This window comes from Dendrobates tinctorius, unplaced genomic scaffold (genome assembly GCF_039654945.1).
Source record: "Dendrobates tinctorius isolate UK_male_01 unplaced genomic scaffold, ASM3965494v1 ptg000272l, whole genome shotgun sequence".
NCBI classification, from domain to species: domain Eukaryota; kingdom Metazoa; phylum Chordata; class Amphibia; order Anura; family Dendrobatidae; genus Dendrobates; species Dendrobates tinctorius.
Genome location: NW_027361939.1, coordinates 5,950,788 through 6,094,966, shown reverse-complemented (window position 1 = coordinate 6,094,966; position 144,179 = coordinate 5,950,788). Strand labels below are relative to the sequence as shown.

At 44.3% G+C, this 144,179-nt stretch overlaps 1 long non-coding RNA gene across 1 annotated transcript; it reads right to left on the bottom strand.

Moving 5' to 3' along the window:
* Positions 1 to 43,868: 43,868 nt before the first annotated feature.
* On the bottom strand, positions 43,869 to 135,940 carry LOC141070512 (uncharacterized). Its single transcript, XR_012226663.1, has 3 exons — positions 135,759 to 135,940; positions 96,929 to 96,985; positions 43,869 to 45,228 (listed from the first exon to the last, which is right to left on the bottom strand). It is a non-coding gene; the product is annotated as an uncharacterized lncRNA (long non-coding RNA).
* Positions 135,941 to 144,179: the final 8,239 nt, after the last annotated feature.

The window sequence follows — 144,179 nt, the reverse complement described above, 5'->3', positions numbered from 1 at the left end:
AGGTTCTTCTGTACACATTTAGTGTGACCTAATGCTGTAGAAGCATGCCTTAAACTGGGCAGTGGGATCCAGGGTTAAAAAAAAGGTTAAAAGTATTCAGCCATCTTGGTTGTAGAAGTCAGGGGAAGATCCAAGGCATTAGGCCTGTCTGTAAGTCTTGAGATGAAGAGAAGGATGAACCTCCAGGCTTGGAGCCTTGAGGGGGTCGGGAGACCCCTCACATGATGTCTGCTCTGGGTCACATCTTGAACCAGACTCCTCAGGGAACCTTCCAGAACCCTGTCTTGTCTCCTCAGATACTGGAGGTAGCTCTTCCCATTGAGCCTTGGTGACAGAGTCACCGACCAATAGGATAACTCTCAATTCTTGTGTCAGACTTCACATTGTGAGATTAATATATAAATCATGAATATACTGTATGAGATCAGTGAGTAATGGATTCTTTTAAACCATATAACAGTAAAAGGATAACTTAGGGGTGAGTTGAGGTGTACAAAAGCTACTCACGGTCCAGGGTTACTTAAAGGGACATACCCAGTCTGGACCCTGTCACTACAGAGGTGTTTGGCTATAATGTTCTGTGTCACAATTGGCAAAAAAATGACCACAGAACTTTTGTACAAACACCTTTTGCTACCTGTCAAGTATTGTGGCGGTTGGTTGATTATTTTGGTTTATTTTGCAGCCACAGAATCTGGGCACCTTGCAATCATTGAGTTGACCATCCTCTTTATAACAAAGTATTCTTGAGTTAATTGTAAGTCCATATATTCAAAAAGCTAAAGCTTGGCTGAAACTGGGTTGTGCAACAGGATAATGATCCCAAGCACTCCAGCAAATCTACACAGAATGGTGGTCTAGTGGCCCAGTCACATGCCAAAGTTGATTCCGTATAAAAAGGCTGGGGAGGAACCTTAAAAAAGCTGTGCACCAAGAAAAACCCACAAGCCTTAATTAACTTAAAGTGAACCTGACAACTGAAATATGCTGCCTAATCCAGGTGCTGGATATATGATCTCAGCCACATTGCAGAAGAAAAATAGTTAAAAGTTGCCTTTTAAAGCAAACCTGTCACTAGTTTTGGCCAATGTGAAGTAAGGCCACCGCCTTTCAGGGTTTATATACAGTATTCTATAATGTTGGATATAAGCCTCCAACCCACCTGTAAGACAAGAAAAATAACTTTTATAACTTTTATTATACTCACCTGCGGGGCAGTCCGGTCCAAGGGATGTCACAGGTCTTGGTTCGGCACGTCCCATCTTCTTACGATCTCCATCCTTCTGCTTGCTTCATGTGGACGATGCGTCCCTACGTCATCCACACAATTTCCTCGGCATCGCGCTCCTGCGCAGGCATTCTTTTCTAACCTGTTGAGGTCAGAGCAAAGCACTGCAGTGCCCAGGCACTGGAAAAATTCGGAGAGCCCTGTCATACGAACATCCGAGTGCTAATAGAGCATCTACAGCGTGCTTGAGTACTACGGTTGAGTAGCTGTGGCTGCATGTCTGGCAGCTGTTCAATAGTCATAACACATGCAGGTAGTGTCTGTCTGTTAGGCAATCCTGGCATGTGTTGCAGCTGCCGAACAGTCGTGAGACATGTAGCTGTGGCGGCTCAAATAGCAGAAACGCGTCAGACTTCGAGGTCCTTTTTAACCTTTTAAAATGGTCTAAATAAAGAAGTTGTTTTATTACTTGGTTGGAATTTACCAATTAAATTTCCTTTGTACTCTTAACTTGAGAATACCACTTTGAGGGAAAATATTTCTAAGCCTACTAGTTTTCAAGAATGAATTAATCGAATAGTCTGGCAAATATTTTTAAAGTGATTGGCTGGATTGATCCCACTCTCTTCACAAAGCCTGTGGCCAACATTACTATTCATCTGACGCTGGGTGGGGGGGGTCTACTGACAAGTTTATATGACAGGACAAACATTTTCTAAAAGTACAGTTAGTTACACTTTAAAGTTGTTTTCATTGGAACCTTCTAACATGGTTTGATCTGCACCATTGGTCACATTACTTCTCTTACAACAGACTGTGATGCTTGCCACGCAAAGTCAAATTGTGCAACGTTTATTGTAACGTGTGGTCCATGTCCATTCTAAACTATGAATCTAAGAGACCCTTTCCCAGATTAATCTCTACAATAAAACCTATTATTTCTTTTAATACCATTCAACATGAATTGCACCTAGAAATATGGTATTTTTCTTTCCATCGGGGCCTTTGATACTGCCGATGTTTCATTCTGTCTTTCCTGTATTTTATGTCAGGAACACAACTGACAAGCGTCTGGCTGTCATATCTATACCTTGGAAAATATAAATGTTCAGACCTAGTACATTATAAATAACCCTTTGTGTTATATAACAGCATCCTACAGCACATATATCTTAATTCCAAGCATGGGGGAAAGTGAGCAATTTCAGTTTACCCTCTAATGCCTGACTATAATGGTTCAAAGGAAAAAAAAAATACTGTAATTTGTACCGAGGTTTGATTGTCAATGATAAACAAGTGTAACACGCACAGAACAAAAATATAGCCAGAGGCAAGTGTGCGCATTCTTCTTGTACGGAAAATGAAAATAGGCTGAACATGCAAAAGACATCATTGCTCTTCTATTACTCATAGTCTATCACTTTAATAACTTTTTTCAATCAAGAAACACATTGTCCTGCTTCTTTTCAAATTGATTTTGTAAATATATTATGTTTCATTTTTTTAATTATTTTTCACTCAAATTTTGACAAAATAAACAAGCACTATAAAGTAAAAAAAAAAGCAAAATGGCAAAAACATTATTACTTTTTACATAAAGAAACAGAAACCGCTAGTGGATCATTCAAATTAGCGTACCAGAAGTTATTTTTAGTTGTATTAGTGTTTACCCCCTTCCAGATGCCTTCTATTATTATATTTTTGTTATTATTAATGGGTTTTGATCTTCACAGAAACTTAAAATAGTAAAGAGAAAATAATAAGTTAAAAAAGTAAAAAAAAAGTAAAAGAAATAATAAGTTACGAAATCAAATATTACGTGAAGCTCCTGTACTCCCATGCAAAATCTATAACAGGGCCCCTTTATCTATTTTAGAAGGGTGTTTTGACTCCCATAGGCACATATAACACTGATTTATTTGTAATGTGGTGTGGGGTGGTAGCCATGGGCCAGATACTAGATTTTCACGCCCAACACACTATATGAAAATTAGGGTCTTGGCTGTGTTTGTGCTCTGGTTACCTGGGCAATACACCTCTGCAGACTTCATGGTGCCGCTATATAGGACAGTCCAGGATCAGATGTTAGGGAGTGCATTGAGGGATACCAAAATCAAACATTAGACTTATTTTACTAAACTTTATAAGAATTGTGTACATCAGATAATAGGCATGTTACTTCATAAAGGTTTATCTTGCTTTAAGCAGGCATGGGCACTTCTTGGATACATTTAATAACACTTCATTTCTCTTGGTTTTCATACTCTTGAATCTCATGACAATCCAGCAAACGATTATGGGAGACTTTGACTACCCCTGAGAGGGCAGCACAGGTTGAGGTGTATTGTTACTGTGCTCCCACCTACTCTTAGTTCCCAACTGACTAATGAGGACCCTTTTGCTTGAGGTGCACTGGTACGACTCCTCTCTAGAAACTTAAAAGTCCATTGTTCTCCATAGGAGACTTTAAAGGGAATCTGTTAGCAGGTTTTGCTACCTCATCTGAGAGCAGTGTAATGTAGGCAAAGAGAAGCTGAATCCAATGATGTATTACTTAGATTACTGGGTGCAGCCGTTCTGACACAATCAGAGCTTTTAGATTAAAGAATACAGCAGAGCTGAGGAAGCTAACCCCGCCCACACCAGCCCACTCCAGGCACTGTAGAATCATAGAATCATAGAATCATAGAATCGTAGAGTTGGAAGGGACCTCCTGGGCCATCTGGTCCAACCCCCTGCTCAAAGCAGGATTCGCTAAATCATCCCAGTCAGATGTCTGTCCAGCCTCTGTTTGAAGACTTCCATTGAAGGAGAACTCACCACTTCTCGTGGCAGCCTGTTCCACTCATTGATCACTCTAACTGTCAAAAAGTTTTTTCTAATATCTAATCTGTGTCTCCTCCCATTCAGTTTCATCCCATTGCTTCTAGTCTTTCCTTGTGCAAATGAGAATAAAGTTGATCCTTCTACAATGTGACAGCCCTTTAGATATTTGTAGACAGCTATTAAGTCTCCTCTCAGTCTTCTCTTTTGCAAACTAAACATTCCCAAATCCTGCAACCTTTCCTCATAAGACAGGGTTTGCAGACCGGTCACCATTCTGGTCGCTCTTTTCTGAACTTGCTCCAGTTTGTTGATGTCTTTTTTAAAATGTGGTGCCCAAAACTGGACACAATATTCTAGATGAGGTCTGACCAAAGAGGAGTAGAGGGAAATAATGACTTCACGTGATCTAGACTGTATGCTTCTGTTAATACATCCTAGAATTGCATTTGCCTTTTTTGCTGCTGCATCACACTGTTGACTCATATTCAGTCTGTGATCTATTAGTATACCCAAGCCTTTTTCACATGTGCTGTCACTTAGCCCTATTCCTCCCATTCTATATATGCTTTTTTCATTTTTATTGCCCAGATGTAGTACTTTGCATTTCTCCTTGTTAAAAACCATTCTGTTAGTTGCTGCCCACTTCTCCATGTCAATGTCCATGCAATGTCCATAGACAGTGAGGTGCCTATCACAGGAGGGGGTGAAGTTGGAATGGCATGCACGCCCTGCTGTGTACCAGCAATGATAAGCTTCTGGTGCTAAAGCAATCATTCTAAGCAAACAAAACCACAGACCTTGATAAGAGAGGCATCATAGAGATCTGCATTTTAACCCCTATCTCATGTTGTTTTCAGATTACATTGCAAAACACTGCTAAGGGATTCCATTTAAGTCCCAATATGGTTACCATTGCTTCCTTTCAATGCACATAATTGAGTTCCCTTTCACCAGAGACAACTGTTCACTAAAGTTTTGCTTATACAATCCCTACTTGTTCAATCCCCTATAAGTGCGCCTTCTACTTCCCCTGTGTTAAGTTTCATACCATTTAGATGGATTAAAAGAACAGATTAATCCAGCTCACCGCACTGCCTTGCTGGTAGGATCCAAATCCTGCGCACGGATTTGACTAGGCAGTCAATCAATAGTAGAAAAAAGGGAAGAAAGTTCCAGCGCTAGGAATGGAAAATTAAAAATCCATTTTATTGTGCCAATGCATATTAAAATTCCAGCAGGTACAGCATATCAGTCGGATGACTGCAGAACAACGCGTTTCGACGCCTCAGGTCTTAATCATGTTCTGACATTAAATGCAACCAACTTCCTTATGTTGGATTCTCCCACCTCCAATAATCAGAAACAGATGTGTGAACTGCTCCAAAGGAGCTCCTGATATGGTAATGGTAGGAGAGCCAGACAGAATGGAAGGAAAAACAGTCAGTGTAGACAACATAACATAAATAACATGCATAATATACTTAATCTTTTTTTCTCTCTTTCTTTCCTTTCCCCTCTCTTTCTCCCTTTTCCTTTTTCCTTTTAAAAGGAGATATAAAAACTCCTAATGTAAAATAAAAAAGATGAATATGAACATCAATAATTGCAACCACATATTTTAAAGTACATAACACATATTCATGTCCCATAAATAATGTACCATAAATTATACTACAAAAGGATATGTACAAAAAAAAAAAAAAACACGCAATCAAATATATAAGTAAATTCAGTATCCACCAAGACATCATCCCATCATTATTAGGGACAATTCCTAAGAGAAATTTTTATCCACATTAAATAAGTATGATGTCTACTGGATACACAAAAATCACATAATCTGAACTGTATCAAAGAGCAGTCTTTTCTCTTCCCTATTTCTCTCCTCCTACCCCTTCTTCCTTTCCTCATTCCTTTCTTTATCATATTTTTATTTATCAGATTAATATAAAGAGAAAAAAAAAAAAAAAAAAAAAAAAACGAAATGAAAATATCTCCCAAAAAACTTTTAAAATTTTTTTTTTCTCTTTTCCCCTTTCTCTTTTCTCCTCCTTTCTCCCTTTCTTCTTTTCCCTCTCTCCCTTTCCTTCCTTTCTCCTTTCCCTTCTCTTTTCTCTTTCTTTCTTTTTATTTTATATAAAAATATTTGATAAATCTCCAAATGAGAAAACCCCAACCAATACACAACAAACGATCCATACAATATATTGCAACCCCTGAATGAGAGTCTGGGATAAACGTATTTAATAATGCAATATAAGATCCTGTCGGCTATTCATTCCATCTGGATATCTTGTGCCCAGGGTGAAGATCCAGAAGGACTCCCTGTTCAAGAGTTTCCTTCTGTGATCTCCACCCCGAATCGGTCTGTGCACCTGTTTTATTCCCATGAAGTAAAAGCCATTGACATCCCCCTTGTGAACTGTGGCAAAGTGCTTTGAAACTGCCGAAACCGCAACAGCATTATGATTAGACACATCTGAGAGATGCCTCCGGATTCTGACCTTCAGGGGTCCCGTGGTGCAACCAGTGTATTGGATGTTACAAATTCTGCATGATATTAAATATACAATGTAGGAGGAATTACAATTTATTAAGTTTTTAATGGTAAATGTTTTTTTATTTACCATAGAAAAAAATGTTTTTCCTTTTTGTGCAAAATTACAGGTTTTACATCTAGCTGCACCACATTTATAAAAACCCTTTAGTGTCATCCATGAGGATCCTTCTGTCTGGCCACTCTCACTAGTAAAAAGACTGGGGGAAAGAATAGTGCTAAGTGTAGGTGCCCGTTTGGCAACATACCTAATATTATTCTGAATCACCTGTTTTAGAATGGGATCCTCATTAAGGATTGGTAGGTATTTTCTCACAATGCTAGTAACCGTATTATACTGGTTACTGTAATTGGTTGAAAAGAAAATATTATTATTAGTTTTATTTTTCAGATAAGATGATTTATGTTTAAACAGTAAGTCTTCCCTGTTGATTTCACGTACAATTGATTTAGCTCTATTAAGAATCCAGGGACGATACCCCCTCTTGGAAAGCCTGCTGCAAACCTGACTTTCTTCCCTATTGTAATCACTGGATTGGGAGCAATTTCGTTTTATTCGAATCAATTCCCCCACCGGAATATTATTCTTGGTCTGTACCCCATGGCAGGAATCTGCCGTTAAGATGGAATTAGTGGTAGTAGGTTTGCGGTAAGGAGTGACTATGACCACATCCGAATCACTAATAGATAAAGTGACGTCCAAAAAATTCATTGTGGTCAAATGATGATAAGAGGTAAATTTTAGATTAAATTCATTAGTATTCAAATATGAAACAAACCCCTGTATACTATCTTCTGGACCACACCAAATCATCAGCAGGTCGTCCAAATATCTGCCATACCATAGCAGGCATTTGGAAAATGGATTCTCATCCGAATACAGGAAATCCTCCTCCCACCTCGCCATAACGATATTTGCAAGGGAGGGGGAGAAGCGAGCTCCCATACTAACTCCTCTGCACTGCAAATAAAAATTTTTGTCAAAAGAAAAATAATTATGCTTTAGGAGAAAATCAGTAGATGAGATTAAAAAATCTTTCAAACATGTGTCATAGTCACTAAATCTGTCTAAGTGTTGGGATAGGCAGCGTAATGCAACGTTATGAGGTATGGATGGATATAAAGATATCACGTCGCATGAGAGCCAGGAATAATGAGATTTCCAACAAAAATTGTCCAGAGCCTTAACCACCTCCTTTGTATCCCTGATATAACCTGGTATATCAAGAATCAAAGGTTGTAGAAAATGATCTATCCAGCCTCCCAAATTCTCCCCCAATGAGCCAATGCCTGAAACTATTGGTCTCAGTGGGGGAGGAAAAATGTTTTTATGAACTTTTGGGAGACAATGGTAAATCGGAACCACAGGGTTTTTATTAAATAAAAAATCCTTAGTTTTCTCACTAATAGCACCTACACAGACTCCTTCCTCTAGATTTTTCAATAATAAATTATTATAATGTCTAGTGGGGTCCTGATCTAACTCTATATAGGTGTCTATATCCTGTAGGTCCTGAAGAATCAATTTTTTATATAAACCTGAATTCAACAGTACAATGGCACCCCCCTTATCAGCCTCCCTGATTATAAGATCAGGGTTAAGTTTTAACTCTTTCAGAGCCAATCTTTCCCTGTGTGTTAGATTATCCTTAGGGGGAACCATTGTATCATTCAATTCTATAAGTTCAGTGACAATAAGCTCCTGGAACAAATCCAGTATTGGGGGTCGTGATTGTACCGGATAATATTCCCGATTAGAAAGTGCAGGTTGAGCAAGCATAATTATTTTTCTTTTAACAAAAATTTTTATTTGCAGTGCAGAGGAGTTAGTATGGGAGCTCGCTTCTCCCCCTCCCTTGCAAATATCGTTATGGTGAGGTGGGAGGAGGATTTCCTGTATTCGGATGAGAATCCATTTTCCAAATGCCTGCTATGGTATGGCAGATATTTGGACGACCTGCTGATGATTTGGTGTGGTCCAGAAGATAGTATACAGGGGTTTGTTTCATATTTGAATACTAATGAATTTAATCTAAAATTTACCTCTTATCATCATTTGACCACAATGAATTTTTTGGACGTCACTTTATCTATTAGTGATTCGGATGTGGTCATAGTCACTCCTTACCGCAAACCTACTGCCACTAATTCCATCTTAACGGCAGATTCCTGCCATGCGGTACAGACCAAGAATAATATTCCGGTGGGGGAACTGATTCGAATAAAACGAAATTGCTCCCAATCCAGTGATTACAATAGGGAAGACAGTCAGGTTTGCAGCAGGCTTTCCAAGAGGGGGTATCGTCCCTGGATTCTTAATAGAGCTAAATCAATTGTACGTGAAATCAACAGGGAAGACTTACTGTTTAAACATAAATCATCTTATCTGAAAAATAAAACTAATAATAATATTGTCTTTTCAACCAATTACAGTAACCAGTATAATACGGTTACTAGCATTGTGAGAAAATACCTACCAATCCTTAATGAGGATCCCATTCTAAAACAGGTGATTCAGAATAATATTAGGTATGTTGCCAAACGGGCACCTACACTTAGCACTATTCTTTCCCCCAGTCTTTTTACTAGTGAGAGTGGCCAGACAGAAGGATCCTCATGGATGACAGTAAAGGGTTTTTATAAATGTGGTGCAGCTAGATGTAAAACCTGTAATTTTGCACAAAAAGGAAAAACATTTTTTCTATGGTAAATAAAAAAACATTTACCATTAAAAACTTAATAAATTGTAATTCCTCCTACATTGTATATTTAATATCATGCAGAATTTGTAACATCCAATACACTGGTTGCACCACAGGACCCCTGAAGGTCAGAATCAGGAGGCATCTCTCAGATGTGTCTAATCATAATGCTGTTGCGGTTTCGGCAGTTTCAAAGCACTTTGCCACAGTTCACAAGGGGGATGTCAGTGGCTTTTACTTCATGGGAATAGAACAGGTGCACAGACCGATTCGGGGTGGAGATCACAGAAGGAAACTCTTGAACAGGGAGTCCTTCTGGATCTTCACCCTGGGCACAAGATATCTAGATGGAATGAATAGCCGACAGGATCTTATATTGCATTATTAAATACGTTTATCCCAGACTCTCATTCAGGGGTTGCAATATATTGTATGGATCGTTTGTTGTGTATTGGTTGGGGTTTTCTCATTTGGAGATTTATCAAATATTTTTATATAAAATAAAAAGAAAGAAAGAGAAAAGAGAAGGGAAAGGAGAAAGGAAGGAAAGGGAGAGAGGGAAAAGAAGAAAGGGGAAAAGAGAAAAAAAAATTTTTAAAAGTTTTTTGGGAGATATTTTCATTTCGTTTTTTTTTTTTTTTTTTTTTTCTCTTTATATTAATCTGATAAATAAAAATATGATAAAGAAAGGAATGAGGAAAGGAAGAAGGGGTAGGAGGAGAGAAATAGGGAAGAGAAAAGACTGCTCTTTGATACAGTTCAGATTATGTGATTTTTGTGTATCCAGTAGACATCATACTTATTTAATGTGGATAAAAATTTCTCTTAGGAATTGTCCCTAATAATGATGGGATGATGTCTTGGTGGATACTGAATTTACTTATATATTTGATTGCGTGTTTTTTTTTTTTTTTTTTTTTTTTTTTTTGTACATATCCTTTTGTAGTATAATTTATGGTACATTATTTATGGGACATGAATATGTGATATGTACTTTAAAATATGTGGTTGCAATTATTGATGTTCATATTCATCTTTTTTATTTTACATTAGGAGTTTTTATATCTCCTTTTAAAAGGAAAAAGGAAAAGGGAGAAAGAGAGGGGAAAGGAAAGAAAGAGAGAAAGAAAGATAAAGTATATTATGCATGTTATTTATGTTATGTTGTCTACACTGACTGTTTTTCCTTCCATTCTGTTTGGCTCTCCTACCATTACCATATCAGGAGCTCCTTTGGAGCAGTTCACACATCTGTTTCTGATTATTGGAGGTGGGAGAATCCAACATAAGGAGGTTGGTTGCATTTAATGTCAGAACATGATTAAGACCTGAGGCGTCGAAACGCGTTGTTCTGCAGTCATCCGACTGATATGCTGTACCTGCTGGAATTTTAATATGCATTGGCACAACAAAATGGATTTTTAATTTTCCATTCCTAGCGCTGGAACTTTCTTCCCTTTTTTCTATTTAGATGGACTCTCTCGCTTGGATTCCAATCTGTCAATTCTCTCCATCAAGTCTCTCTGTGAGATATCTCTCTACGTTTCCTTAATCCTTAGGACGTTGCAGAAAGTCGGCTCACTTAGCTGCTCCTCGAGGTAGACACAGACATGTGTGGTTAAAGTCTCTGGGTAGTTTATTGCATCATAAACCAAAAACCCAAACTGGTAAGAGAACAACAGCCTGTCTGGCTAAAATGAAAATAAAAACTTAATATACAGATCTGCCTTGTTCCTCTGGGACGACATATATAGCAACTCTCGCAGGAGCTAGCAGTCAGGAGGCTTCCTTTCCTCCACACAACACAGACTGAGAAAAAAAAACTGGCAAGACATTTAACTCCCTCCAGACACATCCTGGAGATGGAGATATGGTGGGTAGGCATCCCGCCGATCTCTGAGCTATCCAGCATGAAAGCCAGGCCCATATAGCGACTGGATTGCTCGCAGCACAAATCATGCTGGAGAAAACACATGGCTTTCACAACACTCAGGAAAGCAACGTTTGTGACACATATCTCTTCTCACATACAAATAAGTAGATAGGGTAAGGGGGAGATGGAAAAAGTCATCTCACCAGTCTCAGTAGAAATCCAAAGTTCATCCAAGCACGGAGCCGCCCTGATCACAGGCATTGTCCATTGCAGAGAGAAAAAGGGAGTAGTCTCCAGCGCAGAAATTCATACAGTTAAAATCCATTTTATTCAAGACATTTCTTAAAATATAATTTTCAATTTGTACATATGAAAACTAGGGTCCCTGGTAATCAAACGGCGCGTTTTGACCTATCAGGTCTTAGTCATGATATGAATACGGTCCCTCATCACGAGTATTATATACAAAGCGGCATGCAAAAAACAAGTGCAATCATTTAAAAACATCAGGAGAACAAAAAAATATATTCTCTAATTAATTAACCCCAGTAGGAGACCATAGGAAAACATTGGATAATAAAATTCATTGCAAATACAGTGTTTAGCCAATAATACGTTACAAACCATGACGATGAAACCAGCTGTAACAAAAGTTATGGTAAGAATGAACAATTAGAAAACATGCTAGAAAATCAAGAATTATTTAGGACTAACGAAAAAAATATGAGAATTATTGCTACAAAGTTAAAAATGCACAAAAAAATCAATCATATTGCAAAATTAAGTCTTACAGCTTATTTGAACCTAGCTGTACTCTCGTTTGCAGTTTAACTATCCAATAGGACTCTTGATTTAAAACTTTGCATCTAAAATTCCCCCTCTGAATGATCTGAAGACTTTTTCTATTGCAACGACTTTTAAAAGGTGTTAGTATTCCCTGCGTATGCTAATCTGCATTGGTTAGATACAGACAAAATGTTATAAGTATTAGCGGCTTCAGAAAGACATTTTCTTAATCTTCTTTTTAATGACCCAATTGCACATCTCACGTACTGCACATTGTTAGAAACACTCTCAATAAGGTAAATGACACCCTCCGAATCACAAATCATATAAGTCCTAATGGGGTAAGAAATACCCATCACCTTTGATGAAAATCTATTACGGTAGTTTTTTGTACAATATTACACATTTTGCAGGTGTGGTGTCCGCTAGAGTTGAGCGAAACGGGTCGAAAAAATTCAAAAGTCGCCGACTTTTGGCAAAGTCGGGTTTCATGAAATGAAACCCGACCCTAGGATGAGGTCGGCCACGAGGTCGGCGACTTACGCGCCAAAGTCGTGTTTCAAAAGTTTGTTTTGCGCTCTTTTTCAGCCAATCAGGATCCACGGACACTGTGGGCAACGTGATGACCTAGGCACGGGTCACCACCATCTTTCAGAAGGGCATGCAAGTGATTGGCTTGCTTTGGTGGGCGTCACAGGGGGTATAAAAGGGCCTGCACGCCGACCGCCAACTTACTTCTGCCGATCTTAGTATAGGGAGAGGTTGCTGCTGATTCTGTAGGGAGAGCGTTAGGCAGGGAAGAAGACAAAAAAACTGCTTCTGCTGCTAGCGATTTGGCCTGCACAACACACAAGTCACTGTGTGTGCAGTGCAAGGGGAGGCTATATTGTGGTGTATCAGTGGTGTTGGTTGTTGGGCTGCCTTTTAAGGCTTCCTGACACGCTGGCATTGCTGTTTACCCACTGCTCCGCAAACTGCTTTTTTAAAAGCAATCCAATCTCCCTTATCCTCTAGTCACTTTTGTCACAGCTGTGCCATCGAGCGTGTCACATAGCGCTCAGATATCAGTGGGCCTCACACAATCCACAAGTGTCCAGTGTCCAAAAGTGTGCGCAGAGATTCAAAATCTCCATTATCCTCTCGTCACTTTGGTCACAGGCAGCTGTGCCATGGAGCGTGTCACATAGCGCTCAGATATCAGTGGGCCTCACACAATCCACAAGTGTCCAGTGTCCAAAAGTGTGCGCAGAGATTCAAAATCTCCATTATCCTCTCGTCACTTTGGTCACAGGCAGCTGTGCCATGGAGCGTGTCACATAGCGCTCAGATATCAGTGGGCCTCACACAATCCACAAGTGTCCAGTGTCCAAAAGTGTGCGCAGAGATTCAAAATCTCCATTATCCTCTCGTCACTTTGGTCACAGGCAGCTGTGCCATCGAGCGTGTCACATAGCGCTCAGATATCAGTGGGCCTCACACAATCCACAAGTGTCCAGTGTTCAAAAGTGTGCGCAGAGATTCAAAATCTCCATTATCCTCTCGTCACTTTTGTCACAGGCAGCTGTGCCATCGAGCCTGTCATATAGCGCTCAGATATCAGTGGGCCTCACACAATCCACAAGTGTCCAGTGTCCAAAAGTGTGCGCAGAGATTCAAAATCTCCATTATCCTCTCGTCACTTTGGTCACAGCTGTGCCATCGAGCCTGTCACATAGCGCTCAGATATCAGTGGCCTCACACAATCCACAAGTGTCCAGTGTCCAAAAGTGTGCGCAGAGATTCAAAATCTCCATTATCCTCTCATCACTTTGGTCACAGGCAGCTGTGCCATCGAGCGTGTCACATAGCGCTCAGATATCAGTGGGCCTCACACAATCCACAAGTGTCCAGTGTCCAAAAGTGTGCGCAGAGATTCAAAATCTCCATTATCCTCTCGTCACTTTGGTCACAGGCAGCTGTGCCATCGAGCGTGTCACATAGCGCTCAGATATCAGTGGGCCTCACACAATCCACAAGTGTCCAGTGTCCAAAAGTGTGCGCAGAGATTCAAAATCTCCATTATCCTCTCGTCACTTTGGTCACAGGCAGCTGTGCCATCGAGCGTGTCGCATAGTGCTCAGATATCAGTGGGCTTCACACAATCCACAAGTGTCCAGTGTCCAAAAGTGTGCGCAGAGATTCAAAATCTCCATTATCCTCTCGTCACTTTGGTCACAGGCAGCTGTGCCATCGAGCGTGTCACATAGCGCTCAGATATCAGTGGGCCTCACACAATCCACAAGTGTCCAGTGTCCAAAAGTGTGCGCAGAGATTCAAAATCTCCATTATCCTCTCATCACTTTGGTCACAGGCAGCTGTGCCATCGAGCGTGTCACATAGCGCTCAGATATCAGTGGGCCTCACACAATCCACAAGTGTCCAGTGTCCAAAAGTGTGCGCAGAGATTCAAAATCTCCATTATCCTCTCGTCACTTTGGTCACAGGCAGCTGTGCCATCGAGCGTGTCACATAGCGCTCAGATATCAGTGGGCCTCACACAATCCACAAGTGTCCAGTGTCCAAAAGTGTGCGCAGAGATTCAAAATCTCCATTATCCTCTCGTCACTTTGGTCACAGGCAGCTGTGCCATTGAGCATGTCACAAAGCGCTCAGATATCAGTGGGCCTCACACAATCCACAAGTGTCCAGTGTCCAAAAGTGTGCGCAGACATTCAAAATCTCCATTATCCTCTCGTCACTTTGGTCACAGGCAGCTGTGCCATCGAGCCTGTCACATAGCACTCAGATATCAGTGGGCCTCACACAATCCAAAAGTGTCCATTGTCCACAAGTGTGTGCAGAAATTCTAAATCTCCCCTGTCCTATAGACACCTTGTACCTTGTTTTACATTACTATATAGTTTGTTGGATTTTGTCTACATTTCTACCAAAAATGAGGAAGGCTGGTGGAAGAGGCCGTGGAATTGGGCGGGGGTTGGCAGCTGGTAATGATGGTGTTGGTGGTGGATCTGATGGTAGTGGCAAGAGCAAAATAGGACCGAATGCAGGAGGTGCTGACCCTGCGTCATCGTCTGGCTACATAAGGCCTCGAACGCTTAGTTTTCTAGGAGTTGGCAAACCGCTTTTAAAGGCAGAGCATCAGGAAAAAGTTTTGTCTTACATTGCTGACTCAGCCTCCAGCTCTATCGCCTCCTCTTCTTCAGTTGTAAAAAGTAAAAGCACTGAGTCGTCATTGGAGGCTCATGTTCATGAACCACACCTTTCCTTGTGTCCTTCACCCCAACCAAGATCGAAGGATGACGCAGGCCATACTACTGATTACTCCATGGAGCTGTTTTCACATACCATGCCTGGATGATCAAGTGAAATGGTGAATTACCCAGGCCAAGATGAATCTGACATGGAGTGCACTGATGCACAGCCGCTGATGGATGATTCTGCTGGTACATTCACTCAGAGCACTACATTGTCCTCGCAGTGTACAGAGCCAGATTTTGACCCTGATGAGACTCAGGCGCCCCTTCCCGCACACTATACCACCATACACGGTGACACAGAGAAAGGTGCACATGACATAGAAGAGGAGGTGATGGATGACCCAGTTGTTGACCCAGATTGGCATCCATTGGGGGAAGAGGGTGCTGCTTCCAATAGCTCAGATGAGGAGCATCCACAGCAGACATCGACATCGCAACAGCTGTTATCTGGCAGGCCCGGAGCACTCCAAAGACAGGTTCCAAACATCAAAAGAGTTGCTGGACAGCTTGTCCAGAGGGTCAAAAGATCACAGCGTGCTAGGCCGCAAAATGTCTGCCAAAGTAGGAAGAGTGCAGTGTGGCACTTTTTTGAACAAAATCCTCATGATCAGGCCAAGGTTATCTGTAAGAAGTGCGCAAAGACCTTTAGCCGAGGGAAAAATCTGAAAAATTTGAATACCAGTTGCATGCTTAGGCATTTAACCAGCATGCACTTGCAAGCATGGACACAACACCAAACCTCAAGTGCCACATGTGCAACTGATGACAACGAAGGTAGTCAGCAACGCTACATTGTTTCCCCCACTGTAAGCCCACCGGTTAGCACAGCAGCAAATGTTGAGGTGTCGTTGCAAGACCACAGCAGTCAGCGAATCCCACTGTTATATCAACGAAAGACTGATTCTAGGCCATCAGAAAGAACACCAACTCCATCACCATCATCAACCCTCTCTCAGTCCGCCCTGTCCACCGCTACTTCCACCATATGCAGCTTTCAAGTCCAGCTCACCCTCCCAGACACTATGAGTAGGTCAAGAAAGTACTCAGTCTCTCATCCGCGTACACTGGGTTTGAACGCCCACATTGCCAAACTAATCTCGTTTGAGATGATGCCCTTTCGGTTGGTGGAAAGCACAGCTTTCCGCGAACTCATGGCCTATGCAGTACCACGCTATGACCTACCCAGTCGCCACTTCTTCTCTCGCAAAGCCATCCCAGCCCTCCACCATCATGTGAAAGACCGCATTGTCCATGCACTCAAGCAGTCAGTGAGCGGAAAGGTGCACCTCACAACTGATGCATGGTCCAGTCGGCATGGCCAGGGCCGTTACGTGTCCATCACTGCGCACTGGGTTAATGTGGTGGATGCAGGGTCCACAGGGGACAGCGGTGGTGGGACAGTGCTGCCTAGCCCACGGTATAGGAAACAGTTGGCTGTAGGCGTTCGACCCTCCTCCTCCTCCTCCTCTTCCTCCAGAAGCGAAAGCTCGTCCACAGAGCGCAGTCGTACGAGCACTCCATCTGCAGCTGCCACTGTTGCACACGATGTGTCCCCCTATCGAGCAGCTAGTGGAAAGCGTCAGCAGGCTGTGTTGCAGATGATGTGTTTGGGCGACAGACACACCGCCGAGGTGCTGGCCGAGTACTTGAAGCGACAAACTGAGTCATGGCTGGGCAGTGTACATCTTGAGGCAGGCAAGGTAGTTAGTGATAACGGCCGTAATTTTGTGTTTCCTCAAAAATTATCCGGAGTTAACAGCCCTGCTCCAGAAGGTGCGAAGACTGTGCGCGCACATCCGCCGGTCGCCTGTACACTCCGTTCGTATGCAGAAGCTGCAGCGATTGCTCCACCTTCCCAACCACCGCCTCATTATCGACATTGCAACAAGGTGGAACTCCACCCTGCACATGGTGGAGCGGCTGTGCGAGCAGAGGCAGGCCATAATGCATTTGTGGGAGGATACACGGCCAGGCACTTTGAGAGCAGACATGGAGTTGACAGGCGTGCAGTGGTCGAAGCTGAAAGAACTTTGTAAAGTCCTTCAGTGTTTTGAGGAATGCACACGGCTGGTAAGCGCAGACGACGCCATCCTAAGCATGAGCATCCCACTTATGCGTCTGCTCATGCAAACTTTGACGCACCTTAAGGAGCAGGCGTCTGCAGCCAATGTTGATGAGGAGGAAGAGGAGGAGGGAATCCTTGATGACATTCAGCCATTGTCTGCTCAGGGACCTCTCCTGGACAAGGTGGAGGAAGAAGAGGAGGAGGAGGATGATGGGGATGATTACTTAGGGGAGGAGGATGCATCTCGTGGGGCAAGTGAAAATGTTGGCGTGGCAAGGTCTGGTACAGGGTTTGTGCGTGACTGGAGGGATGTGGATTTGCCAGAAAGTGCTCCTCCACCCAGCACTCGCAGTGCATCATTGACACCGTGAACATTGGCCCACATGTCAGATTATGCCTTGCGGATCCTAAAAAGGGACCCCCGCATTGCCAAAATGATGAACGATGACGACTACTGGTTGGCCAGCATCCTGGATCCACGCTATAAAGGAAAATTACAAAACATCATGCCACAGGAGAACCTTGACCTAATATTGGCTAATAAACAAGCAACTCTGGTAAATCGGTTGCTTGAGGCATTCCCAGCACACAGCAGCGGTGATGGTTCTCACACGAGCCGTACGGGCCGGGGGCAGCTTGGCAGAGGTGTTCGTGGTGCACACAGCAGAAGTGGCGTTGGAGACAGGGGTTTCATGACAATGTTGTGGACTGATTTTTCAAATACCGTTCACACAACTGGTAATACTGCATCGATGGAAAGTGACAGGAGACAGCAGTTGTCAACTATGGTTACAAACTACTTTTCCTCCCATATCGATGTTCTCCCACACAGGTCATTCCCCTTTGACTATTGGGCCGCTAAACTGGACACCTGGCCTGAATTGGCCCAATATGCCTTACAGGAGCTCGCTTGCCCAGCTGCAAGTGTGCTATCGGAAAGAGTCTTCAGTGCAGCTGGATCAATCCTGACAGAAAAAAGGACCCGTCTGTCAACAAAAAATGTGGATGATCTAACCTTCATTAAAATGAACCAGGCATGGGTTTCCAAGGATTTTGTCCCACCTTCCCCTGATGACACATAGGGTGACAGAAAAATGGCTTGCTTTGGTCCACCTCTTCCTGATACTTCACCTATTTCGCCTTTTGCATCAGCTGAATGTCCAACATCAACATATGCCACTTTCTAAAACTCCCTAACTGTGCTGCCTCCCCCCCCATGGCCGGGGTCACCACCTACCGCACGACAGCGTGCGAGTGCCGTTGCCCTGGACAGGTGGGTAGGCCGACTCTTGGGCGCGGGCACTGGCACAGGGTCCCTCATAGTGCAATCAAGTGTCTCTGACAGTGGTGGTGCACACCCGCCGTCAGACACACCGCTGTACTATGAGGGGCCCAGTGCCAGTACCGACACCCACGAGTGGGCCCCCCTTGCTTGGGCAGGGCCCCAGCATTTGCAATCTTTACCTCTCCCTGCTCCTCCGCTGTGTAATCTGGGCCGTCAAATCCATACTGTGCCTGACACCGTCTGAGCCTGCCTCCTGAGACATATATTTTGAATGTGTACGCTATCCATACATGTTATCCGGGGATACGGTACCCTTTCTAACCTTTGTGCAATCACGTGCAATCCATACTGTGCCTGACACCGTCTGAGCCTGCCTCCTGAGACATATATTTTGAATGTGTACGCTATCCATACATGTTATCCAGGGATACGGTACCCTTTCTAACCTTTGTGCAATCACGTGCAATCCATACTGGGCCTGACACCGTCTGAGCCTGCCTCCTGAGACATATATTTTGAATGTGTACGCTATCCATACATGTTATCCAGGGATACGGTACCCTTTCTAACCTTTGTGCAATCACGTGCAATCCATACTGGGCCTAACACCGTCTGAGCCTGCCTCCTGAGACATATATTTTGAATGTGTACGCTATCCATACATGTTATCCGGGGATACGGTACCCTTTCTAACCTTTGTGCAATCACGTGCAATCCATACTGTGCCTGACACCGTCTGAGCCTGCCTCCTGAGACATATATTTTGAATGTGTACGCTATCCATACATGTTATCCAGGGATACGGTACCCTTTCTAACCTTTGTGCAATCACGTGCAATCCATACTGGGTGTGAGAACGGCTGGCGAGCTGTTAAGCAAGCTACAGCACCTGTCCAGACAAGTACAGGGATTCCCTAGCGAGGAGACTTATTTGATTGTTTTCAATGTTGGGACAGCAATTTTTGGGGAGCACTATACTCTGCAGAATGATAGATGGGGCCCACCATACACTGGAACATTCCAAAGGTGGACATCAGACACTGGAGCGGCATTTACAGGGCCCATTATACACTAGAGCATTAGAAATGGGGCCCATTATGTTTGGAGCATTATTTGGGCCCATAAGACAGTGGAGCTTCATCCATGGGGACCAACATATACTGTAGCATTATGTGGAGCTCATCATAATAATAATAATAAATTTTATTTTTATAGCGCCGACATATTCCGCAGCACTTTACATTTCAGAGGGGATTTGTACAGACAATAGACATTACAGCATAACAATAATCACATACAGTAGATTATAACAAAGACCAAGAGGAAAGAGGGCCCTGCTCGCAAGCTTACAGTCTATGAGGAAAGAGGGAGACACGAAAGGTGGGTGGTAACAATTACCCTGATTGTATGGACCAGTCATAATGTTAAGTGTGTAACAGTACAGACACAGAGGGCTAATGGAGGCATAAAGCATGTGGGAACATGATGCGGGGAACCTGGTTATGGTAAAACTTTTGGCTCTGCCACACAGGGATAGATTAGGTTAATGTGTTGGGGTGGTAGGCCAGTCTGAATAAATGCGTTTTCAGGACACGCTTAAAATTGTGGGGATTGGGGACTAATCGTATTGACCTGGGAAGTGCATTCCAAAGAATTGGCGCGGCACGTGTAAAGTCTTTGAGACGGGAGTGGGAGGTTCTGACTATTGAGGATGCTAATCTCAGGTCATCAGCAGAACGGAGGGCGCGGGTAGGGTGGTATACTGAAACAAGGGAGGAGATGTAGGGTGGTGCTGAGCCATGGAGGGCTTTGTGAGTGAGGGTAATAAGTTTATACTGAATTCTGGAGTGGATGGGTAGCCAGTGTAATGACTGGCACAAGGTAGAGGCATCGGTGTAACGATTGGTGAGGAATATGATCCTGGCTGCAGCATTCAAGACAGATTGGAGGGGGGAGAGTTTGGTAAGAGGGAGACCGATTAGAAGAGAGTTACAATAGTCGAGACGAGAATGAATAAGAGAAACAGTAAGAGTTTTTGCAGAGTCAAAGGTAAGAAAAGGTCGAATTCTAGAAATGTTTTTGAGGTGCAGATGACAAGAGCGAGCCAGTGATCGAATGTGGGGGGCAAAGGAAAGCTCGGAATCAAGTATGACCCCAAGACAGCGGGCCTGTTGCTGGGGAGTAATAGTGGAACCACACACAGAAATGGCAATGTCGGGTATAGGTACATTAGTAGAGGGAGGAAACACCAGGAGTTCAGTCTTTGACAGGTTCAGTTTCAGATATAGTGAGGACATGATATTAGACACAGCGTTTAGACAATCGCTGGTGTTTTCTAGAAAGGCTGGCGTGATGTCAGGAGAAGAAGCGTATAATTGGGTGTCGTCAGCATAGAGATGGTACTGGAAATCAAATCTACTGATTGTTTGACCAATAGGGGCAGTGTACAAGGAGAAGAGGAGGGGACCTAGAACCGATCCTTGGGGGACCCCAACAGTAAGGGGAAGATGAGAGGAGGAGGAACCGGTAAAAGATACAGTAAAGGAGCGGTCAGAGAGATAGGAGGAGAACCAGGAGAGAACGGTATCCTTGAGGCCAATGGAACGGAGCATAGTGAGGAGGAGCTGATGATCCACAGTGTCGAATGCTGCAGAGAGATCCAAGAGAATTAGCATGGAGTAGTGACCATTTGATTTAGCTGTTAGCAGATCATTAGAGACTTTAGTGAGGGCAGTTTCAGTGGAGTGTAAAGAGCGGAAACCGGATTGGAGAGGGTCGAGAAGAGAGTTTTCTGAGAGATAGCGGATAAGACGGGAGTGGACCAGGCGTTCCAGGAGTTTAGAGATGAAGGGAAGATTAGAGACAGGTCTATAGTTAGCGGCACAGTTTTGGTCGAGGGATGGTTTTTTAAGTAGTGGATGTATAATGGCATGCTTAAATGAGAAGGGAAAAATACCAGAAGAGAGAGAGAGGTTAAATATTTTAGTTAGGTGAGGGGTGACGGCAGGGGAAAGGGACTGAAGGAGCTGTGACGGAAATGGGTCACTGGTGCAAGTAGTTGGGCGAGAAGATGCAAGGAGCCTGCTTACTTCTTCTTCTGTGACTGGTTCAAAATCAGAGAGTGAGTTCGATGCAGTGGGGGAGGGAGGACAGTGCATGGTATGAGGTGATTGGGAGATAATTTCCTGTCGGATCTGGTCAATTTTTTCTTTGAAGTAATTGGCCAGATCGTCAGCTCGGAGCTCCGTGGTTGGGGCCTGTACTCTTGGATTGAGTAGAGAATGAAAAGTGTCAAAGAGACGTTTCGGGTTATTGGACAGTGAGGTGATGAGGGTGTTGAAATAGGTTTGTTTGGAGAGGTGAAGGGCAGTGTTGTATGTTCTAAGCATAAACTTAAAATGGATGAAATCTTCGGGTAGATTGGATTTTCTCCACAGACGTTCGGCGCACCTGGAGCACCGCTGCAGGAAACGTGTTTGCACCGTGTGCCAGGGTTGTCGCCGTCTGCATTGTGGTGTTCTATTTATAGGGGGTGCAACTTCATCCAGGGCACTTTGAAGTGTTTCATTGTAATGCTTCAATGCAGAATCAGGACAGGAGAGGGAGGAGATAGGGGCCAATGAAGACTGCAAGTTCTTCATAAGTTTCTGGGTGTTAATGGCCTGTATGTTTCTATAAGTATGGACAGTGGGGGTGACCTGAGCAGCATGGCAGTTCTTGATAGAGAATGAAAGAAGATTGTGGTCAGAGAGCGGGAGAGGGGAGTTTGCAAAATCATCCACTCATATATATCATCATATACTGTTTCAAACATTATATGGGACCAATGATTCTGTATGGAGAAATAGATGGGCCTCGTCATGAGATGTAAAAAGTGAGGTATTTTTTCATTGTACTATACCGCTATTTATCTGCCGTATCGGAGCATGATGAGTTGTGGTATGTGTTAAAGGGGCGCTCTTTCGCCCAGGGCACATGAAAACCTGCAGCCAGCCCTCCCCCCCCACAACTTTAGCCAAATAACCCCCATTTTTCAGTGCGTAACTTGTATTATGAAGTTAATTAAGGTTGACAAGCTTAAGTAAGAAGAATTGATGCTTTTGGCATTCAAATGGGCACTGTAGGTGTGTTTCCTGTCCTCCTCTCACTGCCGACTTTTATTCCCCATTGACTTACATTGGGTTTCGTGTTTCGGGACGACCCCGACTTTTCCCTATAATCGGACGATCTTGCTCGACCCGACTTTTGGAAAAGTCGGGTTTCACGAAACGAAACGCGACCCTAAAAAACCAAAAGTCGCTCAACTCTAGTGTCCGCATTTGAAAAAACCTTTATAGGTCAAACAGGTTTTATTGTTGGTTCCTCTACTGTTACTCAAGCATAGACTAGGGGATAAAATATCCCCTAAGGAGGGAGTTTTCTTGGCCACAAAATGTATATTGGAGTTTTTTAATATTTGCGCCAATTTGGAGTCACTATGTAAAATAAGAATATATTTTTTAATAACATTAGTAATAGCACAGTATTGAGGAATTAATTGATGAATTTAATTGGAAATAAAACATGATTTGCATCTAAAAAAAATATTGGTGTCTTTTTACGATGTACCGTAGAAGAAAGCTCTGGATTGTCATTATTACAATTTAGAAAAAGTGTTTCTGTTAGTTTTATTTACTATACTCTTAGCTTTAGTTAATATCCAGTTAGGTGCAGGAAAGATATATATCTTTGTACCGTGTTAGCCAGTAGATAGAAAAATATTCAGAATTGAGAGTCCTCAGTGATGGATTTCTTTTAATGGCTAGCTGAAAAGATGGTAAAAAATTGCAAGCTTTCGAGACTACTCCGGTCTCTTCATCAGGCATTGACTAATACAACATCTGAAAAATCACATATTTATACACAACTTTGCAGAGAAATAATGCAGTAGATAAGACCTTGTACCTTGTTTTACATTACTATATAGTTTGTTGGATTTTGTCTACATTTCTACCAAAAATGAGGAAGGCTGGTGGAAGAGGCCGTGGAATTGGGCGGGGGTTGGCAGCTGGTAATGATGGTGTTGGTGGTGGATCTGATGGTAGTGGCAAGAGCAAAATAGGACCGAATGCAGGAGATGCTGACCCTGCGTCATCGTCTGGCTACATAAGGCCTCGAACGCTTAGTTTTCTAGGAGTTGGCAAACCTCTTTTAAAGGCAGAGCATCAGGAAAAAGTTTTGTCTTACATTGCTGACTCAGCCTCCAGCTCTATCGCCTCCTCTTCTTCAGTTGTAAAAAGTAAAAGCACTGAGTCGTCATTGGAGGCTCATGTTCATGAACCACACCTTTCCTTGTGTCCTTCACCCCAACCAAGATTGAAGGATGACGCAGGCCATACTACTGATAACTCCATGGAGCTGTTTTCACATACCATGCCTGGATTATCAAGTGAAATGGTGAATTACCCAGGCCAAGATGAATCTGACATGGAGTGCACTGATGCACAGCCGCTGATGGATGATTCTGCTGGTACATTCACTCAGAGCACTACATTGTCCTCGCAGTGTACAGAGCCAGATTTTGACCCTGATGAGACTCAGGCGCCCCTTCCCGCACACTATACCACCATACACGGTGACACAGAGAAAGGTGCACATGACATAGAAGAGGAGGTGATGGATGACCCAGTTGTTGACCCAGATTGGCATCCATTGGGGGAAGAGGGTGCTGCTTCCAATAGCTCAGATGAGGAGCATCCACAGCAGACATCGACATCGCAACAGCTGTTATCTGGCAGGCCCGGAGCACTCCAAAGACAGGTTCCAAACATCAAAAGAGTTGCTGGACAGCTTGTCCAGAGGGTCAAAAGATCACAGCGTGCTAGGCCGCAAAATGTCTGCCAAAGTAGGAAGAGTGCAGTGTGGCACTTTTTTGAACAAAATCCTCATGATCAGGCCAAGGTTATCTGTAAGAAGTGCGCAAAGACCTTTAGCCGAGGGAAAAATCTGAAAAATTTGAATACCAGTTGCATGCTTAGGCATTTAACCAGCATGCACTTGCAAGCGTGGACACAACACCAAACCTCAAGTGCCACATGTGCAACTGATCACAACGAAGGTAGTCAGCAACGCTACATTGTTTCCCCCACTGTAAGCCCACCAGTTAGCACAGCAGCAAATGTTGAGGTGTCGTTGCAAGACCACAGCAGTCAGGGAATCCCACTGTTATATCAACTGTTATATCAACGAAAGACTGATTCTAGGACATCAGAAAGAACACCAACTCCATCACCATCATCAACCCTCTCTCAGTCCGCCCTGTCCACCGCTACTTCCACCATATGCAGCTCTCAAGTCCAGCTCACCCTCCCAGACACTATGAGTAGGTCAAGAAAGTACTCAGTCTCTCATCCGCGTACACTGGGTTTGAACGCCCACATTGCCAAACTAATCTCGTTTGAGATGATGCCCTTTCGGTTGGTGGAAAGCACAGCTTTCCGCGAACTCATGGCCTATGCAGTACCACGCTATGACCTACCCAGTCGCCACTTCTTCTCTCGCAAAGCCATCCCAGCCCTCCACCATCATGTGAAAGACCGCATTGTCCATGCACTCAAGCAGTCAGTGAGCGGAAAGGTGCACCTCACAACTGATGCATGGTCCAGTCGGCATGGCCAGGGCCGTTACGTGTCCATCACTGCGCACTGGGTTAATGTGGTGGATGCAGGGTCCACAGGGGACAGCGGTGGTGGGACAGTGCTTCCTTGCCCACGGTATAGGAAACAGTTGGCTGTAGGCGTTCGACCCTCCTCCTCCTCCTCCTCCTCCTCCTCCAGAAGCGAAAGCTCGTCCACAGAGCGCAGTCGTACGAGCACTCCATCTGCAGCTGCCACTGTTGCACACGATGTGTCCCCCTATCGAGCAGCTAGTGGAAAGCGTCAGCAGGCTGTGTTGCAGATGATGTGTTTGGGCGACAGACACACCGCCGAGGTGCTGGCCGAGTACTTGAAGCGACAAACTGAGTCATGGCTGGGCAGTGTACATCTTGAGGCAGGCAAGGTAGTTAGTGATAACGGCCGTAATTTTGTGGCAGCCATAGCCCTTTCAAAACTCAGCCACATACCTTGCTCGGCTCACACCTTGAACCTGGTGGTGCAGTGCTTCCTCAAAAATTATCCGGAGTTAACAGCCCTGCTCCAGAAGGTGCGAAGACTGTGCGCGCACATCCGCCGGTCGCCTGTACACTCCGTTCGTATGCAGAAGCTGCAGCGATTGCTCCACCTTCCCAACCACCGCCTCATTATCGACATTGCAACAAGGTGGAACTCCACCCTGCACATGGTGGAGCGGCTGTGCGAGCAGAGGCAGGCCATAATGCATTTGTGGGAGGATACACGGCCAGGCACTTTGAGAGAAGACATGGAGTTGACAGGCGTGCAGTGGTCGAAGCTGAAAGACCTTTGTAAAGTCCTTCAGTGTTTTGAGGAATGAACACGGTTGGTAAGCGCAGACGACGCCATCCTAAGCATGAGCATCCCACTTATGCGTCTGCTCATGCAAACTTTGACGCACCTTAAGGAGCAGGCGTCTGCAGCCAATGTTGATGAGGAGGAAGAGGAGGAGGGAATCCTTGATGACATTCAGCCATTGTCTGCTCAGGGACCTCTCCTGGACGAGGTGGAGGAAGAAGAGGAGGAGGAGGAGGATGATGGGGATGATTACTTAGGGGAGGAGGATGCATCTCGTGGGGCAAGTGAAAATGTTGGCGTGGCAAGGTCTGGTACAGGGTTTGTGCGTGACTGGAGGGATGTGGATTTGCCAGAAAGTGCTCCTCCACCCAGCACTCGCAGTGCATCATTGACACCGGGAACATTGGCCCACATGTCAGATTATGCCTTGCGGATCCTAAAAAGGGACCCCCGCATTGCCAAAATGATGAACGATGACGACTACTGGTTGGCCAGCATCCTGGATCCACGCTATAAAGGCAAATTACAAAACATCATGCCACAGGAGAACCTTGACCTAATATTGGCTAATAAACAAGCAACTCTGGTAAATCGGTTGCTTGAGGCATTCCCAGCACACAGCAGCGGTGATGGTTCTCACACGAGCCGTACGGGCCGGGGGCAGCTTGGCAGAGGTGTTCGTGGTGCACACAGCAGAAGTGGCGTTGGAGACAGGGGTTTCATGACAATGTTGTGGACTGATTTTTCAAATACCGCTCACACAACTGGTAATACTGCATCGATGGAAGGTGACAGGAGACAGCAGTTGTCAACTATGGTTACAAACTACTTTTCCTCCCATATCGATGTTCTCCCACACAGGTCATTCCCCTTTGACTATTGGGCCGCTAAACTGGACACCTGGCCTGAATTGGCCCAATATGCCTTACAGGAGCTCGCTTGCCCAGCTGCAAGTGTGCTATCGGAAAGAGTCTTCAGTGCAGCTGGATCAATCCTGACAGAAAAAAGGACCCATCTGTCAACCCAAAATGTGGATGATCTAACCTTCATTAAAATGAACCACGCATGGGTTTCCAAGGATTTTGTCCCACCTTCCCCTGATGACACATAGGGTGACAGAAAAATGGCTTGCTTTGGTCCACCTCTTCCTGATACTTCACCTATTTCGCCTTTTGCATCAGCTGAATGTCCAACATCAACATATGCCACTTTCTAAAACTCCCTAACTGTGCTGCCTCCCCCCCCCATGGCCGGGGTCACCACCTACCGCACGACACCGTGCGAGTGCCGTTGCCCTGGACAGGTGGGTAGGCCGACTCTTGGGCGCGGGCACTGGCACAGGGTCCCTCATAGTGCAATCAAGTGTCTCTGACGGTGGTGGTGCACACCCGCCGTCAGACACACCGCTGTACTATGAGGGGCCCAGTGCCAGTACCGACGCCCACGAGTGGGCCCCCCTTGCTTGGGCAGGGCCCCAGCATTTGCAATCTTTACCTCTCCCTGCTCTTCCGCTGTGTAATCTGGGCGGTCAAATCCATACTGTGCCTGACACCGTCTGAGCCTGCCTCCTGAGACATATATTTTGAATGTGTACGCTATCCATACATGTTATCCGGGGATACGGTACCCTTTCTAACCTTTGTGCAATCACGTGCAATCCATACTGTGCCTGACACCGTCTGAGCCTGCCTCCTGAGACATATATTTTGAATGTGTACGCTATCCATACATGTTATCCAGGGATACGGTACCCTTTCTAACCTTTGTGCAATCACGTGCAATCCATACTGGGCCTGACACCGTCTGAGCCTGCCTCCTGAGACATATATTTTGAATGTGTACGCTATCCATACATGTTATCCAAGGATACGGTACCCTTTCTAACCTTTGTGCAATCATGTGCAATCCATACTGGGCCTAACACCGTCTGAGCCTGCCTCCTGAGACATATATTTTGAATGTGTACCCTATCCATACATGTTATCCGGGGATACGGTACCCTTTCTAACCTTTGTGCAATCACGTGCAATCCATACTGTGCCTGACACCGTCTAAGCCTGCCTCCTGAGACATATATTTTGAATGTGTACGCTATCCATACATGTTATCCAGGGATACGGTACCCTTTCTAACCTTTGTGCAATCACATGCAATCCATACTGGGCCTGACACCGTCTGAGCCTGCCTCCTGAGGCATATATTTTGAATGTGTACGCTATCCATACATGTTATCCAGGGATACGGTACCCTTTCTAACCTTTGTGCAATCACGTGCAATCCATACTGGGCGTGAGAACGGCTGGCGAGCTGTTAAGCAAGCTACAGCACCTGTCCAGACAAGTACAGGGATTCCCTAGCGAGGAGACTTATTTGATTGTTTTCAATGTTGGGACAGCAATTTTTGGGGAGCACTATACTCTGGAGAATGATAGATGGGGCCCACCATACACTGGAACATTCCAAAGGTGGACATCAGACACTGGAGCAGCATTTACAGGGCCCATTATACAATAGAGCATTAGAAATGGGGCCCATTATGTTTGGAGCATTATTTGGGCCCATAAGACAGTGGAGCTTCATCCATGGGGACCAACATATACTGTAGCATTATGTGGAGCTCATCATATACTGTTTCAAACATTATATGGGACCAATGATTCTGTATGGAGAAATAGATGGGCCTCGTCATGAGATGTAAAAAGTGAGGTATTTTTCATTGTACTATACCGCTATTTATCTGCCGTATCGGAGCATGATGAGTTGTGGTATGTGTTAAAGGGGCGCTCTTTCGCCCAGGGCACATGAAAACCTGCAGCCAGCCCTCCCCCCCACAACTTTAGCCAAATAACCCCCATTTTTCAGTGCGTAACTTGTATTATGAAGTTAATTAAGGTTGACAAGCTTAAGTAAGAAGAATTGATGCTTTTGGCATTCAAATGGGCACTGTAGGTGTGTTTCCTGTCCTCCTCTCACTGCCGACTTTTATTCCCCATTGACTTACATTGGGTTTCGTGTTTCGGGACGACCCCGACTTTTCCCTATAATCGGACGATCTTGCTCGACCCGACTTTTGGAAAAGTCGGGTTTCACGAAACGAAACGCGACCCTAAAAAACCAAAAGTCGCTCAACTCTAGTGTCCGCATTTGAAAAAACCTTTATAGGTCAAACAGGTTTTATTGTTGGTTCCTCTACTGTTACTCAAGCATAGACTAGGGGATAAAATATCCCCTAAGGAGGGAGTTTTCTTGGCCACAAAATGTATATTGGAGTTTTTTAATATTTGCGCCAATTTGGAGTCACTATGTAAAATAAGAATATATATTTTTTAATAACATTAGTAATAGCACAGTATTGAGGAATTAATTAATTGATGAATTTAATTGGAAATAAAACATGATTTGCATCTAAAAAAAATATTGGTGTCTTTTTACGATGTACCGTAGAAGAAAGCTCTGGATTGTCATTATTACAATTTAGAAAAAGTGTTTCTGTTAGTTTTATTTACTATACTCTTAGCTTTAAAGTTAATATCCCGTTAGGTGCAGGAAAGATATATATCTTTGTACCGTGTTAGCCAGTAGATAGAAAAATATTCAGAATTGAGAGTCCTCAGTGATGGATTTCTTTTAATGGCTAGCTGAAAAGATGGTAAAAAATTGCAAGCTTTCGAGACTACTCCGGTCTCTTCATCAGGCATTGACTAATACAACATCTGAAAAATCACATATTTATACACAACATTGCAGAGAAATAATGCAGTAGATAAGACAAGTGACGTGAAGCAGAACTACCATTATGGGAGAGTGATAAACAGTTTTGGCCGTAAATATTGGAACAGTTCGTAGATAAGGAGTGTGAAAGTTTTATTGTACTCTGATTGTGGTCTGGTTCTGTGTTGTGATGCCCCCACAAGGGTCCACAAAACCTTGTGGGGGCATCACAACACAGATCCTCTGGCTGTGCTGAACACTGGGCTCTAACTAACTCACTATCAGGAAGTCATTTTCTTTCTACCGACATAGACCCTCCCATTTTGGGCTAGTCCCAACTGTTAACTTTACCCAATTTAGTGCATACAAATTACGGTACATACCAAACCACATTTTAAACAGTGGAATGCATTAAATGACAACACATATCTTCAATTGGAGGGGGACGTGTGTTATGAGCTCATTTTCTGCTCCACCAGTTGAGAGTTCTCCTTCTGTTCTCCCTCTGGTGGTGACAGGAGGTAGTGAGGTTGGTTTAATTGGTAGTGATCTGCCACCTGGTGAGGAAGATAACAATTGGATCTCTGGAGTATCAGACTGGATATAAGACAGCTGACACCCTATCCTGGTGCTGGTGATTCAGTCTGCTTCTCAGGTCTTGGACTCAGCTCAGTTCCAGTCTTATCAAGTTAAGTTTGTTTTTGCTAATGTTCACACTTGCTCTTGATGGTCAATTCAGTTTTTTGTGTGGTCAGCCAGCCCGGCTGGGCTTTGCTGAATTTCGACTCTTATTTTTCTGTATTTGCCAAATTGCCATTTTTTTGCCCCTTATTAGATTGGCCTCTTTTTGCTCTGTCTCAGAATATTTCAGAGTGCTGATATAGTGGGAGAAGTCTAGTGACTTCAGGGTTAATTTTGCTATCAGTTGTGTTGGACATTTTGGTAGGGTTTTTGGCAGATTGCAGACAATGTCTTTCCTTTCCTGTCCTTTCTAGTTAGTTTTCCCCCATCGTTTGCTCAGCCTATTTTCCTGCCTTTGTTTGTGTTTTCTTCTTGTTTCACCGTCAATACATGTGGGGGGCTGTCTTTCCTTTGGGGTCTGCTCTGGGGCAGTTAGTTTTCCTCTTTTCCTGCTTTAGGCTTATTTAGCTCTCCGGTTGTGAAGAGGCGTCTAGGACCACCATAGGAATGCTCCACGACTGCTGCTAGTTGTGTGTTAGGATCAGGGGTCTGCAGTCTGCATAGTTACCAACCTCTTTGGTTTTCTGAGACTTAGCTTGTTGTTTTTTATTTCCTCCTCGGCTATCCGTTCATAACAGATGTGGGCATCTCTTCCACTTTCTTGTATCTACTTCCAGAGCAGAAGGGGCTTTGGACACCGTAGGACAAAAGCAAATAGATAAAACTGTTTTCTCTGCACTGTCTAAACCATTTCTCCTGCTTTTGAGTTATTATTTTTGCATTTATTTATTTATTTATTTAAAATACTACTCTAGGTTACTTTTTTATTTCATCATTGGATAGGTACAGACAGGGAACTTACATTACCAATACCTAAATAAGTCAAAACCTGTAGTGGAACTGTGGCGCCCTGCATCTTTACCACGACAAAAGGGTTAAATATGTACTGTTTTGCATATGTTTTGTGAGCAATGGGAGTTATGCTTTTTCTGCTGGAGACCACAACACACACACACACAATTTACCTCACTCCCTTACTTGTCTGAAGCTTATAACTTTGCAGACATACTCTAACTGGGAGGAGAAGGAGTAGAGTTGTTGTTTTCAGTGAAGAAGAAGAAGCAGAAGATGAAGAATGCCCCTGGCAGCAATGATATGTGCTTCCTCCAGAAGTAAAGCTAAGAAGAATCAGGGAGTCAGCTCCTAGGCCATCCACGCTTTCAGAGCAGGGTGGTAAGCTGAGAGACTGTGTGAGTTTATACAACCAACAGCATAGTGTATTCCCCAGGAAGACTGCAGCAAACTAGGATCAGTGAAGGATTGTGCAAGAAGGAACTGGAGCTTCACACAGGATCCAAGCTGCAAGTTGCCAGAGGCGGAATTCACAGTGAGTAGGGGCTATACTGGAAGTTCTAGACTCTGGGAAGCCTTGGTCCCAGAAGGGATTATAATAGCAGGAAGCTTACACCGAGTCACAGCAGAGTGAAGGATAACTCCCATTGTGCAGAGCAGACTGTAACCTGGTGAGAGTTGTAATATCTCCTCTGAACTGCACCTGAACTACAGTAAATGATAAAGTGGCTTTCCTTGTCTCCTGCCTTATTACTCCATGCCTTCTACTTCCATCACAATCTCTGGGGGTTAGCCCTGGTTGGAGCGGGTTAAACATCTGCACTGCCTTCATCATCTACTCCCCCAGGGATCATCTGCAGTGCCGGCTATACTACAGTGGAACACTCCAACTGGCATCACGAATCACTACATAAACTTTATCCCTAATCAATACTCCCCTTTTACATGACTGCCTGGGGCCACAGACCGGGTCACCGCCAGTGTGACACATCTCTTTAAGATGACCAGCCCGGTACCGAGTATCCCACGGCCTCTGGGGCATGTCAGAACCCTAAGTAAGTTATGTCATCACCATCATATCATGCCTCTGCCCTCATATACTGATATATTGTATTGTTTTTGTGCTAGGAATCACAATTGCTGTATAATGTGATCCTAACGCTGTGCAGAAAGACATACCATGGTTATTAGTAGGCTAAGGTCAACAATTAGAGTTCTCTCGGAGATATAACTAAGGACACACAATTGTCTATGAATTGTTACAACACAAATATTTAAAATAATTTTCTCAATGTTTCATTCTGCTTTTTATGGAATTTACTTAAATTCTTTGTACCCGCATATGTTTTATTGGTTGTTACATTGCTCATCTCAAAATTATGCAGCCCTGACAAAGTCAGAAATTAGGCCTGCATAGCAATAGATCATTTTCTTCTGGGAATCAGACATCCTATATTATGTGGTAACCCAAATATCAATGAATATCTGAAATCACAATAGAGAATATACACAGAACCATAAATCACCTCAGGCATCATCAACATGACTCCAATAACTGAAAATATTAACAGGAAAGAAAACATCGAGAATTATTAGCTTTGGACAAATGCATTTTTTACTTTATAATTTACACTCTGAAAGTTTCTGCAATCGGTATTGGTCTGAGTAGTCCAGAAGGTTATCATAGAGCGTGACTTTGATGCAGCCCTTGAAGCAATCCTTCCTGGTCCCATCCATATTGCTATTATATAGTAAGACTTATTGTAGTAATCCCCTTTCCAGAAGAACTTCTTGGCTAAGAAACAAAAATATAAGTAAATTTGCTCACGCATGAGTCATGTAAAGGGCATTGAGGAAGAGAAAAAAAAAGCATCACTTCTTCCTGGATGGCAAATCGTGGAAAAAAAGAGAAGGGGCTATTGAAATATTAGAAAATAACAGTCTTTCTTTTAGGCATCGGGTTCCTGTCGCTGCACAGCAGTAATCCAGAGCCTTGCCTTCGGCAGTCTCCCATTCCTCTCCATCCGCAGAGGAGGCTGCTCAACAGACTCGTCGATCCCGGCGCTCTGCTCAGACTAGCATTGTGGGTTTGGTTGCTGCTGCCACATCTGGTCCAGCTATAGCAATGCATGCTGGTCAGCAGCGAACAACTCCAGGGACTAAGTCTTCCTTTCAATCCATTGAGCATGCCCGTGGGATGATCTCTCATTGGAGATCGTAGGTCACATGCTCAGGTCCTGCTTCTGCTCTGATTGGATCATCAGGAAGGTCCCAGAAGGTCGTGGCTATAAAAGCCTCACATGGTCGCCCCGCCATGCGCTATGATAGACATTAGTTCTTATATTTATAGTGGTGTGTGTGATGATGGATGTATGAGACAGGTGAATGACTCATTATGAAACCCCTTCCCTTTGATACGCGTATTAGTAGGGTTTAGAGGTTAGAGTCAGCACTTAGTACTGGTACTGCCTAGCGCCGCAGTGCATTCAGCTCACTCATCCGTTAGTGCCAGTGGGCGCCAGTCAACACAGGTATCACCGTACCGCTTATGTTGCAGCACTAGTCTGTATGGCGCCGTGCACAGATAGTGTGCTTTCCAGCACTAAGCTCAGGCTGGTTAGTGGCGACCGCAAGGGCAGACACAGTACACGCTCAGAGCGGTAGGCTAATGCTTGCTGCACATGTGACGTTTAACAGGGCACAGCGTTCCAGGGAAAACTTTCCCTGGCTCCGCAGTAGCGGTTCCAGGCACTAGTGGGTGTAGAGGGGCACGCTTCTTGTGTCTCAGAAGCAGTGTCCTGTGACCACATGCTAGCGCTCCTTTAGCCGTAGCCTGTGAGGTTTAACAGGCTTCGGCAATGGTTTCTGCCTACTCTGTGCAGTAACAGAGCCCATTTACTATCACACCGGGTCAGTCGTTATCCGCCGATGTCAAGCGAGCATTTTACTACTCGCTGTCTGTTGTTGTATAGCAGCAGTTTACCATCTCTGCACGGTGGACCCCGAGTTGTGATCGCACCATTTCATAATTTATATTTGGTGCGATCCACAAACCCTAACACTTTCTTTTCTATATGCAATGGGGGAAATAAGTATTTGATCCCTTGCTGATTTTGTAAGTTTACCCACTGACAAAGACATGAACAGTCTATAATTTTAAGGGTAGGTTAATTTTAACATTGAGAGATAGACTATCAAAAATAAAATCCAGAAAATCGCAATGTATAAATTATATGAATTTATTTGCATTTATTTGCATTTTGCAGTGGGAAATAAGTATTTGATCCCTCTGGCAAACAAGACTTAATACTTGGTGGCAAAACCCTTGTTGGCAGGCACAGCAGTCAGACGTTTTTGTAGTTGATGATGAGGTTTGTGCACATGTCAGGAGGAATTTTGGTTCACTCCTCTTGGTAACTTGGAGCTTCAATTCCTGGCCACATTACTGCATAATGTGTTACCAATGGTTTTCTTGGTGACTGTGGACCCAGCTGCCTCGAGTTCATTGCCAAGTTCCCCCCTGCAGTTTTAGGCTGATCTTTCACCTTCCTCATGATCAAGGATACCCCACGAGGTGAGATTTTGCATGGTGCCCCAGACTGATGTCGATTGAAAGTCATTTGTATTTCTTCCATTTTTTATTGCTATTGCACCAACAGTTGTCTCCTTCTCACCCAGCATCTTACTCATGGTTTTGTAGCCCATTCCAGCTTTGTGCAGGTCTATGATCTTGTCCCTGACATCCTTTTAAAGCTCTTTGGTCTTGCCCATGTTGTAGAGGTTAGAGTCTGACTAATATAATTGAGTCTGTGGACAAGAGTCTTTTATAAAGGTGACTATGTAAGACAACTGTCTTTAATACAGGTAACGAGTTGATTAGGAGCGTCTAACTGGTCTGTAGGAGCCAGAACTCTTAATGGTTGGTAGGGGAGCAAATACTTATTTCTCACTGCAAAATGCAAATACATTTATATAATTTATACAATGTGATTTTCTAGATTTTATTTTTAATATTCTATTTCTCAAAGTTAAAATTAATCTTCCCTTAAAATTTATGACTGTTCATGTCTTTGTCAATGGGCAAACTTGACAATCAGCAAGGGATCAAATACTTATTTCCCCCACTTTATGCCTCTATCAAAGAGCAAAACATGACATTTTTTATCAGTTGGTCTGACACTGCCTAGACTGAGACACTGCCTAGACTGGTATGGGGAGTCAAAAGAAACTCTTTGGGGGGCAATTCATCATAGCTTTTTCGTTCAAATTTCTGGAGAATAAATCTTTGAAAAGTTGCAACTTTTTTTTTTGCCCAATGCAAGGTTGCTCAAAAATGCAACTTCTGGCATTTGCACACAATTCTTGCCCCAGCTTTGGCAATGTAGGCGGAGCTGAGACAACACTGGGGTCTGGTGGCCCCCATTTTTCAATTTGCCGCACCACGCACAAGTCTTACTGCATCAAGGGCTGAAGTTAGATTTGTGACGAGGACAACATAGCGGCACACACCACTACATGCCTCACCTGCTTGACCTAGATGCGCACGGATCTTAATGAATTGGGAAACTACAGTTGAAAGTGCCTCCCTCAGCAATACTCGGGAGAGAAACACTCATCTTGATGAATCTGTCCCTCTGTTCTTCATGTTTTCTCAATCAGATACCCAGAATGTAGTCTACCAAATAGTTATAGGTCAGTGAAGGATGCGTAGTAGAAAAGAGTGTGGAACCAAGTCAGGCAACTAGACAAGGGTCACCAGGATGCAAACAACCCAAAGGATGAGACAGAACTGAAATCAGTAAACAGGTCAAGTATCAATAATACCACAAAAAGGACCACAGGAAACAATAGATGATACTACGAGATACCCTACAAGACATGGAAAATGACTAAGGTCATTATCAGGATCAGTAGTTATAAAATGAGCACCATATTTTGTGGATTATAAGACGCACCCCAAACTTTGCAGAGGTAATAGGAAAAAATTATTTTTAAGAAAATGGTTGTGCACCTTATAATCCACTTTTATGTTAACTTACCTGGGGTTCATAGGTAGAGGAATGGGATCCCAGGTAGCAGAGCAGCTGCTGCAGGAAGCTGGTTGTGGCAGCGGCAGGAGATGCTGCGGGCCCAAGGTTGGTAGGAGGTGGTGTTCAGTGGAGGTAGGAGTGGAGCAGTGCTGTGGGTCCCAGGCTGTTAGGAGGTGATGTTTGGCAGTGAGGGGTCTCTCCTTAATTTTCGAGAGACAAGATCTCTGTGCTGGGATCTCAATTTGCACATGCGCCACCTCTGGTGGCTATTTTCCCTGTGTCCACTTCATTGAAAAATATGGAAAGTGCAGGGGCTACGGGATTTCACAAATTGTCAGTGGAGCCCACATACCGGTGAATATCCCTTCCTGCCAGCCTTGATCCCGCAGCATTGTCCTGGGATCTTGCTCCAGCACAGCCAGTAAGCTACATTCTAATTATACGACACACCCCCATTTCCCCCCAAAGAAAATTGGAGAAAAAAGTGCATCTTGTAATCAAACATTTTTTTGCAAGGATTATGCAACAGCACCTTTAGGCATCATGTAGGAGTCAGCAACCCTTTTAAATAGACCACCAGGACCTTTTTTGGACAGTCTTTAGCTTGGCAAGTAAAGGTCAGCTTGCAAAAGCGGACCCAGAACTGGTGCCTGATCCACCTGGGCCACAGCAGAAGACAAGAGATGACATTAGACCACAAGAATTAGAATTGCTTAGTTTAGTGTATCTTGTTTTGAATATTAGTCTTCTAGTAACTCCAAAATTGTATAATGTAATCTCTGGTTAATACTACAAACAAGTGTAGAAAACCAACATCAAGAAAGGATCTAGATATTGGCTAAGGATGAATGAACTGAGGAAATTATTATAGATATACCAGCAAAATACTATAGCGAATTCCATAAAGACCATGTTTAACTGTTCCTTCTCATCTGGATGTGGCTTTCTTCCGTCACTAGTCTTTATATAAAACACATAGTATACACCAAGGGTCCCCAACCTGTGGCTTGTGGATCTATGATGTGTGGCTCTTGGGTGTTTGCCAGCTTAGTGCATTAGCTCCAGATCCAGCAAACACCTATGAAGAGCAGGTCTCCTGATGGTGACTTTTGTGAGTAGCCCCACACAAGAGAACAGATCAGAATGCATGCGTACTGGTCTTGGAGGTTTACTGATAAATTAAGTATAGACATCTGGACACAGTATAATACTGCCAGTCAGAGGAGTTGCTTGATGCGTGAATTGATAGTGTGGTGAAAGAGCTTGATGCAAGTGTAATGACCAGGCCGAACATTCCCTGCTATCCACCCCCACACGGTGTCCGAGGCCGAAGGAATTATGAAACACACCGGTCTCAGGGATAACAGTTGTTTTTACTTCATCAGGAATGAATAACTTGGATCAAATAAGGAACAGTCTCTCATGGGTCGTCCACGGTAATTACAGTTCACACTGAGATGCTGAGATGTGATTGGGGTCTGGAGCTTTAAGAGCACTGGACAGAGTCTTTTGGTATTTTACAGAGGGAGGTAGACGCAGCAATTAGAGGTTACAGACCTGTACTTGGGGTTATCTCCACAGTGTGTCACGGCACGTGCACAAGTACTTATAGGTGAATGTAGAAACTGTGGTGAATCCTGTCAGAAGTACTTTAGATGTGATGAATCCTGTCTGAAATACTTTAGGTGTGGTGAATCCTGCCAGATAGTCTTAGAATGATTTCTGTACAGGTTAGAGGGAACTCAGGCTTTTAGGCCTGCAAGAAATCTTGCAAGGTATCTTGAGGCTCGTGACCCTTTCTCAGAGTTAATTGTGGCTTTCCAGGAAAGAAAGGTTGGGGATCACTGGTATAGACAATTGGATGTTGTCACTGAGGTCTACATCTAGAATGATGTTTTGTACATTTTTCATGCTCTATACTCCCATACATGGCATTGTTCTTTTTTGTAATTTAGCAATTATGTCAAAAGCTAAAGAGACCTCATCGGCCACTTTTAAGCAAGTATGTTACTCTTCTGTTACATGAGAGATTCTATTTTTTATCATTATTTTTTTTATTTGAGAGTACAAAGTTAGTAATACAAATAAGAGAACTTCTTAGAGATTTTGACCGTCAGGTATGACCATGGGGAGGAACTGATGGCTACACACACAGCACCTGATATGTTAGTGCCCTGGGCAAGACTGTGGGGCTAAAGGAACACCTGCCCTAGTTTAGTATAACACTATCTCAGAATTTGCACATGGACATGGCAGTATAAGACAAGCATCTAATACAAGCTTGTTGGCCTCACAAGAGGACATTAGTGATAGATTAAATCACCACAGCCTGGAGGAGAGCCCGGAGCATGAGAAAGAATATCGCTGAACATTTTAGACAAGGGGGTAGATGGACAGGATAGGCTGAGAGCTGGATATCTGATGCAGCTTTGAATTGCTGTATACAAATTCCCATCAAGACTCTGATGGCAATTAAAAATGAAAAAAAAAGATGGATGCCCAGCAGATTTTATAAAAGGAAAGGAAAAAAAAATAGGACGAATACACCATAATGATAATGAAGGAACTACCCTATACTCTAGAGACAATACATCTAGAGAACAGACTCTACTGAATTATCTGGTACTGAACAAATAACTTGAAGGGATCTACCTTTATATCACCAAAGGAGAGAAAACAAGCTGTCCCCGTCATCAGGAACTTTCCTCTACATAATAATACTAATGAAGGTAACGAGTATCTCACAGAGAGCTCCACGGTCAATAATTAATAAGAAAATAACATCTAGAAACCAATTTATTTAAAAAAACTTAAGAAAATACATTATATGTAACTAAAAAGATCCCAGCCAGCCCAATCATGTATATCCATGTACACCTAAACCTTTCTCTCGCACACTGTCTCTTTTCTATCCCTCTTTTTATATATCATTCACTCTTTCTCCTTCTCTCTATGATTTGCCGCAAAGAAAAAGAAGATAAAATATAATAATATATTTGTATGAGTTTTATGTGGATTTGTACAGTATATGCATTATTATAGGGAATCTGTCATGGAGTTACTTGTCATGAAGGGTTCTAGCAGGAACGTGGGATGCAGTAATGGACTAAGGCAGAGCAAGGGTTAAAGGGGGTTAAATATTACAATGGATACTCAACGCAGGGAAAAGTGGGGAAAAAATAAATTCATTCAATGGGTTGATTCAATAGGGGTGATATAGCGAGAATGATAAGCCGATTCAAGCAGCTAGAAGAACAGTTCAAAAGTAAATAAACTTATCAAACCAGCGACTTTCAGTAGTGGAAGTCCTGGGTGCAGGCGTTGGTGCCAAGTCTGTGGCGCATAAGGTTTATGGCATTGTCCTGAAGGAGGTGTTCTGGATCCTGTCGAAGGTGATGAATCCTTGTGGTCCTGATGAGGGATCATGAGTCCGGAGAAACAAAGGGTGTAGGAAGAAGAAAGTCTCTGCACTGTTCAGGGGTTAACGCGTCACGGCGGTTGTGCGTGAGCTTATCTGGCCTCAGTTCACAGGGGTTGGCCCGGCTTCCTTGCCAGCTAAGGTGCGTGTCTACATTTTCACAAGTGGTGATGGCAGCGGCATCAGCGGTGACAGAGGTGTTAGCGGTGTCTGAACCGCTCTCTTTGTCCGTACCTCTCTTCTTCGTCAGGGAAGAAGGGCATGGCTCTTTGAAACGCATTTGTTTGGCCCCCGCGCTGCATCTTTCTGAGCTTATAACACTCTGTACCTGGTGATGTCACCTGTGGGCGGAGCCTATCTGCAGCGCACAGCTCTGGCAACACGACAAGGAAAATGTCCAACCTTGTCTAATACCAAATAGTTATAACAAACAAAATGTGATGCCGCGCTAAAATGACAGCCGATAACAATGACTGCCCCTTATCTCTGACACACAGATCAAAGCCTGTATAAGAAGCAAAAAGATATCTGGACTCAAACTGAGCACAAAAGAAATAGACGAACGTGCCACAAACAAACGGTATTCCAATCAAAGAGAAAGTGAAAAGATTTGAACACTTCAACAGGAATTTTTAGCGCCAGTGTGACCCTTTTTTCTTTTACCTTTTTACTAGTTTAAAAAAAACTGATGTCAGTGGCTGTCTAGCAGTACGTTTTTTACAGCTATATTGCGGATAAAATCAGTGGCAAAGTCCACATAACCACAGATACATGGATCAGTGAGCACGACTAGGGATGTCACCTCTCCATAACTGCCCACTGAGTAAATGTAGTGGTGTCTGGGAAAGAGGCAGAAGGTGTTCCAACTCATCTCCTAGCACCAAGTAGTATTGATAGATATTTACCTGCCCAGGTTGCCTCAGCCTTCTACTCTGCTTCCTCCACCACCTCCTCATTTGGTCACAGGAAGACCTACACCACCAACTTTACCACAGCCAGGGGGGAATGACTGCAGGCTGTTCTTAAACTCCTCTTTTTGGGGGATAAATCCCACAACATGCAAGTGCTGTGGACGGGGGTCAAACAGCGGACAGATGAGTGGTTGGTGCCACTGAACATCCAGCCCAGCCTGGTGGTGTGTGATAACGGGAAAAGTTTTGTAGAAGCTCTGAGTCTAGCTGGTTTGACGCACATCCCTTGCCTGACACATGCGCTAAACTTGGTGGTGCAGAGCTTCCTGAAAATCTACCTAGACATGTTGGAGCTGCTGCTCAAAGTGCATCCAGTGTGTGGGCACTTTCATCATTCTCACCCTACTGGTGCTCACCTGCCTGCACTGCAGCATCACTTCTGCCTTCCCTCTCACCAGATGATATATAACATACCAACAAGGTGGAACTCCACCTTGCATATGATGGAAAGACTGTGCAAGCAGCAGCAGGCAATAGTGGAATTTCAGCTGCAGCATGCACGGCTAAGTGGCTCTGACGAACAACAACACTTCATCACCAATGATTGAGCCTCCATACGGGATGTGCGTGCTATGTTGCCCTGCTTCGAATATTCCACCAATATGGCCAGCACTGATGAGTGAACAATATAATACCGATAAATTTTGAACACTTTTTTGAGGTTTATATACGAACAAAATGTAATCCAGACCACGGAATACCCTATGGGTGAGCGATATAACAACAATAACATTTTGAACAATCTTTTTGAGGATTATGTAGCAATGAAATGTACTCAAGACCACAGAATAGTTTATGGATGATCAATACAATAATGATAAAAATTGAAAAATTAAAGAATTCTTTTGAGGGGTATACATCAACAAAATGTACTAAAAAAGATGTAATGCTGATAAATTTTGAACAAGTTTTTAAAGAGTTTATATAGCAACTGAATTTACCCAAGAAGATGTAATACATTTTGGATGAGCAATATGATACCGATAAATTTGGAACAAGTTTTTTGAGACTGATATATCACCGAAGAAGATGTAATATCCTATGCATGAGCAATTTAATACCAATATATTTTTTAACAAGTTTTTTGAGGCATTTAAAACAGTGAAATGGACTCAACATGTTTTTGGAGGCTTATATAATATCAAAATGGACTACAGACCACAAAATAGTCTATGAGTGAGCAATATGATAACAATAAAATTTTGAAAAAGTTTTTTGAGGGTTATATACCAACAAAATGTACCCAAGAAAAAATAATTTTGAACAATTCCTTTGAGGCTATGGATGAGCAATATAATGCCGATACATTTTAACAAGTTTTTTTAAGGGTTATATACCAAGGAAATATACTCCAGATCACGGAATAGTCTGTGGGTGATCAATATAATAACGATAAAATTTAGAAAAAGTTTTTGGAGGGTTATATACCAACGAACTGTATCCAAGGAAACATAATTTTGAACAATTTTTTTGAGACTTATATAGCAACGAACTGTACTCAAGAAGATGTAATGCCCTATGGATGAGCAATACAATATCAATAAACTTTAAGCAAGTAGTTTTGAAGGGTTATATACTAACGAAATGTACGCAAGAATATATAAGTCTGTATGGCTGAGAAATGTAACCCAGACAAATTTTTAAACATTTTTTTCAGTCTTAAATATCACAAAAATGTACACCAGAACTTAGAATAGTGTATGGGTAAGAAATCTGAAGAAACAAGCAAAATTTTTGAACGCTTTTTTCTACTGTTATATGACACAAAATGTGTCATAGACATGCAATACCGTTTCGATGAGTAATCTAGTCCTGAACTATTTTTCTACGCTTTCTGTATGTTTTACAAACCACTGTAATGCAACAATACCATGTTAAACTGTATGGATGAGTCATTCAATTCATAACAACCTTTTAAGTGAAAATATTTTGAAAGTGTACTTGATGTACTTAGACAGTCATAGAGGCTTTGCAGAAAATACAAAGCCAGATAGAAAATATGATCCATCCATAGACTTCTGAAAGGCAACAACTGGTGGGTCTCATTAAAATATTGAATATTACAAACATTTTTTTGTGCTGCTGTCATCTGGTGTTGTGGAGAAGTGTGGGGTTATCCAGGCTTTGTTCATTTTTATGATAGTGAGCCTATCTACATTCTCTGTTGAATGGCAAAAGCCCCTGTTTGTAATGACGCCCACCTGTCTGCACTAAAACCTTGCTCTGACAAGACGCTAGTGGTAGAGCGTCACAAGACTTCCAAGGCTAAGAGGGCCAGCGCATGCCAGGCATCCAGCTTTGTGAGACCCAATAGTTGAAAGTCGCAGAGGAATTAGGAAGTACGCTGGTTTGGTCGGTCAAGGTGTTACTTGACCATCTTTACAAACTTTTCCTTGTCTTCTGCTAGCGTTGTCTGATGGGAATTTTTTTGACATATTTTCCACAATGGCCTTATGGTATAGCACCATTTTAGAAGACCTCTCCACCTCAGGAACAATAGATGCAAAGTTTTCCTTGTAGCATGGGTCTAGCAGGATAAACAACCAGTACTCTTTTATGGCCAAGATGAATGGAACGCAAGGGTCACGGGAAAGGCAACCTTACATAAAGTCCACCATATGTGCCAAGCTCCTTACAGCCAACAATTTCCTGTGTCCACCATGATGACGAATCTCCATCTCCTCCTCTCTCTCGTTCTCCTTATTTCCATCCTCAACGACCAGCTCCTGTTCCTTCTCTTCTTCCTTATCAGCATCCACCTCTTCATTATTATCCAAACTGCACTGAGCAGATGAAATAAGGCTGGGCTGGCAACAATCTCTCTGTGTTTTGTCTTCCTACATCCCCACCTGGTTTGAATGCAAATCTTCATGTTTAATTATGAACAGTAGGCACAGAAGCATGATAGTGGCGCTGACTATGGTGCTGACTATGGCATCATCAACACTCCTCAAAGTCTCAGAAAATCAAACAAATATCAGACATTCATGCCCACTCTTTGTTATGTGTGGAGGCTGACCAGAATACTGACAGGCGTGTTGGAGCTGGTACTCAACCACTGGCTTCTTCTGCTCACAATGCCTTGCTAGCATGAGTAGTGTTGAGTTCCAGCACCTGGTGAGGTCGCAAACCAGTTGGTCAAGAGAAAACTTGGCACTCAACTTTTGATGATTATGAAAATTTTAATGCAGTCCAAAATCAACAACGTTTCGGTCCCAGAGTGAACCTTCATCAAGTACTGCAACAAATGTGTATCATATACAATAAGTAAGCGACATATCTCAAATACATGATACTCTGAACATAAACATGAGACAAAAAAATATATAAATGTCAAAACTGAAAATTAATCAACCGCCAATCAGGCATCATATATGTGCTTAAAGTGCAAAAGAGAAGTTGGGAAGGAAAAGAGAGGTATGGGGATACCTACCCGACTGCTCAGTGTGAACACACTCCAATATGTTGGGATAGAAACCAGCCTGAAAATATTAAATAATCAACCTGAGTGGTCATGAATACTAGATTGAGGTAAGTATCTCAGGTAAGTGAACGTACTGTGTAGACTGGGGTGCACCTTCAAGAGGTATAGTTAAATGATCAGTGGGTAAATTGACCCTATGGGGATAAATAAATCGATTGACATACCATATTGAGTGTGAGGGATATGTGTCAGTAATGATTTCAAAGCAATGGTACCAACCAAATTGCTCATTTGTATAAATTGCATCTAATGAGCATCCACTACCATGGGTATCAAAAAATCTGTAAAAGGAAGAGATATGTATGAGCATGTAAATAATAAGTAAAGAGCACTCAAAATTAGTAAAAATCAGTGGTGCTTACTTTCATGGATGGCATAAGGCACTTAAATATGGCCAGATGTATTCAGGAGAAAACGTCCTCTAATAGGATAATGGAAAAGTGTTTAAATCTCTAATATAGGGAAAAGTCTTTACCTATAATGATAATATGTCCAATAAATATAAGAAAAGTTATGTCCAGTTAATGTAAGAGGAAACAACAACATATGGGGGAACTGGAACCAGAGATATGCTCACTTATGTATGGTCTCACTGTGTCCCCAGGCAGTATTAGCATCAGTCCTAAGAAAATAATATGGCCCATTACTGCTACTAGTGGAAAGCGTTATAGGGTTAAATGTATTCAGAAGCACAGTGTATCTTACCAGTGGTGGTTCAGTGGGACGTGTGTCAGGCTCATCAGCACGGTGTCCACGGTGCTGTGGTGAGCTGAAGTGTCTCTGAGACGCTGTATAAATGGGAAAGGGGCGGGACATGCCTGTGTGATCATGCAGGAAGTGTGTCACAAGAAGTGATGTCATTTGCAAGGTTTGTGTTCCAGCAGCCATATTTGAATAGGTGTAAGCTAAATCAGTATGTGAAAACAAGAATTAAGCGCTATGTAACTAGAAACGAGCAATCTATATGGCAGTCGAGCCAGGGGGTAGGAATCCCGAGATTCAGAGGGATGAATCAGGTTAGAGAGTTTTCAAGGCGTGTTCAGTAAAGACGGCTCTGTATGGAAAAAGATATAGGTATTAATACAATGCCCATAAATACAGTTGATGAAAGAACATGTCATATAAAGATATACAATTTATATATATATATATATATATAGTGGAACAATATGCAAATGCAGAATTGATTGACTTCAGATAACCACAATAGTTCTCAGAGGTATACATAAAGGATACAGTACAGACAAAAAACTTATATAGAATCATAGAATCATAGAGTTGGAAGGGACCTCCTGGGCCATCTGGTCCAACCCCCTGCTCAAAGCAGGATTCGCTAAATCATCCCAGTCAGATGTCTGTCCAGCCTCTGTTTGAAGACTTCCATTGAAGGAGAACTCACCACTTCTCGTGGCAGCCTGTTCCACTCATTGATCACTCTGTCAAAAAGTTTTTTCTAATATCTAATCTGTGTCTCCTCCCATTCAGTTTCATCCCATTGCTTCTAGTCTTTCCTTGTGCAAATGAGAATAAAGTTGATCCTTCTACAATGTGACAGCCCTTTAGATATTTGTAGATATAACAGAATGTAAATCGTACTCTCTATTTAACCCCTTGGGAGACAAGTTCTGTAATTGATGGATCCAATAGGACTCTCTCCTCTTCAATGCTAGGATCGGTTGCCCCCTCTTCTGGGAATAGAAATGTGCTCAATCACCTGAAATTTCAATTGGGCTATGGAATGCCCCTTGGTGATGAAATGAAACAGAACCGGTAATAACATATTCTTGCAGCAGATGGTAGATTTATGTTTTGAGATGCATTCCTTTATGGGATGTGTTGTCTCGCCTACATATAATAATTCAAAGGGGCATTTTATTAGATAAATCATGAAGGATGAGTCACATGTGGAATAATCTTTTACTGTATAAGTATACTGTAAAAGTTGAGTGCCAAGTTTTCTCTTGATATTACTCACGGGTTGGGATCCTACTTAGGCATCACTCACAGAAGTGCCACGTTATATTTTCTATACTGCAAACCAGTTGGTGACCTGGCACTTGCATGCGCTGCTGCAGCACTGCCAGAACAGCGTCAGCTGTAGCTGACATGTAGAAATGGGCGCTGACGTGGCATACCTTGAACAGAAGCTCTGGAAAATCTGTGTATGCTTTCAGAAACTGCTGAACTAATAAATTTAGTACATGTGCCAAGCATGGTACATGTGTGAGCTTACCAAACTTCACAGCCGACACTCGGTTATGCCCATCATCACACGACCATGCCTGGTTAGAGGTTCAGTTGCAGAAACCACATATCTGTCCAGTCTGCTATTTATTTAGATAACTTTGCCTTTATGTTCGATTTGTCTCCTATATAAATGAACTTCAGCAGAGCCAGTTGTCCCTTTGCTGAGGCAGTTCTGCAGAGCTCCCAGCTGATGTGAACGATGTGCTCTGAGATATCACATCAGAGGTGGAATTTGAGGAGGAGCAGGAGGGGGTGCAGGAACTGCTGTAGGAAGTGGGGAAACCCTGATAGAAGTAGGGCCAGCTATCCTCAGCGTTGGGAGCACATGCGCCATTCCAGGGTGTGACTTGGCCCCAGACTCCACAATATTCACCCAGTGCGCTCTCAGGGAAATGTCCCTGGCCACAAGTGCTTGTCCACATGTCGATTGTTAAGTGGATAATGATAGTAAGTGCATTGGTAAGGGCATGGGTGATGATCCTGGACACGTGCTGGCACAATGCAGGGAAGCCACACCTGAAGAAAAAGTGTGGGCAGGAGACAAAGTACCGAGGGACAGCTGCAGTCATTTGTTGGTAGAAATCCTTCATGTCTACAAACCTATGGCATGCAGCCTGGAAATGTGCCCGTTTAGCATTAGGGCCTGTGGGTGGGTGGCTGGGAACTTTGTTTTTCATTCCAAGGCCTGGGGTAGGGTCAGTTGAATGCTGGACTGTGACAAGGCTTTGAAAGTTCCTGATGATAGTAAGTCAGAATGTGCAAGTATAGGTGCAGAGCAGGTGGCATCTGCACCAGTATTTTGGATAGGGGATTGGCAAGGACCCAGCACAGGGGAAGAGGCAGTGGTGTCACCTGATGGCACCAATCATGGACCCAGGCATTCTGCCCACCGAGTCCGGTGCTTAGATGACATGTGCCTGATCATGCTGGTGGTGGTTATTTTCTTAGTCGTCAGGCAACAAATTGCCATTTTGGTTGTCTCAGAACTCTTTTAGAAAAAGTCCCAGACTGGGGAGCGCCTAACTCTATGATGGAGATATTCAAGACTGTCGGTGCTCTGCCGAACAGTAGCCAGTAGTGATGAGCAAGTGTACTCATTGCTCGGGTCTCCCTGAGCATGCTCGGGTGGTCTCCGAGTATTTTAGCGTGTTCGGAGATTTAGTTTTCGTCACCTCAGCAGCTGCATGATTTGCGATTGCTAGACAGCTTGAATACATGTGTGGAATGCCTGTTTGTTAGGGAATTCCCACATGTGTCAGCCTGTCTGCAAGTCACAAATCATGCAGCTGAGATTACGAAAACTAAATCTCCGAGCACGCCAAAATACTCAGAGATCACCCGAGGAACAATGCAACTCGCTCATCACTAGTTGCCAGCTTTCTCCCTCTGTCACCCCACTGCCTCTTCCTCTCTGTTTCAGTGCTTCCAATCTCTACCCTTCAGCACTGATAGCCTAGCTCTTTATGCCAACTTCCCAGGTTTTATTCAGCGACTTCATCATCCGCCACTTTGTCTTCCACCAATGCACCCTGGTCCTCCTGACTTAGTGGTAACTGTGTCTCATCATCACCATCCTCCTCCTCATTCTAAATTGGGAATTCACCATCGTCATGTCCTTGTGGCCGTGGCTGCTCTAAGTTTTGGGCATCACTAAATAGCACGTCATCCTGTCCCTCTTAGAGCATACAGTTTTTCGGAATGCCCTAGTTTGGGATCACTAGTTTCCTGTGATTCAACATGGTGGGAGGAAGGAGAATCAAGGTGATGAATAATTGATCCAGACTTTAGGCTGGCAAGACTGAACCGAGCGGAAGACCGTGTGGCGCTGCCAAGCCTGCTGGAAGCATTATCTGCTATCCAACTGACACCTGTTCACACTGCTCTGGAATCAGAAGCGGTATACTGAGCCTCCCTTCAAACTGGGACAGGAACCTATGTGTTGTGGATGGGCATGTTTCTTGTGCTCCAGCAACACCCATTGGCGCACCTGCCCCATGTCCTCGGCATCTGCCTGCACCATCATCAGCACCATCCTTTAATGCTCACCTTATGCATTTTTTAATTGCTAAGTCTCTTGAAACCAAGTTTATTTTTAATGAAAGTAAAAAAAATGGTCATGTGCAGCAATCAAAGCAGTTTTTGTGAATTTACTCCTCCATAATGTAACAGAAAGAAGGCAAAAGTGTATGGATGACAATCAAATTCAATCCAGAAAAATCTTTCAATGCTTTTTCTCAGTTTTAGAGATCACAGAAATGTTCACAGATCAAGTAACACTGTATGTCTGAATAAATGGAAGCCTACAAAATTTTTAAAAGCTTTTGTTCACTTTTAGACCTCACAGAAATATTCACACTGTATGTCTGAGAAATGCAGGAATATTCACAAAGTAACACTGTATGAAAAGTGGAGGCATACAATTTTTTTCAAAACTTTTTAGCAGTTTGACACAACACAAAAATGATCACAGACTACATATCAAGGTATGTCTGAGAAATGGAGACCTACAAAATTTTTAAAAGCATTTGTTCACTGAGATTGCAGAAATATTCAAAGACAATGTAACATTATGTCTGAGAAATGGAGGCTTACAAAATTTTTAAAAACTTTTTTCAGTTTTACAGATAACAAAAATGTTTACAGACCACATAACACTAGGTCAGAAAAATGGAGGCCTGCAAAATTTTGAAAAGCTTTTTAGCAAGTTTAAAGGTAACAGAAATGTTCACAGACCATGTAACAATGTATGTTTGAGAAATGCATGTCTACAACATTTTTAAAAACTTTTGTTCACTTTCAGATCTCACATAAATATTTACAAAGTAACACTGTATGTCTGAGAAATGGAAACCTATCATTTTTTTCCAAGCTTTTTAGCAGTTTGACAGATCACAGAAATGTTCACAGACTATGTAACACTATATGCCTGAGAAATGGAAGCATGCAACATTTTTAAAAGCTTTGGTTCACTTTTAGACTTCACAAAACTATTCAAAGACAAAGTAACATTGTGTGTTGGAGAAATGGAAGCCTACATCATTTCTAAAAGCTTTGGTTCACTTTTCTTTTAGACCTCACAAATATTCACAAGCAAAGTAACACAATGTATGTCTGAGAAATAGAGGCCTACAATTATTTTTCAAAGCTTTTTAGCAGTTTGACAAATAACAAAAATGTTCACAAACCACGTAACACTGAATGTCTGAGAAATAGAAGCCTACAAAATTTTTAAAAGCTTTTGTTCACTAAGATCACAGAAATATTTGTAAGAAGATGAGCCGAAACAGAGTCAGCGGTTTCTGGTGCACTTTGGGGCCCAAACTATCGGGACAGTCACCACTGTTGTCAAGGGAGGTTTCTTCTGGGAGGGGAGGACCTTCGCACTGGACAGCAGGGGGCATGGGGGAGATAAAAGGGACTGAGAACGGGATCGGGGGAGACTTGAGGGAAAGCGACAGGAGAATAAGGAGAACTGCTCCCACTGCTGACTTCACGTTATCCATACCCCAGCCCTCTGACTTTCAAATTGACTGTGTCACTACCGAGCTGTCTTTGGACCCTTCCTTGCTGGACAGCTCCTTCCTGCCAACAATTGCAGATAAGCTGACTTGTTCCGTTCCTAGAGACTACTCCAGAGGACCGCATGCTGCCGCAGTCTGTGAGCGTGCCCACAGTTCATGTTCGGCACCATTCCAGAGGAATCTACGTAAAGAACTGTTTCCACATTCCAGCGCACCCAAGCCAAGCGAGACTGGATACATCGGCATGGTCAGGAGATGGTGTTTTTCATTCCTCCATAAGAGAGCCAGAGACATTGTCCACGATCTGCGTCGCAGACGGGAGATATTCCAGCCTTTCCCCAACAAGAACTGCCATGATGCCCATTAAACTAGAGAGCTCCGAGCCTGGGGATGTCACCCGGAGCAAGAATGGAAAGGAAGGAGTAGTGAAAGTCCCACGAATCTGGTGTCTACATGCCCGTTGGTCTAGGCTGAGTTCAATGGCCAGGCTGTGCATTGCCTGGTGGATACCGGGTCTCAATTGACCATGATGCCCAAAGCATATTTCCCCCGACACTTCCCAGAAACTCTCAGGCCTGAATGGGGCCCGGTAGTAAAACTGACTGCAGCAAATCATCTGCACATCCCGGTCGCAGGGTTGGTGTGGATGCAGGTCACCTTGTGCTGGAAGGATCTTGGACGATGGGGTATCGTGCTGACCCTGGGGGAAACCGACCACGGTCATATCATCACCCTGGGAATGAATATCCTGAAAGAGTTTGGAAAACTGCTGAGCGATGAACCTTCTCACTCATCTTTAAAACAGTGGCGTCTGCACACTCTGCAGCGCCAGCTGTTTCAACAGTTAATCCAAGCAGCTCGGGTGCAGGAGATCTCCAGTCAGGGGGAAACGTTAGGAAAAGAGGTTGTGCCGGCAGGGGCGGACCTACCGCCCTTTCAGACCGTGCATTGCACGGGGGCCCCAGGGGAGAGGGGGCCCCTCCAGCCTCCAGCACCGCATGGCTAATTATGTCAAAATACAAATTAGCCATGTGTAGTGCAATGAGGAGAGCAGCGCTGCGGGAGGCAAAGGGGCCCCTGTGAGGCAGGGGGGCCTGCCTGCCCCCAGCGCTGACTCCACCCCCCCTTCCCGCATTGAAGGAGGCAATGATGGAGCCTGGAGGAGACAGCGTCAGCTGATGCTCCCTCTCCCATCATTCCCCGCTCTGCCTCTGACACAGCGGGTGCGCGATGACGTCATCACGCTCTCACTGTGTACCAGGCAGTGCAGGAGAGGAGGCAGGAGCTGGGAGCAACGCAGGCACGAGGAGAAGGTGAGGAGTGTGGGTTTTTTTTTTAAATCAGTGTGAGTATTGGACTGTGGGGCCATGCTGGGGGGGCTATATACCATGCTGGACTGTATCATACCATGCTGGGGGGGCTATATACCATGCTGGGGGGCCTATATACCATGCTGGGGGGGCTATACACCATGCTGGGGGGGCTATATACCATGCTGGGCTGTAAGGCCATGTAGGGGGGGCTATATACCATGCTGGGCTGTATTATACCGTGCTGAGGGGGCTATATGCCATGCTGGGCTGTATTATACCATGCTGGGGGGCTATATACCATGCTGGGCTGTAAGGCCATGTAGGGGGGGCTATATACCATGCTGGGCTGTATTATACCGTGCTGAGGGGGCTATATGCCATGCTGGGCTGCATCATACCATGCTGGGGGGCTATCATACCATGCTGGACTGTAGGGCCATGCTGGGGGGCTATATACCATGCTGGCGGGCTATATACCATGCTGGGCTGTATCATACCATGCTGGGGGGGCTATATACCATGCTGGGGGGGCTATATACCTTGCTGGGGGGGCTATATACCATGCTGGGCTGTATTATACCATTCTGGGGAGGCTATATACCATGCTGGGCTGTATTATGCCATGCTTGGGGGGCTATATACCATGCTGGGCTGTATTATACCATGCTAGGGGGGCTATATACCATGCTAGGCTGTATTATACCATGCTGGGGGGGCTATATGCCATGCTGGGCTTTATCATACCATGGGGGGCTATCATACCATGCTGGGGGGCTATATACCATGCTGGACTGTGGGGCCATGCTGGGGGCGCTGTATGCCATGCTGGGGGGGCTATATACCATGCTGGGGGGCTATATACCATGCTGGGCTTTATCATACCATGCTGGGGGGGCTATCATACCATGCTGGGGGGACTATATACCATGCTGGACTGTGGGGCCATGCTGGGGGGGCTATATACCATGCTGGGGGTGCTATATACCATGCTGGGGGGCTATATACCATGCTGGGTTGTATTGTACCATGCTCAGGGGGGCTATATACCATGCTGGGCTGTATTATACCATGCTGGGGGGGCTATATACCATGCTGGGCTGTATTATACAATGCTGGGGGGGCTATATACCATGCTGGGCTGTATTATACCATGCTGGGGGGGGCTATATGCCATGCTGGGCTTTATCATACCATGGGGGGGCTATCATACCATGCTGGGGGGCTATATACCATGCTGAACTGTGGGGCCATGCTGGGGGCGCTGTATGCCATGCTGGGGGGCTATATACCATGCTGGGGGGGCTATATACCATGCTGGGCTTTATCATAGAATCATAGAGTTGGAAGGGACCTCCTGGGCCATCTGGTCCAACCCCCTGCTCAAAGCAGGATTCGCTAAATCATCCCAGTCAGATGTCTGTCCAGTCTCTGTTTGAAGACTTCCATTGAAGGAGAACTCACCACTTCTCGTGGCAGCCTGTTCCACTCATTGATCACTCTAACTGTCAAAAAGTTTTTTCTAATATCTAATCTGTGTCTCCTCCCATTCAGTTTCATCCCATTGCTTCTAGTCTTTCCTTGTGCAAATGAGAATAAAGTTGATCCTTCTACAATGTGACAGCCCTTTAGATATTTGTAGACAGCTATTAAGTCTCCTCTCAGTCTTCTCTTTTGCAAACTAAACATTCCCAAATCCTGCAACCTTTCCTCATAAGACAGGGTTTGCAGACCGGTCACCATTCTGGTCGCTCTTTTCTGAACTTGCTCCAGTTTGTTGATGTCTTTTTTAAAATGTGGTGCCCAAAACTGGACACAATATTCCAGATGAGGTCTGACCAAAGAGGAGTAGAGGGAAATAATGACTTCACATGATCTAGACTGTATGCTTCTGTTAATAGATCCTAGAATTGCATTTGCCTTTTTTGCTGCTGCATCACACTGTTGACTCATATTCAGTCTGTGATCTATTAGTATACCCAAGTCTTTTTCACATGTGCTGTCACTTAGCCCTATTCCTCCCATTCTGTATATGCTTTTTTCATTTTTATTGCCCAGATGTAGTACTTTGCATTTCTCCCTGCTAAAAACCATTCTGTTAGTTGCTGCCCACTGCTCCAGTTTATTTATATCTTTTTGAATCCTCTCTCTTCTCTAGTATTAGCTATCCCTCCTAGCTTTGTGTCATCAGCAAATTTAATCAGTTTACCCTCAATTCCTTCATCTAAATCGTTGATAAAGATGTTGAACAATACAGGGCCCAAGACCGAGCCCTGTGGTACCCCACTTGAGACATTCTTCCAACTGGATGTGCAGCCATTTACGACCACTCTTTGGGTCCGATCACTAAGCCAGATATGAATCCACCTAACAGTTGCCTTGTCCATTCCATACTTAGTCATTTTTTCAATAAGGATTGTATGAGAGACTTTGTCAAATGCTTTGCTGAAGTCAAGATATACTATATCTACAGCATTTCTTTGATCCACCCAATCAGTGATTCCATCATAGAAGGAAATTAAGTTAGTCTGACATGACTTATTAGTTACAAACCCATGCTGACTCTGTTTAATCACTTCATTCTTATCCAGGTACTGACATACATGTTGTTTAATAATTTGTTCAAAGATCTTTCCTGGTATAGAAGTCAGACTCACCGACCTATAGTTGCCTGGGTCCACCTTCTTCCCCTTTTTGAAGATAGGAACAACATTTGCTCTTCTCCAGTCTTCTGGCACTTCTCCTGTTCTCCAAGAATTTTCAAAGATTATGGAGAGGGGTTCAAAAATTTCTTCTGCTATCTCCTTCAGTACTCTGGGGTGTAATTCATCTGGACCTGGAGACTTGAATTCATTTAGGTTAGCTAAGTGTTTCCTCACTATCTTTCTGTTTATAGATATCCTGGATTCTTCTATTCCCTTAATAGGACAGTGAAGAACAGTTGATGTTACATTTCCTTTCTGAGAGAAAACAGATGCAAAATAGGAATTTAAAAGTTCAGCCTTCTCAGCATCCTGTCTTACCATTTCATCATTTTCATCCTGTAAAAATCCTATAGCATCTTTGATATATATAGTATATAGCCCCCCCAGCTATTATACCATGCTGGGAGGGCTATCATACCATGCTGGGGGTGCTATATACCATGCTGGACTGTGGGGCCATGCTGGGGGGGCTATATACCATGCTGGGGGTGCTATATACCGTGCTGGGGGGCTATATACCATGCTGGGTTGTATTATACCATGCTCAGGGGGGCTATATACCATGCTGGGCTGTATTATACCATGCTGGGGGGGCTATATACCATTCTGGGCTGTATTATACCATGCTGGAGGGCTATATACCATGCTGGACTGTATTATACCATGCTGGGGGTGCTATATACCATGCTGGGGGGTCTATATACCTTGCCTGGGGGTGCTATATACCATGCTTGGCTGTATTATACCATGCTGGGGGGGCTATATACTATTCTGGGCTGTATTATACCATGCTGGGGGGGCTGTATACCATGCTGGGCTGTATTATACCATGCTGGGAGCTATATACCATGCTGGGCTGTATTAAACCATGCTGGGGGGGCTATATACCATGCTGGGCTGTATTATACCATGCTAGGCTATATAATACCATTCTGGGGGGCTATATACCATGCTGGGCTGTATTATACCATGGTGGGCTGTATACCATGGTGGGTTGGGCTATATACCATGTGGTGCTGGACTATATACTATGCGGCTGTGTTATATACCATGGGGGTACATTTTACATTATATTCTATAAGGGGAGGCTGTGTTATATAATATGGGGGCTACATTATATTCTATGGGAGGTGGGCTGTATTATATTCTATTTGGGGCTACATTACATTCTATAGGGGGCTGTATTATATTTATTATATTCTATGGGGGCTGCATTATACTATATGAGGAGGGCTACATTGTATTCTATGGAGGGGCAACATTATATTATATAAGGGTCTGCATTACTTTATATCCTATGAGGGGGTTGCCATATATTCTATTGAGGGGCTGCATTATACTATATGGGGGGACTGCATTATACTATATGGGGGGACTACATTATGTTCTATACAAATATTATATCTAGCCCTGCATAGCCTCAATATTAAGTAACAACAAATAACAAATAACTTTGTTGCCCTATGAAGGTTTGGGGGGCCCGAAAAATTTCTTGCACAGGGGCCCACTACAGTCTGTGTCTGCCCCTGTGTGCCGGCTCCACTCAACTCACCCTACCACCAGGCCATACCCTCCCTGTCCAAGCACATGCCTCGCTGGAAGGGGTGGAAGTACAATTGGAACCCTCGGTAATGGAACAACTGCCTGCAGGACTCTTAGTGGCCCGAACACTGGCCGTGGTATGAGAAGAGACGGTGCTTGTACGCTGCGCAAATTTGACAGACCAAAAGATTGTCGTTCCACACAGGGGTGAAGTGACGTAGGTAGTGGGTATGCCCGAAAAAGTCATACTGCCCCAGGTCATATACAGTAGTTGATGGTGAATCCAGAAGACCCGTGGTTGGTAGAGTTGAGCGACTTTGGTCGGATCGGGTTTCATGAAACAAAATTTGTTTCAGATGAAACTGGTCCGACTAGGGCAAAAAAAGTCGGAGTTTCGTCCGAAACCCGGCCCCAAAGCAAGTCAATGGGGAATAAAAGTCGGCATTGAGTGGATGAATGTCATCCGCTCAATGCCGTCTTTTATTTCCCATTGACTTGCATTGGGGTCGGGTTTCGGACGAAACTCTGACTTTTTTTGCCCTAGTCGGACCACTTTCATCTGAAACAAATTTTGTTTCATGAAACCCGATCCGACCAAAGTCGCTCAACTCTAGTGGTCGGTAAAGGTCACCGACTCTCCGACAGCCGAACCTCAATACATTAAGAGGGTCAGCACATACTGGAACAGATGCACGCTGAACTGTCTGAACTCATGTTCACCCAGGTACAACAAGTGGAAGCGTTACTGGGGTGATCCCAATCTGTTTTTGCAAATCATGAGGATGATTGCACCACAGCGATCACTCACAAGATACCAACAGGGGATGCAGCACCCATTTGAGAGCGTTGCTAGCAGATTCCCCCTCAGTTATATCAGGAAGTGAGAGAGATGCTTGGTCAGATGCTACAGGCGGGCGTCATTAGGGAAAGCCAGAACCCATGGGCAGCTCCCATTGTGCTGGTGTGGAGGAAGGATGGGACACTGAGGTTCTGTGTGGATTACCGCAAGCTCAATGCCTGCACTGTGAGGGACTCATACACTCTAACCCATATTGAGAAATATCTGTCTGCTTTGGGGAAAGCCAAATTTTTCTCAACGCTGGATCTTGGCTAATGGCAAGTGCCCATGTCGGAAAAGGATCAGGCGAAGACGGCCTTTATACTTCCTATGGGCCTCTTTGAATTCAACAGGATGCCATTTGGCCCGGCCAATGCCCCCGGTATGTTCCAACGACTGATGGAGAGGTGTCTAGGTGATTTGAACTTTGAGGCCACACTCATCTACCTGGATGACATCATAGTATACGCTGCCTCATTTGAAGAACATCTGTGGAGATTAGAGCAAGTGCTGAGCCATTTGCAGAAGTATGGGCTAAAGGTGAAACTCCAGAAATATCACTTGTTCTGGACCCAGATCGAGTACCTAGGTCATGTCATTTCCATGAAGGGAGTGAAGCTGTCACAGGAGAAAATTGCGGAGATTCGATATTAGCTGACCCCAGAGATCATAAAAGATGTCAGAGCATTTCTGGAACTGACGGGGTACTATCATCGCTTTGTGAAGAACTTTGCCCCGGTGGTTCAACCTTTACTCAAACTCCATCCATTGGGATTAAAGGCAGGAGACTGGGGCTATGTTGTTGCAGGTGTAGGATGGGAAAGAGAGGGTGATTGCCTACGCTAGTTGGTCCCTTCACGATTCTGTGCGCAACCTGGACAACTACAGTTCCTTTAAGCTGGAGTTGCTAGCGTTGGTGTGGGCCATGACGGAGAGATTCGTAGAATACCTGTCCGGCTCGGAGGTGCTGGTGCGCACTGATAACAACCTGTTAGCACATCTGGGGAAAGCTAAATTAGGGGCCCTGGTACAATGCTGGGTGGCCAGGATGGCAAACTCCGATATAGAATCACTTACAAAAGGGGGAAAGAGAACACCCATGCTGATGCCCTATCCAGAGCAAGACATGCGCCACCCGCAAGGAGTAAAGATGAGATGCTGGAGGGGGAGGAGGTTCCCCAGTTCCGAAAGACCGCAGGGACTGTGATGGCCACGCTGGACCAAATACGGACCCCTCATCATGAAAGAGTGTTGGGAAGATCTCGGGATGAGTGGGTCCGGTTGCAGCAGGAAGATCGTCAACTTGCGCTGTTTAAACAATGGGTGACACTGAAGAAGCTGCCTAGCCAGGAAGAGCGGAGTGCTCTGACTACAGAAGCATTGAACATACTCCGGCAGCAGAAGTGCCTCCAGATAAGAAACGGGCTGTTATATCAGAAGATGCAACTACAGAAGGAGTTGGGAACCTCCTGGGTTATGGTGATTCCAGAAACAGTGCTGTCTACAGTGGCCACTGAAGCTCAAAAAAAGGGGGCTCACTTTGGTCTTGAGAAAACTTTCCAGTGGCTACAGCAGTTTGTCTACCACCCTCGGCTAAGAGCAGCGGTTGAGGAGGCCTATAGACTCTGCCGTGCCTGTGAGTTGGCCAAATCCCCAGAACAAAGAGCTCCTACCCAAACGATAGTGACCTCAGCCCCCCTGGAGCAGTTGACCATCGACTATTTCACCATCAGGCTGGCACAGCAAGGATACGATCACTGACTTGTGATGGTAGATCATTTCATGAAGGTTGCGGCGGTGACACCCACCCGGGACCAAACGGCTGAGTCTGCTGCATATGCTATCTGTAAAAACTTAATTCAAGTATATGGATGAGGCAGCGGATCCATTCTGATCAAGGAGCCTGTTTCTTGGGAAGAGTAATGGATGAGTTACAACAGATCTATCAGTTCAACCAGTCGCACACCACACCGTACCACCCTCATGGAAGTGGGGCCTGTGAGTGGTTTAACTGTACTTTAATCCAGATGTTAAGGACCCTGGAAGATGATAGGAAGCTGGAGGTGGCTGAAGTATGTCTCTGAACTCGTGTAGATTTTCAACAATTGAGTCCATCAAACCACTGGTTACATACCTTACTCCCTACTCTTCGACTGAGCGGGGAAAGAAGTCATGGAGCTGGATCCAGGGGAGGACTACCTACGGACGGAGGTGTCTATCTGGGTCCAAAAAATCGCCACCATCTGCAGACCTTACATCGTCTAGTACAGGCTCAGATTGGCCCACCGGAGAATCGGAGGATTCTCCGGTGCTCCCAGGCACTGACACCTGCTGGCATACTGGCCAGCAAGTGCCTTGGGCCCCTACTGCTCCAAGGGCCCCCACTGCTCGAGGGGCCCCCAAGTCAGTGGGTATGGGGCCCCTGAGTCAAGAGGGCCAGCCCTGTGCCAGCTAGCAGCAGCGGGAGACAAGTTCCTGTCCCCACTGCTAAAGCGAAATGAATATTCATGCTTCTCCACCCCCCTATGGGCGTGGAGAGGCATGAATACCATTCCTCTTTAATAGCGGGCAGCCCATCCCCAGCACCGCACCACACGCACAGCACCGTATCACTCTCTCACACACACACACAGCACCAAATATACACGCAGACACACAGCACATCTCACCTCTCCGCAGCCGCAGCACATCCTGGCTTCCTGCTTTCTGGACGTTTCCTGTCTGACAGCCCAGCAGGATGACATCATCATCCAGCGTGCTGTATCAGAGGGAAAACTGCCGGAGAGAAAGAGGCTTCCGGGATGTGCTGCTGCTGCGGGGAGGTGAGTTGTACTGAGTGCCTGCATGTGTATGTGGTGCTGTGTGTGTGTGTGTGAGAGTGATACGGTGCTGTGTGTGTGTGATGAGTTGCTATGTGAGTGAGTGATGCGGACCAGTGCTCTGTGTGTGGGTGTGAGAGGGGTGGTGGGAGGCAATGATGGAGGTGATGGGCAACAATATTGGTGGGGGAGGCAATGATGGCAGTGGGGGAGACAATGATGGAGGTGATGGGCAATGATATTGGTGGGGGAGGCAATAATGAAGGTGATGGGCAATGATGGCAGTGGGTGAGGCAATGATGGAGGTAATGGGCAATGATGGAGGTGATGGATAATGATGTAGGTAATGGGCAATGATGGTGGTTGGGGAGGCAATGATGGAGGTGATGGGCAATGATGGCAGTGGGGGAGGCAATGATGGAGGTGATGGACAATGATGGAGGTGATGGGCAATGATGGAGGAGGAGGGAGTCAATGATGGAGGTGGGGGAGACAATAATGGAGGTGATGGACAATGATGTGGTGGGGAGAGGCAATAATGAAGGTGATGGGCAATGATGGTGGTGGGGGAGGCAATCATGGAGGTGATGGGCAATGATGGTGGTGGGGGAGGCAATGATGGAGATGATGAAATGGACAATGATGGTGGGGAGGAGGCAATGATTGAGGTGATGGAATGGGCAGTGATGGGGTGGTGGGGGAGAATGATAGGGGTGGTGGGGGAGAAGGCAATGATGGAGGTGGTGATGAGGACAATGATGAGGGTGGAGAGGGGCTGCATTATACTTTATGAGGGGGCTACATTATATTCTGATGGGGACTGCATTATTCTCAGGGGACTACATTATGTTCTGGGGGGCTACATCATACTATATGAGGGGGCTACAGTATACACTATGAGGGGGCTGCATTATATTCTGTGGTGGGGCTGCATTATTCTCTCAGGGGACTACATTATATTCTGGGGGGGCTACATCATACTTTATGAGGGGCAGCATTATGTCCTATTAGGGGGCTACAGTATACTCTATGGGGAGGCTGCATTATATTCTGTGTTGATGCTGCATTATACTATATGAGGGGGCTGCATTATGCCCTATGAGGGTGCTACATTATATTCTATTGTGGGGACTGTGTTATACCTTATGAGGAGGTTGCATTATATTTTGAGGGGTGCTGCATTATACCCTATGAGGTGGGCTGCATTATATTTTATGAGGGAGGCTACATTGTAATCTATGGGAGAGACTACATTATATTCTATGAGGGGGCTACCCCTCTATGATTCTACCCCAACCCCTGCTACATAATTAAGACGTGTGCTATCTTATATTATACACGGTTAGTAGCGTGTTTTACCGCACAATTGGTGGTCTTGTATTTATTTCTATGTAGCTACATAGTGGGTCCCAAGAATGATTTTCTCTGGTGGGCCCAAGGTGCTCCTGTCCGATGCAGGTCTAGTACAGACCTGGCTCCAGGAGCTGTAACACCCTGAGAAGATTCCTTTGCGGGGGGACAGATATCCAGGTTGGTGATCGAGTGTTGGTGTGGGAAAAATGTCCACGTGACAAGCTGGAAAATCAGTGGGAGAGTAGGCCATACAGAGTGAAGCATTGGGTCGGTATGGAGGGACCGTATATGAGATTTATCTGGAAGGAGAGAAGAATGCTCCCACTAGAGTGGTACATAGAAGGAATCTACATAAAGGACTGTTTCCACGTTCCAGCGCATCGGCACGGTCCAGAGACGGTGTTTTTCATTGCCCTGTAACAGAACCAGAGACATTGACCACGATCTGCGTCACCGTCGGGAGATATTCCAGCCTTTCCCCAACAAGAACTGCAAGCGATATGTTACCTTTTTCTTGTATACCTTTTTCTCATGCATTGTTTGTGTGCAATTTTCGTTGTTGCCATTACTGATCTTGTCTCCCTGCGTGGAGTATTCCTTGTATAATAACCTGTTCTAGTAAATCCTGTTAACCCCTTCTCTGCCTCCGGCTCTTCACTGAATCCAAGCAACCTCTCCTTTTACATTTTCACAAAGTAACAGTATGTATGAGAAATGGAGGTCTACAAAATTTTTAAAAGCTTTTATCAGTTTTACAGATAACAAAAACGTTTACAACCACGTAACACTAGGTCTAAGAATTGGAGGCATGCAAAATTTTTAAAAGCTTTTTAGCAGGTTTACAGATAACAGAAATTTTCCCAGACTATGAAACACTGCTTTTCTGAGAAATGTAAGCCTATACATTTCTTAAAAGCTTTTAAAAGTTTTAGGGTTCACAGAAACTTACTGCACACTACAGAATAGGGTATGGCTGAGAAATGTAACCCTGGAAAATGTTCAACTATTTTTGGATGTGTTATGTAACACAAAAAAAGGGCCTCACAACATATAGTACTTGATGGATCAAAATATATTAAATTTTTTAAACCTCCACAACACAAAAAATGCAGCTATATATTTTCCAATGAATGGACTAAACAGGCGTAATCACTGTATATAGACTGGTTTCTGTCACTCTTCCTGCTCCTGCGACTCTCCCTCATTCGCCTAAATGCAGATTGTATGTGCTTCAAATGATTGATTCTTAGAAGCGCTGTTAGTATGAGGGCTCAGCTTCAGCACCAGTTATCTACAGTCATGGCCAAAAGTTTTGAGAATGACACAAATATTATATTTTCACATGATCTGCTGCTCTCTGGTTTTTATGTGTGTTTGTCAGATGTTTTTATCACATACAGAAATATAATTGCAATCATATTATGAGTAACAAAAGGTTATATTGACAGTTAGAATGAGTTAATGCAGCAAGTCAATATTTGCAGTGTTGATCCTTCTTCTTCAGGACCTCAGCAATTCTCCCAGGCATGCTCTCAATCAACTTCTGGATCAAATCCTGACTGATAGCAGTCCATTCTTGCAAAATCAATGCTTTTATTTTGTCTGAATTTGAAGGTTTTTGTTTGTCCACCCGTCTCTTGATGATTGACCACAAGTTCTCAATGGGATTAAGATCTGGGGAGTTTCCAGGCCATGGCCCCAAAATCTCTATGTTTTGTTCCCTGAGCCATTTAGTTATCACCTTTGCTTTATGGCAAGGTGCTCCATCATGTTGAAAAAGGCATTGTTGATTGCCAAACTGCTCTTGGACGGTTGGGAGAAGTTGCTCTTGGAGGACATTCTGGTACCATTCTTTATTCATGGCTGTGTTTTTAGGCAAGACTGAGAGAGAGCCCATTCCCTTGGCTGAGAAGCAACCCCACACATGAATGGTTTCAGGATGCTTGACAGTTGGCATGAGACAAGACTGGTGGTAGCGCTCACCTGGTCTTCTCCGAATAAGCCGTTTTCCAGATGTCCCAAACAATCGAAAAGGGGATTCATCAGAGAAAATGACTTTACCCCAGTCCTCAGCAGTCCACTCCCTGTACCTCTTGCAGAATATCAGTCTGTCCATGATGTTTTTTCTGGAGAGAAGTGGCTTCTTTGCTGCCCTCCTTGAGACCAGGCCTTGCTCCAAGAGTCTCCGCCTCACAGTGCGTGCAGATGCACTCACACCTGCCTGCTGCCATTCCTGAGCAAGCTCTGCACTGCTGGTAGCCCGATCCCGCAGCTGAAACACTTTTAAGAGACGGTCCTGTCGCTTGCTGGTCATTCTTGGGCGCCCTGGAGCCTTTTTGGCAACAAGGGAACCTCTCTCCTTGAAGTTCTTGATGATGCGATAGATTGTTGACTGAGGTGCAATCTTTCTAGCTGCGATACTCTTCCCTGTTAGGCCATTTTTGTGCAGTGCAATGATGACTGCATGTGTTTCTTTAGAGATAACCATGGTTGACAGAAGAGAAACAATGATGCCAAGCACCAGCCTCCTTTTAAAGTGTCCAGTGGTGTCATTCTTACTTAATCATGACAGATTGATCTCCAGCCCTGTCCTCATCAACACCCACACCTGTGTTAATGGAGCAATCACTGAAACGATGTTAGCTGGGCCTTTTAAGGCAGGGCTGCAATGATGTTGAAATGTGTTTTGGGGGATAAAGTTAATTTTCTAGGCAAATATTGACTTTGCAAGTAATTGCTGTTAAGCTGATCACTCTTTATAACATTCTGGAGTATATGCAAATTGCCATTAGAAAAAATGAAGCAGTAGACTTTGTAAAAATTAATATTTGTGTCATTTTCAAAACTTTTGGCCATGACTGTACACTACAGGACTCTGATTCGTTATACTTTGCACTCACAGGACCGGACAAGCACTCTCTCCCTGCAATATGAAGTGTCACTGAGCTGTGCAATGGCGTCAGTGAGCTAAGGCGAGCCTATTCTTTAATAATCTCTGATCATGTCACATGGCCAGCCAATCACAATAATGCCACAACCAAGATGGCTAAGGCATTACAGTGACTCACAGGCAATCCCCGCATGCTTATTGGCTGCACCGCCCATTGCTCGCCAAGTAACGAGCACATCCGAGCACCATGATACTCATGTGATGATAACTGAGTATCAACGAGCAGGTTCGCTAATCCCTATTAATAACCCATTTTCTACTGCAGTTAAACATGTCTTTCTTCTGTTTGAATATATAAGTTAGACTCTTTCATCATATAAATTAATCATATTTTTGTATATACACATATAAGGATACATCATTCTCTATACTGCATTGAATATTTGACTATAAATCCTATAATGAGCCAAACTCCATATGTTGTTTAGTACTGTATATAGTTTATGTAGAAAATGAATCAATGTATGTCAGAAACAGTATCAGAATCTGCAACCGCAAGACACATACAATCTCTTCAGTAACATAAATTTTGGCCATTCAGTTTAGAGTTACAATTATATATATATATATATATATATATATATATATACTGCTCAAAAAATAAAAGGAACACTCAAACAACAGAATTTAACTCCAAGTAAATCAAACTTCTGTGAAATCAAACTGTCCACTTAGGAAGCAACACTGATTGACAATCAATTTCACATGCTGTTGTGCAAATGGAATTGACAACAGATGGAAATTATTGGCAATAATCAAGACACCCTCAATAAAGGAGTGGTTTTCCAGGTGGGGACCACAGAGCACATCTCAGTACCAATGCTTTCTGGCTGATGTTTTGGTCACTTTTGAATGTTGATTGTGCTTTCACACTCGAGGTAGCATGAGACGGACTCTACAACCCACACAAGTGGCTCAGGAAGTGCAGCTCATCCAGGATGGCAATCAATGCGAGCTGTGGCAAGAAGGTTTTCTGTGTCTGTCAGCGTAGTGTTCAGAGGCTGAAGGCACTACCAGGATACAGGCCAGTGCATAAATAATTTAAAAAAAGAACCCGGCGTGAGTTTTTCATAACCAGGCTGCAACACTGACACCTGGGGGCTACAACCCTCAGCTGTCAGCATTAGCAAGGTTGGTTATCAAGAATACAGGGGATCCCCAAGCTATTTTTTTTAATTATTTAAATAATTAAAAATGACGGCGTGGTGTCCCCCCCATTTTTGACAACACACCATGCTAAAGCAGACAGCTGAGGGCTGATAGTCTTAGGGTGCTAAGGGGCCCTTGATTTTTGCACCCCAGCCTAAAACAGCAGTCCTCAGCCTCCCAGAAAAGGTGCATCTATTAAATGAGCCAATTCGGGCACTTTGCCCTGCTCTTCCCACTTGCTCTGTAGAGGTGGCAAGTGGGGTTTATATTGTGGGGTTGAAGTCTCCTTTGTATTGTCCAGTGACATCAAGCCCATGGATTAGTAATGGTGAGACATTTATAAGACACCTATCCATTGCTAATCCTACAGTTGTAAGGTGAATACAAAGCCAGAATAAAGTCCTTTAAATGAAAGACTGACACAGACTCCTTTAGTGATTTTAAATTAAACTATGCTCACATCATTGCCCATTCCATTGAAGACCTCATCTCCCATAATAAAACAAAAATAAAAAAACAACCATATCCCTCACCTGTCCATCATTCTGTTCCACATCATAATCCATGTCTGGGGATAAACGGTTTTCAACCCAGCCAAGATGCGACCGTCTAGACTGAGAACCATCGATTAATGAGCTGATGCGAGCACAGCATCAGTGAGCAGTGGTGACGTCATCGATGTTACCGCCAGTCACTGAGGCTGCTTTCCAGATCGGGCCCCTGAACTCCGATGACCTCTGGGAGAGCCGTGAGACAGAATTATCGACAGGTGAGGAATATTGTTGGCTGTGCTGAAGTTCATGGTGTAGGTGTTTCACTGAGGAGCTGATGGAGAAAGCAGAGTAGGAGGTGGATGCAACATGTACAGAGAAACATCCAAAAAGCATCCATCAATTCTCGGTGGTGGTAGGACATGTGCCAAAACATTTTCTACAGAATGCCCAAATGCCACTACATTTACCCCAGTGGGCAGATAGGGAGATATAACGTCTTTGCCTGTGTGCCTAATTTTCTCCACAGCATGTTCTTGCAGGCCAAGGATGACCCACCTGGAAAACCACGTACTATGGTTCTCATGATCCTAACCTATTGTTACCCCTTTATACAGTGGGAAAACAAGTATTTAGTCAGCCACCAATTGTGCAAGTTCTCCTACTTTAAAAGATGAGAGAGGCCTGTAATTGACATCATAGGTATACCACAATTATGAGAGTCAAAATGAGAAAACAAATCCAGAAAATCACCTTGTCTGATTTGGCAAGGTTTATTTTGAAAATTATGGTGGAAAATAAGTATTTGGTCAACTAAAAACATGCAGGATTTCTGGCTCTCACAGACCTGTAACTTTTTCTTTAAGTGGCTCCTCTGTCCTCCTCTCATTAATAGTAGTAATGACACCTGTTTGAGCTTGTTATAAGTATAAAAGACACCTGTCCACAATCTCAAACAGTCAAACTCCATACTCCACTATGGTGAAGACCAAAGAGCTGTCGAAGTACACCAGAAACAAAATTGTAGCCCTGCACCAGGCTAGAAGACTGACTCTTCAATAGGAAAGTAGCTTTGTGTGATGAAATCAACTGTGGGAGCAATAATAAGAAAATGGAAGACATACAAGACCACTAATATTCTCCCTCAGTCTGGGGCTCCATGCAAGATCTCACCCCGTGAGATCAAAATGATCACAAGAATGGTGAGCAAAAGTCCCAGAACCACACGAGGGACCTACACAAAGGCTACCATCAGTAAAACTACGCCGCCAGGGACTCAGATCCTGCAGTGCCAGACTTGTCCCCTACTTAAGTCAGTAAATGTCCGGACATGCCTGAAGTTTGCTAGAGAGCATTTGGATTATCCAGAAGAGTATTGGGAGAATGTCATATGCTCTGATGAAACCAAAGTTGAACTGTTTGGTAAAAACAAAACTCGTCATGTTTGGAGGAGACAGAATGCTGAGTTGCATCCGCAGAACACCATACATACTGTGAAGCATAGGTGTGGCAACATCATTCTTTGGGGCTGTTTCTCTGCAAAGGGACCAGAACAACGGATCTGTGTACATAAAAGAATGGCTGGGGCCATGTATCGTGAGACTCTGAGTGCAGACCTCCTTCCATCAGCAAGGGCATTGAAGATGAAAGTGGATGGTTCTTTCAGCGTGATAATGATCCCAAACACACTGCCAGGGCAATGAAGGATTGGCTTCATAAGAAGCATATGAAGGTCCTGGAGTGGCCTAGCAAGTCTCCAGATCTCAACCTAATAGAAAACTTTGGAGGGATTTGAAAGTCCGTGTTGCCCAAAAACATCACTGCTGTAGAGGAGATCTGAATGGAGGAATGGGCCAGCATACCACCAACAGTGTGTGCCAACCTTGTGAAGACTTACAGAAAACGTTTGACCTCATTCATTGCCAACAAAGGATATGCAACAAAATATTGAGATGAACTTTTGCTAATGACCAAATACTTATTTTCCGCCATAATTTGCAAAATAAATGTTGCCAAATGAGACAAGGTGATTTTCTGGATTTGTTTTCTCATTTTGACTCTCATAGTTGTGGTCTACCTTTGATGTCAATTACATGCCTCTCTCATGTTTTTAGTGGGAGAACTTGCACAATTAATGGCGGATAGTGTTGAGCATTCCGATACCGCAAGTATCGGGTATCGGCCGATATCAGCGGTATCGGAATTCCGATACTTAATTCCGATACTTTTTTCATATCGGATTCCGGGATCGGAATCGGAATAGGAAGTTCCCATCATGCTATGAGCCTGCTTGCTTTGATTAAGCCAATGGGAATCCTCCGAAGTGTGGGCACATCCTGTTAGGCATGTAGGCATGTTAACTATTGGCATGGCTGTGATTGGCTGCCGAAATGATGTCATGATGCACTATAAAAGCCACCGCAGCCGCCATTTCTGGTCACTCTGCTGTGAATTCAGTTAGGGACAGGCTGCTGTAGAAGACTGTGAGGGACAGTTAGAAATAGCGATTCTAAAAACAATATTGTGCTTTATCCAGGCTACATAAACCACCACTGTAGCTTGCTTTTCCCTAGCAGCGCTGTTTTCACAGCTGTCTGCAAGGGCTGTGTGAGTGCAGCTCACGCTGTGGAGTGGGTCCTGCAGCCACGTCAGGCTGTAGGCCACCCAGTGTGATCACTGCTGCCTCATACATCTTTTATTTTTTGAGCTGCATTTTTTAAATAATTTCAATCTAGTGTGCTTCCATCCGTATCCATATACGTTGGTTGCAAACACTAGTAGTAGACAGCGGAGCCTTTCTGCAGCCTTTCAGTGCTAGTGTCCACTTTGCTGCACTGTTCACGGCTGTCTGAGAGGTCTCTGACTGTGTGTGAGTGCAGCTCACGCTGAGTAGTGTGTCCTGCAGCTACGTCTGGCTGTAGGACGCTCAGCGTGCGTCACTGCCTCACACATATTTTTATTTGAGTGCAGCTCATTTTTTCTTCTATTAGTGTGCATCCATCCTTCTCCATCTACGGTGGTTGCAAACACTATATAGGAGTACACAGCGGAGCCTTTCTGCAGCCTGTCAGTGCCAGTGCCCACTTAGCTGCACTGTTGACGGCTGTCTGAGAGGTCTCTGACTGTGTGTGAGTGCAGCTCACGCTGAGTAGAGTGTCCTGCAGCTACGTCTGGTTGTAGGACGCTCAACGTGCGTCACTGCCTCACACATATTTGTCTCTGAGTGCAGCTCATTTTTTCTTCTCCTATTAGTGTGCATCCATCCGTATCCATCAACATTGGTTGGTTGCAAACACTATATAGGAGTAGATAGAGGAGCCTTTTTTTCTGGCTTGTGCCCTGCCGGCGCAGCCAGATTAGTATTACCCAATTTTTTTGGAGCCTCATCTTTTGCATTGTAGGTTACCTGCCTGCATTGTAATAGCTCCAAAAAGTTGGTGATACTATCAGTTTCAATTCTTTGTTCTCATACTTTGAGTTTGTTTCAAACAAAGAAACCACATAAAAAGTTCACCAAACACTACATTTTGAACTTGTGTAGGCCACATCAGCTCCTATTAAAGTCTAGTCCACACACACACACTTCATAAAATTAGTGTTTCTTGTACCTGTAACCAGCTGTTCAGGAATAAGCACACTAAGGCCCCCCTTTGTCCTTTTTTGCCTATCTTAAGCAGTCTTGCAAGATGAAGAAGGCAGGGAGTAAGGCGCGGGGGCGTGGGCGTGGGCGTGGAGTTTCAGCAGGGAGAGGACGTGGGGATTCTGCAGGGAGAGGACGTGGGGATTCTACAGGTAGAGGACGTGGGGATTCTGGGCCTGCTGCGGGCACCAGTGGATCAGCATCCCCCAGTTTTAGCAGGCAACAGTCCTTTATGCGCAGCTTTGTAGGACCTCAACGTACCCCACTGCTGCGGGAGGAACAAATTGAAGCCGTTGTCGGATGGATGGCAGCTAACGCATCGACTTCAATTACTTCCGCATCCTCTCAGGGTCAGAGCACCGAAGAGCAACCATCTGTCTCTTCACCACCTGCCAAAGTGCCCAGGCAGTCAGAGAGACATGGACAGGAGCCATCACAATCTCTACTTCTGTTCTCGGAATCTGTTGGCTTGGAAAGAGGGGGCCAGCCAAGCAGCATTCCTGAATGTGAAGAAGAGGGAGTATGCAGTGATGCGCAACTTCTTTGTCCCTCTGAATCTGAAGAGGCGAGTGGGCCAGTGCCTATGGTCAGCACACCTCAGTACGCATCAGATGATGACGAGACTCAGTTGCCACTTTCTGGTGCGTACGGTGCTGGCGAGACAACCCCGGAGAAGCAGCTGTTTGAAGAGGGGAGGGAAGATGATGAGGTCCTTGACCCATCATGGCGTGAGCAACAGGAAGGTGGTGGGAGCAGCTCGGAGGAAGAGATTCCCCTACCGGCCAAAACAGGAGGCAGAGGGAGGGGGAAGACTTGGTTGCCTGTACCCTCCACTTCGGCACCCGTTAGGAGCATTCCTCCTTCCAAAGGCAAACCGGGCGCTCACAAGAGTTGCAGTGCGTGGTCCTTTTTTGACACAGTTGCAGATGACATTTGCTTTGTCAAATGCAAGCTGTGTCATCAGAGAGTCAAAAGAGGGAGAAATGTCAGCAACCTCAATACCACAAATATGTGGAAACATGTGCGCACCAAGCACGAGTTGGAGTTGCAGAGACACCCTCAAGACGTAGGCCAACGTACAGCACCACCTACCACCTCTTCAGTTCGTGTTGGGCCCTCTTCCTCCAGCTCACACACTGCTGGTTCGGCTTCCTCACAGGATCGCCAAGGAAGAACCTCTGCCACTGTTGTCCGGAGACCCTGTCAGATTCCACCCATAACAGCACGTTCCCATCCATCACAGCCATCGGTAGCACAGGCATGGGATAAAAGGCGCCCTTACTCGGCAAACCATCCCCGAGCACAGTCTCTGAATGCTGGCATTGCCAAACTTCTGGCAGTTGAAATGCTGTCATTCAGGCTGGTGGACACTGACACCTTCCGGGACTTAATGGCATTGGCAGTCCCCCAATACAACGTGCCCAGCCGCTTTTATTTCAGCAGGCGAGCCGTCCCTGCCCTGCAGAAACATGTTGAGGGCAAAATAAAACATGCGCTACTAAACGCCGTTAGTAGCAAGGTCCACCTGACCACCGATGCGTGGACCAGTAACCATGGACAGGGACGATACCTTTCCCTCACTGCCCACTGGGTCAATGTTGTGGAGCCGGGTACGGATCTGGAGAGTGGCGCTGTACGTGTTCTTCCAACGCCACGGATTGCAGGACTCCAGTCTGTACACATAGACTCCTCCTCCTACTCAAGTTCCTCAGAAACAGCAGAGCAGGAGCCTGTTACGACCGATATGAGCACAGCCGTGGCCAAACGTCAACAGGCTGTACTCAAATTAATTTCTTTGGGGAATCGAAGCCACACAGCGCAGGAGCTCTGGAATGCTATCAAGCTGGAGAGCGATGTGTGGTTTGGGCCAGCGAATCTCCAGCCGGGCTTGGTAGTGTGTGACAATGGCCGAAATCTGGTGGCAGCTCTTGGCCTAGGCAACCTCACACACATCCCATGTCTGGCACATGTTCTTAACTTGGTCGTGCAGAGCTTTCTGAGGGACTATCCGGATCTTGATGCACTGTTGCACAAGGTCCGCATAGAGTGCGCTCACTTGCGACGTTCCAGCACGGCAAGATCGCGCCTCGCTGCTCTGCAGCGACGATTTGGCCTTCCAGAACATCGCATCATATGTGACCTACCCACCCGGTGGAATTCAACGTTACATATGTTGGAGCGGTTGTGTGAGCAGCAGGCAGCAGTCATGGAGTACCAGCTGCATCAGGCGCAAACAAGTCGCACTGTGCGCCGTTCACACTTCAGCACCATTGAGTGGGCCTCTATGAAGGACATCTGCCTCGTTTTGCGTGCCTTCGATGAATCCACGCGGATGGCGAGTGCAGATGATGCACTAGTCAGCATGACTGTCCCCCTTATCTGCCTGCTTCAACAAACACTGCAAGCACTAAGGGATGAGGTTTCAGAAGAGGTGGAGGATGAGGAGTCCCAAATGCCATCTGCTTCTGGACAGTCTGCGCTACGTGTTTCCTCACAAAGGCCTAGGCAGGGGACACTTTGTGAGGAGGATGAGGAGGAGTCGATGGAGGAGGAAGACATCTCTCCAGAGGAGGGAGGTACACAAACCTCTACTCAGTATGTACAGCGAGGGTGGGGTGATGCAGAGCAGGTCGAGGTCACGCCTCAAACAGGGGACAGCGGTTCTTTGGCAGTTGGGAGTCTGCAGCACATGGTTGATTTCATGCTGCAGTGCCTGAGAAACGACCGCCGCATCGCCCACATTCTCGTCTCGGCTGATTATTGGGTGTACACCCTCCTAGATCCTCGCTACCGGGACAGCGTACAAAGGCTCATACCAACGTTGAACCGGGAGCGTAAAATGCGGGAGTACAAAGAGTCACTGGTGCAGTCCATAATGTTTTCCATTCCACCCGACAGCATTGTTGCAAGTGCTTTACAAAGCAGCTCTGTGCGTCGAGGCAGTGGAGGAAACTCTGCACAAAGAGGGAGCAGAGGCAGTGCCGCAGCACAAGGCAAGACCACTATGGCCCAAATGTGGCAAAGTTTTGTGTGTCCACCACAATTGTCTACACCATCAGCGACGCCTCGAGTCAGCAGGAGGCAACGCTTCCGTCAGATGGTGTCAGACTACATGTCTTGCCCTGTCGCTGTACTCCCAGATGGCTCTTCCCCCTTCAAGTTTTGGGTCTCTAAGCTGGATACATGGCCAGAGCTTAGCCAGTATGCATTGGAGGTGCTGGCTTGCCCTGCTGCCAGTGTATTATCGGAACATGTCTTTAGTGCCGCAGGTGGTGTACTAACAGACCGTCGCACGCGACTATCTTCCGATAATGTTGACCGGCTGACTTTTCTGAAAATGAACAAGGCCTGGATCTCCAAAGACTTTGCCATTCCTCTTACAGACTAAATTAGTGGTTGGCAACTGTATCCAGGTCTGCTGGTGTGTTCATTTTTCTACCACCTGAACTATAATCCCTGTGCTTCAACACAGCCAGTTGTCGCTCAGATGTGTCGTCTGCACAGAGAAACACACTAGCTCCTGTGTTACTGGGGTTCAGTAATGCCAGCTGATCCCCTGCTGTGTGGACGGCAGAGTCACCAGCTCCATCAACATTCAAACCACTACTGATTTTTAACCGTGCCCAACTTAGGTCTCTGGCTCCACTGTCTCTACTATTTCCCCTGACCTCCAACCCCGCCATCTACATCTCTGAAGTGGCGTCAGCACAATCTACACTTGTTCCTGTGTTCCTGTGGCTCAGTCCCATCAGTTTATCCCCTGATGTGTGTCCGGCAAGGTCTCCTGCTCTGTCCACATTCCCATAACCAGTAGTGGGAATGAGGACAGAGCTGGCGAACTTGCCGGACAAACATCAGGGGATCAACTGATGGGACTGAGCACCAGTAACACAGGAACAAGTGTAGATTGTGCTGACGCCACTTCAGAGATGTAGCTGGCGGGGTTGGAGGCCAGGGTAAATAGTAGAGACAGTGGAGCCAGAGGCCTAAGTGGAGCATGGTTAGAATCAGTAGTAGTCCACAACCTCCATAAAAACCGCTGCCCATTGGCCTCTGCATGCGGCATGCGTAATCCTGGGCACCAACAGCGTCAGTTGGTGTTCAGAAGTGTCGTCTCCACAGAGCCAAACACATTCGTTCAAGTGTTAGTGGGGTTCAGCACTGCCAGCTGTTCCCCTGCTGTGGAGATGGCAAGTCTCCTGCTGCCTTCACCTGCCAAAATCCAGTAGGCCCCAGCCTGCTCCTCGCCTAATCCTGGGCTCCAACAGCGTCAGTTGGTGTTCAGAAGTGTCGTCTCCACAGAGCCAAACACGTTCGTTCAAGTGTTAGTGGGGTTCAGCACTGCCAGCTGTTCCCCTGCTGTGGAGATGGCAAGTCTCCTGCTGCCTTCACCTGCCAAAATCCAGTAGGCCCCAGCCTGCTCCTCGCCTAATCCTGGGCTCCAACAGCGTCAGTTGGTGTTCAGAAGTGTCGTCTCCACAGAGCCAAACACGTTCGTTCAAGTGTTAGTGGGGTTCAGCACTGCCAGCTGTTCCCCTGCTGTGGAGATGGCAAGTCTCCTGCTGCATTCACCTGCCAAAATCCAGTAGGCCCCAGCCTGCTCCTCGCCTAATCCTGGGCTCCAACAGCGTCAGTTGGTGTTCAGAAGTGTCGTCTCCACAGAACCAAACACGTTCGTTCAAGTGTTAGTGGGGTTCAGCACTGCCAGCTGTTCCCCTGCTGTGGAGATGGCAAGTCTCCTGCTGCCTTCACCTGCCAAAATCCAGTAGGCCCCAGCCTGCTCCTCGCCTAATCCTGGGCTCCAACAGCGTCAGTTGGTGTTCAGAAGTGTCGTCTCCACAGAGCCAAACACGTTCGTTCAAGTGTTAGTGGGGTTCAGCACTGCCAGCTGTTCCCCTGCTGTGGAGATGGCAAGTCTCCTGCTGCATTCACCTGCCAAAATCCAGTAGGCCAGAGCCTGCTCCTCGCCTAATCCTGGGCTCCAACAGCGTCAGTTGGTGTTCAGAAGTGTCGTCTCCACAGAACCAAACACATTCGTTCAAGTGTTAGTGGGGTTCAGCACTGCCAGCTGTTCCCCTGCTGTGGAGATGGCAAGTCTCCTGCTGCCTTCACCTGCCAAAATCCAGTAGGCCCCAGCCTGCTCCTCGCCTAATCCTGGGCTCCAACAGCGTCAGTTGGTGTTCAGAAGTGTCGTCTCCACAGAACCAAACACATTCGTTCAAGTGTTAGTGGGGTTCAGCACTGCCAGCTGTTCCCCTGCTGTGGAGATGGCAAGTCTCCTGCTGCATTCACCTGCCAAAATCCAGTAGGCCCCAGCCTGCTCCTCGCCTAATCCTGGGCTCCAACAGCGTCAGTTGGTGTTCAGAAGTGTCGTCTCCACAGAACCAAACACATTCGTTCAAGTGTTAGTGGGGTTCAGCACTGCCAGCTGTTCCCCTGCTGTGGAGATGGCAAGTCTCCTGCTGCATTCACCTGCCAAAATCCAGTAGGCCCCAGCCTGCTCCTCGCCTAATCCTGGGCTCCAACAGCGTCAGTTGGTGTTCAGAAGTGTCGTCTCCACAGAACCAAACACGTTCGTTCAAGTGTTAGTGGGGTTCAGCACTGCCAGCTGTTCCCCTGCTGTGGAGATGGCAAGTCTCCTGCTGCCTTCACCTGCCAAAATCCAGTAGGCCCCAGCCTGCTCCTCGCCTAATCCTGGGCTCCAACAGCGTCAGTTGGTGTTCAGAAGTGTCGTCTCCACAGAACCAAACACATTCGTTCAAGTGTTAGTGGGGTTCAGCACTGCCAGCTGTTCCCCTGCTGTGGAGATGGCAAGTCTCCTGCTGCATTCACCTGCCAAAATCCAGTAGGCCCCAGCCTGCTCCTCGCCTAATCCTGGGCTCCAACAGCGTCAGTTGGTGTTCAGAAGTGTCGTCTCCACAGAACCAAACACGTTCGTTCAAGTGTTAGTGGGGTTCAGCACTGCCAGCTGTTCCCCTGCTGTGGAGATGGCAAGTCTCCTGCTGCCTTCACCTGCCAAAATCCAGTAGGCCCCAGCCTGCTCCTCGCCTAATCCTGGGCTCCAACAGCGTCAGTTGGTGTTCAGAAGTGTCGTCTCCACAGAACCAAACACGTTCGTTCAAGTGTTAGTGGGGTTCAGCACTGCCAGCTGTTCCCCTGCTGTGGAGATGGCAAGTCTCCTGCTGCCTTCACCTGCCAAAATCCAGTAGGCCCCAGCCTGCTCCTCGCCTAATCCTGGGCTCCAACAGCGTCAGTTGGTGTTCAGAAGTGTCGTCTCCACAGAACCAAACACGTTCGTTCAAGTGTTAGTGGGGTTCAGCACTGCCAGCTGTTCCCCTGCTGTGGAGATGGCAAGTCTCCTGCTGCCTTCACCTGCCAAAATCCAGTAGGCCCCAGCCTGCTCCTCGCCTAATCCTGGGCTCCAACAGCGTCAGTTGGTGTTCAGAAGTGTCGTCTCCACAGAACCAAACACATTCGTTCAAGTGTTAGTGGGGTTCAGCACTGCCAGCTGTTCCCCTGCTGTGGAGATGGCAAGTCTCCTGCTGCATTCACCTGCCAAAATCCAGTAGGCCCAAGCCTGCTCCTCGCCTAATCCTGGGCTCCAACAGCGTCAGTTGGTGTTCAGAAGTGTCGTCTCCACAGAACCAAACACATTCGTTCAAGTGTTAGTGGGGTTCAGCACTGCCAGCTGTTCCCCTGCTGTGGAGATGGCAAGTCTCCTGCTGCATTCACCTGCCAAAATCCAGTAGGCCCCAGCCTGCTCCTCGCCTAATCCTGGGCTCCAACAGCGTCAGTTGGTGTTCAGAAGTGTCGTCTCCACAGAACCAAACACGTTCGTTCAAGTGTTAGTGGGGTTCAGCACTGCCAGCTGTTCCCCTGCTGTGGAGATGGCAAGTCTCCTGCTGCCTTCACCTGCCAAAATCCAGTAGGCCCCAGCCTGCTCCTCGCCTAATCCTGGGCTCCAACAGCGTCAGTTGGTGTTCAGAAGTGTCGTCTCCACAGAACCAAACACATTCGTTCAAGTGTTAGTGGGGTTCAGCACTGCCAGCTGTTCCCCTGCTGTGGAGATGGCAAGTCTCCTGCTGCATTCACCTGCCAAAATCCAGTAGGCCCCAGCCTGCTCCTCGCCTAATCCTGGGCTCCAACAGCGTCAGTTGGTGTTCAGAAGTGTCGTCTCCACAGAACCAAACACGTTCGTTCAAGTGTTAGTGGGGTTCAGCACTGCCAGCTGTTCCCCTGCTGTGGAGATGGCAAGTCTCCTGCTGCCTTCACCTGCCAAAATCCAGTAGGCCCCAGCCTGCTCCTCGCCTAATCCTGGGCTCCAACAGCGTCAGTTGGTGTTCAGAAGTGTCGTCTCCACAGAACCAAACACGTTCGTTCAAGTGTTAGTGGGGTTCAGCACTGCCAGCTGTTCCCCTGCTGTGGAGATGGCAAGTCTCCTGCTGCCTTCACCTGCCAAAATCCAGTAGGCCCCAGCCTGCTCCTCGCCTAATCCTGGGCTCCAACAGCGTCAGTTGGTGTTCAGAAGTGTCGTCTCCACAGAACCAAACACGTTCGTTCAAGTGTTAGTGGGGTTCAGCACTGCCAGCTGTTCCCCTGCTGTGGAGATGGCAGTCTCTCCTGCTGTCTCCGCATTACAAAGACAGTAGGCCTCTGCCTACACCCTCCTATTTCCTGGGCTTCAACACAGCCAGTTGTAGTTCGGAAGTGCCGTCCACACGGAAAGAGACACTTGCTCCCGTGTCTCAGTGGGGTTCAGTAACGTCAGCTGATCCCCTGCTGTGTGGATGGCAGTCTCTCCTGCTGTAAACTCATTCAAAATACAGTAGGCCTCTGCCTACACCCTCCTATTTCCTGGGCTTCAACACAGCCAGTTGTAGTTCGGAAGTGCCGTCCACACGGAAAGAGATACTTGCTCCCGTGTCTCAGTGGGGTTCAGTAACGTCAGCTGATCCCCTGCTGTGTGGATGGCAGTCTCTCCTGCTGTAAACTCATTCAAAATACAGTAGGCCTCTGCCTACACCCTCCTATTTCCTGGGCTTCAACACAGCCAGTTGTAGTTCGGAAGTGCCGTCCACACGGAAAGAGACACTTGCTCCCGTGTCTCAGTGGGGTTCAGTAACGTCAGCTGATCCCCTGCTGTGTGGATGGCAGTCTCTCCTGCTGTAAACTCATTCAAAATACAGTAGGCCTCTGCCTACACCCTCCTATTTCCTGGGCTTCAACACAGCCAGTTGTAGTTCGGAAGTGCCGTCCACACGGAAAGAGATACTTGCTCCCGTGTCTCAGTGGGGTTCAGTAACGTCAGCTGATCCCCTGCTGTGTGGATGGCAGTCTCTCCTGCTGTAAACTCATTCAAAATACAGTAGGCCTCTGCCTACACCCTCCTATTTCCTGGGCTTCAACACAGCCAGTTGTAGTTCGGAAGTGCCGTCCACACGGAAAGAGATACTTGCTCCCGTGTCTCAGTGGGGTTCAGTAACGTCAGCTGATCCCCTGCTGTGTGGATGGCAGTCTCTCCTGCTGTAAACTCATTCAAAATACAGTAGGCCTCTGCCTACACCCTCCTATTTCCTGGGCTTCAACACAGCCAGTTGTAGTTCGGAAGTGCCGTCCACACGGAAAGAGACACTTGCTCCCGTGTCTCAGTGGGGTTCAGTAACGTCAGCTGATCCCCTGCTGTGTGGATGGCAGTCTCTCCTGCTGTAAACTCATTCAAAATACAGTAGGCCTCTGCCTACACCCTCCTATTTCCTGGGCTTCAACACAGCCAGTTGTAGTTCGGAAGTGCCGTCCACACGGAAAGAGATACTTGCTCCCGTGTCTCAGTGGGGTTCAGTAACGTCAGCTGATCCCCTGCTGTGTGGATGGCAGTCTCTCCTGCTGTAAACTCATTCAAAATACAGTAGGCCTCTGCCTACACCCTCCTATTTCCTGGGCTTCAACACAGCCAGTTGTAGTTCGGAAGTGCCGTCCACACGGAAAGAGACACTTGCTCCCGTGTCTCAGTGGGGTTCAGTAACGTCAGCTGATCCCCTGCTGTGTGGATGGCAGTCTCTCCTGCTGTCACCTCATTCAAAATTCAGTAGGCCTCTGCCTACACCCTCCTATTTCCTGGGCTTCAACACAGCCAGTTGTAGTTCGGAAGTGCCGTCCACACGGAAAGAGATACTTGCTCCCGTGTCTCAGTGGGGTTCAGTAACGTCAGCTGATCCCCTGCTGTGTGGATGGCAGTCTCTCCTGCTGTAAACTCATTCAAAATACAGTAGGCCTCTGCCTACACCCTCCTATTTCCTGGGCTTCAACACAGCCAGTTGTAGTTCGGAAGTGCCGTCCACACGGAAAGAGATACTTGCTCCCGTGTCTCAGTGGGGTTCAGTAACGTCAGCTGATCCCCTGCTGTGTGGATGGCAGTCTCTCCTGCTGTAAACTCATTCAAAATACAGTAGGCCTCTGCCTACACCCTCCTATTTCCTGGGCTTCAACACAGCCAGTTGTAGTTCGGAAGTGCCGTCCACACGGAAAGAGACACTTGCTCCCGTGTCTCAGTGGGGTTCAGTAACGTCAGCTGATCCCCTGCTGTGTGGATGGCAGTCTCTCCTGCTGTCACCTCATTCAAAATTCAGTAGGCCTCTGCCTACACCCTCCTATTTCCTGGGCTTCAACACAGCCAGTTGTAGTTCGGAAGTGCCGTCCACACGGAAAGAGATACTTGCTCCCGTGTCTCAGTGGGGTTCAGTAACGTCAGCTGATCCCCTGCTGTGTGGATGGCAGTCTCTCCTGCTGTCACCTCATTCAAAATTCAGTAGGCCTCTGCCTACACCCTCCTATTTCCTGGGCTTCAACACAGCCAGTTGTAGTTCGGAAGTGCCGTCCACACGGAAAGAGATACTTGCTCCCGTGTCTCAGTGGGGTTCAGTAACGTCAGCTGATCCCCTGCTGTGTGGATGGCAGTCTCTCCTGCTGTAAACTCATTCAAAATACAGTAGGCCTCTGCCTACACCCTCCTATTTCCTGGGCTTCAACACAGCCAGTTGTAGTTCGGAAGTGCCGTCCACACGGAAAGAGATACTTGCTCCCGTGTCTCAGTGGGGTTCAGTAACGTCAGCTGATCCCCTGCTGTGTGGATGGCAGTCTCTCCTGCTGTAAACTCATTCAAAATACAGTAGGCCTCTGCCTACACCCTCCTATTTCCTGGGCTTCAACACAGCCAGTTGTAGTTCGGAAGTGCCGTCCACACGGAAAGAGACACTTGCTCCCGTGTCTCAGTGGGGTTCAGTAACGTCAGCTGATCCCCTGCTGTGTGGATGGCAGTCTCTCCTGCTGTCACCTCATTCAAAATTCAGTAGGCCTCTGCCTACACCCTCCTATTTCCTGGGCTTCAACACAGCCAGTTGTAGTTCGGAAGTGCCGTCCACACGGAAAGAGATACTTGCTCCCGTGTCTCAGTGGGGTTCAGTAACGTCAGCTGATCCCCTGCTGTGTGGATGGCAGTCTCTCCTGCTGTCACCTCATTCAAAATTCAGTAGGCCTCTGCCTACACCCTCCTATTTCCTGGGCTTCAACACAGCCAGTTGTAGTTCGGAAGTGCCGTCCACACGGAAAGAGATACTTGCTCCCGTGTCTCAGTGGGGTTCAGTAACGTCAGCTGATCCCCTGCTGTGTGGATGGCAGTCTCTCCTGCTGTAAACTCATTCAAAATACAGTAGGCCTCTGCCTACACCCTCCTATTTCCTGGGCTTCAACACAGCCAGTTGTAGTTCGGAAGTGCCGTCCACACGGAAAGAGATACTTGCTCCCGTGTCTCAGTGGGGTTCAGTAACGTCAGCTGATCCCCTGCTGTGTGGATGGCAGTCTCTCCTGCTGTAAACTCATTCAAAATACAGTAGGCCTCTGCCTACACCCTCCTATTTCCTGGGCTTCAACACAGCCAGTTGTAGTTCGGAAGTGCCGTCCACACGGAAAGAGACACTTGCTCCCGTGTCTCAGTGGGGTTCAGTAACGTCAGCTGATCCCCTGCTGTGTGGATGGCAGTCTCTCCTGCTGTCACCTCATTCAAAATTCAGTAGGCCTCTGCCTACACCCTCCTATTTCCTGGGCTTCAACACAGCCAGTTGTAGTTCGGAAGTGCCGTCCACACGGAAAGAGATACTTGCTCCCGTGTCTCAGTGGGGTTCAGTAACGTCAGCTGATCCCCTGCTGTGTGGATGGCAGTCTCTCCTGCTGTAAACTCATTCAAAATACAGTAGGCCTCTGCCTACACCCTCCTATTTCCTGGGCTTCAACACAGCCAGTTGTAGTTCGGAAGTGCCGTCCACACGGAAAGAGATACTTGCTCCCGTGTCTCAGTGGGGTTCAGTAACGTCAGCTGATCCCCTGCTGTGTGGATGGCAGTCTCTCCTGCTGTAAACTCATTCAAAATACAGTAGGCCTCTGCCTACACCCTCCTATTTCCTGGGCTTCAACACAGCCAGTTGTAGTTCGGAAGTGCCGTCCACACGGAAAGAGACACTTGCTCCCGTGTCTCAGTGGGGTTCAGTAACGTCAGCTGATCCCCTGCTGTGTGGATGGCAGTCTCTCCTGCTGTCACCTCATTCAAAATTCAGTAGGCCTCTGCCTACACCCTCCTATTTCCTGGGCTTCAACACAGCCAGTTGTAGTTCGGAAGTGCCGTCCACACGGAAAGAGATACTTGCTCCCGTGTCTCAGTGGGGTTCAGTAACGTCAGCTGATCCCCTGCTGTGTGGATGGCAGTCTCTCCTGCTGTCACCTCATTCAAAATTCAGTAGGCCTCTGCCTACACCCTCCTATTTCCTGGGCTTCAACACAGCCAGTTGTAGTTCGGAAGTGCCGTCCACACGGAAAGAGATACTTGCTCCCGTGTCTCAGTGGGGTTCAGTAACGTCAGCTGATCCCCTGCTGTGTGGATGGCAGTCTCTCCTGCTGTAAACTCATTCAAAATACAGTAGGCCTCTGCCTACACCCTCCTATTTCCTGGGCTTCAACACAGCCAGTTGTAGTTCGGAAGTGCCGTCCACACGGAAAGAGATACTTGCTCCCGTGTCTCAGTGGGGTTCAGTAACGTCAGCTGATCCCCTGCTGTGTGGATGGCAGTCTCTCCTGCTGTAAACTCATTCAAAATACAGTAGGCCTCTGCCTACACCCTCCTATTTCCTGGGCTTCAACACAGCCAGTTGTAGTTCGGAAGTGCCGTCCACACGGAAAGAGACACTTGCTCCCGTGTCTCAGTGGGGTTCAGTAACGTCAGCTGATCCCCTGCTGTGTGGATGGCAGTCTCTCCTGCTGTCACCTCATTCAAAATTCAGTAGGCCTCTGCCTACACCCTCCTATTTCCTGGGCTTCAACACAGCCAGTTGTAGTTCGGAAGTGCCGTCCACACGGAAAGAGATACTTGCTCCCGTGTCTCAGTGGGGTTCAGTAACGTCAGCTGATCCCCTGCTGTGTGGATGGCAGTCTCTCCTGCTGTCACCTCATTCAAAATTCAGTAGGCCTCTGCCTACACCCTCCTATTTCCTGGGCTTCAACACAGCCAGTTGTAGTTCGGAAGTGCCGTCCACACGGAAAGAGATACTTGCTCCCGTGTCTCAGTGGGGTTCAGTAACGTCAGCTGATCCCCTGCTGTGTGGATGGCAGTCTCTCCTGCTGTAAACTCATTCAAAATACAGTAGGCCTCTGCCTACACCCTCCTATTTCCTGGGCTTCAACACAGCCAGTTGTAGTTCGGAAGTGCCGTCCACACGGAAAGAGATACTTGCTCCCGTGTCTCAGTGGGGTTCAGTAACGTCAGCTGATCCCCTGCTGTGTGGATGGCAGTCTCTCCTGCTGTAAACTCATTCAAAATACAGTAGGCCTCTGCCTACACCCTCCTATTTCCTGGGCTTCAACACAGCCAGTTGTAGTTCGGAAGTGCCGTCCACACGGAAAGAGACACTTGCTCCCGTGTCTCAGTGGGGTTCAGTAACGTCAGCTGATCCCCTGCTGTGTGGATGGCAGTCTCTCCTGCTGTCACCTCATTCAAAATTCAGTAGGCCTCTGCCTACACCCTCCTATTTCCTGGGCTTCAACACAGCCAGTTGTAGTTCGGAAGTGCCGTCCACACGGAAAGAGATACTTGCTCCCGTGTCTCAGTGGGGTTCAGTAACGTCAGCTGATCCCCTGCTGTGTGGATGGCAGTCTCTCCTGCTGTAAACTCATTCAAAATACAGTAGGCCTCTGCCTACACCCTCCTATTTCCTGGGCTTCAACACAGCCAGTTGTAGTTCGGAAGTGCCGTCCACACGGAAAGAGATACTTGCTCCCGTGTCTCAGTGGGGTTCAGTAATGTCAGCTGATCCCCTGCTGTGTGGATGGCAAAGTCTCCTGCTGCCTACACAGTCGTACCACTACTGATTTTTAACCGTGCTCCAATTAGGCCTGTGGCTCCACTGTCTCTCGTATTTCCCCTGTCCTCCAACCCTGCCAGTTACAGCTCCGAAGTGGCGTCTGCACAATCCACACTTGTTCCTGTGTTACAGGTGTTCAGTCCGATCAGTTAATCCCCTGATGTGTGTCCGGCAATGTCGCCTGCTCTGTCCACATTCCCATTATCGGAATGTGGAGAGAGCAGGCGACATTGCCGGACACACATCAGGGGATTAACTGACCGGACTGAACACCTGTAACACAGGAACAAGTGTGGATTGTGCAGACGCCACTTCGGAGCTGTAACTGGCGGGGTTGGAGGACAGGGGAAATACGAAAATCAGTGAATCCACAGGCCTAAGTGGAGCTTGGTTCAAATTAGTAGTCTACAACCGATCTTAAAATTTCTTCAATGCAGCCTAAGCCTGCTCCGTGCTTGTCCCTGGGCTTCAACACAGCCAGTTGTTGCTCGGAAGTGCCGTCTTCACAGAGTAAAACACTAGCTCCTGTGTTTGTGGGGTTCAGTAACGTCAGCTGTTCCCCTGCTGTTTTGATGGCAATCTGTCCTGCTGCCTCCCAATTGACAGCACATCAGGCCTCAGCCTGCTAAGTGCTTGTCCTGGGCTCCAACATCGCCAGTTGCTGCTCATAACTGACTTTGGCACGGGTACTCCCTCCTGCCCAGCTTGGTTCCAGCCCTGCCTGCTGTTTCCGGGAAGTGTCAATGTCAGTTTGCCACCCCAAGTTGCCATGTCGTGTTGCGGTTGGGTTAGCCGAGGCTAGGGTGCCAGCAGTTTAGGTGCTTCCTATGTGGACTGCGGGTTCTGGTAAGAAAGGTTTGTTCCATAGTGCCAGTAGGACAAGCACCCCCTGTAGGACTGTGTGATTCGGTAACTGCGGCCAGCTTGCGGCATGCCAACTTTGCTTTTCAGGGGTAACTTCTGATACCCCTCCGGGTTCCAGCACCGTCAGCTGGTTCTCATCAGAGCCTTTGGCCTAGGTGCCTCCATCTCGGTATCCGAGTTCCAGCAACGTCTGCTGGTCCTTGGTAGTGCTTTGTAGCACAGGTACCTCCTGCTTAGTAACCGGGTTCCAGCACCGTCAGCTGGTCCTCGGTTGTGCCATTGGCTCTTATTCCTTCTGCTGCCCCTCCGGGTGCCAGCACTGTCAGCTGGTCCTCGCTATTTCCATTTGCTCTTGCAGCTTATGCTACCCCTCCGGGTTCCAGCACCGTCAGCTGGTTCTCGTCAGAGCCTTTGGCCTAGGTGCCTCCATCTCGGTATCCGAGTTCCGGCAACGTCTGCTGGTCCTTGGTAGTGCTTTGTAGCACAGGTACCTCCTGCTTAGTAACCGGGTTCCAGCACCGTCAGCTGGTCCTCGGTTGTGCCATTGGCTCTTATTCCTTCTGCTGCCCCTCCGGGTGCCAGCACTGTCAGCTGGTCCTCGCTATTTCCATTTGCTCTTGCAGCTTATGCTACCCCTCTGGGTTCCAGCACCGTCAGCTGGTTCTCGTCAGAGCCTTTGGCCTAGGTGCCTCCATCTCGGTATCCGAGTTCCGGCAACGTCTGCTGGTCCTTGGTAGTGCTTTGTAGCACAGGTACCTCCTGCTTAGTAACCGGGTTCCAGCACCGTCAGCTGGTCCTCGGTAGTGCCATTGGCTCTTGTTCCTTCTGCTGCCCCTCCGGGTGCCAGTACCGTCAGCTGGTTCAAGAGGACAAAGAACAGGAAGACAACCACCAAGATGCAGAACAACAAGAGAGAGAAGACAAAGAAGCATAAAAAAAACAAAGCAGAAGAACATTAAGCATAAGACTAATACTCTGAGCAAATGATATTATCTTATTTATAAGCAGAAGAAGACTAAGCAGTGTATGGGGGTGAGTCCGTTCCTCCTCGTGGTGCCCCTGGAAAAGGCCTGCTTCTGCAGGCCAAACTGAACGCGGACAAATCCTGTTGTAAATCTTTTGTGACAGGCAGAACGGAAGGTGTAAACTTCTGACTTTTCTAGATAACAACTACAGGAATGCCTGACACAAACAAGAATATGATGAAGAAGAATAGGAAGAAGATGAAGAAGCTGAATATGTAGAATAATAATTGTTGAATAAGAAGAATATGAAGAATGTAAGAAAAGGAAGAAGAAGAAGAAGAAGAAGAAGAAGAAGAAGAAGAAGAAGAAGAAGAAGAAGAATGTAAAAAAAGGAAGTAGAAGAAGAAGAAGAAGAATGTAAAAAAAGGAATAAGAAGAAGAATGTAAAAAAAGGAAGTAGAAGAAGAAGAAGAAGAATGTAAAAAAAGGAAGTAGAAGAAGAAGAAGAAGAATGTAAAAAAAGGAAGTAGAAGAAGAAGACATACATGTCTGGCAAAATATAAATGAGGCTAACATAGTCAATATCTTTGTAACTCCTAACATCTTTAAAAAAAAAAGTTTAATTCCTGCTATTCCATTTGATTGGGCTAAACCTCTATGGCTTTAATGTCTCCTCCACCTCCCACAATACATTCTACATTATTCTTAGTTGTTTTTCTTCATGTAGAATTAACCTACAAGGAAAGAAAGGGTTTTTTTTAATTCCGATATTTTGGCCCCATTGACTTGCATTGGTTCCCGGTATCGGAATCGGCGATACCGATACTTTTTTTTAAGATCGGCCGATCCATTCCGATCCGATATTTTCAAGTATCGGCTGGTATCGCTCAACTCTAATGGCGGACTAAATACTTTTTTCCCCATTGTAAATGACTTGAGAGTGGGAGTAAGAGGTCAAGACCAGAGCAGAAGAGGGAGCAGGAGGAAGCTCTGATTTTAACTATTTTTTCAGGTGTGTACTCCACTGCAGCTCTTGTTTTGAATTCAGATGCCTCCTCATACAGAAGGTGCTCAAGTTAAGAACATTTACGACTTGCTTCAGTCTTTTTCAGGATTATATAATATTAATCTAATCTAATCTATAAAAGGATTACCCTTTTAACTTTTATTGTGGCCTTAAGAAGTGGCACAATTTATCCTTGCCCTACTGTTTTAAGGAATATTTAAATTCTTTGGGCTAAAGCATTTGCCACATTGAATGGGCATCTCGTGTTGTTGAAACAACTAGATAAACTTTCTAATAACCATTGTGAAACATGAATGTAATCATAAAATAAAGGCTTATTACAGTACTTGATGGTGTAGCCTTCATGATGCCTGTCTTCAGCATCAATGTATCATGTTATGTGTCACTTTCGTATGTCACATAGTGCAGTTTTCTTACCATTCTCAGCCCAGTCTTGGTGTGATATTTCCAAGATCTCAGACTCTTAAATATACTTTACATTTCATCACAAGGCACTATTATGTTTTATTCATACCTCCAATAAAAGTTTTAGTGACTCTTCCTGACTCTGCTTCATGTGCAGTGTAATTGAGTGCAACCGCTAAGACAGTACTTTTATTTCCTGTCCTCTGTGTTATTTTATATGAAGCATTATTTTAGCTGCTGGTATTGAAGAAACACAAAAATATACTCATATAAGTAAAGAGGCCACAAAATCGTGGAAGAGCAGGTTGTATATTATGCAACGTCGACAAGTATTATTATTTTTTACTTTTTTTTTAAACGTAGCATTAAAGTGATCAAAAATTCTTGTAAATGTATTGGCATCATAATTGTACATAATTGTGTTACATATATCAGTCATGTGCCATATGTTCATCAAACCAAATATTCAACAGAGCATCTTCCATATATAGTAATTATAGAATTGTGAGATTTGGTAGTCTGGCTTGTATTGACACTAAGGTAAAGATTTAGACTACTAGAATATAATCCTCTGTGGCCGCTAATCTATCACTCTTATGTCACTCCAATCCATCCTTAATTCTGCTGCTTTATTAGTCAGTATCTCTCCTTGTTACTCTTCTGCCTCTCTTTGCCAATCCCTTCACCTGCTAGCCAGTGCCAGAGAATATGGTGCAAGATCCTAACAATGGCTTGCAAGACCATCCAAAACTTATCACCTCGATATTTCCGTGACCTCATCCACTGATTCCTCCACACATGTTATTGCTGGAACACATATGATCTACTTTTTTGGTCTCATCTTGTATACACCTTCACATAACCGTCTCAAAGGTTTCTCCCATGCGTCCCCCAAAATCTGGAACACACTATCCCAAACAATCAGACTCTACATTATTGAAAGCCTTAAAACGCAACCTGAGAAAACACCTGTTCAAGAATGACCACAACTTACAATTACCCTGCTGCCATCCCACTGCCATATCAGTAGCTTTTACACTCACCTAATGTATTTTCCCCTCTTTCCATGTTGATTTTAAGCCCTCGTGGCAAGCATCCTGATTCCTTTGTACCTGTCTGTCACTTAGCCGTCTTAAGTTATATTTGTTTTGTACATTTCCATTTATTACTAATTGACTGCAATGTACTGTAAACCCTGCATTGAATATGTACCTTTCCTTGAAATTAAGGGAACTATAAAATATATAATAATTATAATTAAAAAAAATCAGCCCCAAACTTCTATAGCTATCCAAAATGCTTACATGGAAATAGTAAGACACAAGGCCTACCTGGAAGTACTATTTCCAAGGTCACTATCCCACAGTAGTTATTGTTAGCGACAGTCAACAGATAATGCATACCAAGATATAAATCCAAGGCAAGATTGGTGAAGCCTAGCTGGACAGACCAGTGTAAGGGCTGAAAGAGTTCAAACAAAACGAGAATCGGTTAGTGGGTCATGATTGCATTAATCATGAATCGAGGCCAAGGTATAGCCAGAGTGACAACTAAAAGACAATAAAGATATACACCTGTGCACAGACAGGTACTAAAAGTAATTAATAGTGATGAACGAACGTGCTCGCCACTGCTCGGTACTAGCCTGAATATCACGGTACTCGGGGTACTCGACGAGCATCGAGCATTTCCGAGATTACTCAGCAGGTCCACTCAGCATTTTTGGAAGACTTTAGAGACCCAATCACACTGCAGGGATTGTCTGCCAGGCAATGAAATGCCGCAGCCATCTTTATTGTGGTTGTGCAGTGATTGGCTGGCCACACAGCATCATCAGGGGTATAAGAGACCCGACACCGCCCTGCTTGGCCGCTCCTTTCACATATCTGTGCGGGGGTAGGCGGAGGTCTGTGCAGGGGTCTGTGCGGGGGTATGCGGCGCTGTGTGGAGGTCTGTGCGGGGCTCTGTGCGGGGCTGTGCGGGTCTGGGCAGGGGTATGCGGGGGTCTGTACAGGCGTATTCGGGGGTCTGTGCGGGGCTAAGTGCGGGGGGTATGCGGGGCTGTGCAGGGGTATGCAGGAGTATGTGCGGGGGTATGCGGTGTTCTGTGTGGGTCTGTGCGGGGGTCTGTGCGGGGGTATGCAGGCTGTGTCGGCATCGTCCGTTGGGACTACTTGTCCCATCTGGCTATGCCCGCTACAGTGACAGCATTAGCGGATGATGGGAAAGTAGTATTCCCATCATCCAGCTAATGTGATAACTGTAAAAAAAAAGACATACAGAACATAACAACATATAACATACAGTACATACACATAACATACAACACATAACATAGAGTACATACTCACCGCACACACCTAATTCCACGAAGCCTTGGTCTCCTGCAAATAATATTAAAATAATAAACCAACCTATATTCACCTTTCCACCATAATCCATTAATAACGAGGGTCTCCCGTGGAGAGCTGCCACATCAGCTGATGCGACCGCTCTCCATGGGCTCCAACGATACAGTGACAGAGATAACCCTCCACGCTCTATCACTCCACCGAGAGGTCACAGGAGTTCACTTGTGACTTACAGCAGCACTACAGCGTGGGAATTTTCTCACGCAGCAGTGCTGCCGTAAACTGAACTCCAATGATACACTGCGGGAGGGTTATCTCCGGTCAGTGTGTGATTGGAGGCCTTGTAGAGCGGTCACATATGCTGATGTGACTGCTCTATAGAGGAGATCGTCATGGGACACTCGTTTTTAAAGAGGGACTGCATCGGAAAGGTAAGTATAGGTTGGTTTGTTTTTTTTTATTTTTTGCAGGTGATCGATGACTGCGCTAGGATCTGGGCGTACAATAAAAATTATGAAAAACCGTGTCGTCTTTTATTTCATTAAAATTCTATTTTGTGGCTGTGTCTTTTTCTATCTCTTTATTAATATAAGATTAATAATGGATAGGCGGCTTTTTGACACCTCTCCATTATTAACCAGGCTTAATGTCACCTTACAATAGCAAGGTGACCTTAACCTCTTATTACCCCATATGCCGCCGCTACACGGCAGTGGGAAGAGAGGGGCTAAGTGCCAGAATTGGCGCATCTTAGAGATGTGCCATTTCTGGGGCGGCTGCGGGCTGGCATTTATAGCCAGGGGGGGCCAATATCCATGGCCCCTTCCTAGGCTATGGATATTAGCCCGCAGCTGTGTGCGTAGCCTTTCTGGCTATAAAATATAGGGAGACCCCACGTCATTTGTTTTTGGGTCCCCCTATTTTAATAGCCAGTAAAAGCTATGCAGACAGCTGCGGGCTGATATTCATAGCCTGGGAAGGAGCCATTGGGATTACCCCCTTTCCCAGGCTACAAATATTGGCCCTCGGCCATCGGCTTTCCCCCTCTGGTGCAGAAAATTACGTAGGAGCCCACGCCATTTCTTTTAAAATATATATGGCTATATATCTATAGCTATATCTATGGATAAATCTATAGAAATATCTATGGATATATCTATGAATATATCTATGGATATATCTATGGCTATATTTATGGATATATCTATGGCTATATATCTATGGATATATCTGTAGATATATTCATAGATACATCTGTAGATATATCCATAAAAGGAAAAAAAAATAGGCAGCACTCAAATTAAATGAGAAAAAAGTGGATACTTTACTGATCCTCAGATGGCAACGTTTCAACGGTGACCCGTCTTTGTCAAGCCGTTGAAACGTTGCCATCTGAGTATCCACTTTTTTCACATTTAATTTGAGTGCTGCCTATTTTTTTTCCTTTTGTCATTTTGGCTGTTTGGACACTGCTGAATAGGTTTTGCACCTGCTGTATTATTTTGGTAGTGCTGCCCTTATTTCTTGATTTAGATATATCCATAGATATATCTATGGATATATCTATAGATATATCCATAGATAGTTCCATAAATATATCTATAGATACATCTATGGATATATCTATACATATATCCATGGATATATCTATAGATATATCTGTGGATATATCTATCAATATATACTGTATATATATATATATATATATATATATATATATATCTTTTGATATATCTATGGATGGAGATAGATAGATAGATAGATAGATAGATGGATAATAGCAAGGTCGATGTTTATTAATGAACAATATTTTTTATTTAAAAATAAACGGAAATAAAATGGCATGGGCTCCCGTGCAATTTTCTGCACCAGAGAGGGAAAGCCGACTGCCGGGGGCCAATATTTTTAGCCTGGAAAGGGGGTAATACCAATGGCCCCTTCCCAGGCTATGAAAATCAGCCCGCAGCTGTCTGCATAGCCTTTACTAGCTATTAAAATAGGGGGACCCTCAAAAAATGATGTGGGGTCCCCCTATATTTTATAGCCAGAAAGCCTACACAGACAGCTGCGGGCTAATATTCATAGCCTAGGAAGGGGCCATGGATTTTGCCCCCCCCAGCTAGAAATACCAGACCGCACCCGCCCCAGAAATAACGCATCTCTAAGATTTCCCAATTCTGGCACTTAGCCCCTCTCTTCCCACTGCCATGTAGCGATGGCATATGGGGTAATAAGGGGTTAATGTCACCTTGCTATTGTAAGGTGACATTAAGCCTGGTTAATAATGGAGAGGCGTCAATAACACCTAAGCAGAATTATACCTAGCTCATGCAGTGAGGTGGAAGAGAGGGATGAGTCTGATGCTGTAACCCTCTTACTTCTATCTTGAGGTCCTAAACGTGCTCCCAACTGTCCTGAGTACATCTATGATTAAATACAATTTTTTCCAAATGAAGTCCAGCAAAGGTTGAGGTCAACCTCAATATAAACGTAATAGCAACAAAATCCTGGACAGACAAACTTAAAGCGTCCAGTATTTTGAAACCATACAGAATTATTTTACTGTAATTATAGCACAAACATTTAAAACCATGAAAGAGTACCTCTACAAAATGCAGGACATGCCACCAAGTAGAATATATGGAGATACATGACATTTCTTGCTACATTCTATGTAAGTATCAACCCCTCCAAACATTGGCATTTTTTATGCATCAGCACATGCACTTTACTTAGCACCCATTCCCAACAACAGATCAAGGACATACAGCATGGACTGGATTTAGCCTGAGGTTCAGCCAGGTTCTTTGTTATTAGGTTTAGACTGGTATAATACTTAATTTCTTTATATAGGGTTGTGCAATTGATGTATACTTAATTATTGCTCATGCATTCCATATATTCTACTTGGAGGCATGTTCAATTTAGGATCCCCATTGTCCTGCATTTTGTAGAGGTACTCTTTTATGGTTTTAAATGTTTGTTCTATAATTCCCAAAAAATAATTCTATATGGTTACAAAATGCTCTATGCTTTCCTGGATGCTTTACGTTTGTCAGTCTGGGATATTGCTGCTTCTATGACTACAGCAATCGCTTCCCGGTAGCATCTGGTTCTATACAACTTGTCTGATTTCAGTCTGACAGGAGACTCTAGCACAGACTTTGCTCTTGGATGTCCAGGACACAATAGCCACTTTCCCAGTATCCCCTGGGGCTGAGCTAACCACAAATTGTCTGCTGTAAACATTTTAACCCCTTTTATTTGCTAGATGATTCTAAATCAACAGTGCAGCCTTTGTCACATATTTGCTAATTTGTTATTATTATTAGTGTTGATCGAATAGTTTCAGATAAGAGCTTATCCGAATAGCTATAGTACTTACTGAATAGCTGCCTCGGGAACCTGGATACCTGGAGTGCTCCCAATGATCAGCAGTTTAAGATAAGATAAGATAAGATAAGATAAGATAATCCTTTAATCGTCCCACCATGGGGAAATTCAGAGCATTACAGCAGCAAGGCAGGAACAAGTACAGATACAGATGCATAAAGGCATTACATTGACAGTAGGTAGGTACATATACGAAAAAAAAAAAAAAAAAAAATTTGTAACCGGACTGTCACAACTTTGGATCTATCAGTTCTCTGTTTGGGTCGTTCTCCGTTTTGGACAGTGCTGGTTATACAGCCTAACTGCAGCAGGAAGGAAGGACTTTCGATAGCGCTCCCTCTCACATTTAGGATGAAGTAGCCAGTCACTGAAAGTACTGCACATCTTTATCACGGTCTCATGCATGGGATGGGAATCATTCTGCACCATGTAGCTCACCTTGGCCAGTATCCTCCTGTCGCCTACTTCCTGAACTGGATCAAGGGGGCATCCCAGGACAGAGCTGGCCCTTCTAATCAGTTTGTCCAGCCTATTCCTGTCCCTGGTTGATATGCCACTACCCCAGCACGCCACACCAAAGAAGATGACTGATGCCACAACAGAGCTGAAGAAGGATGCAAGGAGTGCCCCTCTAACTCCGAAGGCTCTCAGCCTTCTGAGCAGATAAAGCCTGCTTTGGCCCTTCCTGTACACTGCATCCAAGTGATGGGCCCAGTCAAGCTTATTATTGAGGATCACACCAAGGTACTTATAGGTGTCGACTATCTCAATGTCATTTCCCTGAATGTTCACCACTACTGGTGGATTTTTGCCCTTGCAAAAGTCCACCACCAATTCCTTGGTCTTCCCGGAATTAATCCTAAGGTGGTTCCTCTGACACCACTCCACAAAAGCTTGGTTAGTATCTCTGTACTCTCTTTCATCTCCTCCTGTGATGAGGCCTACTATTGCAGAGTCATCAGAATACTTCTGCAAGTAGCAGCTAGATGAGTTGCACCTAAAATCCGCAGTGTACAGTGTGAAGAGAAAAGGGGCAAGAACTGTACCTTGAGGTGCCCCTGTATTGCAGATCACTGTGTCTGACACACTGTCCCGAACCTTAACAAACTGTGGTCGGTTCGTGAGGTAGTTAAGGATCCAGGTGGAGAGTTGGAGGTCCACACCAACAAGGCCCAGCTTGTCTCTCAGTAGACCTGGCTGTATGGTGTTAAAAGCACTAGAGAAATCGAAGAACATTATTCTCACAGTGTTCCCAGGTTTCTCCAGGTGAGAGAGAGTCCTATCTAGAAGGTGGATAATGGCATCATCCACACCAATGCCCGGCCTGTAGGCAAACTGGAGAGGGTCCATATCCGAGCCCACTAGAGGACGGAGACGTGTGAGAACCAATCTCTCTAATACCTTCATCAGGTGTGATGTCAATGCTACAGGTCTATAGTCATTAAGGTCTTTCGGATAAGGTTTCTTCAGAACTGGTACCACACACGATAATTTCCACAGTTGTGGTACTATACCCATTCTCAGGCTCATATTGAACAGATATGTAATGATCTCACTCAGCTGGTGCCCGCAGGTTTTGATTAGCCTTGCACTGATGCCGTCAGGGCCTGCAGCCTTCAAAACTTTGATCTTATTCAGTTCTTTTGCACCACAATTGCATGTATCATGGCTGTGTGTCAGTCACAACACATGCAAGGACAGCCCAAAAAAACATGCATGTGTTGTGACTGTCACACAGCCATGACACATGCAATTGTGGTGTCAAACCGCTGATTATTGGGAGCACTCCAGGTATCCAGGTTCCCGAGGCAGCTATTCGTTAAGTGCTATAGCTATCCGGTTAAGTGCTTATCCAAAGCTATTCGATCAACACTAGTTATTATTATTTTTATTATTATCACCCCTAATACATATTGGGATAGGATCTTGGGGATGGAAATACCCCTTTAAGTAATAATGCATCCTATGTACACCAATATAGATGATAGAGGTGATTACTATATTTGTGAAAACTGCCACAAGCCACATAGCAAAGGTTTGCAAGCCACATGTGGCTCAAAAACCTCTTGTCAGGGACCCCTGCCATAAGCTGTGGTGGGCACCATTATGTGAGATATTCAGCTCTGATACATAATAAAGTGATTAAAACATAATGTATTATTGCTTTTTGATAAATCTTTTCACATTTGGTCATTATTAGTGATGAGCGAGTATACTCGTTGCTCGGGTTTTCCCGAGCATGCTCGGGTGGCCTCCAAGTATTTTGGTGTGCTCGGAGATTTAGTTTCTGTGGATGCAGCTGCATGATTTGTGGCTGCTGGACAGGCTGAATACATGTGAGGAATGCCTGTTTGTTAGGGAATTCCCACACATGTATTCAGCCTGTCTAGCAGCCACAAATCATGCAGCTGAGGTGACGAAAACTAAACCTCCGAGCACGCCAAAATACTCGGAAGACACCCGAGCATGCTCGGGAAAACCCAAGAAACAAGCATACTCGCTCATCACTAGTCATTAGTGTTGAGCATTCCGATACCGCAAGTATCGGGTATTGGCCGATACTTGCTGTATCGGAATTCCGATACCGACTTCCGATATTTTTTCAATATCGGAATTCGGCATCGGAATCGGAAGTTCAAAGTTGATTGACAGCCTGACGTCATCATGATGCGCGGTGTGTGCACATCATGATGCGCCGTCATTTCGGGCCTTCCGGGGGTCTCTGCCGGCCTGCCGGGGGGCTGTGTGGACTGCCCGGGGTCTGTACCGGCCTGCCGGGGGGGCTGTGCCGGCCTGCCGGTGGTCTGTGCACCCTGCGGGGGTCTGTACCGGCCTGCCGGGGGGCTGTGCCGGCCTGCCGGTGGTCTGTGCACCCTGCGGGGGTCTGTACCGGCCTGCCGGGGGGCTGTGCCGGCCTGCCGGTGGTCTGTGCACCCTGTGGGGGTCTGTACCGGCCTGCCGGGGGGCTGTGCCGGCCTGCCGGGGGGCTGTGCTGATGTCCGGGGGTCTGTGCAAGCATCGTCCGATGGGACTACAAGTCCCATCTGGCGATGCCTGCTACCATGACAGTGATTGACACATTAGCCAATGATGGGACAGTAGTAGTCCCATCATCCGGCTAATGTGTTAAATGTTAAAAAAAAAAAAAAAAAAATACTACATACATACTACATGCATGCTACATACATACTACATGCTACATACATACTACATGCTACATACATGCTACATATATACTACATGCATGCTACATACATACTACATGCTACATACATACTACATATATACTACATGCATGCTACATACATACTACATACATACTACATGCTACATACATACTACATATATACTACATACATACTACATACATGCTACATACATGCTACATACTGCATGCTACATACATACTACATACATACTACATGCATGCTACATACTACATACATGCTACATACATACTACATGCTACTTACATACTACATATATACTACATACATGCTACATGCTACATACATACTACATATATACTACATGCATGCTACATATATACTACATGCATGCTACATACATACTGCATGCTACATGCATACTACATACATACTACATACATACTACATGCTACATACATACCACATATATACTACATACATGCTACATGCTACATACATACTACATACATACTACATACATGCTACATGCTACATACATACTACATATATACTACATGCATGCTACATACATACTACATATATACTACATGCATGCTACATACATACTGCATGCTACATGCATGCTACATACATACTACATACATACTACATGCTACATACATACCACATATATACTACATACATACAATACATTCATACAATACATACATAGACATACAGTACATATAACAGAGTAACATACTTACCAATACTTGTCTCATTGTTCCCCGAAGCCATTGTCTTTTCCGGAATAAATATTAACATAACAAACCACAAAAATACTCACCCACGATCCGAAGCAGTCCACGAGTGTGTCCCACGACGATCTTGGGTAGAGAACTGCAGCATCAGATGATGCTGCCGTTCTCTACGGGCTGCAGGAATCCAATGACAGAAGGTAGGTATCCTTCCGCACTGTATTCCTCCGCCACTTAAAAAAAAAAAAGTCCCTAGTCTCACTTTATGCCATTGCTGCGTGGGAAATTCTGATGCTGCAGTTCTCTACCCAAGATCGTCGTGGGACACACTCGTGGACTGCTTCGGATCGTGGGTGAGTATTTTTGTGGTTTGTTATGTTAATATTTATTCCGGAAAAGACAATGGCTTCGGGGAACAATGTGACAAGTATTGGTAAGTATGTTACTCTATGTTATATGTACTGTATGTCTATGTATGTATTGTATGAATGTATTGTATATATGTAGTATATATGTAGTATGTATGTAGCATGTAGTATGTATGTAGTATGTATGTGGTATGTATGTAGCATGTAGTATGTATGTAGCATGCATGTAGCATGCATGTAGTATGTATGTAGCATGCATGTAGTATGTATGTATTATGTATGTAGTATGTATGTAGTATGTATGTAGCATGCATGGAGTATGTATGTGGTATGTATGTGGTATGTATGTAGTATGTATGTAGTATGTATGTAGTATGTATGTAGCATGCATGTAGCATGCATGTAGCATGCATGTAGTATGTATGTAGTATGTATGTAGCATGCAGTATGTATGTAGCATGCATGTAGCATGCATGTAGTATGTATGTAGTATGTATGTAGTATGTATGTAGCATGCAGTATGTATGTAGTATGTATGTAGCATGTATGTAGCATGTATGTAGTATGTATGTAGTATATATGTAGTATGTATGTAGCATGTAGTATGTATGTAGCATGCATGTAGTATATATGTAGTATGTATGTAGCATGTAGTATGTATGTAGCATGTAGTATGTATGTAGCATGTAGTATGTATGTAGCATGCATGTAGTATGTATGTAGTATTTTTTTTTTTATTTTTTTTACATTCAACACATTAGCCGGATGATGGGACTACTACTGTCCCATCATTGGCTAATGTGTCAATCACTGTCATGGTAGCAGGCATCACCCGATGGGACTTGTAGTCCCATCGGACGATGCCTGCACAGACCCCCGAAGCCTGCACAGACCACCGGCAGGCCGGCACAGCCCCCCGGCAGGCCGGCACAGCCCCCCGGAGCCTGCACAGACCACCGGCAGGCCGGCACAGCCCCCCGGCAGGCCGGCACAGACCACCGGAGCCTGCACAGACCCCCTGGCAGGCCGGCACAGCCCCCCGAAAGGCCCGTACAGACCCCAGAGAGGCTGTACAAGGCAAAAACAGGGTTTTTCTTATTCCGATACCGGAAGTCCCATAGACTTGAATGGGACTTCCGGTATCGGAATCGTCGATACCGATACTTTTTTTAAAGATCGGCCGATCCATTCCGATCCGATACTTTGAAGTATCGGACGGTATCGCTCAACTCTACTAGTCATTATTTAATCTATAATTAAACTGTTGAAACGACAGATCACAAAGAACCTTGCAATAAAAGGGCAGATGATACTAAGACAGCCTAGTTTCAGCTGTGAGAATACAATTATAAAGGTCTTTGAACCACAGTTGCTGCTAGTTAAGGCTCCAGAAAAAAAATCCAAATATTGCTTTATAAATGCAATGTGTTGATATAAGTATAAGACTGAAGTCTGTAGCTGCAAGCGGGCTGTGGGCCACTAGAGCCAACGCTTAGGGATACGTACCATGTGCCTGATCTGCAATCACCATCATTCTGCTGGACATGTGCATGATTTCTGCTTCTGGCAGGAAACACAAAGCATCAGGTCAGATTTTGGGAGCAGACACAAAGTAAGGACGGTTCTCCAGAGCACCGGCTTCGGACATTTATGTATTCATTGAATTAAACAGTGCTCAGCAGAAAGACTTATACATTTACAAATGGTACAGTAAGTGAATTGCAGTTTAAGCCTGCGAGCGTGATTTAACTAACTCTGTCTACTCTCATCGATTACCTGTAAATCTCGCTAATTTAGAGTCAGCCTTACTGACATGTTAAGCATCGCAAGAAATTCGCTCATAAAAATCATTACCACAACTCCTCACTTTGTGGCTCAGAATTTCCTAATTTTGCTGATTTTGGCAATATATAGCTGCACTAAATCTCTTTTTAAACTCGTCACCCAAAGGGATAAAATTAACTAGAGTATATTAGTGCAAAGAAGACATCTACAGACACAGTACAAGGAGCTGCTAATCCGAGCTGGTTAGGCTCACATTTAAAATGATGTGTACGTAGGTCAAAGATAACAACATCGCTAGTCTATGGGATGATTGAATCTTTTGAAATTCCAATTTTCAAGATTCGCCGAAATGTAAGAAAAAAATTAATAGCAGATAATTAATTTGCCAAAAATCGCAAAACTGTGAAATATCTAATTATTCTAAAAAGACGTGTATAAGACTCTGAGGTCTCCTAGGACTGTATTGTAGTGTAATGTCAAAGTGATCGGTACCAACCAACAACCCATTTCGCAATGCAGACTTTTTCTGTGTGAGACATGTACTGACAGACAGCCCTATTTTCCTCCAGGAGATACTTTAATAAAGTATAATATAGTAAAGCGTGCAACAGAAAGAAAAGTATTACATGGTCAGATGCTATGTTATGGAGATATTTTTTCCCAGAATCAATGTTTTGGGAGGAAAATACCTTTATGACACAACTAGAACTATGCAATCTACAGTTTTATGTGTAAAATTCGAGATGTAGATAGTCGCATTCCACCATTAATTGTACTATTTATACTATATTAAGGGAAAAAGTCAAAAAGTTTCTTCCTATTCATTTTCATCTTTCCTAAACGCTATCTCCTCATTGTTATTATGCTCACTGCTTATTTGAATGGCTCATTTCAACTTTGACTGGCACCCTGTCGGAAAGTTAAAAGGGTTTCCCACAAACAAAAGTTAATTTTAATATTAATTTTTTCAATCAATAGATCTTTGAAGAACAATAAGTTTCACAATTGGATGAGTTTTAAAATATGTTCCTGTGCTAAAATAATCTGATAAATGTGCTCCTTCTTGGTGCTGTGTAATGGCTGTGTCTGACCGTATAGGAACATGATCTAAACATACCACAGCTCCTGGGGCAGACCCTGGCGAAGTTTGATGCGAAACACGCGTCGGGTGCATTTTCTTTGATAGGTAAAGTGTACTCCATGCCACTGTACAGTACTCTCATTATATGCACTTTTATATCACTTTCTCCCTGTTTATTTGTATGTGCCTCGAAGAGCCTTAATTTATACATCACTGGCTCTTTTGGATTGTACCTTTTGAGCATTGATTAGTAGTATTCACACAAGGAAGTTTTGTTGTTATCATTTACCTACCTTTAGCATTTTATATGTCTGGCTTTTGTATGACTATATTTATGCATTTAATTATTTTTTTTTATTCAATAAATAATATAACTTTTGTTTTTGAGCCTTGCACATTTCTTTACTTTACAAGCTAGGTATAATGAGTGAAACAGCAAAATACTTCCGGGGCTTAGTTAACCGGCACATGCGCAGTCCGGCTTTTCGTCTTTGCCCTCAGTTGGGGAAAGCATACTGCCCGTGCGCTAGCTATGAATGCTTAGCGCACGCGCAAAAAATGGCGTACACCTACTCCACTTCAGCATTAACTTGCAGACGGCGGGCAAGGATGGGGAGGCGGCACACAATGGGAACACCGCCCATCGGACCAGACCGACCTCGTTTTCATCACCCGCCAAAGAGTAGGTGACAGATTCCCTTTAATTATTTTGACCCCCTTAATTGGACATTGAAAAATTTTAGTTGGTTCTTGTTCCTGTGATAGCCAAGAGTTTTCCTTTTACTGCTACATATAATTAATGCATAAACGTTTCAGTACTTTGAAATATTATTATTTTTGCAAATAAAAGGATGTAGAATATTTTGCTATGTCATTTTTCTGATATTTATTCAGATGAAACTTAACAACAATTCAAATAACTGAAACCTGTCTAAACACTATTGGCAATTAAAAACAATTCAATTGCAGAGATTACACTACAAAATTTGGTCCTCATTCACTGACAACCCTCTTTTGCTTGTCTCTTGTACTCCTGCATTGGATCATCTCTTACAATTGTCCAACAATAATCTGCAAGCATTGATATGGATTCCATTTTCCTTGATATATTTTCTCCATACCCACAGTATCTTGGTGAAATCTCTCAGCTTGTTTTGGATGAATCGACGAAGAACATCCATTCGTCTGGATAATGACTTATCTCCAGAGCTTCCATGAAAGGGAATATGACACCAGCAAAAACTATTAGCCTGTAGATATGGGGTTAATCTGCAGGCTAATAAAGTTACTAACCTACCCGGTGCCTGCACATAGCCGAACATTCTGGGGAAAAAATAAACTGTAATTTCTCCAGCAGCATTCAGTTTCAGTCACAGGGGAGGTGCCAGTTTAGTCACCACTCTAAGTATAGAGAAGGAATGCTGTAACCGCTCCCCCGGACACTTGCTCTGCATTAGGGCTGAATATCAGTCAGAGTCAGGGTCACTGTTATAGCCTCTACTCTCTCTACTAAGAGCGGTGACTGAACCAGTGCTGGTGCCGTCCCCATGACTGTAACCAAATGCTGCTGGGGACAATAAAGTTAATTTTCTCCTAGTAGCATTCGGCTACGTGCAGGCATCGGGCAGGTTATTAATGCTATTAACCTGCAGATTAAGCCCATATCTGCAGGTTAATAGTGTTTGTACTGGTGACAGGTTCCCTTTAAACTATTGATGTTGCTGCATGCCACAAGATTGCCTTCCACAAAGAAGTATTGGAGAAGATCTTTATCACAGTTGCAAACCAAAGAAATCTGAACATTACTCTTGGGCAGATCCAAATCCCTAACAAGATCGTTCAATTCACTTTGTGGTGTGGTTCAGTTGAGGTTACTAACAGATGTCTGAGTTGTGAAAGGAAGATGCTTCATGACGCCAAGCGCCCTCTTCTTCTTCACTTGACTTCATTGAAAATGTTTCTAGTGCTTTTGGAATGAGCAGCTTTTCTGTATGCGGTACTGGGAGTATTGCAGATGGAATGCTTGGATACTATAAAGTCTACTACATCTTCCTTGAAACTCCTTTCTTAATGGGGGGCACCATGCAGAAATAGCAATAGGTAGTGTAATCGACTGGCTCACTACAGAATATTGGAACGGCAAAATGCATAGATTGCCTCTTGCCATGCTTCCATTGGTAGGATGTGATGCATATCTATTTCAGCATCTGCATGGAGCCCAACTCTTGTCCTGATCTCCGATTTGGCAGTCGCAATACAGGTTGTAGGCTTTCCTTATTATGGTAAGCACATTTCGCCTTTGTGATGCAAAAGTGACTTCTCCGCATATGTATAAAAACAATCCACTTTGTTAATTCGGGAGCAAGGCATTTATTTCACTGTAGAGACTGTACTTTGTAGGGTATAAATAAAATGTATTTTTTATTAGATAATCGAAAATAATGACATCTAATACGTGAATAAAACAGTTAGAATCACCATCACCCAAAAAAAAAAGATAATACAGACAACGCAAAGAAAAGGCAAGGGGTTGTGCCTCACCCTGTTCAGCTACTAGGCTGCCCCTGCCTTGCCGCGGAGGCAACCCTACAATTGCACAAGTGGTGCCCCCGCTCACCTATGTCTGACCCTTGTAGCCCTGTTAGGCCCTAAGTGATGGGGTCAAGAAATAAATTGTCAGACCAAGATTGTCATCATAATAATTCTGCAACAGATAAAGTGCTAGCTGCATGTGAGAGGATCAATATTATGCAAATAAAGTTTTTTCTTATTTCCCAGGGAGCAATGCACCTAGGATTTCACTGATTGAGCGCCTATTATCACATATACTTAATGATCACCGGTGCCTGAACACACACGCGGGAAGCAATAGTACTCTCATTCAGCAGATAACCGTATGACCAAGAATAAGGCAAAAAAGTAGCTAGGGGACGGTGCCTCACTCTGCTCAGCCACTGTACTAGCTCTGCCTTCCTGCGGAGGTTGGCACCCTATAAATGCGCAAATGACGCTCCCGCTCACCGATGGTTGACACTTCTAACCCTTTTAAGCCCTAAACAAGATGCAGGTTGTCAGACCAAAATTGTTATCATAATCATGTTTCCAAGACAGATAAAGTGCTAAGTTCATCCATCTGAGGAGATCAAATTATCCCATATACGGTACTTTAAGTGCACTGGTGCCTAAACACACATATGGAAAACAGTAATGCTTACATTCAGCAGTTATCCAACTCACCAAAGCAAGGCCATCCATCTGTAGAGGGTTAAATCTACGAGTAGCTTCTACAGTAAAGAATGCTTAACAGATGATAGTAGAGTTACACCAATCGGTAACATCAGCATACAGAGCTTAATACCATAACACTCTCATAGCAATACATTCTGTACAAAAGCAATTCTCTTGCAAAATAATAATAAACCTTGTTGAATCAAACCTTGTCCCAAGCACTGAACGCTTGCTGCCATAGAAAGGATTGCCATAATATACAAAAATTACTATAACACTCTAGGTGTTTCACCTTTTCAAGATTGATGAAGAGTGAAAGAATGGTAATTGTGGCGCCCCCAGGAGTACGGTCGCCACAGTGGCATTGCCTTCCTCCTAGGGAGAGTGATGTCATGCGGGAAGCAATGAAGGGTCTTTCTGGCAGTTAATCACTGCATGCAGCACAGTTCTCACTCCGGGTCAGCAGAGGGAGCTCTGAACCCAGCACTGAGGGGAGGAGCTGTCTCTGGGGGCCAGGATGGAGTGAGTCAGTTAGTGTAAGGAGGGCGTCGTGTGCAGACGTGGAGGAGAAGAGCTGGGGAGACTGAGGAAGGTGGAGAGCTCAGTCCCAGTGATAGCGCATGATCTGGAGCCTGGTCTCCAAGGGTGTATGGATACTAACGGTCCTGCACCAGAAACCAGAGGAATAGGAAGCTTTAAATGCCCTATTCCCATATAATCCTCGGAGGCACAACAGCGACGGGTGAGCCAAGAGAGATAAAAGGCTACGGCTGTCTGCCATGCGAGTGGAGTGTGGATAACATCAGAAAGGAGGAACTCCAGTGTAACTCAGTACTGGGAGTACTTCATAGTGAGTGCTAGTAAGGAGACTGCACATCCCATCTGCCAGAGTGATTCCTGATTTTCTTCCAGGCCAACCAGCTCCTGTGCCATCTGTACTCAGGACCCTGGTCTGCATTTGCCAAGTAAAGGTAAAGAAACTGCAACCTATTGTGTCCTTGCCTTCTTGCTGCAACCTCCCCGGCACTGCTACATCTCTGTGCCTGACACTGCACCTTCCTTCCCAACACCCACCTACGCTGCCCTGGGACTATAGCCCTGCCTGTGGAGGGCTGTAACATCATTGCTGCACTACACCATCTGTCCCAGATGATCTGTCTGCAGCATCGGCTTAACATTTGCCGAGCACCACAGGTGGAGTCACGTATCATCCACTCATAAACTTTATTCCATCACTTCACTCCCTTACATGGACGCCCAGGGCCACGGACCGGGTCACCGCTGCTGTGACACTTCCCAGTGAAATACCGGCCCAGTACCGAGTACCCCACTGCCATGGTGGCCGATCCATAGTGGTCTAGAAAAAAAGACTACTTAGCTGGCAGTTGTCCATATGTCTCACTGAGCCACAGGATTTAAATGAAAGCTTGAGCGCACAGGATTCATTACCTTATGATGGTGTGCTTAGCTGTTAATAACACCGCTCATCATTAGATAGCCATCTCAAACAGTTTTTATCCTGTTCACCAGTCCAGCGTATGTGTCCCCGCCATTGGTTTATTTTCCCTGATGTTCTAGTCGGCGTGCGTGCTAGGTGCGTTCCAGCAAGCCGGACCAGAACTACATCAGACCGTGTCACTGAACACTTCGACTGTGAGACAGAAGCTGGTGTGAGCATGACCAGGAATGACACATCAGAATGCATTCCACCAAAGAGGAAGCGATAGATAGTTCTTCCATCCACTTGAAGGTGGAACGTAGATCACAACATTATTATTTAACCTGTAAAGTGGTCAGTGTGACCAACATTCAGTGCACATTGGGCACCGCATTATAGTCAAAGCTGTAGAATATACAGGCAGTTGTAATTTAACCTCTAAGTGACAGGAATAATTTTTTAAATTCGGACCAATGTCACTTTATGTGGTGGTGTGGTGATAACTCTGGAACACTTCAACAAATCCCATTGATTTTGAGATTGTTTTTTCGTGGCACCTTATATTTTATGATAATGGTAAATTTAGGTTGATATGTTTTGTGTTTATTTATAAAAAAATATCAGAAACGTGACAAAGATGTAAAAGAACTGCAGTTTTCAAACTTTGAATGGTTATCCCTTTAATCCAGATAGTCATACCACAGAAAAATATTAATAAATAACATTTCCCACATGCCTGCCTTACATCAGCACCAATTTTAAAGCGCTAATTTATTTTGTTAGCCTTGTAGAAGGTTTAAAAATGTAGCAGTAATTTTTCATTTTTCAAGGAAAGTTACAAAATTTATTTTTTTGAGGGACCTATCCAATCCAGGTTTGAAGTGACTTTGGGGGTGCTATATATTGGAAAACCCCAAACATGTTACCATTTTAAAAACAGCACCCCCTGACATATTGAAAACTTCTGGCAGACAGTTTATTAACCCTTCAGGTGATTTTGAAGAATTAATGCAAAGTGGTATAGCCGGAATGAAAAAGTGTTTGTTTACCACCTAAATGTCGTTAACTTCTGAACTGACCGCTATGTCCGGGAGACTCTAAGGCTGCTATTTGGCCATGAACTGCTATGGCAAACATCAGGACCACACAATCATGGTCTCGCTGTGTCAATTAGATTAAAGCGGAAGCCCCCACAATCTATCAAGCATTTATTTGATGCAGTCACTTTTGACAGCAGCAACAGATATGGACGGTGACAACACTGATCGTTGGTAATGCAGCAAGTTGTCAGCTATAGTGTACAGCAGACAGCTGCTGGATTGTCACCTGTATGGGGATGCTATTCTCTTATATCTCAGGTCATTAAAAAGACGTGATTAAGGGGTTAACCTTAGTTATAAGCATCTGAAATATGCAAAATTATGAAAACATAAAATATTGCTGTTTTTCACAGTGTAGAACATTGTGTAGAAAGATATACTCTTGTCCTAGTTTTTGAAATCATGTACCCCACTATTCATCATGGCATAATGTAGATCAGTATAGACTTGCAAGGATCTCAAATCATAAATTCATTATAAATAAGCATATATGTGATGCCATGTACAGTTGAAACTAGACGTTTACATACACTATATAAAAAGACACACATGAACATTTTTCTCAATATCTAACATGAAACCAAAATCACAAAGCCCTGATCTCAATCTTATTGAAAATTTATGGGCAAAGCTTCAAAGGCAGGTGTGAGCAAGGCGACTTACAAACCTGGATCAGTTGTACCAGTTTTGTCAGGAGGAATGGGCCCAAATTCCGACCAACCATTGTGAGAAGCTTGTGGAAGTAGATCCCAAACGTTTCACCCAAGTCATTCAGTTTAAGGGCAATGGTACCAAATACTAACGAAATGGATGTAATGATCAAGAAATGATAAAGACACCATTTTTCTAAAAGCCTGCATGAAAGGTGGCATAAGTAATTACAACCTCCTCTGGATCTTGAAAATGAGAGCCAATTAGCAAATTTAAGTATCATATTCCTTTTCAGCACTATAAAATTAGTTAAGTTTAGGGATGGGCGAGTCTACTCGCTAGGACTCGTTACTCGGCGAATAGTAAGGGACTCGCTACTCGGCGAGTCTCCCAGTGATTACTCGCACAGTAACGAGTCCAATGCAAGTCAATGGCAATCCTAGTTTTGTCAGAGTTTTTTTTTCTCACTCGCTAGACTCGCTATATCACATCGCTGTCAACAGCGAGTCTGAGCGAGTCTACGATTCCGAGTCCTGTATACTGGATTCGGGACTCGCTTATACAGAATCTGTTATGTTCCTACAAGTTTCCAAGACAGCCTATGTCAACACACAGCGATTGTGAGCGAGTCTGAGCGAGTCTACGAATCCCGAGTCCTGTATACTGGATTCGGGACTCGCAAATATAGAATCTGTTATGTTCCTTTGTAATTTGTAAATCGCACATTACTCGCTAAGACTCGCTTCCCCATTCATTAACATTGGACTCGCTAGACTCGCAACGAGTAGCGAGTCCCGGGCTCGGACTCGCTAGAGTCAAGCGATTCCGAGTAATTTAGGACTCGCCCATCACTAGTTAAGTTCAATTGTTTTCATCTCCGAACTAATTTGGTTGTAGAACAGTGAAGTGCTAGACCTGAGTATTTGCTGTGAATTGAATGATCTGTGATATACTACAGTAACAGCATGTTGTAAGGGCAGATACCCTGATTCCAGAGATGTATTGTATTTAATTTTAATCTAATAAAATCACTTTTTTATTTCCTGCAGATCTACCAGTTCTCTGCATGCTGAGCTCTGTGTAATCCCGCCCACATTACTGATTGGCAGCTTACTGTGCCAATCAGTGATGGGGGCGGGGCAGCACACAGCAGGAGGACTAGATGGCACGGGAAAACTAGTTCTCTGGTAATAATCTCTTGCTTTCAAAACTTAGATTTTATTGAACTGCAACAAGCATCTCATTAAGTGACACATTGCTGAACTCAGAGGCTCTGCTCCTATATCATGTTGCCCTCAGATTACATATCAAAACTTGTTGCCAGGTTCCCTCGAAAAACGGCTTTTTTTTATTCTTCACACACTGTAAGCAAGGAGATCAGTTTAATACCCCTCTGTAATAATTTTGCTACAAAAAATATTGAACCCATGGCTTTATTTTAAGTTTTTTAAAATTATGTATTTTTAAATTGGAAATTTTTAATAATATATATATAGATTTTTATAAGCTTTAATGGCATGGTGCGGAGTTATTAGAAAAGTTTTTCTAGAATTCTAGACTTGTTGTTTTATGAGGGATGTATTTTTTTTTTTAATTACTCCAACAGACTTGTCAGGAGAGCAGTTGACAATTTTCAAATTTCTCCGAATGTTGCTTAGTTTTAAGTATATGGGAGAATTGGGATAATCTTCCGTCTTACTAGGCGTTATAAAAAAAATTCTTCCTATGGAACCAAAACAGCAAATCCTTTTCATGAACAGGCGCCATTAACTTTTTCTAGTGAGTGGAAAGTTGCTTTCTGCATGAGGGAGAAACGCTCTCCCTTTCCCTGCACAATGTAAGTGAAATAACTTAGTGGATAAAGCCAAATTTAGACTTCTGTCCTGGAACACCAACTGAGATAATGGATGTTAAGAGCCTGTGTACTATGAATACAGTTGTGCTGCTCACATCTCTGTTGTAAATGAAGTACAGATAGTTTCCTACCCTCGAACCAGAGCTATTAGTAAAAGATTTTTTTATCATTATTGGAGTCTCATTAATAAATATTAACTTATGTACTAAGTTTCCACATCACAATACTGGCTACTGTTAAAGGGAATCTGTCAGCAAAATTTCACACCCTATACTATAGTACATCCCGAAAGATTTGTCAGATAACCTTTAGTTTTCGTTCAGAATGAACATTTTCCATTGAATACCTTACTTCAGTATGCTCCCACAAATATTGGCCGTTGATTGCAACAAAAGTAATTCCCTTACAAATTTATTCAAAACCATTTTAGCAAATATGAGTACACCACAATGAAAGTCTTCGGAATAAAGCTAAAGTTTTGACTACAAAATTCGTATTACCAATAATTCAATCACAGCTAAGTCTAATTATTCACTAAACAGGTGTCCAGCAGGCAGTTAACTACAGAAGAGCATTGCTTAACAAAGAAAACTCTTTTCCCATTTCATGCTGTCAGAAATGGCACCACATGGAAGAGAAATGTCACATGACCTGAGAAAGAAAATGTCTTCCTTTTGCACAAAAAAAAACCATAAAGGCTACAAGAAGAGCAAGAAAGCATTTCTAACCACAAAACTAAAGCTAGGAATGATCAAATGTGCTTGGTGATACTTGGATATCACTCAAGTATCTGGGTGCTAGGATATGGCACTCAATGAGCATTGCCTGTTGCTCAAAATTGAATTTCGAATACACACCCCGCATGTTTAGTGCCGGTTACACAGCCAATAACCATGCTGGGATTGCCTGTCAGTCACTGTAATGCAGTAGTCATCTTGGCAGTGGCTTTACTGTGATTTGCTAGCAGCAAAACCTCATCAGAGGTTGTAAAAGGACAGGCATGGCTATGCTTGGCTCACTGACACCATTGCACAGATCAGGGACAGTTGTGATTGGAAGGAGAGCAGTTGATTAGACATGTGTGTGCACAGTTTAACTAATCAGGCTCCTCTACTCCTTTTAAGGCAGTGTTCCCCAAATCCAGTCCTCAAGAGCCACCAACAGGTCATGTTTTCAGGATTTCGCTAGCATTGCCCAGGTGATGGAATTATTTCCTGTGCAGGTACTGCAATTATCACCTACTAAGGAAATCCTGAAAACATGAACCGTTGGTGGCTCTTGAGGACTGGAGTTCGGGAACACTGTTCTAAGGGCTAATCCTGTGCTTTACTGTTTGCAATAGATGCAGTCTACATTTAGCCTAGGTACAGTTGCAGGACAAGGGAGCGTGGCAGAATACATCTTCTAGGCAGCGCTTAGGGCTTTGCAGTCCTTTGTTAAATACAGTTGCTTCACACAAAATTAGAATATAAAAACATTCATTTATTTCAGTTCTTAAATACAAAAAGTGAATCTCATATATTATACAGAGTCATTACAAACAGTGATCTATTTCAAGTGTTTATTTCTGTTAATGTTGATGATTAAGGCTTACAGCCAATAAAAACCCAAAAGTCATTTTCTCAGTAAATTAAAATAATGAACAACAAACACCTGCGAAGGCTTCCTAAGCCTTTGAAATGGTCCCTTAGTCTGTTTCAGTGATTCTTACAATCATGGAGAAGACTGCTGACTTGACAGATGTTCAGAAGGCAGTGATTGACACACTCCAAAAGGACAATAAGCCACAAAAGGTCATTGCTAAAGAAGCTGGCTGTTCACAGAGTGCTGTATCCAAGCATATTAATGGAACTTGAGCGGAAGGAAAAAGTGTGGTAGAAAAAGGTGCACAAGCAACCGGGATACCGCAGCCTTAAGAACAGGCCATTCTAAAATTTGTGTACTGCTGCTGAAGTCACTGCTTCAAGAGCCACCACACACAGACATATCCAGGACATGTTCTACAAGTGTCACATTCCTTGTTAACCAAAAGACAACGTCAGAAGCGTCTTACCAAGGTAATTAATAGTCATTTATAGACTTTAACGCTGAAGCCTTGCATGCGGACCAGATGGAGGTGGAAGAAACATGAAGCAGGGAGATACTACTCAGCCCAGCCTCATCTCATTTGCTCAGAGCAGATAGGGTAACAATAAAGAGGTGGAGACTGAGGAGGAGTAACAGGAGCTGGTTGCTAGTGCAACAGAGGCTAGTACCAACACAAGCTTCGTCCCATCTCTCCTACGTGGTTGGGCTGAGGAAGGGAATGAGGAAGAAGAGATAGAGGAGGAGGAAATTGAGAGTACTCATCATGGTGGAGACAGGGAAGAGTTGGCTGTAGGGAGCTTGGCACAAAGGTCTGACTTTATGTACTGCTGGCTTACATTCACATTGGCCAAAAAAGTGTGCACACTTATTATGAAGCTAAAAAAACCCCAAATAAATACCACCATAGTATCCATACAGTAGGTGACAGAATGTTTTGCAATTCAAAGCAATGTAAGTGCAGATGCTCTATTTAAGAAAGGTACAGACTCCCAAAAACTTTTTTGCTAATCCAATTAGTCATTATATAAAAAAATGCCATAATGAAGTTACACGAAGTGCGATGTCCAGTCCTCATTCCTCCACCCCGATGCGCGTTTAGTCACACACTTCCTCAGGGGACGCTTTATATGTTTATGTAATTGACATCAGGTATTTTTTGGTATAAAAACAGGCTCTGTTTTATTGCTGTAACATCTGATTTCTGTTTTAGTCTTTAAATATGGTTTTTCTAACTTAGAACCATACATATTGTGTATAATGATGTCCTTAGCCAGTAAAATTACTCACATTGGAGGCACTCTCTTTTCTTGAATTTATTTTTAGTTATATTGTTAATATTGATTTTTTTATTGAAAATTGTTTTGTTGTCTTGTGTTTTTTTGGTCACGTTTCTCTTGGAGTAGAGAAAGAGGAGGCCATCAGGATTTCTAAAAATGAGCAAAGCCTGGATTAGCCCAAAATTTTCCACATCACCAGATGACAATAGCACATAAAGTGCCTTTTAATCTTCAGTATTTGAATGAGGCCCACCAGTTGCTGCCTTCAAGGGTATTTGGATGACTGGATGACCCCAGTTATAATTTTTTCCTGGCTTTGCACTTTGTGCAAAACCATTTTGAGTTAGGAGTGCATCAACTACACTTTCAAAAATTTAAATGAGGCCCACCTGAGCGTCTTAAGAGTCAAATAAAATCGACATGCAAGTTGACTGCAGTTACCTAAAACAGTAGACAGCTAAACAAGAGTGTTTCTGGTCATACAATACAGCGTACACTGCAGATGAATGATATGCATGGGGGTCGTTAACAAAGGAAGCCTCTCTCATGCTAGATTCTAGATTTAGTATTTGATGAGGGGGGTATTCATTTTAGCATCAACTAATTTGAGTAAAACTGAAGATTTTCTAATGAAAGTTATATAATTAACCTTACTTTCATGTTATGGATTAAAAAAATGTCCTATGAAACTCAGTTTTGCAAAATTTTGGAAATTGTTTTTGTTTTCAGAGAGACATTAATTGAAATCTTACTGTGATATACATCATTTCTTCTTAATTATGAATCCAAAGGGAGTTTGTAGCTATATTCCGCGCTGCCGCTTTAGACAAATTCCAGGAGAGTGCTGTATGATTGCAGTGGTTTTATTCTACGCGTTTCAGGGGTCTCATGCCCCCTTCATCAGGAAACGCGTAGAATAAGGTGGTATTTCCTGATGAAGGGGGCATGAGACCCCTGAAACGCGTAGAATAGGTGGTATTTCCTGATGAAGGGGGCATGAGACCCCTGAAACGCGTAGAATAAAACCACTGCAATCATACAGCACTCTCCTGGAATTTGTCTAAAGCGGTAGTATGTATGTAGCATGCATGTAGCATGCATGTAGCATGCAGTATGTATGTAGCATGCATGTAGTATATATGTAGTATATATGTAGCATGTAGTATGTATGTAGTATGTATGTGGTATGTATGTAGCATGTAGTATGTATGTAGCATGCATGTAGTATGTATGTAGTATGTATGTAGTATATATGTAGTATGTATGTAGCATGTAGTATATATGTAGTATATATGTAGCATGTAGTATGTATGTAGTATGTATGTGGTATGTATGTAGCATGCAGTATGTATGTAGTATATATGTAGTATGTATGTAGCATGTAGTATATATGTAGTATGCATGTTGCATGCATGTAGTATATATGTAGCATGCAGTATGTATGTAGTATATATGTAGTATGTATGTTGCATGTAGTATATATGTAGCATGCAGTATGTATGTAGTATATATGTAGTATGTATGTTGCATGCATGTAGTATATATGTAGTATGCATGTTGCATGCATGTAGTATATATGTAGTATGTATGTTGCATGTAGTATATATGTAGTATGAATGTAGCATGTATGCAGTATGTAGTATGAATGTAGCATGTATGTAGCATGTAGTATGCATGTTGTATGTATGTAGCATGTATGTAGCATGTAATTTTTTTTTTTTTTTTACATTCAACACATTAGCCGGATGATGGGACTACTACTGTCCCATCATTGGCTAATGTGTCAATCACTGTCATGGTAGCAGGCATCGCCCGATGGGACTTGTAGTCCCATCGGACGATGCCTGCACAGACCCCCGAAGCCTGCACAGCCCCCCGGCAGGCCGGCACAGCCCCCCGGAGCCTGCACAGCCCCCCGGCAGGCCGGCACAGCCCCCCGGCAGGCCGGCACAGCCCCCCGGAGCCTGCACAGCCCCCCGGCAGTCCGGCACAGACCACCGGAGCCTGCACAGCCCCCCGGCAGGCCGGCACAGACCACCGGAGCCTGCACAGACCCCCTGGCAGGCCGGCACAACCCCCCGAAAGGCCCGTACAGACCCCAGAGAGGCTGTACAAGGGAAAAATAGGATTTTTCTTATTCCGATACCGGAAGTCCCATAGACTTGAATGGGACTTCCGGTATCGGAATCGGCGATACCGATACTTTTTTTTAAGATCGGCCGATCCATTACGATCCGATACTTTGAAGTATCGGACGGTATCGCTCAACTCTACTTGTGAACTATAAAAGGAGGTTTTACCCCTGTCTGCACACACTCTACAGGATATAATCATAAGGGACCAATGCACCAGCTGGAGGAATACTGATGGGCTCCATTGACCATCATTTATCCCTCAAAGATGTTTCAAGAATCCAGGTTGGGATAATCAGGTCACCTGGCCACATATCTCACCGTACTCGGTCAGTTTCCTAAGCCTTCCGGTACTTCCTCTCTGGGTGCCTGAAATAGGATGAGTTTCCCACCAATAATATTAATTATTTAAGGGAAAACTCCAACACCTCTATTGGGTTCTGATATTAATTATTAATGTTGAACTTATTAATAATTAATCTATAAATGTCACTGACAACTTAATGTTTTCTGTTCCTTATACTAGAGAGAGAGAGAGCGTGGGTAAGGAAAGTATTCAAACCCCATTATATTTTTCACTCTTTGTTTCATTGCAGCCATTTGGTAAATTCAATAAAGTGCATTTTTTTCTCATTAATGTACACTCTGCACCCCGTCTTGACTGAAAAAAACAGAAATGTAAAATTTTTTGCAAATGTATTAAAAAAGAAAAACTGAAAAATCACATGGTCATAAGTATTCAGACCCTTTGCTCAGATACTCAAATTTAATTCACATGCTGTCCATTTCCTTGTGATCCTCCTTGAGATGTTCTACACCTTCATTTGGTCCAGCTGTGTTTAGTTAAACTGATATGACTTGATTTTAAATGCACACACCTGTCTATATAAGACCTTACAGCTCACAGTGCATGTCAGACCAAATGAGAATCATGAGGGCAAAGGAACTGGCCAAGGAGCTCAGAAACAGAACTGTGGCAAGACACAGATTTGGCCAAGGTTACAAAAGAATTTCTGCAGTACTCAAGGTTCCTAAGAGAACAGTGACCTCCATAATCCTTAAATGGAAGAAGGTTGGGACCACAAGAAGTCTTCCTAGACTTGGCCGTTCAGCCAAACTGAGTAATTGCGAGAGAAGAGCCTTGGTGATAGAGGTAAAGAAGAATCCCAAGATCACTGTGGCTGAGATCCACAGATGCAGTAGGGGCATGAGAGAAAGTTCCACAAAGTCAACTATCACTGCAGCAATCCACCAGTTGAGCCTTTATGGCAGAATTGCCCAACAGAAGATATCCTAGATGAAAACCTCTTCCAAAGTGCTCTGGACCTCAGACTTGGCCTAAGGTTCACCTTCCAAAAAGACAATGACCGATTTACATTTTCATTCTTTGTTTCATTGCATCCATTCTGTAAATTCAAAAAAGTTCATTTTTTTCTCATTAACGTACACTCTGCTCCCCATCTTGACTGAAAAGAAAACAGAACTGTAGAAATTTTTGCAAATTTAGGAATGATGCAACAAGTTTTTCACACCAGGATTTGAGAATCATCTGCCATTCTTCCTTGCAGATCCTCTCCAGTTCCGTCAGGTTGGATGGTGAACGTTGATGGAAAGCCATTTTCAGGTCTCTCCCAAGATGCTCAACTGGGTTTAGATCAGGTCTCTGGCTGGGCCAGTCAAGAATAGTCACAGAGTTGTTCTGAAGCCACTCCTTTGATATTTTAGCTGTGTGCTTATTGTCATTGTCTTGTTGGAAGGTGAACCTTTGGCCAAGTCTGAGGTCCAGAGCACTTGGACTGTTGGTTGGTGGTTCAGTAAAGTATTGCCACATTTTTTCACCCTCACCATTTGTCTGAGTAGTATTCTGCCTTCTAAAGTAGTGTTCTGGCTTTCTAAAGAGAGCCAGGACAGTGGATGAAAGCATTCACTGACCTTCATGTCTCAACATTTACTTTTTAAAGGGGATGGGAAATCTATTTATTTTTTTCTCTGGTAATGAGAAATCAACATTCAAATTGATATGCAAATGGTCTCAGTCAAGTAGGAGGAGTTGGCACACTAGGTGGGGAATAGAGCTGGAGTGACAGAGGATTCAAACCTTCAATAGCCATTCACCCTATTTGCTGGACTTGTTTTTAAAGAGCTAATTTGGGTGGAGAAATTCTTCTGATAGATTCCGTTTAAGTTAGGCTTTATTTTTCAACGAACAAACCTACACAAAATATAGACAGTATATCAAGTTTTCATTGTACATGTTCAGGCAACAAGATAAAAGAATCATTAAAAATCCTTGGATATCAGTTTTGAAGTCCTTAGTTAACTTCCAGCTAGAGATGAACAGATCTGGCGGATTTTGCATTCTGCAAAGCAGACAGATTTAACAAAGAAATTCGATTTGCACTGAACTTATGTCTGCAAACTGAATGCTTATTATTATCCTCTGGGGTCTTTCCAGGCCTCATAACATAAAAGACATGAGATGTAAGAAAAACTTACTCACTGTTAAACTATCCCGTCACCCCTGTAGCCTGCCATCTGTTCCTTGAGGCCTCTTCTTTTCCTCTTCCCTCTTTGAATGCATTGCTCTTTGGCCTTCATCACTTGAGTGTCTATTTTCCAGTTCGACAAGACCTGTGACTGTTGCCGCTCCGTGACATGCTGTCAAGACTTGTGTCATAATGATGTGACGTTGTAGGGTTCTAGCAGGTTTGCAGGATGCAGTGACGAGACACGAGACTGGGTGTGGTTTGTGAAAATAACTTTTATAAACTGTAGCTGCTGTGGCTATATTGAGCAAACAAAAAGTATGAACAAAACACCAGTCCACGCAGGGACTCAACAAAACTAACAATACTTTCTTGTGGTAAATGCGACTAACCCGGTTGGCCCGGGTGCTATAGGCCATGTATGACCAAACTAGGGGTCCTTATCTCCTTTAGTACACTTATCCTTCGAGGGGTCTGTCAGGATCACAGGCGTGGCTGCGTAGAGGTCGCTGATGCGGCTGCCTTGACGCCTCGATACTCCGGGATGAAACTGGACTCAACAGGCCCTTGAAGAAACGATGACGATGGGGCGCAACAGGCCCTGAAGAAATGATGCCGGTGGGGCGCAACAGGCCCTGAAGAAACGATGATGGTTGGGCGCAACAGGCCCTGAAGAAACTGTGCTGGTGGGGCGCAACAGGCCCTGAAGAAACGGTGTTGGTGGGGCGCAACAGACCCTGAAGAAACAGTGTCGTGGGGCGTGCAGCGTCATGCGCCCGGAGGCGGAGCTATCAGAGGTTTCGTGGCGGGGCGGGGCTTAGCGGCGGCCGTGCGCAGGCCGTCGCTGCGCCCTGAAATGCAAATGTGAAACTAGCCTTAGTTGTATTTATGACAATGAACACAATGTGGTGTTCAAAACAAGTAAATCATGCCATATTTGTCGGTTATGGATTTCTAATCCACATCTAAATAAAAGCTGAGTACTTTTCCTGGAGACGCTGGACTGGATACCCTTTTCATTTGGTATACCAGAACTACTCTGCACATGCTGGTGGAGACGAGCTGGCAAATATCTCATATAAGATCACACTCTCACATAGAAAATTATAGTTACGGTATATAGATTTTATCCTATATTATGATGATTGGTAAATGTTGTAAATAAAAAGGGCAGAATAATAATTTCTGATTTTTTAACCTTTTATAACATTAAATAAAATGAAAACTTATGAATGTGGTGAAATTTTATTCAGCTACATCAATAAAAATTTTTAAAAATCAATTATATATGAGGAAAGACAGAAATGAAAATAAATTCTGGTCTTCTCAATAATAAGTACAACACCTATAGTTCCATACATAAATGAATGACACTTTTCGGCATTTCTGTTGTTATGTTATGTTTGCTTGTTGTATTTTTTGTCCATATGTTGCTAGAAATCAATAAAGAATATTTTTGCATACCTTTTGCAAAAAATAGACAAAACAGAAAAAAGTGCAAAAGACAAAACATTACTCATATATGGTGAACTTGATGGCTAAAAAAATTGAGGCACATTGCCCAATGTTACATGTTAACCTGGAGCTGTTCGGGTATTATTTCTACTGCCTCGTCGATGTCTTTTCTAACTGCAATTTTCAGCGAAACTGTGATGTCATCAAGAATTTAAGGACATAGCTGTCATTATAGCAGATTTTTTTTTCCACATGAAGCAAGTGCTTCCAGCGGTGACATATGCGCAAGACTTGTTTTGAGGTTCTTAAAAGAGCCTCTTACATTCCTTCAGAAAAATGACATCCAGCACCTGCTTGTTTAATTGATGCAGCCATGTACTATTTGACACGTCTCATTACACCGCGGCCTGGTGATGCTCTCTGTTTGACTGCTCCAGAATTGCCCCAGGTATCCCAAACTGAAACAAGCCGAGCAAAACTGATACAAAGTGACTCCGGGTTCCCATAACATCATTTGTATGGATGGCGAGGCAGCGCACGCAACATTGTACAACATAAGGATTTTAAATTGTTAAACTGAACTCTTCTCCTCCCGGCATCTCCTTAGATGCTCCATCCTTCAAGCTATCTGTGTCACACCAGATGGTTTGTTCGCTTGACTCTAAGTTTCAGAAACTGTTGTCTCACACACACAGAGCATGTTTTATGTGGCTCAAAGAAATTAAATTGGGTAAGTGGTGGGAGCTGGCATCATTGTGGAAAACATGACCCCTTTGCCATGCTCTGGGTGAAATCACAAAATGCTTCCTGAGAGAATCTGACCAATTGTTTCTTCTACCTGCCATATAGACATGTCATATTACCTGTGCAGTTCAAATTTAGGTATCCAAGGACACACAATCATATTTCTCATCTTGCATATAGTTCATTATACATATATTCCTTAGTTCATCAAAAACAACTTTTTTCACCTTGATCTTGATGGGGCGGCGTGCTTGTGTTAGAGGGGCTTGATTCATCAAGAGATGCATGCCTCTTAATGAATCAAGCATGGCAGAAAGATGGCTCACCACAAATCATACTCCAGTTATGACCTAGTGAAAGATTTGTGACGTTCGGCACACCGCATCTGATTACGAATTTGATGAGCGTGCGTCGCCACAACCCTTGGCGTTCTCATCCCACTCCATTTTGGCTGGGCTGGATGAAACTGTCTTGAAAATGTCTAAAGCCACTAAATTTTTGAGCAACTTCATGTTGAAAAATGTTGTGACTTTTTTCAGCTTTATAAGACAGAATACTGGCATAATCCCTTTGAAAAATTAGGGCTTTTATTTCAGATTTATTAATGTTTCTGAGAGTCAAAAGTGATGTGGTTTCTCATATTAAAAGTGTGGCAGATGGTGAACCAGAAGATTAAGATCTTAGGATATGCTGCAGACAACTTTTCACACATTTTTATTAGACAAACTCATAAAAATAACAGTACATACATATTGTATACGTACTTGTCGACTTTAATGATTGTCCCTCCAAGAGGTGTTTAATTCTGGCACTGCTGCTGCCAAGTCCCGTCCATGCCTCTGTCACATCCTTATCATGCAACTTTCATTCCCCTTAATATTTGTTTAGACATCTGGGTTGTGTCTATTGACACGGTATCACAGCAGAACACACAATTAACCTTTTTTGATGGGAAATTTGCCAATTCTCAATGGACGAGGTCTCTCTGTATTTCAAGTGACTTATGAACACTCCAGGAGAACAAGCAATTTGTTTTTAACTCAACATAGAAAGCCTAAACATTGTGAACATAAAAATAATATTTTGGAGAACCCCTGAGTTCTCATCAGCAATGACACACCCAAGGCATCCGAGTTTCATATAATTAGTTCTTTAGTTCCGAAGTCCAAAGTAAGCTATATTTTTTAATATACTTGAATTAAAAATTCCCTATCCTTCACTAATTACCGTATCTAACTGCTTTTCTTTTTTTTTTTCCTCTGCATGTGACGTCACTGGCAATGGCATAACTAGAGTCTGATGAGCCCTGGTGCAAAATTTGGACCCCCCTGCATGTTATTTAGATGTATGACCCCTTGTAGCAGTCAAAATCCTATAAGGACATACGAGTTGCACCCTCTTCCCCATTATGTTTTAATGTCCCTCATCTTCAGATCCCTCCTAATATGCAGGTTCTCAATCCTGGCATCCTGATATATATGTGCCTTATCTGGGCCTCATCCTGGTATTCATATCACCCATCCTGGGCCCCATCCTATTATATACAGTGACAGGCAAAAGGGTATTAATGTTTTGAACTTTTAAATTTCAGGCTCCATATTTCACCATCCACTACTACTTCGAACCTGAGACTACAATCATTTTATAGACAGTCATCTTAGCTATTTCATACATAAGTTTGACTTGCAATTATTTAGCATATGATAAGTCCATTAGATGATTGTCTATAAAATGATGGCAGTCCCACATTTGAAGCAGTAGTGGATGGTGAGATGTGGAGACTGAAAATCAAAAGTTCAAAACGTTGTTACTCTTTTGCTCATCACTGTATATCTCCTGTCTGGTATATATATATCCCCTATTCTGGTATGTTCCCCATTCTACCTCTGTTTTTTAATGCATAGAAAAAAAAAATATTCTTCAAACCTTGCCTTGGCCTCCGCACCACATGCCATCCTCTTCTGAATCCGGCAGCTGATTTTAAGAGTCGAAGTGACAGGAATGTGTGATGTCACTGCCATGTGCCCCCAGTCACGTGCATGCCGACATCAGCTACTGGCCTCTGATTGGCAGCGCAAAGTGGACTCTGTGCTGCGAAACACTTAATGTGCGTCCGAGAATGTTCATCCAGTGGACTTTTGTGCTGGTGTCAGCCCTGCACTCACTCGCACAGGCCCCGTTGTGGTCGCTACCTCTGCGATCATGATCATTGCGTCCCTGGTCACTGGTTTTGGCATGTCGGGTATACTGACAATGGGTTCTATTGCCGCCTTGTAAATTATGATTATTGTTATCAGATTGTTTCTGCTGAAATATACTCCGTGCCTACAGTATATACCACTCGTCTCTGTACAGGCATCATTTACTAACTAATTTGTGTGCTACAAATAATTAATATTAACGAAAGTTTGTAAAAAAAAGAATTTCTGCTACATCTCTTGATCGTTCCCAGGGGGTTAATTATTTTGCCTTTGCCATCTGTCCAGCCAGCAGTGACTCTTGATGGACAGCACAATTTTTGTGGCCTTTTTAATGTGGAGCCTTCAGCAACTGAGAATAAACTGTACAGGGAATGATGTTAACCTTTTCTGTGCTCTACTACCCTTCGCCACTCTTCCCTGGCATTACTAAACTTTGCCAACATCAATACCGAGGGAGCACCCTTCTCTCAGCGAGCGGTTGCGTTCTGAAGCTCTACACTCTATAGGTCAAGGTAATCAGATTGGTGTCCATATTTCCCCCAGCTGCCAGATCTCATTGCTTCCTTCTCTTCTCTCTTTAGATGAACCATCCGCTCCTTCTACGCTCCTTATAAATAACTGTTGGAACAGAAGATACATAGCGCAGCTTTTCCCTGTCCTTTGCCATGAGCTCTCACTTATCAACCCTGATGATTCATGTTTCCTATAAATGATTTTTTTTTTGTGATCTACACTAAGTGAGCACTTTATATTATTTCTTATTTAATTAATCAAAGTCACTATATCTGCAAATTGGTTGAACTATACTTCATAAACTTCATAAACAGTGAGCATTATGTGATTATTGCATCGGTACATTATATTATGTGCGTATACTCCACCATTCACTACCAGTTAATCAAGTATACTGGCCCAGCAGCTCATATTAATAATAGTAACAGAGCATTACATTTTGAGTTTGTGCAGAGGACAATATTTTTGGTTCAAATGGAATCATTCAAACATCAGCTTGAATTTGGACCAATGATATTCAATGAGACCATGCACATGTCTGATTATTTCCTTAGACTGAGTCTGTCCAAGGAAAAAAAAAAATCGCAGCATGCACGACTTGACTCCAATCAAGTTGCACTTGGCCATTCAAGTCTATGAGTCCATGATTCCTTTGGACATCAAAGTAATTGATTCTGAGGATGATCCTGCACCAAGTTGAACATTTGAACATCCATGTATAATACTCTATGGGCGGCACAGTGGTTAGTGGTCCTGGGTTCGAATCCCACCAAGGACAACATCTGCAAGGAGTTTGTATGTTCTCCCCGTGTTTGTGTGGGTTTCCTCCGGGCACTCCGGTTTCCTCCCACATTCTAAAGACATACTGATAGGGAGTTTAGACTGTGAGCCCCATCGGGGACAGTGATGATAATGTGGGCAAAGCGCTGCAGAATATGTTAGCGCAATATAAAAATAAAGATTATTATTATTTAGCTACCTTTGGGTGCATTTTATTACTAAGATACAAGGATTTACGTCGATAAAGCATATTTCCAGTAGGTTTTTGATTTTTGTTTTTTTTTTGTCTTTTAAATTTGGAAATATCCATGCAAATTTGAACAATTTACAATTCAATTTACATAGACCATGAAAAAATAGCTGCCATTTTAATTTATTTCAAAAGATTGCATCAGTCTCAGAAGGAGGATGTGACCTAAGGTGCAATCCACGGGCTTCCCTAAAATTCGCATCACATGGTATAGTGCAACCAATTAGGGATAACTATCATAGCCTATATAAAAGCCTAAGCAGGGAATGCGGCAGTCACATTATGGTGATTTGATGGTGGATAATCAAAGGATGTCAGAGCTCACATCACAGCAATCAAGAGAGGAAGAGAAAGAAGCAAAACGTTGAACAAATACTCCAAATGTGTCGTACAGTCGCAGCACTGATGAAGATGAAAGTAGTAGTGTGGGAATAATATAGATTCAATTGATAGGTGGAGAGGTGCAAACAGCAGTAGGGCCAGACTCAGTGTGATTCATCAGTGACATGATATAACATGCATCTGTCCTTCTGTAGTTGACTTACAATTACAGTTTTTTTCTTAATTCATAATGCATTAGAAAACAAGTCATCATAACATTTTTTCCAGAAAATAAATTGATATTAGTGTCACAAGGTGTGCTTGCTTGTCACAAGAAATTGATCTAATTTTTTGCATTATATTCTTATGCAATAGTTTTTGTGAAGCGGAGAAAATTGTTTTTGAAAAATACAAAAGTAAAATCCAGACATTTAATTTCTGACTGTGTAAGGGAATGAAGAAGTGAAGAGACACATATTGTTAGGTGTCGGGTTCCTGTCGCTGCACAGTGGTAATCCCTAGCCTTTCTTTCAGCAGTCTCTCATTCCTCTCTTGCCACAGAGGAGGCTGCTCAGCAGGCTTGTTGGTCCCGGTGCTCTGCTCAGACCAGCTCTGTTGGTTTGGTTGCTGCTGCTGCCACATTTGGTCCAGCTATAGCAATGCATGCTAGTCAGCAGCGAGCTACTCCAGGGACTAAGTCCTCCTTTCAGTCCACTGAGCATGCCCGTGGGACGATCTTTCATTGGAGATCGGAGGTCACATGCTCAGGTCCTTCTCCAGTTCGGATTGGACCACCAGGAGGGTCAGGAAGGTCCCGGAAGGACGCTGCTATAAAAGAGCCACATGGCCACTCGGCCATGCACTGGTATAGACAGTATTTTGCAATTGTGTGTGTGAAGATGGATGTATGCATTCTGGTGACCGACTCATTAAGTCTCCCTCCCTCTGGTTGTGCATGTGTATAGGGTATTGCCTATGTGCCACGGTGCATCCAGTCCTCTGCACCACACTTAGCTCCTAACTGTGCCACCCAGCACAATGCACTACTATACTGCATCAAGCAGCAACCGTTAGTGCGGCGTCGTAAGGTTAGGCTGGTTAGTCGCGTCCGCCAGTGCGGCGCTGTCTGCACCTAGTGTGCTTTATCTTTAAGTGGTTTATGTCCAGGCACTGCAGTAGCGGCGCCGAACGCTAGTGGGTCTAGAGGGACTCTAATCCCGTGTCTTTGGGGCAGGGTCCTGTGACCACAACACTAGCGCTCACTCAGCGGTATCGCGGTCCTGTGAAGCAACAGGGTCCGCTTTCTATTAACCGTGTGAAGTTAACTCGAGTGTACTAGTTATACCGCCTGTTATTGTCCGCCATTACCTAGCAGCAGCATACCACCTCTTCATGGTGGACCCCGGGTTGCGATCGTACTTTCTCATATTTTATATTTAGTGCGATCCACAACCCTAACACATATAATAGTGTTTAAGATGAATGTCTGCAAGTGAACACTACCATCTGCTTGTCAAAGATGAAAGAGAAAGTAAAAGCAAAAAGAGTTGGATTAGTAGAAGCCCAAGAGAGAAGTACCTGTTCCCACAGGGAGAAGATTGGAGAAGAAGTTGGATCAGGTGACAGCTGTGGCTCTGTTAATAATTGTAAAAAGCCCAGGAAGGAGAAGAGATGGCACTTGAACCTGTAGCAGGATGGACGAGCAGTGCAATAGAGTTGGCTTACAGTCGCCATTATGAGTAAGAGGCCATGAGTGAAGAATTGACTACCCAGCTCTAGGAGAAGGATCAAGTGATGAGATATGAGTGACTAGATACCAGAGCTGAGAGATCAGAATCGAATGAGCCCAAGCCAGGACTGAAAGAAAAGGCCAGGCTGCAGAGAGGGACTTTCCTGTGAGCCGTTATATCCAGCACAGAGGTAAGGAACAGAATGTGGGCCTGAGCCATGCTTCAGAGATCAAAGATGGCCAGTGTGATGAGTGCACTGTGTGCCAAGTAACTCACCAATAAGGGACTTGTAGCCTAGTGGGAAATACGGGTGACTCCCATTAGGGCCTATATGACGTTTTGACCCACTTAAAAAAGACTGTGATGACGGGTCCAGTAGTGAGAGGGACTCCCATTAAGAGGCATTAGGCCGGGCATTACTGATAAACAGTCCTTTAACTGCAAGATATAGAGGACAGTATATACTGTATATATAAATAGAACATTGTATAGATATTGTGTTTAGTTGCATCGCTGTGATCTGATTGTGTCATAATTCATTGTACTGCCATTGTTCACTGTTGATCTTAACACTGTCTTTAATTATATGTAAATAGATATTAAACAAAGAAACATGTTATTCCGACGAAGTCCAGGGAATCCGACATAGTACCCAAATCTGAAAAACATAAAAAGAGATTAATAAAATCAAGACACATTATCCATTTGTAGACTATGTCGGATTTGGTATACTATGTCGGATTCCCTATATGTTGGACCAATTATTTTTTTTTTATTAAATTGGTGAACCAAGGAAAGTGTCGGGGAGTGTTTCTTCAGATACCATTTTTTGTGTGGTTTTTTTTGCTGGGTTAGTAATGGTGGCTTTCTGATAGACACCTCTTCATTACTAACACAGCTGACATCAACCCCAAGCCCCATTACCCCAATTGCTAACACACCAGGGAAATTGGGAAAAGTGAAGGCAAAGCACCGGAATTGATGAATCTAATGTGAGAAATCACTTTAGGGCAGCTGAGGGCTTGTATTTATAGGCTGGAAAGGATCCATGAACCATGGACCTTCCCAGCCTAAAAATATCAGCTCACAGCTGTATGCTTCAATTTGATGTTTTCATAAAACAAAGGAGACCTCACATTGGGTTTTTCATTCATTTATTTATTAGGCTAAACAAGGCTAAAAGGCTCAGCAATAAACTCTACATGAAAGGCACTAAAGGGTGCAAGTTTATAAGATGTATTGGGCTTACATATCCGCAGTACATCTATCTAGCCTATCTGTCTGGTATCTATTCTCAGGGTTCTGGCTATGAACTTCATCTGCTTGACTGATGAAATTTTGGGATACCTTTGAGATGTCTGTGTAAAAATCTGACGGCATACACAAGGTCCGTGTGCGGTCCGTTCTTTTCTCACTACAATTGACTTTCATTGGAGAGTCTCGTCTGATGTACGCGGTCACTCGTAGCATGCTGCAATTTTCTCCTTAGCCTGATTACAGCTAAGAAAAACTGGCAGATCAGCTTTAACTTTAATTACTTGAAGTAAAATATTGAGAGACCACTGCCAGATCTGTGCTGCTTGATCCAACCCCAGGGTGTCAAACACTGCCAGCCATGGTGAGTTCTCAGGTGGTAGCACCAACAGCCACATCATGGGTGGTAGATTCAGTTTACGACGTCAACTGCGCATTAAAATTGTCAAATCTATTCACATGTGATATATTTTTAAGAAATAGATGATTTGATCTTACTTGTTCTAATCAAGAATTACATTGTAAGATATTAAATGGATGACCTCTTGGATGGTGGACAATTCCCACCGATAGATACAAAACAGTATATCGTATATTAAAAACGCAGGAATAGAAAATCTACATTTCCATGCACAAGAGGGCACAATGTGTTATTTAGCAGTTTTAAGGAAAATGTCATAGCAGTTGAGCCAAATCATGTTCATTTTCTTTTCAACTGTTTGGCACAGAGTCAAGTCAAACTATTTCTCTGTTTCGTACAATTGTACAGCCATCTAAAGATGTAGTAAATACACCATATATTTTGACTTTATCAAATTTTATTTTAACAATCTGTAGTGAAAAATATTGTGTAGTTACTGTATATATCAAGAGAGAATTCCACACATATCCAGTCTACTTTATCTAGTTATGTACATGCCTTCACAACACCTATAATTACAAGATGTGCAAGTATTCCATGAGTGCCGACCGCCTTTGCGAAAATGTTCCTCTAATAAGCAGGTTTGTCCCCAGATTCCTATCTTCAAAGCAAAATGTGAATTTCCCATCTTGATCTATCTTTTGGATGCTATTGTGTTGGCAGCTTTAATATACAGAGTCTGCCAGATCTTCCTTGATGAAAATCTGTTTCTTTTCTAAATATTCTTTTTTGTCTCACTCCCTCCCCATCTCCTTCTCTCGCAGCATCACATTGTATCCCAATCCAGGCAGTCTGTCTCACACAGACATCATCACCTAATACTGCAGCACTTCCCTGCACATTGTGAAAAAAAGAAGTGATGTGAATTTAAGGGTGTGAGTGTCATGATACCACTTCTGGGGTTAATGTTCTGACCGAAGTGCAGACTCTCACCTGCACACCTGGGACCTATTATGGTGGCCTCTCATTTGTTCTGGGGAGGCTTCTTATAGCCTCAGGATGCTCCCATCCCTGTCAGTTATACTTTCGCCCTTGGCATTGTGTGGTGACCCCTGAGTGTGTTTGTGCTGTGTTCTGGTTGCATGATTCTCTGTGTATGACTCAGTCTGTTCTCTGGATATCGCTTTGATTTCTGCTTGGTACCTTCTATGTCCGTTTGGTTTTTGATCTCTGCTTGGCACTGACTGTCCGTTCTGTCTCATCCCTGGTACTGTACTGATATCTTGTGTATGACCTTTGGCTTTGTCTGACCTTCCATCTGTTCATCCCTCCTATACCTCGCTTGCCTGTATTGTGCTTGACCTCTGCTTTGCCTGACTCTGAGTTTTCTACCTTCTCTGAAAGCAGGATGATAAGCCCCTCCCCCTTGCAGTCACATGACCGTTCACATGACCGTAGGTCCTATGCCGGCTTGCTAAACTTCTACATTCAGGTCCTGTGCATCTTTATTTTCTGGCTGTTCTTGTCCCCAGGAGTCCCTACGGTGCGGGTGAGTCCCTGCATAGTTGAGGCTGTACGCCGGCGCTGTCAGGACCCTGACAGTGAGTGCCTGTAAATCATCAAATTACACTTTGCATGCTATGGGTTCATCATATATTCGGGGAACACTTCCCGATGTATAGATATACATATTCTAAAAGTATGACCTCTTGGTAAATGTATTACAGTCCACCCAATGGAAAACATTTTGTCATGCTTTTCATTACAGGGGAATATCACAATGAACGGCATACTGCACAGCATATGATTTTTTTTTTACAATGAGACAAGCCATTGGAAGTTGTATGCAATGGTACAAGAATACATAGTAGATGTTCACATCTGTGGTATACATTGTGCCAAAAATCTCAAGATGTGCACTTACCGTGAGCATCTGAATGCTTTGCACTTCTCAATAGTGCATCCTCTGTGTGCACAAGAGGATGATTCATCAACGAACAATTATTTTTAACCCAGCATAAAATGACAAGGTCAGCCAAAAAAGATTATCTGCCTTATTGTCAGCAGTAGGAAATGTTAATATTGCCTTTTTTTGCTACAAAACAGTGGCTCCAATGGAAATTCCATTTGAACCCCTGAAACACTTAATTCAGGCACATCCACGGAAAAGGTTAGACAGACAGAATCAGTTTGTGTTCTGTCGAGCTTCCATTTTAGCCCTTTTGTACCTGCCTTAAAAATGCAGATTTTGCCAAAGTGGAGGCCGGACAGGGCTCAAAGTGTCTCCATTAGGCTAGGTTCATATTGTGTTAACCCAGCCCATTCAACGCATAGCATGCTATAACCGCTAGCGCTGATGATTCATCTGTGCTAGCGGTGACGGAGCCTCAGACGCTGCAGTCCGTGCCCGAGGCTCCGTCACTGAATGACGGCACATCGCGAGCGCATGCTGCTTTACGGCATGTGTCGTGATGTGCCTGATAATGGGGGCTAAAGGCAGCATTAATGGACTGCGTTACTGCGTTACACCGCATTATGCCGCGGTGTAACGCAGTCCGTCTAACGGACTGCTATAACGCAATGTGACCCCGGTTTTAGCCTTAATAAAGTCTTTGTCCCATTGAGGGTTGAACTTAAGTCTCAATTCAATGTCTTCAGATCAAATTCCAGAAGGAGCTACTGATGTGTGAGAAAAATTCAATAAAATCATAGCCTTAATTGATAATGTCTATTATAGCAATTATTGGTTCATGTACAGGATCCTTTAAATCAAAGCTAAGAGTTCAAGGTCAAGCTGATGAATTGAAAGAAATGCCTTTTTATCAAGACTGTAAAAGTTTAGTAAGTGCAATGGTCTTTAACCTAACTTAAAAAGAAAAGAAGCCAGCGCTGCTTAAGGTTAGAACGCATAACATAAAGTGCATATGCACATAATATCTAACTGTATTCAAAATGAGATATTTGGCAAAAAAAATGATCAATTCAATTGAGCCACCCCGCCGCGCCAAGGCAATCTCATGTGGGGGGTCCTACTCTACGTTTTTAATAAACACTGTGCCATTACGGCAGATGAAGGCCAACCAGGTCTGAATGCAGACATATCAGGTTTAGCCTCCACACATTGCCCGACCAGCAAACATAGATGAAGGGCAATGCAGGTTCAGACACAGGTGCACAATTAAATAAAGCTTGGGGCAGGGCGGGGCTGCTGTGTGTGTGCACAGCAGCCTAGATCCATCACAGTGAACACAGAAAAAATGGCGAATATAACCCAGCGCGCACGGCAAAAGTGGTGGTCAGCCACATACCAACATACAAAATAAGAAAAGAAGCCAGCGCTGCTTAAGGTTAGAACGCATAACATAAAGTGCATATGCACATAATATCTAACTGTATTCAAAATGAGATATTTGGCAAAAAAATTGATCAATTCAATTGAGCCACCCCGCCGCGCCAAGGCAATCTCATGTGGGGGTCCTACTCTACGTATGTTGGTATGTGGCTGACCACCACTTTTGCCGTGTGCGCTGGGTTATGTTCGCCATTTTTTCTGTGTTCACTGTGATGGATCTAGGCTGCTGTGCACACACACAGCAGCCCTGCCCTGCCCTGCCCCAAGCTTTATTTAATTGTGCACCTGTGTCTGAACCTGCATTTCCCTTCATCTATGTTTGCTGGTTGGGCAATGTGTGGAGGCTAAACCTGATATGTCTACATTCAGACCTGGTTGGCCTTCATCTGCACTTGCTTTTTCTGGCTTCATGGGAGCGATCCAGAAATGCTCAGGTACGGATTGCACTTAAAGTGGTCTTGCTTTTAATGTATCTAGGAGGCCGTAATGGCACAGTGTTTATTAAAAACGTAGAGTAGGACCCCCCACATGAGATTGCCTTGGCGCGGCAGGGTGGCTCAATGTATTGATCAATTTTTTTGCCAAATATCTCATTTTGAATACAGTTAGATATTATGTGCATATGCACTTTATGTTATGCGTTCTAACCTTAAGCAGCGCTGGCTTCTGTTCTTTTTTTTAACCTAAGGCTACTTTCACACATCAGGTTTTCGGCATCAGGCGCGTTCCGGCGTCGTGCCGGAACGCCAGATCCGGCAAATGTTTAGTAAAACCGGATGTGACGGATCCGGTTTTCTGACGGATCCGTCTTGCGCTTGACAGCCAAAACCGGATCCGTCTCATCCGGTTCATCCGGTTTTCGATCCGTTTTTCGACGGATTACGCCGGATTCCGTTTTTAAAATCGCCCCTTGTGGCCTTCCGAAAGGGATTGGCTACTGAAAAACTATATACAGCGTGTTCCTACAGCCCTTCTTTAACAGGTTGTAAAGGAGAAAGTCCAGGTTGGAGAGAAGAGCAAGTTACTGGCGAAGATGGATGTTGTGATTGGAAATATTTTGAAGAATTTGGCGGATTTTACAGCGGAGGTGAATCGTTTGAGGGTGATTGTTCTGGAGAAGGAGAGAGCGAGACAGCAGTGCATCAGGCATCGTAGATGACCTTTGTGGATCCACCCCATCACAGCCAAGAGAATGACGCGTGGGGTCTATTCTACACTCTGCATGGACCTTAGATGAAACCCGGATAAATTTTTTGGATATGTTCGGATGAAAATGGAGAATTTTGATTACTTGGTGGAGCGCATTGCACACCTCATAAGAAAATCGGACACCTATTGCCGCTTCTCTGTTTCACCCGCAGAGCGTCTGATATTGACTTTAAGGTAAGCGACATTTATTGGATATGCTTGCATCAGAGCACACTTTCACTGCAATCTTGTTGGTGGTAGTTTGCAGCTCCAAGTGTTATAGCTGACTTTTGGTATGTAATGCTGTGATTTTAAACTAATTGTTTTTTAATTCCCCACAGATTTCTTGCAACTGGAGAATCCCTTTTGTCACTGCATTTCCAGTACAGACTCGGGATTTCCACCATATCTGGAATAGTGAAGTACACATGCCGTGCACTGTGGGACTCCTTAGCTGAAGAGTTTTTACCAGAGCCCACAACAGAGAGGTGGATTGAAATTTCAGAAAAGTTTCAACAGATATGACAGTTTCCGAACTGCTTGGGTGCTGTGGACGGGAAACATATCCGCATTGTAAAGCCAGCCGGATCGGGATCGGAATATTTCAATTACAAGAAATATTTTTCAATTGTCCTCATGGCCATCGCTGACGCGGAATACAAATTTATTGCTGTTGATATTGGGGCCTATGGCCGCTCCAATGACTCTCAAGTTTTCAAACTGTCTGCCATGGGGCGTAAACTGTATGGAAACACCTTCCAGTTCCCACCCCCTAGACCGCTGCCGCAAACATCTGGTCCACCTATGCCATTTGTCTGTGTAGGGGATGAAGCCTTCCAGCTGTCAGAACACCTTTTGAAACCGTACGGTATTAGAGGATTGTCAAGAACAAAACGCATTTTTAATTACCGCCTCACAAGAGCAAGAAGAATGGTTGAATGTACCTTTGGTATTCTGACAGCCAAATGGCGGGTCCTATTGACTGCGATCAACCTCAAGACAGAAACTGTGGACGAGGTGATCAAAGCTTGCGTGGTACTCCACAATTTTGTTATCTGCAAGGAAACCATTTCCATTGAGGACACCTCTGAAGAAACCACCTTGCAAGATTACCATGACATTACCACTAGAAGTTCTGTGACGGTTTCAGTAATGAGGGACAATTTTGCACTATACTTTATGTCACCTCAAGGCAGAGTACACTGGCAGGATGACAGAGTGTGAAAGATTTGTGCCCTTAACCAAACTTGTGTACCTTCTGTACCAACAGTATATACCTTTGCCAACCAAAGTTGGCTATCTTGTCATGGTCTTACTATTTTTACCTTTAGGCCACAGGTGTGTACCTGGTTGTGTTTTATGCAAAGTATTTCACCTTTTAACAAAAGTTGTGTACATTGTTAGGAAATCACCAACAATAAACACAACTTTTTAGGTGAAATACTTTGCTTCAAACACAACCAGGAACACAACTGTGGCAAAAAGCTAAAATTTACCCACGGTTATATACCTGGTTTTGAATACCTTTTTACCTTTGAAATACCCTGTATTTAACCTTTTTTTTAAACATATTTCGCCGCAGAAAGAAATGACAGACAACCATTGTAAAACGATAATTTAACTTTAATTTAAAATATTTTTTTTTGTAAAATGTTTTTAAAGTGCAAAAAACTTTTTTAATAAAGGTTTTAAACCCAATGGGCATTTTTAATAAAAAACACACATTACAAATCTGTGTAGTGTGGGGTGGAAATACTGCTGGAGGGGCTGCTGGACACTTCGACACTGGGAGTGTGGAGAGAGGACTGGGATCGTGGTGGGGAAGGAACAGTTAGAGGTGAAGGTGTGGAAAAAGCTACAGAATAGGTGGACATGTGGGAGGCAGAAGAGGTGGTGGGCGGTGGAGTGGAGGGTTGGGCAGGGACTGTAGGAGCAGATGATGTTGATGGAAAGTTGTATGGGGAAGGAGTTTGGTACGGGGAAGGAGTTTGGTACGGGGCAGGTTGCTGGAAGTGGGGAGATGTCTGGTACTGGGGAGGTTGCTGGTACTGGGGAGGTTGCTGGTACTGGGGAGGTTGCTGGTATGTAATAAGAGGGGGAGGATGGAAAGTGGCTGGAGGGGGTGCAGGTGGAGGAACTACTGGGGTGGGAGGAGGAGGTTGGGAGGTAACGTGCTGGAGAGTACCGTGGCATGAATGCATTACATGCATCTGCAGGGTAGGAGAGAGCGTTTCCATGCGCTCCACAACAGACCTGAAAAAGGTGTGGTTTGGCGAAGATCTTGCTTCTGAATGCATGGTTTGCAGAAGTGTCTACACCTCCAGAATGCTGGAGTTGATCTGCTGAAAGCCTGCGGAGATTTGCTCTGACAAGACTTTTAGACAGTTCTGGAAAGATGCATTCAGATGCAAGAACTCTGGCGCATAAGTCTTTTCCTGACCCCTCTGCCACTGCCGCCCAGTACCCGCAGGTGTACTAGAGGTGGCAGGGGCAGAAGGGTGGGGTAAAGGGAAAGCAATCTCCTCACCAGCAGCTTCATGTAATGTAGGCGGCCACGATGCTCCTGTGCTGGTGGATGGGACAGATGGGTCGAATGTGTGGGAAGGCTGGGAAGGTGCAGATGTACCGGGGTGGTCGAAGTGTCCCTCGGTGCCGGTCTCCTCAGGGATCGCCTCAGAAGGGTCCAGTCGTGCAGGCTCCCGAGTGCTGCTCACCGTGCTGTGGAATAAAGAGAAAAAAAAACAATTAAAATAGTGACATGGCATGGCCCTGGCTGAAAAAAAATTGTTACATCTAAACATTTTTTTTTCACATGTGGTGTGTAATATTTACCTTCTGGTGACCATTGTATCCCGGAGGAACGACAGGGCTCGTGCGTACTTGTACTTGCTCCTGCGTCCTCCAGATCCACTCAGGGCCCGCATCTCTTTATTGAACTCCTTCTTGAAGCGATCCCTCACAGACTGCCACCGCTTCACAATTCTGTCCCCTGAAACGAGAAAGGACAAAGTGGTTAGTATACAACATCAGTGTTTCCCAAACTCCAGTCCTCATGGTCCCCAGGGGTCATGTTTTCAGGATTTCCATAGTAAATAGAAATCCTGAACACATGATCCGTGGGGACCACGACGACTGGAGTTCAGGAAACACTGGTTTACATCAAGCAACCGGTACTGTATATACTTACGCTCTTTAATCTGGGCCCGAGCATCGAGGGCCTCCCAGCGGGCCACAAGGAGCGAACAGATTTCCTCCCAGAGTCGTCGGGTAACGATCAGGTCTGCATGGCGGCGGTCAGCCATATTCCATAGCGGCTCCCTTTCTCTGACGAGATCGATGAGGTGGTCAACATCAATTCCTCCATCCTCACCGTCTGAGTCGGGAGCACGCTGTGAAGGCTGTTAAAGTAAAATAGAAAAATAGCAAAATTAGTCACCACACTTAAGACATGAAATAAAAAGTGTACCAAAATTTAACTTAAATATTATACTTACACGCTGGTGACCGCCGCGTTGCTGTCGCCGACAACCCTGGGAGGCACTGCGAGGACCTCTTGGCCGAGCACCAGATTGGGAAGACTAGAGAAGAAAAGAAAAAAATTTATGTGTTTGGATGTTGGCATTTGTTTGCTGTGTGTGGTCTGTGGTACATTGTTTTCTATGTTTAGTGTGATGTTGTGTTTCTGCGTTTGATGCAAAAAACGTACCAATTGTGAGCCCACTCCAGGTGTCTGTCCACCCCTTCCTTCTTCTTCTGAGAGCTCCTCTTCAGCTTGTGATTCCTGTTTTGAAATAAAAGGCAATGAATAGACATATATTACAGAGATGATGGATTTTGGAAATAAAAACTTACTGTCAAATGCTGACGATGCGAGGGAGGGCTCCCAGAAGAAGATGTGCTGTCCTCTTGCTGGCCAGACTCCATGGCTGTGGGTGGTGCTGTTGCTGCTGCCAGAGCTGCCACTGCTGCTGCTGCATCTCTTGGGCGGCTGTTGAATAAAGAGAAACAAAGGGCCAATGAATATCTTGATATTCCATGGCCCTAGTTTTGAGGAATGGGGGATTTGATAATTACCGTCTCTCATCTGCTGCTGGACTCCCCTCCCGTTGTTCAGCATGCTGCTCCATTTGGGGTGGTGGTGGTGCTGATGGTGCTGCAGTGGTCTCCTGCCTTCTCCTGCGCCTGGTTGCTGTCTTGGGTGGCATGTTGGGTGTGGCTGAGGGTCCCACTGTCATGCTTTTATATATGTGTCTTGTGGGCAGAGCTACTGAGCATGCTCAGACTCAAAAAACCGGATCCGGCGCATTGCGACACTCATAGACTTTCATTGTGTGAAAAAGCCGGACACGCCGGACACATTGCCGGATCCGGCGAAAACCGGATGAAACGCATGGCCATCCGGCCCGATCCGGCGCAAATGCAAGTCAATGGGGGGGAAACCTGATCCGGCATTGCATTTCGCCGGATCCGATTCTTGTCAAAAGTGCCGGATCGCGCCTGACGGCGAAAACCTGATGTGTGAAAGAGGCCTAACTTAATTTAAATAAACTAGCTGTGGGCATCCAGTGACGACAGTGGAATAAATTTTATATTCTGCTTTGATTGGCTTATTAGCTGAATGTGGAGCTCCTAAGAATGCCAGGTTTTCAGACTGAAAATCAAGACTAGCACTGAGTACTGGGATCTGATCTTTCACAATAAACCCGGCAGAACTCTAATAATTTGGATACAAAAGCCATTAATGTAATATCCCGAAGAAGCCTTCTAAGTTAAGTAATGCTGTCATGAAAAAAAATCAATTCTGCCTGACTATATAGAATAATGGTAAAAAAATTTATATTCCCCTTGAAGTCATAATAATTTTGATTATTTCTAGACGTGTCCTTCCTTTAAAGAGTTGTTCAGTCTGGTGATGTCCATAAGTTCAAGACTTCAGGCAGTCATTGCCAACAAAGGGTTTTCAACCAAGTACTAGAAATGAACATTTTATTTACAATTATTTAATCTGTCCAATTACTTTTGGTCCCTTTAAAAACAGGGTGACACATGTTAAGGAGCTGAAACTCCTAAACCCTTCATCCAATTTTAATGTGGTTACCCTCAAATGAAAGCTGAAAGTCTGAACTTCAACTGCATCTGAATTTTTTGTTTAAAATTCATTGTGGTAATGTCTAGAACCAAAATTAGAAAAATGTTGTCTCTGTCCAAATATATATGGACCTAACTATAACAAACATGATAGATTTTTTTAAAATTTAAGTGGTGAAATAAAATCCGAAATTTGTAAGAAAAAAAAAAGTGCTTATGTCATAATTTTCTGTCATTTTCCGAGACCTGTAGCTTTTTCATTTTTCGGGTGAAGTCTTCTTCTTTGCGCCCTGACATGACGTGCTTATTGATACTATTTTGGGCTAGATGCGATATTTTGATGGTCTCTTATTGCATTGTATTGCAATGATGCGTTGGCCAAAAAAATTGTAATTCTGACATTTTTTTTAAAATGTTATTGTTACACTGTTTACAGATTGGATTAATTTATTTTATATTTTGATAGGTTGAACTTTTTATGACTTTAGCGGTACCAAATATGTATATTTTTTAATTTTTTTTATTTTTAATTGCTCCAAAGGGGGAGGGTGATTTGAGCTTTTGTCTTTTTTTTTTTTAAAGTTTTTTTTTCTCAATTTTTACTGTGTTTAATATTCCCCTTAGGGGACTTAACAATGCGATCTAGCATAGAAATTCAGCCGACAGCACACAGATTATTCAGTTGGATGTGGAGCGCCCTTGGTCACCAGGGCAATGGGGTACTCGGTACCGGGCCAGTTGATTTCAATGGGGGAAGGTCACGGCAGCTGTGACCCGGCCCGTGGCCCTGGGCTCCATTGTAAAAGGGGGATAAAGTCTATTGATGATTCGTGACGCCACCTGTGGTGTTCGGCAAGGGAGGAGTTAAGCCGACGCTGCATGCAGATCCTCTGGGACTGATGGTGTGGTGCAGCAAAGATGTTGTAGCCCTCCAAAGGCAGGGCTGTGGTCCCAGGGCAGTGTGGTAATTAATGAGGCAGGGAATAGGAGCTGACAGTGTAGTGGATGGCACCGAGATGTAGCCATGCTGAATGTGTTGGTGCAGGAATAATGGAGGACATCAGGGCATGTAGTTCCAAAGCTTAACTCACAGTCTGTTGTGCAAACAGGTGCCCGCTTCCGTGGCGTGTCCTCCGGGTCCAGGACTCAGTCAACCTCCAAGCCCGATGAAGCACTCACTTCCAACACTCCGCCAACATATGCCTTCTCTGAACATTTTCTCTTATAGCGCCTAAGAATGAAGTACTCTCAGTACTGAGTTACACTGGAGTGCCTACTGTCAGATGTTCCTATGAACTCTACATGTACGGCAGACAGCTGTAGCCTGCTTCTGGGACTCCTTGCTACTAAGTCCCGGCTCACTTCTCTGATGCTGTTGTGCCCCCAAGTCTTGTGTGGGAATAAAGTGGTCACTACTTCTATTCCTCCGGTGCCTGCTGCAGGACCATTAGTATCCATACAACCTCGGGGACCGGGCCCCGGCCTTGCACTTGGAACTTCTAGGAAGGGTTCTCCTCTAACCCAAGTCCTCTGCGCACTTTTCTCCTCACGTTCCGAACTAATCTTTCCTTCTTATGGAGAATTAGGCTTTCAGTCTTTGTCGCTTTCTCACTCTTCCTTTCCTGTGCCAGCAGACCCAGGTCACTGAGGTCTGCTGCAGCACTTCCTTCAATCCATCCCACTCAGGGGATCTTCTCTCACAGACTGACCCCATCCTAATAATCTCCCGCTCTCTTAATATATACTAACTCCACCCGCCTCCCAGCATGTTTCGTGTTCCAAGCAGGGAGCCACTAATGGGTGCTTTGCTATAATCCAAGCAGGAAGCCGCCAAAGGTGTTTTGCCACACTACTTTGTGGTGTGGGGGTGCAGGTGTTGGAGTTGGGTTAGGAGTCTCCACCTTACCTGGATGGTGGGGCACCACACCTCAGGAGTACCTCTGTGGCGACTGAAGCCTCAGGGGCGCCACAGATGCACGTTCCAAAGTCCCAGGGCCCATTAGGACCAATAACTCAAAGCAAATATGTAGAAGGAACAGCATCCAGTCCGGGTGAGAAAGTTCAAATCCTTTATTCTGCCATCAGTACATCAGTACAACGTTTTGACCATAACGTGGTCTTTTTCAAGTACATCAAGATAGCATATGGAGCGACTTTATATAGTGTGGACTAACCAATCACTTTTCAGGTAACGCCCCTTGGTAATAGATACAAAAAACTGAATCATATAGTACATCAGATAGATAAAGATTCAATTACAGAGTACAGCAACCTTTACACAGACATATACATATCAAAATTATCAAAAACAATAAATATAGATCATAGTAAACAATGCTCCCCGGCATAATCACCCAATCCCCATTAAGCATAACAGTCACATTCAATATACATGTCTACTCATATCAGACTGTCTCACTACCAATCAGAGAACCTCATGGCATTGGCGCCAAGCAAGCAGCCTATAAAAGGTACTCACACATTTGATGGTAGGCAGGAAAGTCACCTACACAATACACTTGATCAGCTCCGGGTTGGTGTGAAGTGCAGGAGAGCAGCCACAGATCGGACGAGACTAGGACGAAGTCTCGCGATGCAATCATGCTCGAGATATTGCGCAAGCGCAGCATCTCAAGCAGGACGCAAACAGTGATAGTAGGTCCCGCCTCATCCACCCACGATCGCCCACGTGCACTGACAACACCACCTAGATCGTGAGCTAGATTGAAGACTCACGCATGTCAGTTAGGATGCAGGCGCCTATCAGAGCATGGGGGCCGTCACCTGACCGGTCATATGACCAGCTATGTAAACAATCCCCATCACTACCGACAAACGCCAGCACACCCCACTCACCAGCAGAGCAATATATACCAAATCCATGGCAAATTCAAAGCCAACGTATCACTACCAAAATTAAACAATTATTGTATTAAACCATGAGACCGCTATCAAATTGGATTACATCACACAATCTATTACATGACAACAATACAGTAATCATATATAGGGAAAGATAAGAGGGCACAGGATTGAACATCACAATAAATCCACAAAAAATAAGCATAGCTTCAGGACTGTTCAGTCCCCATGTCCTCAAGTCGTTCCCATGTGCCAAATCTATGACAAAAAAAGATTAAAAACATATTAGTATGTACAATTAAAAACAACAGAGGATGATCCCATACATCAGGAGAAGGGTTCAAGTGGTGCAAATATGTAGATTATAATCCACATTCAAGCCCCTCGGCTGTAATGTGTCCAAAATAGAAATCCACCTAAGTTCTTTTCTTTTTAATAATTTAACCCTATCACCTCAGAATAGGGACTCCATCAATGACCCTAAGCCTCATTTGGTTAACAGAATGCTTGCAATCAAAAAAATGCTTTGGCACTGGTAATTCTAAAAGCTCAGTCCTAATAGTGCTCTTATGTTTACTGATCCTCGCGCTAATCTCCATTGTCGTCTTACATGCATACATAAGCCCACACGGGCAGGTAATCAAGTAAACAACAAAACTAGAAGAGCATGTGTATCTTTCTTTTATATAAAACTTTGTACCCATTCATTGGTGAGAAAAACTATCATCCTTTATCATGTGACCACAACTTGCCCATCCCAAGCAGGGAAAATTACCAAATTTTGGTGGACACAACGTCTTTTGTATTGAAATTTTAGCCGAGCCCACATCAGCTTTCACAAGCTTGTCCTTTAAATTGAATCCTTGTCTGTAAGAGAAAATTGGTCTATTAGCAAACTCAGTAATTTGAGGTAAACCCCTCTGTAGAATATTCCAGTGTCTATTTAAAATCCCACCAATAGAGATGAGCGACTTTACCTTTTTTTTAGGGTCGAGTCAAGTTTCATGAAACCCGACTTTCTCAAAAGTCAAGTCGAACGAAATCGGCCGACTATAGTGAAAAGTCTGGGGTCTGACTGAAGCACGAAACCCAATGCAAGTCAATGGGGAAGCAAAGTCGGCAGGGAGTGGAGGACAGTAAACACAACTACAGTGCCCATTTCAATGCCAACAACATCAATTCTTATTACTGAAGCTTGTCAACCATACTTTACTTTATAATAATAGTTACGTATTGAAAACTGGGGGTTATTTGACTAAAGTTGTGGGGGGGGTAGGGCTGGCTCCAGGTTTTCGTGTGCCCCGGGCCAAAGAGTGTCAGTGCGCCCCTTTAACACATACCACTAGAGTTGAGCGATACCGTCCGATACTTCAAAGTATCGGATCGGAATGGATCGGCCGATCTTAAAAAAAAGTATCGGTATCGCCGATTCCGATACCGGAAGTCCCATTCAAGTCTATGGGACTTCCGGTATCGGAATAAGAAAAACCCTATTTTTGCCTTGTACAGCCTCTCTGGGGTCTGTACGGGCCTTTCGGGGGGCTGTGCCGGCCTGCCAGGGGGTCTGTGCAGGCTCCGGTGGTCTGTGCCGGCCTGCCAGGGGGCTGTGACGGCCTGCCGGTGGTCTGTGCAGGCTCCGGTGGGCTGTGCCGGCCTGCCGGGGGGCTGTGCCGGCCTGCCGGTGGTCTGTGCAGGCTCCAGGGGGCTGTGCCGGCCTGCCGGGGGGCTGTGCCGGCCTGCCGGTGGTCTGTGCAGGCTTCGGGGGTCTGTGCAGGCATCGTCCGATGGGACTACAAGTCCCATCGGGCGATGCCTGCTACCATGACAGTGATTGACACATTAGCCAATGATGGGACAGTAGTAGTCCCATCATCCGGCTAATGTGTTGAATGTAAAAAAAAAAAATAATAATTACATGCTACATACATGCTACATACATACAACATGCATACTACATATATACTACATGTAACATACATACTACATATATATTACATGCAACATGCATACTACATGCATGCTACATACATGCTACATACTACATACATGCTACATTCATACTACATATATACTACATGCATGCAACATACATACTACATATATACTACATGCATGCAACATACATACTACATATATACTACATGCATGCAACATACATACTACATATATACTACATGCATTCAACATACATACAACATATATACTACATGCATGCAACATGCATACTACATATATACTACATGTAACATACATACTACATATATACTACATGCATACTACATACATGCTACATACTACATGCATGCTACATACATACTACATGCATGCTACATACATACTACATGCATGCTACATACATACTACATGCTACATACATACTACATACATACTACATATATACTACATGCATGCTACATACATACTACATGCTACATACATACTACATACTACATACATACTACATGCTACATATATACTACATACATACTACATGCATGCTACATACATACTACATGCATGCTACATACATACTACATGCTACATACATACTACATACATACTACATATATACTACATGCATGCTACATACATACTACATGCTACATACATACTACATACTACATACATACTACATGCTACATATATACTACATACATACTACATGCATGCTACATACATACTACATGCATGCTACATACAGTACATACTACATGCTACATACATACTACATACATACTACATGCATGCTACATACAATACATTCATGCAATACATACATAGACATACAGTACATATAACATAGAGTAACATACTTACCAATACTTGTCACATTGTTCCCCGAAGCCATTGTCGTCTACGGAATAAATATTAACATAACAAACCACAAAAATACTCACCCATGATCCGAAGCAGTCCACGAGTGTGTCCCACGACGATCTTGGGTAGAGAACTGCAGCATCAGCTGATGCTGCCGCTCTCTCCGGGCTGCAGGAATCCAATGACGGAAGGTAGGTATCCTTCTGCACTGTATTCCTCCGCCACTTAAAAAAAAAAAATCCCTAGTCTCACTTTATGCCATTGCTGCGTGGGAATTTCCCATGAGATTAGGATTGTAGTATGTATGTAGCATGCATTTAGTATGTATGTAGCATGCATGTAGTATGTATGTAGTATATATGTAGCATGTAGTATGTATGTAGCATGCATGTAGTATATATGTAGTATGTATGTAGCATGTAGTATGTATGTAGCATCCATGTAGTATATATGTAGTATGTATGTAGTATGTATGTAGCATGTAGTATGCATGTAGTATGCATGTAGTATGCATGTAGTATGTATGTAGCATGTAGTATGTATGTAGCATGCATGTAGTATGTATGTAGCATGCATGTAGTATGTATGTAGTATATATGTAGCATGTAGTATGTATGTAGCATGCATGTAGTATATATGTAGTATGTATGTAGTATGTATGTAGCATGTAGTATGTATGTAGCATGCATGTAGTATGTATGTAGTATGTATGTAGCATGCATGTAGTATGTATGTAGCATGCATGTAGTATATATGTGGTATGTATGTAGCATGTATGTAGCATGCATGTAGTATATATGTGGTATGTATGTAGCATGTAGTATGTATGTAGCATGTATGTAGTATGCATGTAGTATGTATGTGGTATGTATGTAGCATGTAGTATGTATGTAGCATGCATGTAGTATATATGTGGTATGTATGTAGCATGTAGTATGTATGTAGCATGCATGTAGTATGTATGTATTATGTATGTAGTATGTATGTGGTATGTATGTAGCATGTAGCATGCATGTAGTATGTATGTAGTATATATGTGGTATGTATGTAGCATGTAGTATGTATGTAGTATGTATGTAGCATGCATGTAGTATGTATGTAGTATGTATGTAGCATGCAGTATGTATGTAGCATGCATGTAGTATATATGTAGTATGTAGCATGCATGTAGTATGTATGTAGCATGCATGTAGTATATATGTAGTATGTATGTAGCATGTAGTATGTATGTAGCATGCATGTAGTATATATGTGGTATGTATGTAGCATGTAGTATGTATGTAGCATGCATGTAGTATGTATGTAGTATATATTTTTTTTTTTTTTAACATTTAACACATTAGCCGGATGATGGGACTACTACTGTCCCATCATTGGCTAATGTGTCAATCACTGTCATGGTAGCAGGCATCGCCAGATGGGACTTGTAGTCCCATCGGACGATGCTTGCACAGACCCCCGGACATCAGCACAGCCCCCCGGCAGGCCGGTACAGACCCCCACAGGGTGCACAGACCACCGGCAGGCCGGCACAGCCCCCCGGCAGGCCAGTACAGACCCCGGGCAGTCCACACAGCCCCCCGGCAGGCCAGTACAGACCCCCACAGGGTGCACAGACCACCGGCAGGCCGGCACAGCCCCCCGGCAGGCCGGTACAGACCCCGGGCAGTCCACACAGCCCCCCGGCAGGCCGGCAGAGACCCCCGGAAGGCCCGAAATGACGGCGCATCATGAAGCGCACACACCGCGCATCATGATGACGTCATTTCGGCTGTCAGTCAATCAACTTTGAACTTCCGATTCCGATGCCGATGCCCGATATTGAAAAAATATCGGAAGTCGGTTTCGGAATTCCGATACAGCAAGTATCGGCCGATAACCGATACTTGCGGTATCGGAATGCTCAACACTACATACCACAATTCATGATGCTCTGATACGGCACAGAAATATAGGTATAGTACAATGAAAAATGCTTCACTTCTTACATGACATGACTGATATCTATTTTAAATTCTACAATAGCTCAAAAAACAGACAGTATATTACTTCATACAGTATTATGGCCACCACATGGTGCGCCATACAGAATAATGAGCCCCATATATTTCGCCATACAGAATAATTGGTCCCATATAATGTTCCATACAGTATATGATGAGCTCCACATAATTCTGCAGTATGTGATGGGCCTCATGGATGATGCTCCATTGTATGATGGGCCCAAATAATGCGCCATATATAATGAGCCCCGTAAATGCTGCTCCAGTTCCTGATGCTCCGGCTTTAAAAATAGTTTACCTACTCCCAGAAAACGGAGCCTTACAGGCCTTGTGGAGCCTGACCATGATGCAGGCTCAACACCTCCTGCCTTAGCTGCTATTGTGCTTCTGGCACTACCAGCAGATGCACTACCACCACCACCATAAGTACCAGCTGGCTCCCCACGCCCATGTCCGCCTCATTGATTATGCTCCAGTGTGTTATGGGCCCAAATAATGCTCCATATATAATGGGCCCCTTTTCTAATGCTCCGGTATATAATGGGCCCCATAGATGCTGCTCCAGTGTCTGATCTGCCCCATTTAGAATGCTCCAGTATATGATGGGCCCCATGGATGATGCTCCAGTGTCTTATGAGCCCATATAATGCTCCATATTTAATAAGCCTCATTTCTAATGCTCCAATGTATAATGGGCCCCGTAAATGCTGCTCCAGGGTCTGATGTCCCCCATTTGGAATGCTCCAGTATATGATGGGCCTCATGGATGATGCTCCAGTGTATGATGGGCCCAAATAATGCTCCATATATAATGTGCCCCATTTAGAATGAACCCAGGCATGGTATGTGAAAAGAGCTCCATGGAGTAATCTGAAGTGTGGGCTGCCACATCCTTCACTTTTGGTGTGGGTGAAGGACCCAAGGAAAGGGGTTGCTCCTGACCAGAAGCCTGCACTGATGATTCAGTGCTTGCATTTTTTGAAACTTCAGACGAGTAGGCGATAGAGCTGGAGGCTGTTTCAGCAATGTAAGGCTAAACCAGTTCCTGATGCTCTGGCTTTAAAAGCAATTTACCTACTCCCAGAAAAGGGTGCCTTACAGGCCTTCCGGAGCCAGACCATGACGCAGGCTCAAAACCTTCTGCCTTAGCTGCTATTGTGCTTTTTGCACTACCAGCAGATGCACCACCACCACCATAAGTACCAGCTGGTCCTCCACGCCCACGGCCTCTTCCACCATACTTACTAATTTTTGTGAAAATGTACCCAAAATATAAGCAGATATAAGGTACTGTATCAGAAGCATACAGCTCTATACAGTCTAGGTGATAATTGTAAATCTCTGTATTTGTTTCATGAGTCATACACAGAAGCTCACAGGCTCAGTATGGATTACACAATAATATAACAAGTTGAAAAAGGGTACAGTATCACCAGAACCAAGGTATATATAGTATAGTTTAAACATTCTGGATCTCCGTATATATTTCAGGAGGCAGACACAAATGCTCTCAGGCCCAGTATGGTTTAGACAAGAATATAAAAAGCAGTAAATGGGTAATGTATCACAAGCGTACAGCTGTATACAGTGTTGGTGTAATCTTAAATCTCCAACTATATTGGCGGAGTAACAGACAGACGTTCACAGGCTCATTATTGATTACACCAGAATCAAAATAGCAAAAAGGGTACTGTATCAAAAGCGTAGAGCTGTATACAGTGTTGGGCAAATTTGAAATCTCGGTATATATTTCCTGAGTCACCCTCAGACGCTCACTCAGTCTGCATTTGACCATAATACAAAATGTTGAAAAAAAGGTACTGGATAACAAGATAGCAAGTATATATATTATAGGGAACAATTTAAATCTCCGTATAGATATGCCCGTAGTCACCCTCAGACGTTCACTCAGTATGGATTTGACCGTAATACTAAGTGTCGAACAAAGGTACTGTATAACAAGACAGAAGCTGTATATAGTATAGGGTAAAATTTTTATCTCCGTAAATATAGAAGGAGGAAACCACACACGCTCACTCAGTGTGGATTATACCGTAATAAAAAATTTAGATCAAAGGTACTGTATCAGCAGATACCTGTTGTATCCAGTCTAGGGGTAATTGTAAATTTCCGTCTATATTTCCAGAGTCAGACACAGACACTCACAGGCTCAGTATGGATTACACCAGAATATAAAAAGTAGAAAAAGGGAAATGTATTTGAAGTGTACACCAGTATACATTGTTGGGGTACTTTTAAATCTTCGTATATGTTTCAGTCTCAGTAAGCCACTCAAGACTCTCTGCTACTGGAAACTAGATGGATAAAAGTACAGACGGAAAGTTGAGTGTTTGCAGAAATTTTGGAATTACTGATCATGGGAAAACCTCCCGGTAGATTTCGCAGAGGCGATGCTGACCCTCAATTACTTTGTCTGTGGAGACAGCGAAAACTGTTATTTGTGAAAGGATTGCTGTTTCGCAGTAGCGTGGATCCCATCACCGTTACTCGTCTCCATCAAATTGTGATCACAGGGAGAGATGTAGACAGGGTCCTCACTGCCTATCATGATGTGTCTGGTCACTTTGGAGTGCAAAAAACAGAAGCCACAGGCCGTAGGCGATTCTATTGGATTGGAATGAGAGGAGACATTGAAAAATGGTGGCAGGACTGTCACACGTCTGTGACTGGGAAAACTGTGAAAGCTGATGATAAAGTACCATTGCATCCGATTGTGAGTTGACGTCCATTACAAATGGTAGCCTTTGATCATCTGAAGCTAGAGACCAGCAGGACAGGTCATAGCTACATCTTAACCATCATCGATCAGTTCACCAAATTTGTAGTGGCCGTCCCTGTGAAGGATTTAACTGCCCAGACTACACAGCGGTGGAGCAGGGAGAGGCAAGTATTGCAACTTGCAAGTGCTGTGGCCATGAGCAAGCAGGGGGGGCCCCACTCATGGGCGACAGTACTGGCACAGGGCCCCTTGTAGTGCGCCGGTGTGTCTGACGGCAAGTGGACCCCCTCACCATCAGAGACACTGTATTGTACTATGAGAGGCCCTGTGCCAGTGCCGTTGGCAAAGAGTGGGCCCACCCACCTGTTCAGAGCAACGGCACTTGCCCGGGTTCCCCAGGTGGTGACCCCAGCCCTTGGGGGGGCAGCCCAGTTAGGGAGGTTTAAAAAATGGCATATGTTGATGTGTAGGCTGTACA